At 39.1% G+C, this 121,896-nt stretch overlaps 2 protein-coding genes across 5 annotated transcripts; one reads left to right on the top strand and one right to left on the bottom strand.

Moving 5' to 3' along the window:
* Nucleotides 1-1,476: 1,476 nt before the first annotated feature.
* On the bottom strand, nucleotides 1,477-16,823 carry FANCB (FA complementation group B). Of its 3 annotated transcripts, none has more exons than XM_055701504.1 (9): nucleotides 16,706-16,823; nucleotides 14,855-15,899; nucleotides 13,744-13,896; nucleotides 13,141-13,233; nucleotides 8,658-8,786; nucleotides 7,627-7,793; nucleotides 5,119-5,573; nucleotides 4,036-4,273; nucleotides 1,636-2,128 (listed from the first exon to the last, which is right to left on the bottom strand). In XM_055701504.1, exons 2-9 carry the CDS (start codon nucleotides 15,788-15,790, stop codon nucleotides 1,708-1,710), a joined length of 2,592 nt encoding a protein of 863 aa, XP_055557479.1. In that variant the 5' UTR covers nucleotides 15,791-15,899; nucleotides 16,706-16,823; the 3' UTR covers nucleotides 1,636-1,707. The 3 variants fall into 3 exon arrangements, with proteins under 3 accessions (XP_055557480.1, XP_055557479.1, XP_055557481.1); XM_055701506.1 differs by having other exon boundaries at nucleotides 1,945-2,106; XM_055701505.1 differs by lacking the exon at nucleotides 13,141-13,233 and having other exon boundaries at nucleotides 1,477-2,128.
* Nucleotides 16,824-16,907: 84 nt separating this feature from the next.
* On the top strand, nucleotides 16,908-52,509 carry MOSPD2 (motile sperm domain containing 2). Of its 2 annotated transcripts, none has more exons than XM_055701507.1 (15): nucleotides 16,908-17,064; nucleotides 17,214-17,280; nucleotides 25,727-25,882; nucleotides 26,578-26,664; nucleotides 28,288-28,442; nucleotides 33,855-33,915; nucleotides 35,150-35,188; nucleotides 36,308-36,432; nucleotides 41,366-41,536; nucleotides 44,272-44,384; nucleotides 47,998-48,094; nucleotides 48,925-49,021; nucleotides 49,720-49,849; nucleotides 51,582-51,684; nucleotides 52,199-52,509. In XM_055701507.1, the coding sequence occupies exons 1-15, from the start codon at nucleotides 17,056-17,058 to the stop codon at nucleotides 52,343-52,345; spliced, it is 1,557 nt and encodes a 518-aa protein (XP_055557482.1). In that variant the 5' UTR covers nucleotides 16,908-17,055; the 3' UTR covers nucleotides 52,346-52,509. The 2 variants fall into 2 exon arrangements, with proteins under 2 accessions (XP_055557482.1, XP_055557483.1); XM_055701508.1 differs by lacking the exon at nucleotides 16,908-17,064 and adding an exon at nucleotides 17,437-17,549.
* Nucleotides 52,510-121,896: the final 69,387 nt, after the last annotated feature.

The raw sequence follows: 121,896 nt of genomic DNA, 5'->3' as shown, positions 1-121,896 counted from the left end.
ACCTTTGACCATGGGCTGAGCAGAACCGCAGCTTAACGAAGAAACGTTTGCATTTTTTTAAACAATTCTTTCTCATCCAGTAAATGCCGAGTTTCAAAAACCCGTGACAATTTCTTAAGGTATTCTTGACATCTTAATGCAAAATTTCCCTTCTATATAGCCAAAAAGGAGATAGTTAATACTTTGAGTATCTCAAAAGTGAGACTACATCACTAAACTGGGTTGAACTTACAAAGCAGTATTCTCTTATTTACTGTTCTCTAGCTAGTGCTTTGCATTTAGAAGTGCATTTGTTTACTCCTGTTGCCAATGTGAGAAGATGCCTCAGACTGAAAAAAACCACCACTCTAATGCTTCTAGAGGACATACATACAGAATTTGAACTTTCTGATGAAAAAAAAAAGGCACAGAATTATTCTGAAGTATCAGTGTTCCTTTGAGTCAACAATAAATACTCTCCGTTCCTCCTGTCAAACTTGTATTGTCAGAGTGCATGCTGCAGATGTTAACTATTAAAACTTTTTACAGGAAAACTGAAAAGCAACATTTTGACAGCTTTAGAAAAACGGTGACAAACACTAGGAATGGTTTGCTTACATAAAGCCGAGATAAAAGGAAGCAAATTATTGTGATTTGGGATTTTCTAAGCATTCTGCCCCTTATGAAACTGAAAAATGGTGGGGGAGAAATGACTGAAAAGTAACTACCACAGCAAGTACTATCTGCAAGATCATAGGCACGTCTCTTCCTGGATGCATAGTTCAAACCACAGAAGGCAGGAATAACAGGCAAAGAGTTGCCCATTATTTAAGATACTTAAGATAGGCCAAACCCACTGCGCATCTAGTATCAGCAGCCACTTAAGACTCAGGGAATGAGCAAACAATCTTCTGACACTGAAGCCAAGTTAATGTCCAAGGAAGGACAGGTTCCTCCAGGATTTACCAATGAGATCAGTCCTGCCACTAGATTCTGGGTGAGAATGGACCTCTCAGACCTAAAGATGTTTTACTAGAGTGAATCCTCATGAGTTCTTGAATTTTGTAAGAGGCCTGATCTGGTTCTCCATCTCCAATAAATGCTCCAAAATCTCTCAGATCTGAGGGTGGACTCTAGAAGACAGGGCTGTAAGGCACAATCAGTGTTTTCTTCCTCAAGTGGTATCATTAAAAGTAATTTAAAAGGCTTTAATATGTCACAAAGATAAGCTGCTGCCTCTTTGAATTTGTCAAAGCCCATACTCAAATTATGAATTAAAATTGGTTGCTTAACTTCGATCTTTCCTATAGCTGTCTTAAGATTTCTAAAAAAGCTTAAGTTCTACCTATATAAACAGTAATCTTTCAAGTTTAATACAACTATTTTAGACAGTACATGCTTGTTAATTTTTTTCTAATATAGTTCATTTGTAGTTCAATAATTATGATTTTGGAATAGGCCTGATTAGAAAATACCTTAAAAATAACATTTTTGAAATCTGTAACAAAATGACTCTGATAGCTTTAATATAAATTCTTGCCAAATCAGCTACAACTCATCAACCAAAATACCAGTATTTATCTGTAGAAATAACTGAGCTATAGAATAAATACATGGTCTACATTTCGGGGCAGAAAAAAGTAATATAAGTACCCATCAAAAAATAAATATTATTTAATAGTATGATTTTAATAAAATGTTATTCAACATAAATTTAGTGAAGAGTTTCTAGGACTTGCTCAGCCTCCACACAATCGTATCTGAACTGAGCTGAGCTTCTACTATTTTCAAAGCAACTTCCTGGTAAAGGGCACCATTCAATGTTTGATTCATACTTAGCACGCTCTCTTCCCGTTCATTCTGAAACTTCTTTCTGAACTGCTGAACTCCTTCCTCACTGTCCAGTAAAGAAGCCGCAGAAGCATCACTGATTTTCTTGCCAGGCTCAGTCCCCCATGTCAAATTGTTTTCCACTTTACTTTCTTTTGAGAAGAAAGAACTCCTTAAGGTGAGCATTTCTCTCTCCAAAGCCAGTGCTAACTGTTCAGTAAGTACGCTTTTGCTTCCAGATCTCAGGAGTTTTACATCACAGTTTGGTGGGAGAACTCTAGTCAGGCTATGAAGGCACTGGAACAAGACAGTCAGATTTCTGTAAAATAAGATTATCATTTTTGTTATCATTAAAGCTACCTTATATCTTCAAAATTCTATAGTGGAAAATAAAACAAAGCTACTTAAAATCAAACAGAGAAAAACTTATGCTGATTATGAAGTATTTAGTGTACTGTACATACAAGAGTAAGCAAGGGCTTTCTAATGGTGCGCACGCTAGCAACTCTATGTCAAAAGAATTGACACTAAGCAAATTTCAGCAACATAAATATTCTCTACTACAATATATGTTGATAATTAGGGTTACATATGCATCATTTGTTTCTTTAAGAAGCAATTAATTGTACATGAAGGCCACGTGCAGTAACACAAAGGAAATGTGTTGTCTGGTCTACATTTTGGGGCAGAAAAAAGTCACTTATATTCACGGATTGTTGCTATCAATAGGTATGTACAGCATGGCTATTAGGTGGCCCACAGTCTGTCCTTTTCAAGTGCAACTTTCTCTCTCCAGCAACCATTTAAAAATCAGACATTCAAAATTATTAAGAAACCAAGATAAAATAGTGCTGGTAATCATCAGAGAACCTACTCTCCTGGATACCAGTGTAGCATATGTGATGCAGTCCTCATTCTAAGAGGACTGTAGACTTTGTCCAAAGTCTTATATTCAGTGTTTTCCCAGATAAACTCCTCAGAAGATGTCTTTTGATGGCAAAGGAAAAGAAAATATCTAAAACCCCCACAAACCACCAAAACAAACAAAAAAACCCAACACCCCCCCACCCATGCATGTTTAAGTAGTTATTTTTCTCACACAGTTCAGAAAGGCATTTTTCCTTAAAGTAATCCTATTTCAATGTAGTTATCTTAATGTTCCACTACTTATAACAAATACGGTTTATTTTGGTTCTAAAAGGATGTGAAAAAGAATAGTCTGGAGCTCCCACCTATCACAGAAATATCCTAGCTGAATAAATGATTAATCCAAAAATGGAAAAAAAAGATCCAGAAAATATAATCATGGTTACACCATGAGCATGCAGCTCAGTAACTATTAACACAGAATTGGATCAAAAGGGAATAATATCAAGTAACCTAACTTTTCAAAAGGAACCAAAAGTCCTGAGGCTTAAAATATCACTGATTGATTTGTTAAACATTTCAGCCTTTCTTACACAAAAGAAGGAAATCAGCTCCTAATCTGAGTAAAATACTGAACTTCACTATAAATTCAAGACTCAAGAGATACAGCTTTTCTTTTTGTTTTAGCTTGAGCTCTTCAGGAGAGTCAACATTTGTCAATACTTCAAAAGTAACTTTATGTTGTGAGCCTTACCCAGCTAAATTGTAAATTATGGCAGTATTAACTTCTTTAGCCTAGTTTAGAAAATGTAGACATTCATCCAAGAATCTACACAAGAAAAGGAAATCATGGGGACTCTACTGATTATTTCCCTTTCAAAATCATGACAGATAGGAAATAAATATATCAGAAACATGTACAAAATTAGACTAAAATTATGCTGCAGTACCAAACTACAAAGTCACATAGCAACAAATGTAAATCTAGTGTAACTTGGGGTTTGCTGTTTTTTTGAGTTTTTTTGTTTTAACATCCCCGTAAGGAATTTTTTAAAAAAAATCAGCACATGCTGTAGATAAATTATATATAATACTAAGAACAGTGTAAGGAAAAAGAATATAAAATTATGATGCAGTGAAATGAGCAAAAGAAATAGTACCAAACAGATGCTAAAGGAGTCTTGGCTTGTATTTCTGTGTTCTAGCCTAGACAAAATTAAACAATGGCTATCATATCATCATATGGGAAGCCTATTGGTTATGATTTTGGCTGTTGTTTATAGTACCAGTAAGAATTAGTGTAAAGATAAAAAATTGGGTATGCAAGATGGATATACTCTACTCTTGGAGCAATTTTACCTGCAAAATAATGTTAGAACTCCTTCACATGGGTTTTTCAGGGTCCAGTTAAAAACTGTACCATACACATTTCCTGCTTTATGACAAAATATGTTGTCATGGCATTCCTTAAATGGTGTGCATTCCATTTCCCCGAGTAACCATGAATTTACTGGAGTCAATGTGCAATCAGAAGACACAATCTGAAAGGAGAACCTGACAGAGACTGCAAGAACAGCAAGTATATCTTCCATGGAACCTGCAAGAAAATACAGTAAAGATATTTGACCTAAATATTTTGACCATGTTGCAGGCATTATATCTGCTTAGATTTTTGATTCACACTGCCAGCTGTACATGAAGGGTTTGCACCTACATTCAGGTACACTTTGGGAATTTTCTTCTTACCTAAATTCTTACATGTACTTCTGTCAAGCAAAACAGCTAGCTGATGAACAGAGCCCCACCTATATAATCAAAGCTCTAAAGATAAATGACACCTTGCCAAAAGAATACTATTAATAGTCTCCTGTGATTGTAAGACGACATGTTGGCCTCAGCTAATGACACAGCATTAAAGGAAGAAAGAAAACATAATTAATCGGAAACGATCAAAAGGATATTTCACTACACGAGTGGAAGCCCAGCTCAAAATCAGTTCAATCAGGAGTATTAAAAGAAAGGAAAATAAAATTATCTTATTAGACATGTAGAATAGGAAAAGCGTCGATTTCTTTAGTATTATTTAAGAGGTAATATATAGATTTTTTTTTCTGACATAGTATTTAATCAACAGTATCTTATTTATAGACAAAACTCAGGCTTTAGCATTCTGTACTTGGACATCTTCAAAATTAACCTTTCTGGATGTACTTCGGCACCAACGCTAGCACAAAACCTTACAGCAACTCATTTAACATTTTTTCCATTTGAAAAATGTTCCATCCTGTTTTTCACCCAGCTTTTAACTCCCAACAGGTCTATGCAGTTTGTGTCCAAAGTGACAGATGTGAATACACCTTGAAAACCCACTTTGTCATCACCTAAAGCAAACAGAAGATTCAACCATATATTTATAAATCCAAATTCTAAAAAGCCATTTACCTGTACAGTAACTACTATCCCTGATCATCTTTACTGAATATTTTCCATTTGAAATATCTTCCAGGCTTAATAAAAATTTCCCACAGAGTACAGTAATCTTTTTGCTCTCCTGTAAACTATCATTTTGATGCTTTTGTTTCTTCGCATGTAGAAGAACTATGCAACATACATGATGAAATGCCAGCAATGGTGAAAGGCTGGTAACAGCAATAACTGTCTTTGCTCCATCAAGCTGAACCCTTGAACATCTCTTAGGAAACTCTTTTTTCAGATCATTCTTGTTATGCAAGTCCAATTTCATCTTTTTTGGAGGAGGTTCAATTTGACATGAGGCGATGGCCAACGCTGAGAAGGCTTTGTTCAGCTTAATGATTTTATTTCGACACTTGATAATCGGAGAAATTGAAGAGGAGTCTTGATCCATCACTAAAGATAGACTGACATCACTCAGTGACCTGCGAAAATCCATACAAGATGACTGCACTCCCAGTTTGTATTTTTCCTTCTGACAAATAATCAGAACTTTGCAGATACGTACAGACATTTAAGACTACCACAAAGTCCAACATCATTCCAGGTTAAGTCACAGACTGTGCAGAGTGTAACTCCTTCAAATGACTATTTCATCTAAGCTTAGCATGAAGATTTTGAAAATGTGGACTGAATTTTCTAAGAGCTTTTAGGAATTAGATACTTCATTTCAACTGAAAGAATTTGCATGTTTAATTCACCCTGAAAACGTTGAAATTCCATGCAGATACTCTATGACATTTATAATTTATTTTTAAAGACTTAACTTTCTTTTAATAAAGAATTACATAAAGTATCGATTCTGCCCTCTTTGAGGACTAAAAGCTCTTCTGATGTTCTATATTGTTATACAGATATTCAAAATTGAATGTAGAGAGTAAAATAAAGGGTTTAAATTACTATTACCTTAAAAACGCAGCAATTTCCTGAAATGTATGAAGTATTTTATTTATTCACCACAGGGTTCTTTCAGTGAAATCCTAATATTACCATTTCAGATCCTCTCTTAATATTTCATTCTGTGAATCAATTCACTCTCAAGATGTCACTGACATCTGAAAGTCTTATGAGCGTCTAATTTTCTTTACGGAGAAGTATCATCACATCATAAAGCAATCTAAAACATCACTGCAATTGTGCATTAGTAGGAAGCACAAAAGTAATAAAGATTTACAGTGTTGGGGGTGGAGAGAAAGCAAGTCCTATTCCCCGAAACCACAGGTGGTTGTATATAGAACTGAAGTGGAGCCCAGAAGACCTAGGTTCTGATGGTAGCCTGCCAGGTAACCTGTGACAAATGACTTCATCTTCACAGGTCTTTTCTCAGCTGTAAAAATTGGGGAGAGCAATATTGCTGCTGGTTTTTAAAGAATTATTCCAAATCTTCTGAGAATTTCTGAAGCTATACAGGAATGAAATATTACGTTTTCAAAAAAAAAAAAAGCCATCATCATCAAAGCTAAAAGAATAAACACGGGAAAGGCAAAAACAATCTCTTGCCTCAGTGGCTCTTAACAGAGGTTGTCATGAAGATCAGGTCAACTTTCTTGTAGAATTATAGCAATCTGGCAGTTGAGAAATAATACACACGCAGCTCCAGCAGAATGGCCAAAGGGTGTAAGAGGTCAGCTCCCTCATAACCACTTGAATGATTTTCAGTGACATCAGTAAGTCTTTAAGCTTACCCTAACAGTCTCGGCTATGCTGCTGGTGGGAATATAGATCAAAAGATAAGTTCTGACTCCACCAAACTATATTACACAACGCACATTGCAAATTTATGTTTCATGTAATTCTGTATTTTTAAACTGTGTTCCAAATTAGTTCCCTCCCTGTAAGGGGGAAGTGACACAAGTAGTGTTTACACCTAGAACTAAGCAATTAAAATGAACAGAATAAACAAATAATTTTAAAGATCATAAGAAGAATAAACAAATCCTTTTGAAAGTTTAAATATCGTATAGCCGATTGTTCCACATAAGTTACACTATACATAAACTTAGCAAATATTTTATTTGATTGGCTACTTGGCTGTAGCATAGTTAATTCAAAAGCTGTGTATTAAGTTCATCAGAGAACGTAAAATGTTTCCTTTTGTGCTTCTTGAAGCAAATCACTCTTTAGAAATGACAAGATGTTAACAGTATACTGATGTCAGCATAGCTATGTCAACACACACTACAAAGAGCCATAGTTTTGTCAAAGAAAACTGTTGTAAAAAGCCTCCAATAATGATGTGGTTACACTGACAACTGATTTTTGGCTATACAACATAGGGGTTTTGCACAGTGCTAGAGAGAGACAAGCAGCACCAACAACACAGGCAAAGACACAAACTTGAAACAATTCATATAGAGATGTTCAAAATGAGAATGTTCAAAGCTCAAAAATCCACTCTTGCTATTGCAGAGTTTAACTTGCAAATTCAGTTTCTATAAAACTATTCAATGAATTTATTAGATAAATTTATATACTTACAAGCAAAATGATTCAGTTAGCTTTACTCCAACTACCAAGCTGTCACCCACAACACGCTGCCACAATTTCTCTGTGAAGTGCTCTGGAACTCTAGACGCCAATGATGTCTCTTTATTAAGAGAATGAGGAGGATTTTCTACATCATCCCAGAGAGAGACAAGACCTTCCTTACAGAAAACGTTTTTTTAGATAAATTAAATGGAGATATTAGTTCTTTTTATACTACATTACTTCGTGTTTTACCACAAATGATTCCTGGAAGTGCTTTTAAGATACATCAAGTGAAATCTGTATTAACTAGTTTATTCTTTACAATAGATTCAAAAGATAGAATTGCATTTTCTTACACATGATATCATGAAAAGCACAACTCATTCTCTCTGTGTAAACATTATGTATAAATCTTGATCTGTCATACAATTTATTGTCCAAAGAAGATTTAAGATACTAGAATTTATTTTATATTACTGCATTAATTGCTCAAAATTTTGTTGTTTGAGCATGGCTGACTTGAAAGGTACCACAACGTTAACTAAGGAAGATCAATTCCATTTCAAGTAAATTAGGAGGCTTCTTTTGAGCAACATATTAACATAACATTTTCCCAACCTCCATCACCTTCTCAGCCCACAGTTCACTCTGCCTTCATTATATAATCCATTTTGCTGACACAGATCTGACAGCTCATTTTTCATAACATGCTGGATCACAGACAGATATTTCATATCTAGGCAACTGTGCCAATTAAGACTGTACACTCCCTCGACTGCCACTAACTCTTTGTTACAGGTTACTCCTCCATACGACTCAGTTGTCAGGAGGTATTCTGCAAATCAATTTCAAATAAAGACAATTAAATTTAATCTTATCTATATACACTGACAGGCTAAGCTAATGAACCAGACTTAAAAAGCAGGGTAATGAGTTTTGGCAATCCCTACTGGTGAAAGTAACAAGTGGCTGAATAAAGCACCCTCTACAAATTGCTTGGCAGAAGTCAGAAGTGATCTGTACTCTCTTCTGCAATTTACCTCTTTTGCAGTAGGTAGAATATGGTTTCTTTCCTCAACAAGATCTATTAATGCTCTACAAGATTCTAGAATAACTCTCCTTTTGAGTCCTAAATGTTGCTGTAGCTCTTGAATAGATGTGCAACCAGCCTGTAAAAGATAAAAATGATCATTAGACTCATGCATAGGTCTAGTGGAAATAAGAACTGATGTTGAGGCTGCCAAGATCTTTTCAGCTTTCCATTTTTATGCAAGTATCACACATCAAGAATCTGGTGTTCCTCAAGTAATGCTTCTAAAAAATGCTCATCAGGCTACTCTGCTGTCAAAACATGAATCTAAGAATCTTGGCCTCTCAATATTAAACCTAGAGTTTAACACAAACTTATAAGCTAAATTTTATCAAATTACGTTGATATTCAGGCCTTTCATTATTATTCCTGCTTCACTTTTCCATTGATAATCAGCTTTGTTTTCTTCTCCAGATTTATATTAATTATTGGTCAAGTAAACATATCGAAAAGCTGACTGTTTACTGTACATGCAGGCTATGTCTCAGTTGAAAAAAAAAAAAAAAAAGCAGCATGTCAGCACCAGCTTCTTAGATTTTAAGAAAGCTCCTCAAAATCTATTCCCTGGAAAGCAAGATCCTGAGAAGTTCAGTGCTGCCAAGGAGAGAACAAAACACACAATTGGAATGCAAAACCAAACATCACTCCTCCCTACCCCCAAAAAAACCAAATAAGGATCAATCATAACCAACTGACAAGCCTGAGTAAAAAGCACTTCATGGAAGCAAAGTGATGCCCTCTGCTCAAGCTGCAATGGAAAAAGACATTCAGAGCAAGTAGCACTTCATCATAAATTCTGTAAAGAATTTGTCACCTGTGAAACCATGCATCATAAGCACCAGATTCCAGACTTGAGTCATGAGAAGAAAAGGAAGAGCTAAGAACAAAGACAATTATACAATACCTTCCTAATCAAGGTCATCAGAATACCAAACCATTACTTACTCCCACTGGTGAGCAACTCCTGAATAAAAACTCAGAAACAGAAAGCAAATGGGGAAGCACAGACTGAAGAGCAATCAAAATGACCAGAGGTTCACCGACATATGGTTGCTGACCAATCTGACTTTTTCAAGCTCTTTTTCCTCATAAAAGAACACAAGAAAGAGACCTGAAATTCCCCACATGGCAAACCCAAGACTGTGTAGCACCCCTCATTAACTCTGGAACACCCAACACGCACATCCTTTCTGCCACATGCCAAATGTACTGTGTAACAAGCATCAGCAGAAGTCACAGTCCTTGCACTGTGAAACTAAAAATAAAACCAGCTCACCTTAAAATAGAAAATCAACAGAAAAACAAGGCAGTCAAGAGCTAAACACAATAGAGCTGTGAGCAAATCCTGCATGAACAGAACCAATGAAACACTGTCAAAAGCAGAGCAAATTAAGGCAGAGGCTTAGAAGTAAGTAAAACAGCCATACACTTTGACATACTGCAATTATAGTTGCAGTATTCATAAATAACTAAATATCCATACATACAGAGCTAAAACTACTGAGCCAAGAACTGTGGCATTTTTACAAAGGAAAGAAAATGGAAAAGAAGATTCACAATTGATAAGCCTGAAAAATATTGGGAAAAGCAAAGGTAAAATGGGAAAAGTAGACAAGGAAACCAGAGGGAACCATAATTCAGAGATCTATAGGCTGAAGCTGCTTATATGGTAAATAATTGGTTCTGTGTTTTTCAAGTGACTAAAATCCCTTACCAAAAAAATCAAAAAGAAAATGGGCCCATCCACAGCAACGGATGGAAAAAGAAATACTTTAAACTTACACTAAAAATATTAGTAAAAATCAGATGTACAGAACATTTTTTAAATAACTTCCTATGCACCACCAAATCAGCATTATCAGAATAAGAACAATAAAATTAGACAATGCAGCAATTCAATAAATCAGCACTAAGGATTAAAATATACCTGTCCCAAAACAGGCAAACCAAATCAAAAGACATAAGTTAATCGTAGGTAAAAGAATAAAGAATTTGCCATTATAGTCCTTAGAAAACGGTTACATACTTGGGGGGGGGGGGGGGGCAGGGGGGCAAGAAAGGCCAGTAGACATAAAAACACACTTCTGACTCATGGTATTTCTGCCAAACCAACCAACTAGAACCTTGAGAAATCCTGAAACCTCAGCTGTTGTAATATAACTGCAGTACTCTGCCAAAGAAAGTTTTTTTCAGAAGATACTAAAATGAGTGTTAAAGAAAAACTTCAGAGAAGAAAAGACTGTATACAAGATAAACATAGAACAGTTAAAAAATGCACACTGATACATTTTTCAATCTCACCACAGCAAAATGCAACTTATGTGTATTACTGTGTATAATTTAAATGCAACCTACTTATATGTAGTTATTATATACACCATTCAGTCCTGCTGAAGTTCTCGCATGGCCAGAAAACAGCTTTGCAGCTGTGAAATAAGGGGTAAGCAACAGAGTATGAAGAGGGGCTGCATCTGCTATTTCATTTTGCCCTAAAAGACAAGATTCCATAGACGCTGTCAAAATATGATTTGATTGCAAGTTTCTAAAAGACCTGAATTTTGATGATAAATATCAAGAGGCACCACTTCAAGACTAAATAACCTTTGAAAATCCCCAAGCTATGCAGGATTCATGCATTATTACATCAAAACAATATTCCTTGAAATTCAAAATGACAAAACCCAGCAAGAGCACTTCACTTTTCAGGGACACATACAGAACAAGGGTGACTTCAATAAGGAAGCAACAATAAGGTTAAAAAGAAATATCTGCACCTACTTCCAAATTCATCAGCATGATGATTTCAGATTTACAGCATTAAAACATAGGAAGATTTTCAACTTGCTTACAATGTTTGTGCTAGAATGTGGCTTTCAAAATTAGAGATCAAAAAGATCTATAAATAAATAAACAAATAAACAAACAGATTCACAGAGCTGTACAGCTGAAAGCCCATTGGTGTATTAAAAGAACAGGGTCACAGAACAGTTACATGGAACACCTAGCCATCAATGGCAGGGTAGGCAATCTTCATTACACCAGCGGCAGGAGTAACAAATGAGAGATTGAAACTAATTTCTGTTTTGTAGAGGAGGAAATTAACGAGTATGAAAAGAACGCAGCAGCAAACAAATCCATTTTAAAATATATGGCTACCCCAAAGAATCCAGAAACGGGAAAAAAATGCATTTGGAAGGAAGCTTGAACTTCTGCATGTAAAAGCGAGTGAGGCCTCTAATGTGCAAACTGAAGAACTGTAAAAAATGCAGGGTTGGAATTAACCTCAAAAGGTCCTCAAAACCAATCCAGCTTCTACTTTCTTGTGCCCTCCAGGAAGGAAAAAAAAACCCTACTGTTCAGTGTTCTCTGAAAAACAGTTTTTATCTTCTGAAGGTACATAATATCCCTTTAGACACCTTTTATAATTAGAACTAGAAAAATCTTTTTCAGTCTTTTCCTAATGGGTCATAGTTCTCCTTTTCCTCTAGTACTAAACTTTTGCCAGTTAATTTGCTTTATTTTTTAAGGCTAGAAATAAAACTGCCACGATATCCTACTTAAGCTTTCACTAATTCTCCAATGATGGAAATAATTACCTCCTGTCTCATACTTAAAGAACTCTTAGCAAACTAACAATAGCCTTACATCATCGCCTCAGGTTGGTATTTATGCTTTCTGTAATTATTTTTTTTTTTTACTCTTTTGTCAATTATTACTTATTTGGTGTAGGCCAATGCACAATATCACAAGAGAACATCTTGAAGAGTATTCTGGGTGTTTACTAAACAGAATGAAAGGTAGAAAAGCAGTAATATATTCCCATTGATTACTTGGACTTTGGCAAGTTCCCCCCCGCTTGTTTTATAAATGATGCTAATTAAAAGAAGGATACATTTTAGCTTTACCTACTGTACTTTGCAAAATTATGCTTATAAAGCTGCCAGTATTAGGAGGAAAAGCATCAGCAGGTGGTAAATAACCATAGTCACTAATTTGGGCAAAAGTAAAAGCCAACTTGCTTAAAGGCCATGAACAAAGAAACAGACCGTAACACTCTTTATTTGCTGGATTAACTGACACTCATTGGCACCCACTGGGAACCTGACACTACGCTACCTCCAAGTGTGTAATGTGGAACAAGAGTAGTAAACATTTTAATTTTATTAAACTAGTATTTAAACATCTACAAGTAAAATGACTGCTATGAAACTTTTTTAGAATAGCTTCAACATTATCTCAAAATTTTAATTAACATTAAACTGGACCCTTCCAATTACCCAAATGCATTTGTAACAACTGAAAGAACACAAACTACCACTAATTGAAGAACAGATACTTAATGTTGTTAACACTGAACTACTTCTCTAATAAAAACAGTATCATAAACCTCACCCTTTAGATAATGTAACGATACAGAACTACCAAGTACAAACCTGTAATCTTGTTTCAAGGGCTCGGACAGTAAGCAAACCATTTTCTTGCAATCCTTCTGCAGTAGGCACATCACGTTTATAATTAATACCTCTCTAAAAAAACCAAAACAACCCCCTGAATTAGTTGAAAAGCTGAAAGTAAGGTACAGGCTATTACACAGCATTATAAAAATCTGGGGAAAAATACAGAAAACAAGCAGAATAACAGTGAGCATTTTAAAAGAAAAATCTTAACTTCTGAAAGCAGTTAAGAGTTTGATACTGCATAATGGAAAGACCCAATTATGAGAAGATAATTAACAAGCACTATGGCCTTCAGAGCATTTGACCAAAAGTTAAGCATTGTGGCAAACCTGTTACATATGTGAAGCACTTTCATCTGCCTTGGCTTAATTTTCCAAAAGAACACTGACGTTATCAAGGAAGTAGAATAATGTCTTCAGATAACTTATGATTACAGAGGGGAATATTGTGTTCAAACTTCAGGGTACTTCACAGCACACATCCAGTTTCACTTTGCACCAATACTTTAATGAGTTGTTAAGGTTTTCTTATTTTAGTAAGCATAGACTGAGTAACTGAGAAAAGGCAAGCTGAACTTACTGCATAGTTGACGTCTCCAAGATCCGTTATTTTGAATGTACTTAAGGGGTCTGCATTGGACTCATCCTCAAAAAGCAGTAACAGTTGCTCACTTCCAGAGCCAATAAAATCATCCACCAGAACAGATTTCACTTTTTGCCATTTGGAGGCCACCTACAGTAGAAAAGGTTTTAAGTAATTGAATAAATCTTGTATTTAAGATTTTTTTTTGTGTGAAGCTTGCTTTTTGAAAAAAGGTAGCCTATGAAAGTGTATGGAATACAGTATTTTAAGAAGTTTCAGGCTCTCACTCTTACGCCATCATTTAGAGCTTATATAACTCTGGGAAAAATTAGCTATTTCTTTTTAAAGATCACTTTGCAGAATACAGACTACAGAGAAGATGCAAGTTTTCAGTGTATTCAAACAGCTGAATGCTGTAACATGTATGTAGAACCAGTAACACCTGCAAATCACTTAAAGACATTATACCTCTGACATTCAGAAATACCTTTGTTGCAGTGCACACTTAAATATATTTGAGAGGTAAAGACAAATTTGTACAGTAACATTGCTGACCAAAAAGGACAAACTTTCATTTCCTGACTTACGTAAATCTTCTTGACAAAGTATTACAAAACGCTAGGAGTTAACTTTGTCTCTCCTGACTTTAGGAAACAGAAGCAAGACCTCTTCTTGTCATTTTCATGAAACAATGCTTTTTGTTAGCAGGAAGTGAGACTCAAAGGCTTTTAAATTCCAACGGGAAGTTTATGCTTTGCAATGATACCTGTTTATTTTCACTTTAACACAAGGCACACTCATAACTACTTTACAACTTCAGCTTCTCATACTATGGAACTTTTCAATTAGCAACAGAAAATTTGGCTCAGATTTATAAAATATAATGTAGGATTGAATAGAATCCAGGATTTATTTTCAGAGACATAAGCAAGCAATGAAAGCAAAACAACCTTATACTTTAGACACGTTATTTTAACAAAAGTAATATAACAACAAAAAAAACTTAGAAATTAAACTTGTAGATTTTCAGTTGCAGAAACTTCTATTAAGACAATATATACAAAAAATAGATGCAGCAGTAAAAGTGAGCTGTTTAAGCCATAAATACCTGTAAGCTGTCTCTCCTCTGTACAACACAGATATCTCCAGAGGCAAAAGACACAATTAATAGCAAATCATTGCTATTGGTTACCGCTGGTTTTACTGAACATGGTTTCTCATAAGGAAGCTCACAAACACCTTTAGGGAGACCATCTTGGAACCAAATAAGCTGATTCTTTTGGGTTATGGCGACAAGTGATATTTGGAGCCGTTTTTTCAGTATCTTATTCTTGCAGACATACACAGAAGATACCACTCTGCTGTAAGCATGAGGCATAAAGCATGTGCCAGTTAGCATTTTTTGTGTTTCAATTGCATATCCAAAGAACTCACTACCCCAGATGGCTCTGTCTGAAGTGGAAAACTCATCCTCATCTTCATTTTCTGGCAGGCAAGCAGTTCTTATCCCTAAGATAACAGTGCCTTCATCCTCAATTTCACCTGTCCACACAACAGAAGAAAGCTGAATGGGAGCACTTAGAACCGTGCAGGTGTTGGAAGAGATGTAGAACAGCTTGTTGGCATGCCTCCACAAGACTGAAGGGCCAGTAAAGAACCTGATGTCTTCTTTCAGCTCATAATCCAATTTAAAATGAAAAGACTGTTCAAATTGATTTGAGTTGTGAAGCAACAATAGAAGGTATTTGACAGCATTGTTCCGTTTTTTCTTTTTCACCAAAACGCAGGGAAGGATAATCCCTGTTCTGGAATCCATTACGCAGCTAGAACAAACTATTTCAATTTTTAAGTGACTGGCACGCATGCTGAACGCTCCAGAAGACTTCTCAACAAACAGCTTAGTGTCTCTGTTGAATGCCATTCTTCTGACACATAAGTTCATTGTTTCATCAGCTGTTTCTTCCACATGTCTTGTTTTTGACAGCTGAAATATGAGGACTTCGCCATTGTAGGACAAGAATTGTTCTTGCTCACTTAGAAGCATCTTTATTTATCTTTTTATATATATATCGTTTACAAGAAAACCATATGTATCTCCATTTTTGTCAGGATTATTTCTTTGCAGAAATTTAACCTATCTGGATGTCTTCCATCTACAATAGTGAATAATAATAAAAAAAAGTTATTTTGGGACTAGCTGAACCGATCCTTAAGAATAAGAAAAAGTACATTGCAAAGTAATGACACAGACTAATTTGTAACTGCAAGGTCAGTATATGCTTTAATCTCACATTAAAATCCAGTTAAGCAGTGTTGTACTGAGATGTACTTAACAGAAACATTTCAGAAATGTATTCTAGCACTTCTTTACCAAAGCATGAATTTGCTGCCCATCAACAGCTACGTGACATAATATACATTGAAAGAAACCAAACCAAACAAGTGCGGTTTGTGTGACTGGAGTTGTCAGCTCCACAAACATACAGAGCAGACTGGAAAGCAATGGTGCTTTGAATTCTCGAATTTAAAACCCTTCACTCAGGTGTATATTAGTAATAACTAATTCTTGGTTAGAATTGTAAAGTCTCTTAAGGTGAAAGTTCTCTGAAGAAAAGTCCAGTCGTCTTACTGCTCCCTCAAGTAGGCTCGCTCGCTCCCTCCCTCAGACAAGACCCCAGGGATCCAGAGCGAACCACAGCCGCCGCCCCAAGTTTCACTCAGCTTTCGGGGCACGAAGCGAGGCCCCTCGCCCGGCCCTGGCAGCCGCGGCCGGGCCTCACCGCCCACCTTCCCCGCGCCGAGCGGCTCCCACCGCAGCGGCGGCCCAAGGCCCAGCTCCAGCCCCTGAAAGCCGCTGACAGTCGTTAACCCCCTCCCCGCCAATGGGCCACGCCAGCCCACAGAGAACGCCAGCCCAGGGAGGCGCTGCACCAACAGCTCCACACCGGCGAGGCCTTACCGAGCTCCCACGGCCGCCCTGTGCCCGCGCCCGCTTCAAGTCAGGCGGGAGGAAGCGCGCAGAGCGCGCGCCCGCTCCGAAACTCCCGCCACAGAGAGTATGATGGGAGAGGAGGCGGGGGAGGGGGGGGGGGAGACGCGGGGGCGGGGCCAGGGGCTCAGCAGCGCGCGAGAGGCTTCCGGGTGCCCGCCGGCACCGGCCCCTCCGCTCGCGCCGCGGGGGAGGCGGGCCGCCGGCAAGCCCCGCCCCCGCCGGGGTCACGCGACGCCTCCATCCCCATTTCCGTCTGCCCCTCGCGCTCGCGGGCCCCGCCGTCGCCGCGCGGCCGGTGCGGGCGGCCTCGCTGGACCATGGCTGAGGTAAGCCCCTGCGCGCCTGCCCTCCTCACGGCTGCCAGCCCCAGGCGGGGCGGCGGCCGGGCCCGCTGCACAGGTGAGGGGCCGGAGCTCTCCTGGGCTCCGGCCTCTCCCTTCCTTGCACTTCCCTCGCGGTTTTTGTGTCCCCTCAGCAGCGACAAGACAAGGCCGCGCTGATAAGCGAGACTCGGCGGCGGTTCGAGGCGGAGCACCTGCCAGGTGAGCGCCTCGGTGGCGGAGCGGGGGGCGGGTGGGGAGCGGTGTGCCCCGCTCTGTGGCTGTGGGCTCTGGGGCTTGCCCGGTGTCGCTTTTCCTCTGTGGGCTTCCAGTGTCCTCGCTTTCTCAGGTGAGCGGGTGTTTCTGTCTTTTCTTCAGGTGGCCGAAGCTGTCGGGTGGGGATGATGCCCGGAGGAGGAGGTTTTCTGTGGTGGCTCTGGATGCTCTTTGCTGGGTGGCGGTCTCGGGCAGCAGGACGTGTTGGGGCAAAGGTCTGGGTCCTTTTGACTCCCAGCGACTTTGGCTGGCGGCGGTGCGGGGTCTGGGGCACCGCTGTGCTTGATGCGTTTCGGACATAGACTGTGGTGGGGGGATGGAGAGAATTCTGACCTCGACCAGTTTGTCAAGGAAAGAGTTGTTTTTCGAGAGTAACTTGCGCTTCAAATTCGTGCTGGCCTTAATTAAAATCATGCAGCATGTCCAACTCGATTCTGAAGTGTAGATGCTTTTAAACTTGTAAATGAAGGCCAGGAAGTGCTGGGGATGCCGGGGGGGATAGGAGTACCAGGGTAAGCCTCGAGGGGTTTCCTTTCATTTCAAGGTTGATTTGCATTGCTTATGATAGAAGAATATATAGTAGTAGAGTATGCGAACAACTGCAGTAAGCAGTATGTTTTATTATGACTGTCTAAAGACTTTGTGTTAAAAACATTCTTCTAAACAATTTTTAATGCAAATATAGTAGGGGCCCAATAGTTTAGGACTTGCGTCTGTCATCTTTAATATAAGCCTCAATCTTGTAAACACATGCCTTGCTTTGATATTCCTGATCAGAATTATTGAGGTTACCTAGTTACTGCGTTTATGTAAGGGTTGCATGCTTCTTATGACTTATTTGTGATTGGATATAGCACTTTTGTTGCAAACTTCAAGGATCTTGAGGGTGGTATGACTTCGTTTTATATAGTTGGTCTGCTAACTTTCATAAAGGAAACTGCTTTGGCTGTGGTTAAAGATGACCTGCATTTATGGCAAGATGACAAAATAATTAGAATAGTGTCTTGAAGAGAAAGCTTACTTTAATATTTGATATTTCTCTATGAATAAAGATCTGTCTTTGGCAGTCTTAAAGCTTAGGCTCTGGAGAGTGGAGGGTCAGCTTAAATTATAAATAATTTTTGTTGTTATGCTTTCAGTTTCAGTTAATGTGTATACTTTCCAATAATAAGTGATTCATCGTGCTTTGTATTTTATATACCAGAGTCACTCTCATAAAAAATGGCTTTGGAAAGCCTAGAACTTTTGGGACAGTTGCTGTCAACAGGGAGTACTACCTTTTCAATTGAACTATCCCTTACAGACTTGGAATTCCCCAAGTTTCTCTAGTTGTAATGAAGCCTCTGTTGGGCAGGTCCTTACAGCCATTAAAATAATTGAATACTGTTGCAAGATAAGCTGTAATCCTATTTGCAGTATTTTGAACACATTTTTTCGGTCTTTTTTTGGGTTGTGGTTTATGGCTCTTAGCCCTCTAAAGAAAATAGGATTAGGATTTTTGTTGAGTTTACATACTTAAATTCCTCCCTCAAATTTCAGAATGTCACAAGCAAATTAATGTTGTCAAACCCACTTCAACTGTGAAAAACACATAGTTTTATTGTGGTCCTTCAGCCTTTACTGCATGTGTTCTAAAATGTCGTTTTCTGTGTTTCCTCTTAATTGGAAAGAGGTGTGGAGGTGCATGTCTGCAGACACCCCCAAACATAAAACTTTGTAAAGGTACAAATGATTGTTTCATATCCAGAGATTTAGTCTGCTTTCAAAACTTAAGGGCACTGTCAAGGCACACAGAGAAATTGATACTGTGAAAGTTCAGTGTGGTCATAAAATTGTGGGCCTCTACAGGATGAACTTAATTCTATTTACAGGTGAGCTGCAAGTGCTAAAAAATGAATAAAATTTTCAGGCACTTTTGTTTCTGACAGGTGCAGCTGTCACTTTTTTTATCTGTGTTTCAAGGTAGGATGGGAGGAGTTTTGTTCAGCAATTGAAAGCACTGGAAAGTCTGGGGTTTTTTGAATTATACAGTTTCATTTACGTGCTTCAGTCAAGGAATTGTTTTTATAGTCGGATACAGTTTGGAAAATAGTGTCAGGGAACCTTACTGGCTGATTTCCCCATAGTTTGTGTGAGAATTTTCTGGCTGAAATTGTTCAGCGAATATAGCCATTGAGTGGTTCTGGAGGCAAAGCTTGGCCACTGTGAGATCTTATCTGCAAAGTAGTGTTTAATGTTAACTGAGACCTTGTGGTAGTGTTTTCAGTTAATTTTATAGCTGTATTTGAAAGATAACCTCTATTCTTGTGAGGAATATTTATCCCTAATAATTAAAACCCTTGCATTTATAAGGCATATTTCCAATACTGAAAAGTTCCTGTTGGCCCAATAGACTAGCAGATGCTGTCTGATGTGGTAGGCAGAGAGCAATTTATCTTTGCAGTTTTGGGGCCTAATTTCTGTTTTGTCTGTTTGGATTCTTTGTGAGAGCTGGTGATGTAAATGATTTGGGTGGTGACGGGAACAATGAAAACAAAAGATTATTTTCTAGTACTGACTGGTACTAACAATGTTTTCTAGCAAACAGTGGTTTTTTTCTTCAGTGCATTTTCATTCCCTAGAGCATTTCTAAAATTAGCTTTTTTTCCCTGGGCTGCTATTTCCATTTTAATGTTACAATGGAAATTATAAATAATCAAATCTTCGTATGTTTTCCTGTTCTACAAGTCTCTTTTCCACACGTCCTTTTGCATATTTACCATTTCTTATTGCCTGCATTTCCTGGCCCTCCCCATTTGCACCCTCTTCATTTCTTCTTTATGCAAAGCTTTATTTTCAGAAAAAAGATTTTGCAAGAGAGGTTTCCCACTCCAACTAAAGGAAATAAATTTCATCATGACTTTCTTTTAGCCAGTAGCAAAACTTTTTGTTAATTATGTTGGCCAGTTGCAAATAAAATTTTAGGCATGGGGCAGTCGCAAAAAAATAGTGATATAACTACTGTGCAAAACTCAAGGTAATGTTTTGAATTCCTCTTTGTGTCAGTTTGTGCTCTGAAAAATTGACTTCTGCTGATTCTTGGCTTTCTTGCTGAGAAGTGCTGGAAGGATAGGATAAAAACATACTTTTATAGGAAGCTATGTGATATTAATGCTCAAGCTTTCTATTGAAAGTAGTCTTTATTGTCAATGAGTATTCAGTTTTGCTAAAGGTTTAAATGTATCATGTATTATGGAGGCAGATAATTTTGTTTACTGCTGCTTGAATTTGTTACAATAACTCCTTATTGGGTGGAAACAGTTCTGGTTTTGTCCTCATTGTATGACTACTGACCTTCTTAAATTGTTTTCAGTCTTGCTGATTTCCTCATCTACCAATTGAAGGCACATACCCGAATGGTTATAGTACTTAGCTTAACATGTTAGGCATCAGCAGGTCAGAGGAATAATTATGACTATTTCAGACCTGAGACTTCTTGGCTGAAATAGCTTAAGGCAATATGTGTAATGGAACAATTGACATACTTTGCAGAGTTGTGTGGTTTTGGTTGTTTGGTTTTTTGGCACAATGAAGTGGTGTTTTGGTTTTTTCTTCTATTCAAAGGTACTTAGTTATCCCTACTTAGCTTTATGTATGACTTGTTCTGTAACATTTGTTCTCTACGTAAGAGTTCTTCCTGAAGGCAGAAGTCATTCCTACAGGTTATGAATTTGGAACCTGTCTGGATTCATTTAGTGTGAGACTTAACTGTGCAGCCTCTTTTTCAGTCCTGTAGTGTGTCTTCTATATTCTTGTTTAATATTCTCAAACTTCTATTTTTTTTCCTAAAGCATGAATGCCAGAAGAAAACACAGCAGTGCAGCGTTGGTCTCCTGGTAATGTAGACAGCACTGAAGAAAAAAGAGTTGAGAAGGATTATGTAAAAATTTTGTGCATCAAAGAATTTAATGAATTCTTCCAGTGAAAGTGTTGCAGTGAAATTTGTGTTCATTTAGTTTTGCATGATTCTGAAGTTCTTTCCAGACCTGTTGTCTTGTGTTATGCAGGCCCCTTTATGTTGGAAGATGGTAATTAAGTCACAGGGTTTCACTGTAAGTTTCTCAGCTTAAAGATGGCAACTATTAAAAAGCCAGAATGTGGTCATAGAAAGAACAAAACTCCTCACTTGTGCAAGAGAAGAGGAAGGCGAGTAATAGGAAGAAGCTGCTGTTCAAACAGAACTCTTTCTCTTTTCCCTTGACCTTAAATGCTCAGTGAGGAAATGAATGTAACTAGCTATTTTCAAAATAAGGTTGAATAAAATTATGAACTTTGAAGGTTTCAGAGTTCTCTGAGACTGGTCAGTCTTCTTGCTCACTCAGATTTTCCTGAAGAGCTTTTAGCTGAGGGAATGAAGAGAGCTAATTTTGGTCTCTTTTCCTTGCTGTTGTCACTGTTACTCCCTCATACATAACTTAGAATTTGGTTTTAATGCTCTGGTAAATAGCAGATTTGCTAAGCAGATGATGCTTTCTTTCACTCTTCTGGATCTGAGTCTTTCTTTGTTTCTGTGCAGTTTACCAGTGTAACAGAAAAGTCTTGCAGCATTCCAGTTTTGCCTCTTCCCCTATTCTGGGATAGTAAGGTTTGGATCTCTGGCTGAGGGAGGAACTAGGTTTCCCAGCTTCTGTACAGTTGCCCTAATCATGAAAGGTTTCATGAAGGTCTGGCATTGCTGTTAAATATGTGGCTTTCACTAGCTCTTTCTGAACAGAAGTAGCTGTGAATGCTGTTCCTTGTGTTTCTTTTGGGGCAAGTGGGGCATATTGCAAATATGTTATGAAATGTTGTTTGTTACGGACTTAGAGATGTCCATCTTCCTGAGTAGAGTGTGACTAAACTTAACTGTCTCAGCATCTTAGTGGCAGTTCTGTAGGTGTGAAGAAACAGGCACTTAATTTTCTAGCAAGAAAAGCATCAGTATATGTTTACAGGTATATTAAGTGGTCAGGCTGGAGATTGCCTGAGGTAAGATACTTCAGTTTATGGTGTCCCCTGGATTTCCATCTGGATGCCCCACAACTTCTGTTACCTTTTTAGCCTCTTAATTGTTGTGTAGGATGTGTTTGAATGTGTTGAGAACCCCAGATGTCTATTTTCTTTCATTTAATTCTGTTTTAACTCCAGAAATTTCTAACAATCTAGTAACTGCAGTCAAGTGTTCCAAAAGTGATTTATAATTAGAAACATTGGGATCACTTCACAGCATAGTTTGGAAACAAGTTTCCAGATGTCTGTAAGAGTTACTGGAAATGCTCAGATTTGAAGAGGAATTCCTCCTCTGAACGGACATATTTTCAATTACTGGATTATTGGAAGGACTAGTAATTTCATATCTGCTTTTTAAATGTGTGAGATAAACCATCTTTCTTTTGAGTTCACAATCCCATTCTAAATTTTACTTATTCTGCAGCAAGAATTGGATAAATCAGACAAGGTTAATACAGTTATCAGTACTTCTGTTGTTCTGTCAGTCTTGTTATGCTTACCTAATTGAAATGCCAGCATCCTGCAAGTGCCTGCAGAGGTAGAATTTTACTAGTTGTTTTTGATTTAGTGTGTTGTAGTATGTATGTAGATTCAGATGACATGTGTCAGCTTGTTGAAAATTCGGTTGCTGAAGAGGAAAAATATTTTAATTTTTTCAACTGTTCCTATTGCTGAATCCAGCTTGTTTAACATTGCTGTTAAAAGATTGGGCAAAATGTTTTATCCATTAATCTTTCACTTCCATTTTCTTAAAATAATAATTAAGTTAGATAATATTAAAAATACATACATTTAAGTTCAGAGTTCTGGAAAATTTTAGTGGCCCAGAAACGTGTTCTGGGGCATGTTCCACTTAATATGTGAATGTTTTTGAATTACTGTTTGATACAAGGTGCACTATTCTGTCATTCTGACAGTTCTGCTCTCAAATAGTTATTGAGAGCAAAGAGCCTCAGAAAGTGGTGTGAAATGTTATCCTCTTAGTTTTTACCTGGTGGTGTGTGGTTTTTATCTTTAATTACACAGTACCAAAATCCCTTATACGAATAGGATATATATGGGAGCGATCTCAGAAATTTCTTGGCTGGTTGATTAACTGCAGTTACTCTTAGCTGGAAGCTAGTGCATGTTACAGATTATTAAACCAAGTTGAAGTAAAGTTGCTCAGGCACTGGAGGTGTCTAATACTCATGCTAAAGTAGATCTTTGCTCTGGTAAAGCCCTAGTTTGCAGTAGCTATGTGTAGTTATATATGGCTTGGATAGCCAGTATACAACATTGAATAATCCATAGCATAGAACAGCTAGTATCAGATGGCGAAAAGCAGCCAGTGCTTGTCATGCTTCAGCTGACTGTGGATGTGCCAGCTTAGTTACTGTATGTGACGGTATCTCTGAAGGGGATTTGTGTTGGAATGCACCTTACATGAAGAAAGACTGTGGAATCGTTCTACACTTTTCAGTTTTCAAAACTTGACTGAAAAAGATACTTGATGACCTGTTTGAACTTGGAAGTTAGTGTTGTTGTGAGCAGGAATTAGGACTGAGAAATCCTCTTCAATGTCAATTTTTTTATAATTCTACCTTAAAATTAGGTAGTTAACATTTTTCAGGTAAAACTGTCCAAATTGTAAATAATTTGTGGAATAAACACATTTCAAATGAGTGATTGAGACTTTAATACTCAAAGTCTTTGCCAGATATACCCAGAGCCACAGAGAAGTTAAACAGCATTTCAGTCTTGCGCCAAGAGTTCACTTTACTGGGCTTAGAATACATAGAGAATGAGCTGTCTGGTACAAGTATGGAAATGATAAGGAAAGGAGCTGAGAGCGTGAGTTTTTAGTGGATTGGAGGCTTTGGGGCAGAGAGGAGCAAGAGGGGACTAAGATTTAGGTAAGTGGGATTTGACTGTAGGCTTGACTAAGAAACAAGGTAAGGAAGTGGGATGGGATCAAGGGAAGGAGAAATTAGAAACCTAATGAAGAAGGAACTGAGTGGATAATGTATGTGAGTAGCTGGATGTGAAGAGATGCATTGGGGGAGTCCAACTATAAGAGCTCTTAGTGGGTACGTACATTTAAAATAGATATCTTTCTTAGTTATATTGACTAATTTGTGACAGGAAGGAGTATAAATTGAATGACAAGTAAAATGGGTCATATCTGCATGTAGGCCAGCAAAACTAAAAATATTAGCAGAATTGAATGATGTCTTAACATCTTTCTCAGAGTTAAGATGCCTGAAATACACATCCCTAAAACATCCTTTCACAGTTCTTAATACTATGATGGCGCTGAAAGTAGTTATTGAGTTTATTGCAGCTGGCAGAGGAATAGGCTTTCCAGTATGTGAAAATTAGCATCTATTTTATTAACAACCAGTCTTAACTTTTTTCATGCTAATCACAAATTTAAGTGGATATTTTAAGAGCTTATTTTTTTTGTAGTAGTTAGCAAAGAGATCTGTATCAGTGTGTTCAGAAGCATGTTTCTGTTGTGGGCTGTTGCTTGATTTACATTTCGATTATGCAGATCTTTCAGACAAAGAGGAGTGGTGATCTAAAAAGTGAGCCTTTGTTTAAGCATATCTACAATAAAAGTAGGTTCCCTTAGGCATTTGTATTTTACAAACTTTCCTGTTTAAGAAACAATATATTAAAGAAAAAAAAAAAGGCAGCAACTCCAGTTTCATCTGAAGTACTTCCTAAAGCATGTTAACCTCTTAGCCTCTTGCTAACCTGACAGAAGAAGAGTTTGAGCCCTGGTGTTTTGTACAGCTCTGGAGTTCAGTACAGAACTGAACTGTTCAGTAAAGGAACTACTTATAAAGTGTAGAGTGTGCAATCGTTTCAAAGAAAACAGTTTTGTTTAAGGCAGTGATGTATACTATGTGGTCAAACCCAGAAATTATAACATCTGTTGTCTGACACTTCATGGTTGGATATACTGATGCCTGTAAGTTTGAGAGCTCAAGCCTTGAACTAGTGATGCTTAATACATATATCTATCAGTACACAGATTCTTAGGCTATATACTAATTTGTTAATTATAGAAACCTGTTTTTAGAAGTTTTAGAAAAATTACACTGCCCTACACACACCTTTTTGTTTTCTCTTGTTTTTTTCTGAGGAAGAATCACGGAAAAGATTACTCTCACTGGAAAAATATTGTAGTGTTCCTAAATATCATCACAATGGATACCTGGTTTTAACCAATTTCTTGTGCTATGCTTTATCTCCTGAAGTTTGAGACTGCAAAAGAAATCCTTTGTATCTAGTAGATGCTTATATTGAAACTTTACAAATCTTTTTCATGTTTTCGTAGAAAATGCTATATTCTTACAATAATTAATTTATTTGCTAGATAAATCGGATAAATATGATTCTAGAGATGTGGACAGACTTCAGCAAGATGACAAATGGGTTGAAAACTATCTGATTTGGCGTCATGATGTTGTGGATGACACGTTAAAGATGATTGATGAAAGCTTTCAGTGGAGGAAAGAATACAGAGTTAATGGTAAGCTGTATTATCTAATGATTTTGATGGTGTGTTGGTTTCCTATTGAACTACAACTGACTTCTATATGTAGTTTCATTAAGCACCTTTTAAAGGTTTTGTAAATACCAGGGGTCACTGAGCAAGTTATATTCTTCTCAGTTAAAAAAAATAAAATTAGAACTACTGCTTTTTATGTTGGCTAGTACTGTGTCACAGTCTTGTTGTGGTTGCATTGTCTATTGAAAGGTTTTTTAAGAGGATGGGAGCTATCTGTTCTTTAGTCTTCATGCATTTGCTAGAATGGAGTCCTTAAAAAAAAAAAAAACACAAACAAAAAAACAAACAAACAAAAAAACAAAACAACAAAAACAAACCACACACACAAAAAAAACCACAACCAAACCAAAAAAAGCACCAAGAACCAGAGCTCTTGTTATTCATAGTAGCACTGGTCTGACAGGCTAGATAAAATAGTATTTTTTTAAAATTTATTTCTTCCTAAATAGATCCTACTCTGCAGCATGAGAGGAAGAAGATGGTGAAGATTTTAAATGGGGTCAATATTTACTTTAGTTTAGTAAAGGCCTTGGAAAGTGGCTTATAAAGATGTTTTTGTATTTTCTTGCTAGACTTTGCATTTTTAGTGACTTCTGTTAAGTTACGATGTGATTATTAATATGATTACTGAAATAATCTTTCATTTGGCTTTGCAGACTTGACAGAATCTGTCCTTCCAAAATGGTTATTTGAAAATGGTTCTCTCTTTCTGCATGGATATGATAAAGAGGGCTATAAATTATGTAAGTTACACAAATATAATATTTTCAGTCACTGATAATTTTTGTTTCCAGCATTTTAACATCTGTTTTAAAAAACCAAATGTTTTAAAAATAGAAGTAGGTACATATTGACAACTGTTTTTACTAAAAATAAGTTGGTAACTTAGTGTCTCTTTGGATCACAGAAGTGGAATGGGGAAACTTTATCAGCAGTTATCAAAAATCATAAGCCTTTATCCTATTTATAATGCAGTCTTTAACTTTCCTGTCGAAGTGCATTGTTTCTATATCTGCCGTGGTGAGTATATGACTAGTATAAATATTCATTATTACAGTGCATTGTCATTGCTTTTCTGTCAGCCCACTTTCTTGCACACGTGCAGTGGTCCACAGGAGGTCTGCAATGGTTTTCTTGTTTGTTAGTTTCATTTTTTTCTGTTGTCATTGGAACGATCAGTAACAACTTGGACAGCTGAGAACTGTTGGAGAATGAACTCTCAATCTCAAGTTGGTGTTGTTAACTTCTAGTAATTAAAGAATAAGATTTATAGGGAAACAGTAAATATTACCTGAAATACTCCAGAGGATTTTTTAATAGTGTATAATGTTCAGTATTGTTATCTATAGATGAATCTATTGTAACATTTCACAGATATACTTTAATTAAAATTTAAATTCAGTGAGGCAAGACAGGCTTTTTAAACAGATCGCTCATGAGGTTTTCCAAGCATTGATCTTGAAAAAAACCCAAAAAATTAAATCTGAAATTCTGGTTTTCTTTGGCTTACAAGGGCTAGTTTGTAAATGCCAGAAATACACTAATAATCCAATCTGTTACATAAATGACTGTTTTAAACACCAATGTACTAGTTGTTGTTTTTTAAAAAAATCACGATCAGAAAAAATACAGCTTTTATTCTATGGCTATATTTTGTCTTACTGCCCTTTGTCATTGTAAGATATCAGTGCTGTATGAAAAATCCCTACTTTGTAATGCTTCATAATTTTCTTTTAGCCGCCAAGGCAACTATTCAAGGATAAGTGGTAGTGATACCTTTTTATAGCATTAAGAAAGCTAAGCATGATTATACTAAGTGGCTCAGTTTAGTGAGACTGAACGAAGGGGAGAAAAGTATAAAAAACATTAATTTCTTGCATTGGTGCTTGGACAGAAAATTATGCAATTTTTTCATGACATGAATGTGTAAGTTGAGTAAATAATGATTTCTGATTTTTTTTGTCACTGAAACATAACTAATGTCTCTCTTTTTCCATACCTGAAATATTTCTTCTGTGAATGTTAATTGGGTCAGGCTGTCTAACTTGGTATGCAAATTCAGATTGTAGTTAAGAGTTTCTGGTTAGTTGGAGCTTGAGAAACATGCTTCTTGGGCCACATGCTTAGTTCTCATTCTGTTCTGTAAAATAAACATTTTAAAGTATAAAAAGGTGAGAAAGGAATGGAGTGGTGGTAGAAGGGTATGCAATGGCTATTCTGGCTGTGCATTGGCCACAAAATTGGTAGAAATGTGAATATACTCCGAAGTGTTAATAAACTTCAGTGCATCCTGTATAGTTACTTGCATAATATTTTCTGTTAATTTGGATCTGTTTCAATTTTTTTCTTTCTTTTCTTCTCACAAGTTTGGTTCAAAGTGAAACATCATACAAGAGATCCTAAACAGCAGCTAGAGAAAAAGAAACTGGTAGCTTTTTGGTTAGAACATTATGCCAAGAGAGATCATGGAAAGCCCTTAACAGTGGTATTTGACATGGCTGAAACTGGAATCAGTCACATAGTAAGTACTTCTATGGTGTGTTTGATTGCTTTCTGAATTACTTAACTGATGTCCCCAGAAAAAGGGGAGTCCTTGTGCAGTCCTTGATACCTAAATAACTTAATTGCTGACGTTGGCAATATGTAGGGCTTTCCTCCTGTGAACATGAGCAGTTTCCAGAGTCTTTTATTACATATTAAACTGTCTTGTGCAGCACACTGAAAACTTGCTTTTAGTTTGATGATGGAGCCCATGTGACTATATATAGTAGTCGCTCACCAGCTTGGTTTATAAGTTGTCATGGATGACAGTAATAAAACTTAGTTTTGAACCACCCAAAAAGGCTGAGCCATCTTTTATTATGAGTACAAATGCTGCAAGTTCTTAAACAGCTCCATTTTCATTGTCATCTTTTTTTGGAGAATCAGTCAGTCAAGAGTGTAAAGGATGGAAACATGGAGTAATGGTGAAGCATTAAAACACTTTAGATGTAGTGACTGAGATCTTTGAGAATGGTGATCTGTTCTGACAAGATAGCATCTTCAGCTGACAATTCTGATCCTGCCTATCCATCCTCCATGCTATGTATGCTGTCCCTGTATATTTAAATTGGGTTCATTTAAGTCCTTGCATGCAGCTCTCTCCACCCATTGAATTTTGTTGTGAAGAGAAATAAGCTGGATGCAAAAGAGCAGTTCATCAAGTAGGCATTGCTTTCAGTATTAGTCTTAACCAAATACAGCCCAAGTCTGTTTTTTTACTAACAAAACATGTTATTACAATGATGAGACTAGTATGGTGAAGAAATCTGTATGCTTGTTCTGTACAGGTACATAAAAAGTGAGGGTTCCTGGATTTGAACAGGTGTGGTAGACGTCTGAATTGTTGGCCTGTCTGTCAGACTCGGGTTTATACTTCTTCAAGAATATCTTCACCACTTTTTTCAGTTCCTTGTCCAGCCTGTCAGCTTTACTGAAGACTGCTTCCTCCAAGCTTGACCTTAAGTAAATGAGAGATTCCAACTTTTCACTCAGAAGAGGAGACATTTCTCTTAACAAAAGTTTTTATATGGTTCTAGATGCATTCTAGACAAAATGAAGGAGGAGCGGTGTAGCATAGTCACTGCTGCAAGTGATGGTTATTCAAACTGTTGTAGTTGTTGTAGAAAATTGTAATGATTTTAAGAACAGGATTTCACCTTTACCTTGGACAAAGTTGTAGAGCTGAACTAAATCATTAAAGAAGCCAAGAGGAATTATACTAGTTTTGAAAACTATTCCGGATAACTATTTCCCACTTTTACAATAATCCACAAAATTCAACTTTTCATCAATTTTAACATTTCAGAATTAAGTATTTTAAATGTCATGTTCTAGGTATTTGGAAATAAGTATTAAAATAAATGAATTCAATACCTATTAGTCATATGTTGAGTCAGTAGTCTACTTTGGGTATTACTTATGGATTTACCTTAGTTATGCATAGAATTGGGTAATTCCCTGCCTGAAATAAACTTCAGAGAATATTTAAGTTTAGATGGTCATTGGAACTTAACAAATTGTGCATGTTACATGAAACTTAAATGTATTTAAGAACTGTTCCTGAATTGGTCGTTTTAACTGTTCCTAAGTCCTGTACCTGTATGGAAAAGTGGAAGACTTAAAGAAGGTGTGTATTTGTGGGGTTTTGGATTTTCGAAAGCTTAATTTATTGTCTCTTTGTCTATAATATTTCATAAACTGATCCTGAAAATATTGCTGTGAGATATTAGTTTCCCCCAAACTCCTCCTCATGGAATGTTCTTACTTTAGAATACTGGTAGTTGAATATCTTTTCATTTTTCCCTAAAGCTTTCACAAGGCATGAAAGTATGTTTTTACATGACCACTGGAATTTCATAGTGTTTGAAGACACTCCCTGTTTACTTTGGCTTCAATGATTGTTGCACAGTATCTGAATGTGTTGTAACTTGGCATCCATACGCCTGCGCTTTGAAGGATGCTAAATTTTACTAAGTTTGTAGTGTAGTGACATCAACACTGTAGCATGTGGAGTGGGGTTTCCTCTAGTCTGCCTGAGCTAGAGATTCAGCTCAATATGGTGTTTTTCCATTGTGATACAGAAATGCTCTTATCTATTTCAGGAGACAAAGTATTGCCTTAGAACACATTCCTTGTGAACAGGTTTTCTGATGAGATTGATTTCAACCTACAAAACACAGCAACAAATAAATTTCATTCACTTGTTTAAGCATTTATTTTGGTAAGCTTGAGATACGGCTCTCTTGCTGATGTCCATTGGTATTTATGTCATGTGTCAGCACTTCTGTGAGGACCAAAATGACAGACTGCTTCTTGTGAAGTTGTACATTGCAGTTGAAGACTGAATTGTCAGCTGTGTGCTGTGGGTTTTCTTTTTCAGTTTTTTCACTTCCCTTGCTTTGAGATGAAATTTTTGATCCCAGTATTCTCAACACTAATTAGTACAGTGGTTACATGCTGTCATCTGGACTTCTTGTATATTTTTCTAGAATTTTTTTAATACACATTTTGCTGCTTAAGTTGTTCCTTAGTTGGGTTCAGGTATGTGTTATTAAAATCTCCTGGTTCAAAAGCTGCTCTTGTTATAGAGCAGAAGTCCTGGTTAATATCTGAATCAATAGATTTACTTAGAACTAAGTGCACTGGGTACAATCTTTGTTTTATGTTGTCATCTTTACAGTGAGTCAGTTACATTCATCAGATCTTGGGGGGGTGGTTGTTATCCATTTTAGGTGTGAGTGGGCATCAGCTTGTGTACAGCTTTATGTACAGTTGCTGTTAATACAGTCTGAATGATAGACTACTACTACCAGTAGAACTTGGTCAGGTTAATGGCATAGAATGAAGCTGCAGCTTAGCTATTGGTTGAGGTCCTTTTCAGAAATTTGGAAATGAAAATGTGTTTTTTAAATTTACATAGAGTTAAGAGTTGAATGTGTGCTATAGCATCTCTTTCTTTAGATCTGCATTTCTACCTGTTAGTATGCTTATAAGAAAAGCATAAATGCATATACATAGCTTACTACAGGCATCTTTAAGATTTGTTTTGTAGAAGCTTGTTTAGATGAGTAGAGCAATATCACCTGCATTTTTTGCTGGTCCTCAACCTAGACAACCTAAAATCAGGATTATTTTTTTTTTAAGAGGTGGGGGAAGGTGGCACTTGAATAATTTTAGTATAATAGGTGAAAATCTACAGTGTCATTCTCTTCAGCTGAGTTCAAAAAAGTAAATTTTTAGCACCCACTTTCAGGAGGCAAAACCTAAGCAGTTTTAGATTGTCAGATGGAGATCTTGCCTATCATATATTTATAGATTTAATCTAACTAAAAATCTCATAGATTGTCCATTGGTTTAAAAACCCCAAACCTTATTTCTAAGAAGAATTTCAATATTCTATAGCAAATGCCATGCTGTCCTGTAATTGTTACAGGAATGGCTAAAACTTGTCTTGTTCTTTTGTTGTTGTTGCTATGGCAGGAATGCATTTAAATGTAAGGGGGGGGGAAAAGCTTTTTTTAACCTTTGCTAGGCAAGGTGCTTAATGTTGCATTAGGACCTTGCAGCTTTGAAGTACAGGGCCACAGGCTTTTGAGAAGATACTTTGACGGATAAATATGGTGTAATTCAGTTCTGCAAGGCAGAATTTCTTCTTGCCTGTGCCTTGAGAGCTGTCTATCAGTACTCCTAAAGATAATACTGGACCCATGGTTTTATATAACAAGATTAAAGGATTGTAATTTCCTTGAAGTGAAAAAGTAACTTGATTTGGGTTTTATGGAGCATATCCTGAAGCAACTTCTTTCCAGTGTCTTTGTGTCTCTGGGAGTCTCAATCTCAGTGAGTGCTGTCTGTAAGTGACACATTGTACAGCCTTGCTAGTACATTTAGCACAGAGCAGGATTTTTTAATAGCTGGCTGTAGCAATGTAGAGTAATTGATAAAATTCACCCTAAAAGAACTTGGATTTCAGGGTTCTTTTCCAGAGCACGCTTCACTTGTTTGTTCTGTTGCTATAGACATCTACTATGTCAGTTTTTATCGCTGGTATGCAGCCAGGTAATTATGATGGCTCATGCCTTGTTGCACCAGTTCAGGTAACTAGAATAGATGTGGTTATTGAACGGTCTGCTGAAATTTGTACTTCCAATTCCAGACTTTCATTACAAAAAAAATGGATCTGTCTTCCGATATCTGATAGTGCTGCTTTTGGATAGGCAGTGGAATAAAGAGCAGCATCCTTGTTAATGCAGAGGAAATTCCAGTCATTGCTTGGAAATCTGTCACTGTTTATGCTATTAAATGAAAGATACTGCATCCTGGTACAAACAACAGCCAGCTGAGATAAATGTTTCTGTTAAGGCTACCTTCTGCCTCTAAAGATACCAAGCTTTCAGTTAGTTTCTAGTTACCAAAGCTACTAATAAAGCTTTCAAGTTGTGGGTAATCCTTTTATATGGGGTGTGTGTTTTTTTTCTTTCTGTCAACAAATGTTGTAATAGCATGTTTACATTACTGCAGAAGCCTGTTCCCCATAACATTTTTACTGTTACGACAGGCTTTAGGTCCTCCATCAGCAATATGTTTTGTACCATTTCTGAAAGTAGTAGTGGTCGCTCCTGTTAGGAGTGGAGAAGGTATGAGTACTTGTGGCAGGCTTCCCACCTAACCAAAGTACTTAACTATAATAATTCTTACTTTATTATCTATACCAGTTTTATAAAGTGCCTTTTTTGCCCTTTACTGTGTAGTCAGTTCTATTATACCTGGATTTTGCAATGAAGACTTGGCTGTATTTCTGTGGGACTGCTCAGTGGATGGAAGCACCTTGAAAATGGGTGGTATACAAAAGCAGCTCTTTTGTGGGCAGAGGCAGCACTCCATTTCTCTGCATACTGCAAACTAGTACTAAACCCAAAAATTCTCTGGAAAGGAAAATTACTATTCTCTGGAAGATCCTGAGACAGTGGTATATTGAATAATATTCCAGACAAATTATTGAAGGGAAATTTCAATATGTTTATTGCTTTCCCCTGTAAGGCTTTAAGATAATCTATCAAGCTTCTGTAGTACTAAAGATTTTTTCCTCCATCTTTCCTGTATAGCTTAAATCCTGTTTATATTCTGCAGTAGTTTAGATACTGAAATTATTGCGCTGATAATGGGTTTATTGACTTATTTCTTGAATCATAAAGCTAAATTTGACCATAGTCCTGCAGCAATTTAATGAAGTGAAAAGCATTGCATTGAGTTTGGATGATGTTTATAGTATGTATAAAATGTGAACAGAGATGATTACAATATGAGTATCTTGTGTTACTCAATAGCTTAACTAAGCTTGTATTTTTAATGCTTTGACTTGTATTACATTCGCTCTGTGCTTTTATTTTAGGACTTGGATTTTGTTCGGTTTATTGTCAACTGTTTCACAGATTATTACCCAAACTTCCTCAGTAAGTATTGTGTGTTAAATCTTAAACTCTGTAGGCTTGTGTAATAAGAGCATTTCATAATATTACAGATGGTTGGGGAGACTTGAGTTTCTTTGCATGTGCTTAATGAGATAACGACATGGCACACAAATGTTACAGATTCAGAATATTTTTGTGCTCACAAACAAGCACAAATTCATATTTTAAATAAACTTTACATTCATCAAATACCAACTGGCTTTTCATGTAATAGTAATTTAAGGCATGTTTTTACAGATTAAAAATTTATACAGGCATCTAGTAGAACTGAATTGGCCTTTGTTTTTTTCCTTTGCTTCTTGTTGTTTGGGTAGAAACTTTTCAGACTTGTATGACAGTTTGTATCCTTTAGGAGTCTTCAGGGGACAAAGAATAAATGGCCATAGAAAATTTTAGGGAGCAGTGGTTTACTCTGAACAAGAATAAGGCATGTTTGTGTGCACACTTGGAAAAACCTGCGTTCTTGCCTGCTAGTATTTTTTTGTGGGTAGGCAAACACCAAATAGTTTTTGCTAGCTTATCTTACATGCACTATACATTTTAGATGAAAAAGTATCTGAATCCTGAAATTCTGTACAGCGACTGCTTAAACTCTGATCAGCAAGCTGAAATTCAATATTCAAAGTTCAAAATTTTGATCAAATATCAAACTTAGTCAAGTGCAACATCATGGTTTTGGGTTTTTAACATTGAAGAGAAGAACTTTGGGGCTCTTCTGAGTCAAAGTACTAACTTTTCAGACTTTGCTAAAAAAAAAGAAAGCTTAAAAAATGTGGATTTACAAAGACTCTTGCTGTTTGTTTCTTTGGGAAGAAGAGGTGCTGAATATACCTGTTAAACCTTCTTTTCCATTCAGTAGTTGCTTTTCTAGGTCAGGTTGAGATCTTGCCTTTCTCTGCCTTACTTGGGGATATTTCTTTCTAGTAACAGTATGTCAGAATAGTATCCCAGAGAAGTGTGTATATATATAAGTATGTAACTTAGCTGTTTTCTTGGAAAACAGTTAATAAAATTCTAATGCTATTATATAGTCATATAAATAAGTTTGTACATGTTAAAACCAATTATACAAAATTGCTTCTACAGGAATGTAAGCATGGAAGTTTGTAAAAATGACTTCACTTTTTACATGACTGTTATTGCTGTGTTTCCTCTTAAACAGAGGAATACGTAAAACACTTGGCATTTGTATTTTCTTTTCTTTTTGTCTTTTCAGCAAAGATAGTGATCTTTGAAATGCCATGGATAATGAATGGTGAGTTGTTTGGTTTTGTGGTGGTGTGTTTTTTGGTGTTTTTTTTTTTCTTTTTGATCATGATAACCTTTTAAAACTAGTAGCATAAATAGGAAGCATTTTTCTGTTCTGTGTAGATACAGCTGAATGGTGGAATTCGTTAAACATGCATCTTTAAATGTGTCAGTTTGTAGTTTGCATACTTTTTGTTCTTCCTTCTAGCACTGTATTTTAATCATGCTTTAAACATACATATCCCGTTATCTTTAAAGCTTAGGAGACCTTGATAAATAGACTAGTCTTTGAATGTTACCAACTGTAATCCTTTCAAAGCTGGATCTGTTCATGATTTAGGAATATTTTCATCAACAAATGATGGGCACGTAATCGGCCAAAAATAGGACTACAGAACTCGATCGATGCCTGACGCTGATATAGTTACATATGTTTTGATGTGTGTACTTCAATAATTTCTAACTATATGTACAAGATTAACATGTTGTTCATGCATTTTTACTATATGAATACATATTTTTATGTTGGCTTACGTTTTTCTGTATATTGATGTTTTACCATTACTGAAATAACTATGGTGTTTGAAAGTACTCTGTAGGTCTGAATAAGTGGCCTTTAAAGGAGGAAAACACTTTGACTAGGAAGAGTATATACATAACTTTCCCAATCTCCCTCATTCAGATTTGGAAACACAATTGGTTTTTACCCCCTCAAATGTGTTCTGGACTGAATTCCAAGACGGCGAATTTGTCACTTATTAAACCAAAGATACTCTTTCCATGACAGTCTCTGGTCTGTCTGTATTCGTCTGTAGAAAACTACATGTCTATAAATTTTCTCTGTAATTAATATTGTTTCCCTTGAGCTGTTTATTTCCATTGTAACAGAAACTTGCAGAACAGGTGCTGTCATATCTTATGGGACATAGCTCACTTGTGTACCTGTAGACCTTACAGAACACTGCAAAAAAAACCCCAACCAAACCCAAAAAAACCCAAACAACCAACAAAACCCAAACAAAAAACCAACCAACAAAACCCAAACAAAAAACCAACCAACAAAACCCAAACAAAAAACCAACCAACAAATCCTTCCTGACACTTACGTATACCTTTTGTTTTAAAGCTGCTTTTAAAATTGTGAAGGGTTGGCTTGGCCCAGATGCAATAAGCATGTTAAAGTTCACCAACAAGAATGATGTACAAGAATATATCAGTGGAGAGTATCTACCACCTCACATGGGTGGAACTGTAAGTATATTAACATGTCATGGTCCTTTTGCGATAGAGACACACCTATGTATTACATGTGTGGGGTTGAGGGTTGGCACTTTGTGGATGTGGAACTTCTTGAAATTTTTCTGCCAATAATAATCTATAAATCACATTAATATAAACCAGGTTAATGAGAATTTGATATCTGGCAGTCTTTAAGTACAGAAATATTTTTTTTCTGAATCATGCATCCACTTTCAGGTCATTGGGAGTCATACTTTTTTCGATTTTTTTTTTTTATAAAAAAGTCTATTTTAAGGGTCATTCTTCCTTCTACTGTTTTTTTTTCCCTCCCACCTGATGAATTGAACATTGTGCTGGTGTATGAAACAAGTTCTGTGAACAGAAAATAAGTTTCATGGCCCTCTGAGAGTTTTCATCCTGTTCCAAAGCTATGATTCAGTAAAGACAATCATATTGCAGTTATTTTTCCTTTGTCTCTAGGGTTGCATTTTTAGACATGACTGTAGCAGATTTCTTTTCATGGTATATTAGAGCTCCAAAGAATATGCTACAACCAGTATCACTTTAACAATATCTGGATACTATTCTAGTGCAACCTAGATAGCAAAGCAGCACAAGCATCTTGTATCACAGTTTTCACTTTTCACAAACCTAGTAAATTTGTTTGCATAATCCTTATAATAGAATTTGTAGAAAGAGGCTGTTTTCCCTTTAAAATTTTTGCAGGCAATTTATGGTAGCGTAATAATCTAGAGGAGTTATCCCTCCCCGCAAGTGCTTTTGGAGTTCTGACAGTAACAATATGGAGAAAAGAAAGACTCTGCTTTGGCAATTTTTAGGAAAGGGTATGTTCCTTTATATATAAACTCAAGCTAGAGTTTTGGTAGCCAGAACATATGAAACTTGTTTGGGGAACATAAAACCCAACATAACTGAAGTCTTTTATTTGACTGAAAATATCTGCCTTTAAAAAGTGCTTTTGCATGAGACTCTTGAAGAGAGATCCTTTTTCTGCATGGAGGATTGCTTCCCAAACTCCCCAGTCTCATAAGAATTTTCTCGTGATAAAGAAAGCTGAAATTGTTGAACCTTGGTAGTGGGCATTGAGGGAAGGGCTGATGTCTGAGGTGGCTTTGCTAAGAATTTGAAAGGGGTATAGCAGTGGTTCTGGGCCTAGCTCCCGTGGTGGTGTCCTATTGCTGCCATAGAGGGGAGACTTCTTTTCCTCCTTCTTAGAGCTGAGTATCTCCTGTCTGCTTTTTAGACCATCTTACCTGATAGCTAATCATGTCTTTTAAAGAAAGAGCTTGCAGCTTTGCTAAATACCCTCCTGAAATGCCTGGTTAGCACAGAATCTGAAGTTATCCTTTGTCCTGCCGTGGTCGTGAAAGGTCTTGTTGCCATTTAGTGATTGTTGACAAAGCTGGCTCCATGTTACCTATCTTCTGAGAGCTTTAACAAGTTCCAGAATCATAGAGGCAGCTTTTCCCAACCATTTGTCTGTGGTAGTAAGTTGCAGTGACAGAAGTAAATTAGTGGAATAGGAGTAAACTTGTTTGACAAGGACTCCAAGGGTTTTGACAGCTTTAGAAAAAGAGCTCTTTCTTTGCATATTAAAAGCCCTGTATTTTGAGGCAGCAGATGTTTTGTTTAACTGAGTCTGTTTGTTGTTTAGCCACTTGATGAGTGTTTTGAACTTTTAACCTCGGAAGTGTCATGTGGAAGCATTGTTCACAAGTACTCAGGCTCCAAAATCATGTTTAAGATCTTCCTTCCAAAGATTTCTTCAGTGCATACAGTAAAGCTAGATTCTGTATCTCTTTGACAGCAAGTAGTTTTTCAGTTACCAGATGACAGGCAGCTTACAGACCTTTTCTCAGAATTCAGCTTCTCCTGATGTGGATATCCTTGGCTCCTCTTGAGGCAACTGGATGGAGTACATTCACCAGTATTAGTGTTGTCAGGCCTGCTTTTTTTAGGGCAGTATCAGACTTCATTTCCTCCCTTTTCCACCCAAATGTTTGGGTTGCATTTGGGGTTTTTTGCCTCTTTCCAATTCTTTGTTGTCTTTGATTTCCACATATTTAGGAACAGATCATCATATTTGCAACTAGCATAATGCAGGTGAAAACACAGCGCATCTGTGTGTCCTTTGTAGTCAACGCAGTAGCCATAAGTAGACTCTGATCCTCTTTATGATGTCCCCTACTAGGGTCTGTGTTGGAAGAGCCAGGTCTTGCCAGATGTAAACAACTAGTGGAGCAGGTAATTTGGTTAGTTACTTTGGGGAGATACAGGGAGTATTAAATACAGTGGAATCTAGGTATCCAAGAAAAATGTTAAAGACTAGTTTTGGAATAAATAAAAATAATTTTGGAAATAGAATTAATAATGAACTTGGAGTCGGTGATTACTTTGCTTAATTAAGGGAACTGTTCTGTGTCTCCGTCAGAAGCCTTCAAGCTTCGGTATCTCAGTCAAGTTATCTTTAAGTCTGTTGGTTTTGCTCAGGGTCACTTAAAGGATGAATCTGAGACTTTCTGTAGCTTGAAAATCTTGCAAACAACTGTCAGCCAGCTAAGAAAGGAGGAAATTGCTTGATTATAGACAACTAGTGGACAAGGCATCTCCAGAGTATCAAAAGCTTTAAAACTAATTACAGAAAACAAACTTGCATTTTGCAGGACTTCGGAATATAAAGTCCTCATCAGTGTCTGTTGGCACTGACTGTTACCATACTGCTAATCAAGAGGGGCAGCACACCACAGAATCATAGAAGTGTTTAGGTTGGAAAAGACCTTTAAGACTGAGTCTAGCTGTTAACCTAGCACTGCAATGTCCAGCACTAAGCCAGTGTCCCTAAGTGCCACATCTACACATCTTTACATGTACCTGGCTTTGAGTTGTTCTTGTCCACAGTGTACAGAGGCCACTTTCTTTATAGCAGGTTTGTCTTGGAGAATCTGTCAGAATTTCCCAAAACAGATCGAGGAGCAAGCTAATAGGCAGTCTGGGAAATTTGGGGTTAGGTGCTCAAAAGCCACTTGCTAATTGTTTTCATTTAGTAATGAATGTATACGAAGTCCATGATTTCCTGGATTTACAGTCGGTTGTATCCCATGTTCTTGCACTTCTAGCTGTAGCTGTCTGTGGTGGAACAGTCCAGTTCTTAAGGCATACATGTTTCTGACTGGTCAGGGAGATTCATTGCCTCTTTAGTAATATTTTGTGCAAGACTGGTGTACATACAGTGTACATGTTGATCAAGACCTGTACACACAATAGGGTTTTGGTTTGTGTGTTTGCCCAGTTTTTGTCATAGATGGATTTAACAAGATGTCTTGACATCTGCTATAAAAGAAAGCCATTAGTTTATAGAATTGGATGTATTAGGCATAGAATAAATCTGTCTCATTTACCTGTCTGAGGCTTTCACCCTGCTAGTAGATAAACCCATGTCACTGAAACTTACGAACTGTGATTGGGAAGTGTGGGACTTTTAGTTGTCCAGTGATGAGGTTATGTTCAGCTGCTGAAGCTCTCTAGCATCATGGATTCATGTGGCCAAGTGAAATGTGCAGCCAAATTAACATCTCAATTGAGGTCACTATTTTTGTATGCTGGAAGGGAGTGAAAAGGCTTTTTATCAGTTTGGGTGAGGGTAACCTGGCTATTTCTGCCTTATATTTGCAAATGCAGAATGTCGGTATTCTGCAAGCCTACTGTAATGTCTCTAATAAGTCTGAAGTCTTTTCTTCTAATAGTGGATTAGTCTGTTACTGATACCTAAAGCTTGTTCTTTATGGCCTTAATAGGATATTGCTTGAGGCAGTGGATACCTGCTTATTGACCTAAAGGTCTGTGGTTTGCTTCAGACTGAAGAATAGGAGAGGTTTAGGCCTTGATTATAGATCATCAGAAAGTATGCTGTTTAGTTTTGGAGGTTCTTTGAATGGCCCTGTCTAAGGTTTTTCTTTTTTGTAACATCATATTCTTGTTTCAAGAAAACATACTTACGGAGAACTCGCTTGAAATACCTTTTCTTTTTTTTTAAACTCCCTGCTGATAGTATAGTTTGGGAACTGTGGGCATGGCTCAAGTCTGCCTCACAGGAGTCAAAGCTACATTATTTTCCTCCACTGAAAAATCTGACAGACTAATTCAGTTTACTTGGGGTTTGAAAATGCAGTAGGAACAGAGATGCTTGTTTAAACATAATTTCTAACATAAGATGTAATAAAACTATTTTGAGAACATTAAGATAATTTCTAGTTAGCAAAAACTTTTTTAGTGGTCTTCCAATAGAAAAGATATTCTTACTGCAGAAGCTTTGAGAACTTAAATACGTTGCTTCTACATTACTTGAGTATCTTAAATACGGTCTTTAAATTGATACGGCATTCCAAAGACAGAGGTCTGACTTGCAGGATATGTTAAAGGTTCGCACACTAGGTTAAACTTGAGGGATTGTCTGGGGTTGTTTGGTGGTTTGGGGTTCTGCTTTTTTTTTTTTTTCTTTTTAAATTGTGACTATTATGAAACTAAAATACAAAGAACAACTGAAGTTCTTCATCACTTTTGGAACAGTCTATAAAATAGCTGTCACAGGTTTTAAACCTAGAACTAAGAACAAAACTTCATCATTAAGACTCTGAATGCTGATCCTAGATAAACCAAATTCTGCACTTCTGCTGTGACTATAAATACCAATAGTAGTTACAATTTAGTGACTTCATGAGGTGGCTATGTATTTGTCTACTAATGATGATAAAATAAAAACTACTAGTAGTGTCAGCTTTTCTGCACAGGGTTCCGACTAGATAAATGAATTCTACAAGTCATGTGAAACAAATTAATTTATAGTATTTCCATTACATAAAATATACTGGAGAAGGTGCTTCTCATCCTCCTAAATAACTGGTCCTTCAAAAATCTTATGTTTTAGGATTCCTTCAAGTACAGTTATCCTCCATTGGTTGATGATGACTTTCAAACTCCTTTATGTGAAAATGGGCCCATTACTAGTGAAGATGAGCATGAAAGTAAAGAAGAGATAGATGCGGACACCAAGGAAACTGGGGAACTGAATGAAGCACAAAACCTTAATCAGAAAAAGGTATCTAACTCTGAAGGCTGAGGCAAGACTAGTTAAATAGTGATAAAGTGGGAAAGGAAGAACATAATTTTTGTTTCTTGTCTGGCTTTTACTTTGATTTTTTTTTTTTACATATTTTTCTGCCCTCCAGTTTGACAAAAGAACTCGGAAAAACTGAAAATTATACTTGTGATTTCAATCTTGGTTCTTGGTCTGTTGAGGACAGTTTCATGCTTCTGAACAAGTAAAATGTGTACTAAGTATTTAGTGTATCTCTGGAATATGGTGAATTATACAGTAAATCTTAAGGTTTCTGTGTTTTGTTTTCAAAGGTTATGTCTTTCTAGTTGGTTTATTTTTAATGTTGGGATATCTAGTGGAGTACACTTTAAAATAGATCTATTTCTCAGATGCTTAAGGCAGTATGTACATGAGAAAATACTAAAAGTTAAATATTTATACTTGATGTTAATTTGTTTTCTTAAATCATTGATAAAATCTCAACATAGTTCTCACTTAGGGATATAATTTCTCCAGAGCCTAATCCATCAATTCTGTTTTACAATATAATCTTCCTGCAGTGGAGTTTATCCAGAAATACAAAGGCATTGTTTTACACAAGTCTGTGTGAAGTGATATTTGGGAACATGCAATGATAGTTGGTGGGGATATCGCTCTTGAAAATAGTAGTAAAAATATGAAATCCACGATTTCAGTGCCATAATTAATTTTGGAATATGTATTGTGAAACTTCTGTTCGGTGGAGTAGAATATTTTAATATTACACTTCCAGTTTCATTTACTGTTTTAAGTCAGAATAATTTGAAACACACAGCTCGCTAGTCCAGCTGTTCTTGGCTGTCTAATCGAAAAAAGATAATTTCACTGACCTTAAGGTCGAAAGGAAGCAATACATAACCATAGCGACTTCCTGACTGTTTGACCCTAGCTTGTTTTGGTTGTAGCACGTCTGCCAAGTTCTGATTCTCACATGGAAATGTGGAGAACTCCTGTTCAGTTTGTGAATTGGCTTTGGTGGTAAATAGCCTCAGTTTGTTTTTAGTTTGCTTGGCTGACTTAAGCTTTCTACTTAAGTTGTGTGGCTTGGGTGTTTTTGTTTTTGTTTTTTTTTCTTAAATCTTAATGATTTGGTTTATGGTATTTTCTCTTTAGTGTAATCAAGCTGCTACTCAGTCTTTTCAATGAACCAAGATGGACATTATGTTCATCATGTATCCATTAATCTTGAGGCATGTTTAAGGCCTTGCTTTTAATGTACTCTTAAAACTTCAGACTATATGTCATTGTTGGTACTGTTTTTCTGTAAAAAGTAATTATTTTACTTTCTTCTTTTGTTCACATTAGTACTTCGTATTTTTCCCACAGCAAGTACACCATGGTTTGCCACTTCAATGTTATGTTCTTTTCCAAAATGTGTTTTTCAGAAGTATTCCCTTATTGTCACAGAATTGTTGGTGTTTCTTATTTTAAGTAAATTTTACTTGACTGTATCTAAACATAAATTTTCAAATATTTTTTTTATAAGACCAGCTTCAAAACTAATAGATTTCAAGTGATCTGTGAGATATAGTTACTTACTGCACTACCAGTCTTTATATGCAGACTCTTATCATCACTAAGAATTAAGCTGATTTATTTTATATATATATATGCCTCCTCTTATCCCATAGAAGGGCCTGTCTCTTTGCAGAGTAGAGAGCGCCATGGGTTATAGATTTTGTTAGTAAGTGCCTGTCCTGTAGATGCCTCCACCTTTAATGTGTGCTATAGTAATATCTTCTCTGGTAATTTTAATTAGTTTTATGTAGAATAAAGCCCAGCAGATCACTAGTGCAGTGTATTTACACACTAATCTTTTACTATAACTGTAATTATAAAAAAAAGAAATTGCTGTGTGGTTTCTTTTATAAAACCTATTTTCCATAAAATCTTGTATTCCTTTCGTTGCCATACTTTAAATTTACATAAACTGAGTTCTCTTCATGTTTTATCTCTGTATTTTAAGTGGAATAAAACCAAGGCTAAGCATACTGTTCAGGTAGTTGATCCTGAGTCATGTTACTGATTCAGTCTTCTGTATTCCCACCACCCTGTTAGACACTTAATTCCAGATTTCTTTCATTATTTTTATTAACATGTCCAGGCCTGCTGACATCTGTTTTCTTAATGTAATAGAGGAAAACCCTCAACCTCAGATACCTGCAGTTTTGGATGCACAAATTCAATCAGCACTATTTCGTTTATGTTCTCCAGTACTTCAGAGTTCCATCTAAAAGCAGTGAAGATGTTCAGCAACTCTGCAGTACAATAAAGCGTGGAATTACTGTGATTTTGTTCAGTGTTGCACTGATTGTGTCAGGGTGTCTGTTTTAATTAAAAGTTTTGCAGTGGAAGAATAACACCAGTGCTTTATAATGTTCAAGTATTTGAAGTACTATACCTTAACATGTCTGAAGGTTTCAAAAATAACCAGCTTGGGCACTAGGAAAATAAATGGGGAAAAAATGAAAGCAAAAGTTTTGTTTCATGCTTGTTTAATAAATTATCTAACTTCTATAACAGATCATTTTATTCAGTGGACTTAAAGCAGCTTCAGGGAATAAATACTTACTAAGCTTAGTCTGTAATATAACTTGTTAAAATAAGTCTCCTCATTCTTTGAAGTACCTGCATGATTCTGTAACATGTGTAACCCAGGTTTCTAGTTAATCATTATAACTATCATTTTTACTCAGATGAATTCTATAGAACAAATTTCCAAATCAGAGGAAACTGACAAAACAGAGATCAAACCAAAAAATGCAAAGAAAGCATTAACTACTTTTAAAGGACCTTTATTACATATCAGGTAATAATAATCTTTAATTATTTTTACAATGTGACTTGAACACTTGAGTACTCAACTAGTTGGTTTCCAAAATAAACTATTTTTTTCTATCGGAGGAAAATCAGAGACTATTAGAGGAAAACAAGTTATAATCCTTTTAAGAATTATTTTTACAATGCTCAAATACTTTTTCCGGTTTTAGTGAATCTTGGCATGTTTTTGTACAGATTAGTATGCTTTTTGTGCTGATTAGTATGTGTACATTTCCTAATTTCATTTATTTTGAGAAACTCAGTTATTTGATTTAGTTAAACCTGTGCTTATCTGTAATGAGAGCAGTGGTTTGACGCTGATTGCATTGGCTTAACCATGTGTTTACTAAGATAGCTTTCACTGCTAAATCTTGCTTAAATTCTTTTAACTTTATATGGTGTAAGTGTCTACAGTAGTAGTTTGCACCAATTAAATTTAATAGGTCCAACTTACTTTGTGTGGCAAGTGCTCTGTATAAATTGCATATCTTTTCAGAAGATTCTTGTTATCCAGGATGCTTGCATCTTGCAGTTAACCTGCTTTTTATCATTAAACTAGGAAAAAAATAATAATCTGTTGGCTGATACCACTCTTTCCTCTCACTGCCTTTGAGGTCAAGATGGTTGTTTAGAAATTGATTTAGATGTTAACTTCTATTTTCACTTCCAGTTTGCTATTAGATGAATGAAGAAAATATCTAATATATAGGTAATTCCTTAGCTAATTTTGTAAGTGCTGTACTGAATTAGTTTTGGAATGAATTTGAATAATGACATGCTCATTAGTATAAAAATACTTTGTATGTGTCAAACTTTCCTGGCTTTGAATTGAAAATTATCTTTATAGTCTTTTGTGCTAAAACCTCCTCTGTATATACTTAGTTTCTTGTATGGCAGGACAAAGGCATAGACAGCAGACTTGTGATTTTTTGTTTTTAAAGAATGTTTAAAATTTTCTGTCCCTATGACAAAAGCAGCTGTGTTCTTCCATCCACTTAAGAGAACCACCTCCTCCCCTCGCCCCCCCCCCCCAAAAGAAAGCCAAAAAACCCAACAATGAATGACAGAAACCCCAAACCAATAAAAAAAAAACAACCCACCCCAACCCCCCAACAAACTATCTTTTTTTTCTCTTAAATATTTCAAGTTCTTCCATTGGAACAGAAGTGTTGGACTTCATGTAAATTGCATGAAAGAGGAAACTCAGAGGTGCTAATGCTTGTGGTCTTGCTGTCATGGAAAATAAAATACTGGTATCTCCATTGTCCTTGCTGTTTGTTTCTTTGTTTTTAAGTAAACTCTTGAGAGTATGCACAGTTGTTGCTCTTCAGTACTCTAGCTTCTACAGAGTTGGAACCAATTTTTATTTCCTTGCAGCCTTTTTGGGAGGCTGAATTGGAATTTATTGAACTGAGAATATATAGTGCCATTTATAACTAGTTACAGACACTTACTTATCTCAGACTTCACGCTCTGCCAATGTAATTAGCTTCTCTCCTTGCTGATACCAGCATTGCCCTGTGCAGGCAGCAGCCTGGAGCCTGGCCAGGAAGCTGAGGCACAGCAGCTCTGGGACCATGAAATCTCCTTTCTGTGTCTCTAACTGCTGCTGCAGAAGGCTTGATGAGGACTCCTTAGAACCTCATGCAGGGACATTCCTTACCTATCATCACTCCTTGGTACTTGTTGACTTTGGTGTATGACCAAAGCTGGCTACTTGTGCTCTTGTTTCATCTATTTGTAGTCATACTCACTAGTTGTCTGTCTTGTTCAGACGACTATTGTATTCACGTTGGATACCTTACTATGAAAGATGGGTCATTATTGACTTTACTCCTCAATGAGCAGTTTACTTGCACTGTCTGGTGGAAGACTAGCTCATGTAGTGTATTCTGAGACAATTTCTAGTACGAGCCGAAATGGTTACCCCACACATCAAAGTAGTGTTGAGTTACCCCCACATACAAGAAAGTAGTGTTTCTGTAAAAACTAAAAAGCTTGGGTGTTCATGTAAAATAAGACATCCCCACTCCAAACAACTATGCACCACTCAAGCTGATTGATTTCACAGATAACAGGCATATAGCTATGGCCCTGCAAGACCACTTCCCCCTTTCTCTCCCCTCCCCCCCGCTTTTTTTTTTTTATTTTTTGGTCAGTAGCCACAGTTGGTGGTAGAACAAGAAAGATCAGGCTCTGGCAGAAGGTTCCTTTCTGTGAGCTCTTTTTGTGGCTTGTTCTGATGCTAGTTACTGCTTGTCTGTCTCATTTATGGTTCATCTTGTAATTGCTGTAACACAGCTGCAGTATACAGTCTTAAGATAACGAAAATACTTTGTAGCTACAGTCCTTCCTTTCCCTACTGTTGTTGGTTACTTAAGTCGAGAAATTGGGAATGAAAAAAAAAAACTGAGAAGAGGAGGTTACACTTACCCTATTAAACTGTTTTAAACCCGTCAGTTTCTTGCTTTCTGCCTCACTCAGCACACTTCCTTTTTCTCCACTGAAAAGAAATAAATTTTTGCATGTGGACTGTCTAATGCATTGTAAAACATAAGCACACACTCGGTCACTGTTGTACTTAGCTTCTGGCATTGATGTTCAGGCTTTCCTGAGAGCACCAGGGATTTTTCTTCTCAGCTAATACACTGGTTTGTTTTAAGTAAGAGAAGAAAGAATTGGTGCTGTAAAAGGAGGTCTTTTGAGGAGGTCAAACAAACATGAAATTGGCATTTTTAAAAAGGGGAGAAAGGAGGAAAAGGTAACACATTTTTTTGAAAAAGGCTTTCTTTCAAAAGAATATGCAGTTCTGTAATGCTGCATAGTATGGCAGTTCTTTGCATACTCCTAATGGGATATATTGAAAGAAAGACATTTTTCACTTTTTACTTTTGTTTCATCTCAACTTGTATACAAGCATGCTCTACTTCTTGCCTAGAAGTGTTCATTTGATTGCTTATTCCAAAATGAGTTGTGTTTTTTGTTATGGTTTACAAGATTTCATGCATGACTCTCCTAATTGCACAAGGATATTAAAAACAAGCAATAGCTATTTACACATGTCACCATAAATATGTGAAGACTGACTCATAACCCCAAGTGAATTTAGCTGTAGCGGTTGAAATGATCGCCACTTGCAGATATCTGCCTGCTCCTCTTACGTGTGCCCTATAACCATTACAAGGTTAGATAGCTGGAAGTTATTGTCTGACACTTTATACTCTTTAGTGTTAGCATAAATTAAAATTAACACTGCTTCCCTTTAACGTACTGCTCCAAGATGTAGCGGCTGAAATGACTGTATATATCTGTTGGCTACTCCTGCTTTGCCAGATGGTCATGCTCTTCCAGATGGAAGAAGTCAAGGGCAGTGATCAGCTGAGGCAGCTAGGTCTGCTTGTGGTCATGAGTCAACCCTGAGCTTCACTACAAAATTTCTGCATTTTGTTTTCACATATTTTTCTGATGAAAAACTGTTTATAGTGACTGTAGCTGCAGGGTTGAAAGTATTTTATTTTCCTGTAGGTATGGTCAGGGTTTTTTTCTGCAATATGTTGTAAAGATAATTTGAAGAAACTAATTCTTCTTAAATTCCTTATTAGCCCAGCAGAAGAGCTGTATTTTGGATCCAAAGAAACCGGAGAGAAAAAATGTTTGATAGTTCTCACAAATGTCACTAAAAATATAGTGGCTTTTAAGGTAAGTATTTTATGTGTGGCCTTGTTTATTAAATGTGTAACTTGTTTTTGATAGGGAGGAAGAATACTATTATAATACTGTAAACCCACTTTTCAGTCTAAAGTTTTTATTCTGTTGTGTTTTTTGAATAAGTTCAAAGAAGTCTTCTGGCTGAATTTATGCCTATTATGTACCACCCAAAGGGGATAATCAATAACACAAATCTTTGGAGCATTTACTGAAAAAGAGATATGGTCATGGTTAGTTCTTTAGTTAAGAATCTAATGCTTCCCAAGAAAGAAAGGCTTCAGTGTTAAAAAGTCATCTTTTTAGAATTTTTCTCCTTTTTAAATGTTTGCTAGGAACAAGTGAGTAGTGCTCCAAAATGACACAGTTCTAGCTGCAAATGTCAGCATCAAAGGAATGAATGCATCTGCGTTTGCTTCAGAAATACTGAGCTGACTGGCATCTTGATTTGGTTTTCCACCACATCTCTTCTGCTCTCTGCACACAGAAATAACAAGTTTCCGTACTTTCATTTTCCATATTCCATACTAAAAATTTTAGCATACAGTCCACTTGATGTTCTTGTCTCTTCCTAAATAAGTACATAAGAGAGAAAACCAGGATATGATAGAATTAGAAAGGATAGAAACGGTGAGAGGAAAAAGTGAAATGCTAGTGTTTGATTATTCCTACAAAATGAAGTATTTTAAAGAAGTTTTGTATTACCATGTCTTAATATTTAAACTTTTGGAGATTTTAATTATTACAGAGCAAAGGAGGTTCTGAAACAAGCATAGCTGGTGCATGCATTTACTATATGCTTGCTTGGTATTTCTTGTTTATAGGTAAGAACAACTGCTCCTGAGAAATACAGAGTTAAACCCAGTAACAGCAGCTGTGAACCTGGCACATCACTGGATATAATAGTTTCTCTTCATGGTGGTAAGCAAAGTCTTAACAACAGAATTTGTAAGAAGTTGGACAAGTTTTATTAACAGGCTGATGTTCGAGATACTAACCTTTGTATGTGCTTGCTGGGGTGTAAGAGTGACTGACACCCATGTCTACTTGATTGTTGTATGAGAATGTTACTATTTGTAATAAATCATAGATGTCAGACAGCATTTGAGTAGCTGCCCATACTGATTTACTACTTCACTTAGGCATAAGCAGCTGTTGTCTTCAGCCTGTTCTGTTTCTTGTCTTAAAATATTAAAGAAAAAAAAAAAGTTGCAGTGGCAGCTGTCTGATTTGCGCTCTTACAGTAGGAGTTTGTGTGTGGTAAATCACATTCCTAAATCGTTGCAAGGATAGGTGAATTTGCTGGAGAATGCATTCTTTACAGAATTCTGGGTTATCCTTGAATTGTTCAGATGAAACTAGTTAAAGTTAAAATGTTTAACTGTTAAAATGTTTAATTGTTAAAATGAAACTGTAGAATTTTGGGAAAACTGTAATTAAAGTTACTGAGCTTAAGAGAATGATTTCATTGTTTTTATTTCTAGTAAGTCAGTGTCTGATGTCCTGCAATAAACAAGCTCTCGTTTTAAAACATTTCTGTTCAAAAATGCTTCCATATGCTTTGTAGTATTGTCTTTTTATGTAAGCACACTTTTGGTTTTTTGTTTCCTTGAGGGCAGGTTTTGCAGCTTCTCTGCAAGATCGTTTCCTTATAATGGCAGCAGAAATGGACTTGTCTTCTGGAGCAGGTGTACCAGAACTTACTCAGTTTTGGAAAGAAGTCCCTAGGACCAAAGTGATGGAACATAGGTGAGCATATGGTTTTCTTTGACAGCGGGGGTTTCTAGCCATTACCATTTAGCTGATTTATAGCACTTGCATATCATAATCAGTGAAGGATTCTCCAAACCCAGTTGTGTGCTTACTGACTGAAGTATCTTGCTGAGGCTTCTGCTGTTTTAACTGGTTAAAGGTGTTTTCAATGCATAAAATGTCATGGTATTCTGTACGTGATCATTTTATTGTTGTTGTTGTTGTTCTTGTGCTAATGAAGAGTTAAGTTGAAAAAAATATGAATGGATGTGACAATACATGTGGGCTGTGGATTTTTTTTTTTTTTTAAATAAGAATGCACCACTTGAGTTTTCTAGAAAGAATCAAGCAAGGAAATAAGACACGTCAAATGCAAAACTTTTCTAGACAATATAAAAAATTATTCCCTTTCTGCTAAGGAAGATCATAATTTTGTAGAAAACTTCTGTAAAACCTGTGACGTGCTCATATGTGTGTTTTCCATATTTAATCATGGAAATGTATCAGGAGGAAAATAAGTTTTTCCATACACTCTTTTAAATGTACCTGTTACTCCTCTCTTCCATCCATTCACATCTAGCTGTATCGCTGTACATTTCTAGGAGAAGTTCACTGTAGTTCTCTTCCATCTAGAAGTCTTGAGGCCATGGTATTGAGATGCTCTTTCACCTTTAAAAAAAAATAATTTGGCTGTATTTTTACTTTAGGTTCTTCCTGGGGTTTTGGCTTGTGTTTTTCTTTAACATGGAAAAAGTATTTTTGAGACTTGATGCCTAGGTCTTGCTTTAATGCTTTGAATGCTTACCCCTTACCTCCCTATTAAAAAACAATCTCCATCATGTGAGTGAGCTTAAGCTTCCTCGCACAAATATTGCAATTTTTATTTTAGACAAACCCTGAAACAGTAAGAAGACCTTATTACATTAAATTTATTACCTGCAAAGTGTGCCATGTATGTACATTACTGATGAATAAAAACCTGACCTTTATTTTTTATATACCTATATATTAAAAGTAGTGCAGAATATAATTATTCTTTTTAATATTATATGTGCAAGTACTTCATCTGATGAGTCTACTTAGATTTTATTGCATGTATTTATCCTTTTTTTTGTGTTGTCTTGCCAGAGAAGTTTTAGCATTTCTCTTTCCTTAAAACAGAAAAATGCCGCAGTCTCAATTTTAACAGTTTTTTTAGCAAATAAGTTCATTCCCACACTAATGGACTTGTGTGTTATCAGAGGAGCCTATGCTGTATTTTATAAATTCCATGGGATTCCACTACCTTCAGTTGTGACTTGAAATTCTGTTCCTGCATTTTCATCTGTGGAAGACATGGACTCTATGAAAAATGTTGTTGCTAAAGTTTAAAATGGGAAGAAAACCTTTAGATTTTGTTTGCTGTTCAATAAATTGCTGCACCTCTGGTAGTAAGTGTTTGAATAATCCAGTGCATCCTGTGCTGTGAATTTAAAATGGTGAAGGTTTATTTTAACTGAGCATGCAGATAATTTTGATCTTGCTTTCTATATCAAAAGCTGTCAAAGCGTAATTGGTAGACTGAGGAAGCCTTTTCAGACTATCATTGCAATAGCCATTTAGAAAATTAATCAACCAGAACAGATGATAAAGCACATATAATAACTGTTAGGTGGACTGATTACTACTAATTATACAATGTGACATTAAATTTATGATTTTTGGTGTGTATTTTTTCCCCTTTTCACAGGCTCAGGTGTCATGTTGTAGAAAGTAGTAAGCCTTCTTCTCTGACATTGAAAGAAAACGCATTTAATATTCCAGCAAAAACCAATGAAGATTTACATATACAGGTAATAGTGTATTTCTTTATGCTGAATATTGAACAAAATTGTGAAATATGATAGACATAAATCAAGTCTATACTAAACCTCTTTGGTACTTCATAAATTATACTATTTGAAAAGCTCAGCAATTCAAAATGACTACATCAGTGGTAGCGATTTAATCGTTTTGTTGAATGGTAATGTTTTAATAAAAAAACTACTTCCAATGCAGTTTGCTCGTTCTTCTTGTGTATATTACCTATCTGAGGTATCAGTGAACCTCAGCGGTATCTTTTGCTTCCTAGTGTAAAGATGTCACCTGCTTGATACAGGCAATAGAAGCTATCCATAACTTAAAATTTTAAGCTCCTTTAGTGGAACAGATTCCTAAAGTATTTCGTGGGAAAAAAAAAGGAGAAGTGGGTTTTTTTTAGTTTTTCTTTCTTTTTTCCTGTGCTTATAGTTATTGGCTAAATAGCTCTAAATTTACAAGTATTCATATGCAGTAATTCTAATTTAATGAAACTATTTCTGTTTTTAGCTAACTCGTTTACTACAAATTAATAAAAGACTTCAAGAGCAGATTGATCGCTGCCTCTGGTTCCAGCAGTTGACAGTTGTTTTATCATTACTATCAGTTACCGTTTTTGCCTTCTGCTTCTACCTGACATGTATCCAGAGAAGCTAAAAAGAGTTGCTGTTCACTGGATGTGCTGCCGATCATGGTTGGTTGGAATGGAAGAGATTGCAGTGCTGCGCTCGGATTCTGAAACTGCCAAAATGTTGTTTGTGATCCCTCAACAATGAATGATGATATAATTTGCTGAAAAAAAAAAAAAAAAAAAGAAGAAATTTATGACCAGCAAAGGAAATTACTGAAAGTTGACACTTAAAACAGTTCATGAAGATGATGTTAGAGCTAGGGCCTATTTTTACTGTACAACTCAATAAATAATACTGAACTGGAAGAAGGGAACCACATACAACATAATTTAAAACTGTTTAGTTGGTTTCTTTTCCTCTGTTCAGCTGCTTTACAGTATTTCATTTCTTTTCAGCATATTCATTCTTACATTCTGAATTTACTCTCATAAAAGGTGCAAGCAGTCAACTTAATGTATTCTAAAAGTTATCCTGTTCATTCAAGAAAATGTACAGAAATTACACAGTACAGGCAGATTTTTTTACATAATCTCTGTACATGCACGTATAAAGGAAGATACTGCCTGTTAGTAATTATTTTGGTAATTCAGGCTCATTGCTTTCATTGGTTAAATTCCTTATTTTCATGCTTTTTCTGAATGCAAAGTTATTGTACGTATTTCCTACTAATTAAGATGCTAATGCTTGTTTGATTCCAAAAATACTGGATGAGACGCTAATCTTTTCATGTTTGGGTTTTTTTTTTCCCCCTGAAAGCAACTCTTAGTCAATTGTGGCAGTAGTGTAAGAGTTGAACATTTGATGACCTATTATTGGTTCATGAAAAGGCTAATAAATAGTCAGTGAGATGTGCAATATATTTAAATTACAGCTGAATTTATGAAAATTTATGAAAAAAACAAGTCAAGTCAGGAAGATTAAATATTGTTGAAGGCAACATAAAAGTGTTATATCTCCCATTTGTCAAAAATTGTTGTGGAAATGGTGTATGAAGCTAGTGAGCTAACGAGGATTCTTTGTACTCATTGCTGTAAATATGTATATTAAAATGATAAACACTTAAAAGGAGACTGATGATATCTTTCATACATTTAAAATTTTCATTCAACAAGGTGTAAAAAATTAAAATAATTTATTTACTAGAATTAATTTTTGCTACAAATTGGCTTTGTAACAGATCATTTAGTTTTGTCTGCTGACTTCAGTATATGAAAAGAGATTATTGAGGAAAAATAAAGGTCATAAACTGCTTCTGTCTTTTTGCTTACAGTATCTCTCCAGTGTGTTGCAGATGTAGTATCATTTCTAGGAAACAGAAAAGGGCAGTTTTAAAAAATGCATTAATAAGCAGATTAACTAATAAAGCAGCACTACAATTACTAAAAAAATTACCATGTAAAAGGCAAGTCTACAGAACTGTTTGGTGCAGTCGTCTGTCCTTTCTTAATTTATACAATGTTTTACCACATCTACATTTTCTTGATTTTTCACTAAACTAATTTCTGTTCAGTTTGCTTTTCAGTATTTTGTTTTCTTAATTTGTTAATTAAGAAATACCAAGTTTTATTAATGAGAACTTACATTGTTCACGGCTTACTATGAAGCTGTTATTTGCGTTATTTTCATGCGCTTGCAACTCAGATGCTTTGCTTCCAACAAAATGGGTTGTTGTTTTACTGGGAAAGGTAACGAAGTAATTTGTAACTTTAACATAATATTAACCATGCTTTTAAAATGCCAATTGTTTAATTTGAGTGGATTGAATAGCACTTTACTGTAAAATTGCAAAAAATATATTCTTAGAGTATTTGCCAATATGAATATTTTAATGTTTTGGTGCTTTCATATGTTTTCAGTATTTTATTACTATGTTGGTATTTTCTTTGTATGATGAATCAGATGAACATCTTTTCTATTTTAATATGTTTTAGAAAAATACAGTAACAAAATAAATATGAGGAAATATGTAGTCTTGAATGTTTAATTTTTTAAAAATTGCTGCATCTCCTGAGGTTTTGGTTTTCCTGCAGATACTTATTATGAAGGAGGGGTAAATATAGTAATGACCCATAGTCTGTTGTATAATAGAAGTTGTGGTGTTACTTGTCAGACAAATGTTAAATAGAAGATTGTGAATTCTTAGACAGAGTGCCTAACATAGCACATGATACTGGCATGTAAACGCTACCGTATCAGGAATAATACAAATCCACACAATGCAAGTATATGTATATGTAAAACTAAGTATTATTTACACATCATTAAATGTCACAGAGTAAATGGAAAAAAAAATATATATATAAGAAAAAAAAAAGAATGGCAAAGTAACAGTATTTTTTTCTTAAATAGAAATTGATGGTAGTCTGCTTTGTGTTTTTCTTCTGTGAGAGCTTCATTGTTCCTGTCACCACAAAACATAATGGTGATCCATCAATATTTTCCCTGTTTTCAGTAATTTCAGCTTCTGTTTGCCAACCTTTGGAAACATAGGTTTCAGCCAGTCCATTTTGGAAGGTTTTGTGTCTAACACACACTGAAGTTACAGAGTACACAGCCATAATGTAGTTCGATATGATACCCAAAATTGAGATAATAGACAAAAGATTGTTCTCAAATATTTTATTTTTATTTTTTCACAGTACATGAAAACTGTTTGTAAAGCTGGGGAAATTTAGAACTTAGTTCACAAAATGGGATTTGATTACATGAACTATTGAGACAAGATTTGATTTTCCTTTCTGTCATTGTAGATTAGCAGTTAATCTTAGCATTTACAGACAATTAAGAGACAGCAATGTCTGGTAATCCTAAAAATTAAGTAATTGGTGCTCCAAAGGAGCAGATACTCTTTTCCTAGCAAGCAATTTTTATGCCCTATTTTTAGGTTCAGTTTTTTTACTTTATTAAATAAAAATTAGTTTTAAAACTTCATAGTGTTTTGTTTATCATCTCTACCTGGGGGATAGCTCTGAACTATAGGAACAGGTGGTGTCACAGTGACACCATTCACAGTGGCACTGTTGTTCATCCTGAAATTATTTACAGTGGTTTAATGTTACAGTGTACTTGGATGCTTGAAGAGAAATCAAGTCTGGTTTGCAAAGGAAATATATTTTTTGAACAGTGAAAGCAGGATTTTTTGCATAAGGGCATAGCTATATTGAAGTTTATTAATTAGATGCAAAAAGTAAGTATCTTAAGGAAGAAAACACATTGGAGTAGGCTAATTTTGGGGGGAAATCTTGATTATAATATTTTAATGTATGAAACAATTCTCTCCCTTCTTCAGAAAAATAGGCACTTCCAGACGAGTGTAATGTATTTTAGACATCTATAAAAAAGAAAAGAGGGAGAGGCAGCAGGGCCAGGAATAGGTTTTCTTGATTGCCTTTCTATTCCATCTGTGATTCCCTACCTTAGCCAATTTGTCTCTAATATCTGCGTTCATGTTCTCTCAAACATTTGTCCCTGCTTCCAGATGTTATTTTGTGTGGGTTTTGTTGACTGTATGGGGCTTGTAGAGAGGACTGCACTGTCTTGAGGATCCTTGTACTTTCTGTGTAGTTGGACTGGCAGTGTAAGGGTATGAATGCTGTTCACAGAGGACGGTTTGTTTAGTTCTTTCTTTTTCTATGGCTTTATTGTGAAAGCGGACGTTTGGTCAGAATAATAGAACAAATCGAAAATTGACCAAACAACACTGTTCTGCAAAACACATCACAGGTGGCTGTAAGAATTCACTGGTTTAGATCTTGTAGTAGTTCTGTGGGTTGTTGTGTCCGAGACATGAAGATACCTGCGTTTACAGTATATGTATCAGTTTAGGAAGAGCAGATCAGTTCTCATTAGTCAGGAGCATGTGGAGTGCTCTTTCCTGAGGTTAAAGATGACATCTTAAGTCAGTGTCTGAAGTGCCTGGCTTGTTCCCTGTTCCCTGGAAGATGGCTCACTAAGGAATCACTGAGTCAGTATTATGGAGATTGCTACATTTCCATTATTTATGTGTTAAGACAGTTAAGTGAGAATACTTCAAATTAACAGTGGTTTTCAGTGTGCCTGTTTCTTGGGCGTACTTCAGCATCAGCAGCTTTTGGCTGTTTCCCGCAACTGGTGAGGAACGTAACCTCCTGTTTTTCGGTTTTCTCAGTTGTTTCAGTCCCATTTTTCAGTTTGAGCATCACTATTCTTGCTGTTGCTGCTTTTATAGTGAACGCTTACAGTAGTACACTTAGACACAACTTGAAAAATAAAGTGCAGAAAACCCACTTCTCCAGAAACGTGGCAGAGGTGAGAGGTTTTCCTCTTTGCAGAGGAGATGAGTGAAGTTCCACGTGCCAGTCTTGGCTGAGACTGATACAGGTACTTTTGTAATAGATCTGTGCAATTACTACTTCGCAGCTTCTGAGCCAGAAGTACTGAGATGCACAAGTTGCATGAGCAAACAGTAAGCAGCTTGCCAGATTTCTACCAGTAGGCGTCTTGGCTCCTGGTTTGCTTTACTCACGAAACGGGTCCGTCAGCCTACCTATTTAGCATGCTCTAAGTCACTTCTGTTTTCCTAAACACTGAAAGAAGCACTGGGCTAACAGCTGAAGAGTGTTCAATTACTGCTGTATGACTGTGGCTAATAGCACGCACTGGTTTTTTAAATTGCACTAGGCAATTCATTCTGACATATTGCTGAAGTCAATAATGAAGTCCAAACACAAAGCCCTTTGGGGAAAGAAAAAATACTACTGATCAGTTGCCAGTGATTGTAGTCTTCACCATAGTCCAAAGTATAGCAGTAGCCCACCCAAAGGACTTCTGCATTCTTCCTTACACCAGTTCAGGGTCTCTAGATCTGTTAGTAATACTTCCTCTGTTCTATTTTATTTACTTAATACCAGTTGTGCTATATTAGCACTGTATTGGCATTGGTTGAAATGTCAGAAAGCCTGAATATGAAAAAAATATCTGTAATTTCTGTTTATCTTTCATTTTCTTTCGTCAGCAGTAGAATGTATTCGTTATTTTGCCGTCACTTGGCAGTTTTTCACAAAATATTTTTGGAGGTCTTGCTTCCTGTTAAAAATATCTTGTTAGAAGGATGGTAAATTATGTGTTTCGTTCATCTTGATTAGCCCATGAGATATGCCAACACTTGATGGGGATTCAACTGGCAAGCAGCAGTGATTTCCTTGAAAGTATTCCAGGAATTTTGTTTTCATTTTTCAAAAACATCTGTGCCTCCTTTTTCTTTAGTCTTGATCAAACCTTACCTTGCTCCTGAAATAAATACATCTAAGCAAACTTACTTGACTGAGGTGGAAAAGACTTGGGCTATTGGAACTTAACAGAAGGAACAGGTACTTTCTGTTACAGACAGATTACATCTACTTGTGTTATTCCAGCACATGCATGTATACTGTGAAGTAGCCACACAACAAACTGGCATTGCTGCTTGATGAGAAAGTGATAACGATTCACCTCAGGTATCAGTTTTATCCAGAAAGTGAGGATGGTGAGGTGGAGCAATGCTAACGTAATGATGTGCTCTTCCCACAGGAGCCTATCTACGTGGTCTCTCTAGATGAGTGTTTCCCTAATTTGGGGTCCAGGAGAGGGAACAAAAGCAGTCTTGATAGGTTTTGGTTCAGATCCATTTGGTTTCATTAGATTTGCAAAGAAATGCTTTGGACACAAGAAGTCAAATCTAAGTCTTCAGTATCGGTACCACCATGACCACGGCCCCATTTTGTGTTTATGATGAAATCTGAATTAAGATATCCTTTGGGTAACGATGTTGTAGTCTTACTAAGTCTGTCTGGTGTTTAATTATTCAAAATTACAACTTTCTTGTATTTCCTCAGCTCTGTATCTGTAAAATCATTGCCAGTTTCATTTTTGACAACTTGGAGCTATAACTGAACACCTGTTCTTCAAGCCCCAGGGAAAATGTCAGAAATGAGGAACACCGTTTAAATATAGATTACAACAGTAGTGTGAAAAAGAAGCATAAACAGTATTTGTTAAGCTTTTATATTCTAGAATGCTGCAATTGATAAATTGCTGAAAGGAAAAGCAAATCAGGGCAAACACCACGCATGCTTCATTAATCTGGTACAACTAATGCAGATTGATGCTTAACATACTAGCATCTGAATTACTATAATCCCCACGCCCTGAAGTGCATTTTCCTGTACATAAGTAGCATTTACCATATTTTCCTTTTGCTTATAGCTTTCAGAACTTAAAACTTGCACCTGAACTTGATGATTCACAAAGAGATTTTGTAGTGTTTTCTAAAGGAAGGTAGCATTTTCCTGGAGTTCACAGTTCAGTGGGCTCTGTTCTGCAAAGGGAATGTATAAACACGGCTACTGAGTCCAGTCTGGGATTAGGTGGGAAACCTCAGAAAAGCAATGCTCATTCATGCTAGTCTGCTGCAAATTTTAAATACAATCCTGAACAAATACGTGTTGATGTACGTGTATTGCTGTTCTAGCAGACATTGTGATTGATGTGATGCTTCTTCCTACCCCTCACACTGGATGTGTGTTGGAGTTTGGAGCCCTTTATTTCCAGCCCATACTGAAAGTACATTCCAATATTCCTATGCTAGTTGTCTCATGCTGGTATATGGATGGGGAATATGGGGAACCGGTACAGCCACTCTGTTCTGATCTGTTTACTCCAGCAAGTTCCCAAATTGAGGAGGCATGGCAAAAGCATCAGAGGAAGAGTATCTAATTATTTTCACTACTTTGGGCAGGTGCATCCACTGGAAACCTTGAGAAGTATTACATGCGAAATAAAATGGGAGGTAGCCAAGGCGGGAGCTGTATCTTGGTTTCATCTGCTCTAAGCTGCACATTGCAAAAACAAGCTAGAAACAGATTTTGTGCTCTGTCCATTTTCAATGAGATTTAGCTTCCATTAACCATTTCGCCTTGGAAATGCATCTGAAGTTCCTTAGTCACACAGATGCTGTGTCATAGCAGCCTGGCCCAATGGATGGCAAAGCTTGTAGATATTGAACATTAAAAGACAGGAATATGCCTCCTTTTTAAAATTCTCCCTGGAATTATTTACTGTAATTGAAAATACAGTGTTGTTTTTGTTAATCCCTGGAAAACTCAAGGATGTGTGGAAAAGCCACCCCGTGTTTGTAGGAGGTTTACAGACAAGAATCATAAAATCATACCATATGGGTCCCTTATGGAAGGGAGCCATAAGGGTCACCGAGTCCAACTCCCTGTTCCTTACAGCACTACCTAAAACTACAGCATATGACTAAGAGCGTTGTCCAGACACTCCTTGAGCTCTGATGTGCTTGGTGCCATGACCACTTCCCTGGGGGAGCTTGTTCCAGTGATTGAAATGAACTCACTCATTCTGTAATGTCTCTTCAGCTTTGTCCTTGTTTCTCGTAGTATCCTTGTAGTATTCAAGCATTTCACTGTCTTTTCATATATTTATCATAATGGAAGTCCTGTAAACCAGGTTGGTCCTATTGCCATTAAAAACAGGGAAAAGTAAGTCCAAAATGATCACATTTGCCACTCTAGCTATCATGACTGTGATGTGTTTAAAACCAAAAGAAACTAAGTTACATGAAATGATGTGTCAAAATACTTTGCCAGCTTTTGGACCAGGCAGATTTACTTATTTTAATCTATGCATGGATCAAAATAGAGCTGTGACAAATTGGTAGAGAAGATAGCTTTCCTTTTTGTGACAAAAGAAGAAAATTTGTAGCTCAGAAGTAGTTTCTCTCCTTGAACGTCATTTGGGATGAGTTGGAAAAGATAACAAGAGCCAGTGCTGTGCAACATGTGATGTGATGTCTTCTCATGTGCTTCTGCATTCTACCAAAGTGAGCTACTGTTGCACAGAGCTGAGAAACTGCAGTATGTGGCATGACAGGGACTGCGTTTCAGGTGATATGTTGCAGTGTTTGACTTTTTTTCTACAAATGAGAGCAAAAGCTTTCAATGATCATTTCTCACAGTGCTGAACCAAGGATATTTGCTGTATCTGTGGCTCAGATGACGAGAGCAGTGGGAAGTTACATACAATTAGAAAACACTTTAATGTTTTGTGGCGTTCTACTTACACTTTAAAGAACTATTAGTTACTTTGCAGTTTGATTGTAATGTAACACATGCTAAAATTTTTGTTTGTGTCATATAGTATTTCCAACGTATTTTAAGAAACAGAATTCAGATCTTCAGGAACACTGCAAAAGGTTACATTTTACATCAAATTTACAAAGGAATGTTAATGACAGATAAGGTTTTCAAAGCAAATACATAATTCTTCTAACACTCCTATATGAATGCTGTAGAGGGCTAATAAAATGAGTTAATTAAGGCATTAGGATTTTTAGAACTCTTACAAATTAGAGAGGGATTTTAGGATGTTGATACACTTATTACCAACTCTGCTGCAAGAATGCCCCTTCCAGCGTCTAATTTGAACAAGTAGGCTGAAAAAAAGCCAGTAGGAAGGATTAACACAGATAAAGCAGCAACTCTAGCTTTAAGGGCCCTATGGGAGGCAAAATCCTTGGGAACCCATAAGCTCTTCTCTAAAATGAGGACAAGGGAGATAATTTTTTTCAAGGTCTGATGCTGTTGTTTTTAACTGGACTGCATAAATACAGCACGATTTATGTCACCTGCACATGCCCTCATTGCTTTGACATAGCAGTGTGCTAGCGGCTCTGACAGCGTGCAAAGGTTCTTGCCTCACAGCTCATACTACTGGGGAAGGGAGGACCTTGCAACATCTAATTTCTGGGCTTTATATGATACACTTTATCAGTAGAAATGTGGAATTAGAAACCCATGTAATCAAAACTCTTCCGAGCAATCTGGAGCAAAGAAAGACAGCAGCGAGTCAGCTGGGAGTAAGAACAAGAGGATTTTTTTCACTCCCATTTGGGCATGATCATCCCCACTTTATTTCCATCTTGTTTCCAAATCTTAACATTCAGGTCATACCCAATTGTATACTGACCCATCAGCACAGGAAAAACATGCAAGATTTGTAGCAGGACTGTCTTGTTAGCAGTATAACGTGCAATCTTCTAGTTTGTCAGCAAACCTGGGCTTTTCAAAAAAAAAAACATCTGGCTGAAGTAAAGCCTTGTAGTTTGGCTGTTGCTAGTGGATCATGTACCATTCCTCAGCAAATCCATTCTCAGTCCTCAGCTCCCTTTCACTCTAGGAAATACTGCAGATTGACACCATTTTGAATTTTGCAAGCAAGACTGAGAATATCAGGCCAAATGGTCTTATATGTGCTGGTGTCTCAATATTCCCAGCTTCATCTCTGCTGTTTGAATGGTGACCAGGTTTCCCTTCCACACATGATGATACCCAGTGCATCTGAACTTGCAAAGAATAAAGGAAAAATATAATAAAGAATAAAGGAAATCTTTCCATTAGATTAGATGCTATCTGTTGGCTGAAACCCCCATGGCTAGGTTAGAGTCTACTCAACCAGAAGGAAAATAATTTCTGAAGTTTCTTTTTGAAGTGTTCCCATCACTGAAATTCAGGGAGCTGTATATCTGCTTACCAAACCGTCTGTTTCCTTGGTAGAATTTTCTAGATCTGAGTCATGCTTAAGCAAAACAGAACTGCAATCTTTTGCTAATGAAGCATTCTTGTCTTTTGCGTTAGGTTACTGCTCATGAATCATCAGGAATGAGAGAGGTACACAGATAAGCCTCTGAAGACAATAAAATGCTAACTCAATTTGTAATACCAGACTCTTTAGGATAGGTGTTTGAAATATGCCTGCAGTGCATCCTCCTTCCTGAGGACAGACTGTCGGTAGGTATCGGAATGAAAGTTTCCCTCCTTGCCTTGCTCAGCTCGCTGTGGAAAGGTGCAGGAGCAGGATGCTGGGTCACTCCGATCTGAATACCTTGGCTGTGGCAGTACTCAAGTTCTTTCTTCTATAAGGAAGCACTGATAGTAAGTGAAATTATGCAGTTATCTCAAATCTCAAATGAAACATGATTCCATTTCCTATTTGTTATCGCTTCCCGCAGCACAGCAGCCATTCAGGATGCTGGCAATTGTATGTTCTTTGATGGCTTTCTTGCAAGTCTTCCAACCTCATCCGCTCTAATCAGTGCTTTGTTTTTTGTTGCTACAGTTAGTTCTAAGCTTGAGGTAGTGGCTGCTTCACCTGCATGCACTGTTTTTCCTAGACCAGAACAATGAGACAGATGATACCCAGGCACGCACAAAACCAAACTGAACAAACCTGGGTGTTTTTCAGGCTGCTACCAAAGGCAGTATGGCAGCATAGGAAACCTTTTCTCCAATCCAATTTTGTGTTGGATAGCTGTGTTTTGTATAATTATTGTAAGTCCATCAGTCCTGCTTCTAATTGTACAAGCATTGCTCCAACTGACTGTTGCTCTTGTGTGTGTGTGGCCTGGGACTAAACTGTAAAATGTAAATATAAACTGTGACATAAAAAAAAAAAAAAAGTTTCTCATAGTAACAATGACTCATGAACATGTGCCAAGCCAAAAAATTATTCCTTCTCCTAATAAAAAAAATAATAATAAAAATATTCAAGCAGATGTCTTCCAGACCTTGGGAGAAAAGGAGACTGAAAATGCATTCAGATCAGCTTTGTCTGAAGTTTGCAGTCCATAGCCAACATGGAGTTACAAATTCCTTGTTTTCAAAGAGTTTAAAACCAACCAGCTTTCATCATAGCCTTGAAGAGGACAGTCTGCTCAGCCCTCAGAGAGCCCAAGCCACTCTCTTGCATGGCCCATGGAGCAATGACCATTGGATCCAACAACTCCCTGAACACCTAATTGAAGGAACAGATGGAAGTTTTTGTGACAGATTATAATCTTGGCTTCACTGGCTTATTTTGAGCATGTTTGGTAAAATTTGTTTGTTTTTTTTTTTTTTTAAAAAAAAGTGTAGCCAAGAGGTGGAGTAGCCTGCTGGTGCTGGTTTACTTGACTGCTGTTCACTGGGGCAGGTAGCAGCCTCCAGAGAGATGGTGCCACTCTTGAGAGTAGCAGTGTGTGTGCCATGGGGGTCTTCTGGGCTGCAAAAGGGGACAGGCATGAAGGAAGAGAAGCAGGACCTAGAGAGTGGAGACTCCTGAAGAGAGGAATGAAACAACACAGCTGGTGGACAGGAAGGAGCCTTTCCTTTGTTTGATGGTATGCAAAGAAAACCATGACAAAAGCTGCTCCAGTGAGAGACAGACTGGAAGAAAGGACCCGCTCAGAGAAGGGAGTCATTGATGAAGCTTTTTTCCCCATATGTCTCACCTAAAACCTCTTTCTCTTCTGTTTATGTTATAATGAACCGAGACTGAAAATGCTGAAAACTATACTTGGTATAGTGACCATATGGAGAAGACATACATAGATTACTGTCAAAGCTCTAGGTGATTTGGTAGTCGGTCATGACATGCAAGATGAGTTAAGCTCAGTGCAAGAAAGACTCCTACTTTCCTTTGAGACTACAGCTATTTTTCCAATTACTGTTTCCCCTGCCTGTGTGAAATTTCCATTTGAAAGATGCCCGTTAGAAGATGGCCTTATGAAGGACCGTTCACAGGGAGCATGCACCACATGTTTGATAGCCTTTTGCAGGAATGAGGCAGAGCACTCCAAACATGCACAAGTGGAGCACAGGAGTGACAGATGCCTTCTTATTTTTGCTGTATGCAAGCATAAAGTAACTTTGCTGTCCTACTGGAGAAAGTGAAATACCATCCAGGAAGAGCAGCCACAAAAAAGATATGGAAATTGCTTTGGTAGCCAAACTGAAAATTGCTTTGAACCTTGCTGCGAAAATATTGTCTTGACTAGCAAAGTCACTTGTAAGTCATCTCTATGTAAGAATGGGTGGATGTACATGTGCATGCCCTTCCAGGTAAATTTGGCAGTTCTCAGAGCACAGTATGTGCTAGGGGTTCTCACCATGTTCATAAATGCCAGCATCCTTCTTGCCAGCCAGTCTGGGCCAGCGGGTAGGACACCTGGCTAATGTTGCTCTGAAAACACAGTCTGGCTTAACCAGAGGGGTAGCTGCTTTCGTGTTTTCTCCCAAAGAAATTTCAGTCTGGAAGTGCAATGATGCTTCAAATACAGCTCTGTCATGGCAGAAAACCTGACCCTCATACATTCATAACACTGGGCAGTTTTTAGGCTGAATAGTGAATTGATCCTCAAGAGAAGTAAAAGGAGAAGTAAGGAATACTTAGTGATCAAATTGCCAGTTTTGTCAATATTTCCCTGACATCAGCAGAGACCGACTAGATACAAAATATGTTTGTAGAGGACTACAATTTTAGTTGCAGTGTATCAGCTAAGGAAAAATAAGTCATACACAAACTGAAGTACTGCAAATTGGATTGATGCAGGAGCCTTCTACCTATCTTAGCTAAAAACAAAATAGTTGTAACTAGTAGTAACTGCCACAGTTGGTTGTGCCTATAGTGATGCTATTCATGTCCAGCTATTGATATGAATGAGAGTTTTCAATTTTTAAATAAATGAAAATAAAGTACAAAAAAGCCTCACTTGTTGAAAAGACATATATGACTGAAACTGATGCTTTTCTTAAGTAAAGAACTTGGTACTGAAAAGTAATCTCATCCATCTTCTTTGAACTGTTGACCAAAACTATAAGCAAATCATATTTCAAGTTTTTTATTCTATAATAAAATATCAGATTAAATATTTTTAGTTAAAATTTGTTGAGCATAATTTCCAAATGTGTGTATTTCTCCTCCAGGAAACACAGAGAGTTCTGCAACATGAAAATGAGTTGCTAACTCTCTATCTAGTGATGTGCCACTTTGGGATAGGGATCTGTATCTTCTTTGAGGCTAGGGATATATTACGTTGTTACTTACAATAGGTTTTCCTTCCAGACCGTATCTGAAATCTCAAAGCATACTCTGCTGGAACCTGTTGGAGAAACTGATAGACAATTCCCAATATAGTTTGCTGCATAGTCCTGGAGGATAATGGAGTCAAAACATTCCTGAGTTAGAGAAAAAAATGGATTGGTATAAGTCAGCATGTTGCCAGGATTTCGACCTGAAAGGCCCTGGGTAAAGGTGCTACTCCAGGAGTAAAGGTGCTACTCCAGGAGTTTTGGAGGGGTGGAAAACAATTTTAGGTTATTGAATGTAAAGGACTTAAACTGTCTAGCAGCTGAAACAAAACTAATAAGCACCTCTGTTACATGGCTCTCAGTCAAGGCATGGCTGGTGATGCTGAAGCCAAGGGCCAGCACACAATCTGAGGGCTGCCGAGGGGAACAGCGGTGAATGGCACCAGGGCGTCTTTGCTGGCCACATCTGTAACTCGGGAGGCAGAAGGCAGTGTGGAACAAGGAGCTCAGCAGAAACCAGGCAGGGGTCTGCCTGCAATCTTTTTTCCAATAGCTCTGTGTCAGACTTATGTAAATTGTACTGTAATTGCTAGTTATGATAATCTTCAAACACTGAGGGTGGTCAAACGTATCAGCTTGAAAATACAAGGCTGATGTGACAAGGAAGTGATTTACCTGCCTTGGTAAGCTGGTGCCTGTTGAAAGGAGGGAGCAGTTCCAGGCCATTAAGTTGCACCTAACATTGCTGCTGTAGTGAAAAGCAGCAGTTTCCCTAAATCCATGCTGAAATGAATCTGAACTGTCCTATCAGATCTGCTTTGCAACCTGATTGTGTACGAAAAGGAAACATCCAAAATGCTTAAAGTCTTAATCAATAAAACACAAATGACAGGATAGAGCTCTACTGATATCGTATCTAGAAACATATGTAAATATTGCATATAATAGTCATTTTGCTATCACAAAAGAGACAATATCTTTGCAGGTCATGAATTGTTCAAGCTGTGAAGTAGAACCTCCAAGTTATAGTGCTCCTCAGCTCCCCTTCCCACAAGCCTGGTAAATGTCTGGACTACACTTGCACGTACACTAGTAATATAATGGTGTTGAGTGGTCTGTCAGCACAGATCAGAGACTTCTTGGCTATGGATAAGCACTATTCATAATTTATAACAGTTGTGATGCTACTGAGTGCAGACTTGCTTATTCTTCAGTGTGAGACTGAAACTTCTGGCATAGTGGAAGAACTGTTGGGTTTCCCATTGCTCAGTGCTCTGACTGTGGGCTCTGACATGGTTGAAGAATGGAGGAAATCCCTCAAAGGCATGACAGCCAGTAATATTATTTCAGTTGATTGATCTAAATTAGGCAGATGGGATTTGCACAGATGGGATATCTAGTGTCATTGGCAAAAATGACTCAGTTGCTTTACTGGAAATGTTTTAAACCCCAAACTGAGAAGTACTCTTGCAATATCCACCAGGAGACTCTTTGTGCCAAGCAAGTGAGTTTCACGGCTGTTTTAAACACTGCTCTCTGCTGTATCAACAAAGTCTGTGTGAAGGCATTTCATTTCAGAGAGAACTGTAAAAATGACAAGCTGGGGAAGAGCTTGGGAAGTGCTCCTTTTGCAAGTCCTTGTTGACTGTCAAAGATAAAAGCCCTCAGAAAGTCTAGAAACTACGAACACCAGTGCTAACGTTTCTGATGGAGAGTGAGCACACTGAAGGCTGCAAGCTGCTTGAAGATGAAGAGTGGTTAATCAAGCTGGCTTTGCTCCCAGATATTGGTTTTTTCCTTTGTGAGCTCATTATAAGTCTCCAGGGGAAAGATTGCCTTTTGCCAGTCTGCATAAGGTATTTTCTTCTCTCATGAAAAACATGTAGACCTCCACATAGCAATATAAACCACTTTCTTTTTTTTCCAACAGGTAATGACAGGAGGCATAAACTGTAGGAAATTAAACTCCTTCTCTGCAGTTCATGTAGATCCAAGCCTGAGGACTCTGAGGCAGAAAAAAGCAGTTTCTGTTCACTGCCTCAGATGCAGATGCTGACAAACACATGGCACAGGTGTGACGGGACTACCCGTCTGATCCAGTGTGACCATCCCTGACAGCTTGGGTTACAACAGCAGAAAAGAATATGTGCCGATTTTACCGCATGGAAAGCTGGCCCACCAGTAAAGGCACTGGTCTTTGCTCTGTGGAGACCAGATTAAAGTCCATGCTCTGCTCCAGAGGACCTGCAGTTCCCCTAGCCTTTCTGTGCATCTGCTTGGAGGGGACTCGTGATTCCCTATTGCAGGAGCTGGGGAGATCAGTACCTAAGGACTGGGCCACTCGTGGTCTGTGGTAAAGGGCTTACACATACCTCTGGGGATGCTGAGGCACAGAAATCTGGCTGTAAATAAGCAAGAAAGAATAAATGCCCTACATGGAGGCTCACATGGGCAGAACATGGACCCTGCTGGTCCTCGTGCTGTGGGGACATGCAGGACATGTGTCCCAGGTGGCAGGAGGGCAGCTGTCCCCTCTGTCCGCCCTGGAATGGCAGTGCAGGAAATGCAGGGGCAATGGAGATCCCCTTCCCTCCTAATGCCGTGTGTGGTGAAACAGCTTTTTTCCTAGTGCCACGGAGTTTGCTCCAAAGAAAGTATCTTCTTGGTGATTTTGTGCTATTTCAGCTTCTTGGAACACAAAATGCCTGTACCCATAGGTTCCTTTTTTCTTCCTGAGAGATTTTTAGGATTTCTAAAGCAACTGCTCAACTTAACTTCTTGGCTCCTCTTTTCATGGTGTACACATTTGCATAGTTTTTATACCTGACCTAAAAATCCATAAAAACAAACCCTTGCAAGCAATGCAGTTGATATCTGTAGGTATCTATCTCCTCTTAGGGTAAGTTTAGAACCAGGTACCATTTGCCTATGTAAGTGAAGTATTTAGGACTATTAATCAACCTTTTTTAGGAGGTGCTAGAAAGTACAGACCTTTAAGATTCAGAGAGGAGAAGGTGAGAGTAAAATGTAGCCTGTGCAAGATAGCTCTGCACAGTCAGTTAATTTCCATGTTTTAATAGTAGAAATAGCATGATTTTTTTCTTTACCATATTTAATTGTACTACTCTTGGCCATAAAGTTGTGTCTCTGCACACTGTGACAAGGCCTGTGATGGTATTACCCAGTTCTACTGCTGGAGAATTTGGGTTTACTCAAGTGAACGAAGTTGTGTATCGTCAATAAGCATCAGTTGATTAAAAAAATAATAATAACTTGCTGAAGATGATTAGAAACTAAAATTGGATTGCCGTGAAAAAGCACCTGCTTTCCACCATCGTGGAAATTTTTTGGTAAACAAACACGAGCAGAATTTATGCAAAGATCTTGGAGCTGCAGTTTTAGCCTCTTTTCCCTAGGCAATGGGTACCTGTTGGGGCAGAGATGGTGGAAATGGTGGAATATTTGGGCAGTGATGGGTGCACCATGGGATGGACGCACCGGCTGTGGTATTAGACTGTTGCTGTGTTGTACCACCTGGTCTTCACACAAGCCCAAGGCCACGTACAGCTCATGGTGCCTTCGAGGGGCAGGAGCAGCCTTGATGTCTGCCAGCAGCTCTGGTGGGGGCCCGCTGGGGAAGGCAAGTGGCAGCAATGGAGGGATGCAGCTTTCAGCTGAGGCTGCCCGATCCAGTGACTGACACTGACAGGCAGCATTGTTCCCATCCATCATGCCTGGATGTGCTGTTGGAGGAGTCCCTGCTCCAACCTCACAAGAGGTCACCTCACCTCTTCCCATTTCAGAAGTCCCCTGTGCTCCTGGTGGGGACAGAAGACAAGAGGGACCTCCCAGTTCTCCTGCAAACAGCATCACCTGCCAGCAAGACCACTGGTGCCTGTGCCAAGATGGATCAGCACATGAAGGTCTTCAGGTCCAGGATAGAGGCTGATATATCTCAGCATGCTTTGTCACCACTGGTGCTGGGGGTGCTGAGCACATCCAAGTAATCCTGCTTACCCTGTCTTGCATTTGGCATCTAAGGAGTCTCCTCTCACTGTGACCCCAACCCCCCCCCCCCCCTTCTGTTCTCATGTCAACTCAATTTTCCAGAAATCAAGAGTAACATCTGGGCTGTTGCATGCACATATGCATACATCTGTCTATCTATCTGTTTACCTTTCTGCCTATCTCTCTATTTATGTATCCTCTTCTGTTTGCATAAGTACTTTATTTTTACTCATTTTATCACACTCTACAGCTTAAATGTCAGTGATTTCTGGCATTGTCTTTCAGCAGGGAAAAAAAGTTGGGAAATGTCAGTCTCTCTGCATATGCTTTTGCCATGACGCCACTCTTTATTTTTGCTGTTATTATATGAGAAAAACATTCAAATCCCTTTCAAGAGTTTCATAATTGAGACTGACGTTGGCTTGCTGCTGTCTAAGAGGTGAGAAACATACAAAGTGCACCAGACACAAAACATGACCTTTTCTCGCTTGTCAGATGTAAATCAGCCTCTCCCCAAGCAGCTGGAGAGCTTTGTAGACCAGCTCAGGAATATGTGTGTCACCAGCTTCAGCAGCTTTCTGCTGTGTCTGTGCTCAATGTTTCCCCTGGGAGCCCATGCCAAGGCTGGTGGGAATGGGTCCCTTTGGCGTTTTGACTGTAACAGGGTTGCAGTGATGCTGGGGGATCAAGCAATGCTGGAGCGTCTGGAAACAGTCATGATTCTCCACTCGTGACATGCTTGTGCCTGCAGTTGAAGCCCTATATTGCATGACCTGCTGTTTCAAGAGGCAGCAATGATTGACTGAGCACAAGGGAGAGAAGTACCATTAGCAGGACATCTTAGCAACGAGACAAGTTCAAAGGCATCGGGGGCGGGGGGGCACGGACGACAGGGGGTTAAGTGAAGGTGAAAATACTTTCTTGTCAAAAGATGAGGTGGTGGACAGGGTGGGGAGAGGGAATCATGGCAGGAGCAGTAGCCAAGGAGTCCAGCCCAGGGAGCAGTCGATGGTGAAGCTGTTTTGGACACAGGAATGCAGGCTGAGACTGGCAGCTCCTCAGCTGACAGGAGGATAAAAGATGTACCTGGAAAAAATTGGGAAGGGGGGTGTGGAGAAGAGGGGGAAATGACCAAGAAGAAAAATGACCCACGGAAATACCAGAGCAGGGCTGATGAAGGGTTGGATGCAATGACTCATCTTCTATTGAAATTCACATTTTCTACCAGTATTATTATGGGTGTTGCGGGGAAACCAGATGCCCATCTCTCTCATCCCCTTCCTCTCCTCTCTGTATATACACAGTAAAAATCAGTTTATTTCTTTGCATTGCTGCAGGCTTTGCTGCCTTGCCATAGAGAGCTTGCTGCCCAGTGCAAGGTCTGCTCCTGCCAGAGCTGGGTGGAGTTAAAGCCCTGCAGGGAAGGCAAGCAGCTTTGAGATAGGAACCTACAATCAGTGAGTAGTGGAACAGAGCCTGGTAAATTCTCATTCTGAATTAGAAAGCTAGTTTGGGTGAATAAATTGGTCTGGTACAGAGGAATAAGGTCAAGTGTGGGATTTTCTTTCCACACAAGGAACCAAAACCAGTTACATGGAACCCAAGGAAGGAGAATGCAGCAAGTTCAAGTACCATATGTAGAAAGACCTGAGCCACAGAGAGTCCTTTCACATTAGTATGTATTACAAGTACTACTGAACATCTCTCAATATTTTTGTCTCATTTCAGAGGGGTTTCAAATTCCCTTATTTCAATTCTTCAAGCATGGCACTTGCATGAGATGATTTCTTTCCAGCTGCATGAATTCATTTATAATTTAAGTTTTCATCAAATTGAAATATCATCCAAGTTCATATGAATTTAATAACACTGTGGAGGCAAAACAGAAATCAAAACATTGAGAAAGGGCAATATTACAGCTCTAGGGGTTATGATGTCTTCTCTGACAGCTTGACATCATTATTTACAAAGCCATGCACGACCAATATCTGAATGTATTCGATTTGGATGATATGGTTACCTGACAGTCCTAACCAGGCACAGGTGTTTCCAAGCAGTAACTGCAAACTTACATAAAAACAGCCAATGAAAGAAAACCAACCTGATTTTCCCATGTTCTATAGCTCAGGAGTAAGAAGACATACAGTAGATTATAAAAAAAAATAATTAAAAAATGCATTTATATCTTGCCTTCCTTATTCTATGTTGGCTTAGTATTTTCTTATTATGAGAGAGTCAAAATAAGAAGGCTAATTGGCTGGAAAGAAAGTAGTGCCCAGTGCTTACTGGAAAGACCACTGCTCTTTCCATACTTTGTTTTGCAGAATGTGGAAGACATAGGACAGACCACCAGCAACCCTTACACATAGGCTACAAAGCCAATTTCTGAAGGCAGTCACTCATTTTCTGTCCTCTGGAAGCCCTCAGATACACAGGTTAAGAAAGCATTTTCTAGTGTGTTCTCCCCACCCGAGGCTAAGGTTTTAGTGAGCTGAGCAATTCAGAGTGAAATAATAAATCTGAAAAACAAAGGCCAAGTCTGGACAAAGCTTAACACAACCAGTACTACCTGCCAATATGTACAACAGATTTTATTATTTTATTTTAGAGCCCGAACCTAAATACAGATGTAGAAACGCATTTAGAGTGTTAGTGATCATGGCCAACTATAGTGAAAAGCTGATGGGAGCTGAAGACATCTATGAAAGTTGCCAGAAGTCAGGCCAGGCACAGGTTTAGAGGACCCCTGGCCTATTGCAGAGGATCTCTGAGTTCTGAATTGCTTTTCCCAAGGCCCTGGTGCCAGATAGAGATTGGGTCAGCCTTCGTGAGTAAATCTGTGAACATCCCTTGGAAGGACCCTGAAGAGTTGGCTGTACGAGTTAGCAGCACCCAGCCATGGCACTGCACCTGCTCTACGGACTCAGAGCAGACAGAGCAGGGACTCCACACACATCACCGTCACCTGCCTCTGAGTGCAACATTCATGTGGCCTCCTGGCTTTTCCCTAGCACAGCTCCCAAGGTACCTACAGGCGTCCTTCCTGCCCTCTTCATGCCAAAGGGAATTACCTTCCCATGCATGCATTCATGCAGTATGGAAGAGGATGTCCCACACCCTTCCTTTCTCTTTCCTGTGCAGCATTGGTCATACTCAAAGGATTTCTTTGATGAAGCTTTTAATCCTGAGATTACATTATTCAGATTATATCTTTCATAACACATTTATTATCCCATGAGAATACTCTTGGCCAGTTTCTTAAAAATTCAGTATAGAATGTCTGAAAAGAATCAGCAGAGGAAATAGTAAAATTGTTGCTCAAGCTGGAGAGTTAAAGACTTTTTTGGCGGTTGCATGAAGTAGGTAAGAGTAAGTTTCTGGTGATATTAATGGTGCTAAAGCAATATGAAGGCTCTTTCACTAACATGACTTTAATAGTGCCTTTCCTATAGGCTTGAAGAACATTTTAATTTCAAAATCCCAGAAAGCTTGGGAGGTTTCAGGAAGGTGGCCTTCATATTACTGTTTGCGGTGACACAAGCAGCTTTCTAGTAAGAATTCAACTCACTCTCACCTTATGTCATTAACTCAAGTCAAGAGGCCTTCTCTGCACTGTTTGTAGCACTGAGACATACAGCCTTCAAAAGCCTTCAAAGATGAGCAGAGACAAAGCTGAGGAGAGCATGAAAAGCATTTTGCTTTCCTGCTCCAGCAGAGATGAGTGGTGAACTCAGGTTTCAAGATTTGTTTTCTGTCCTTCTTTCCCTCCCCATTGCCAGTGCAGGAGAAGATTTCATATGTTGGGGATGTAGTGGGGAGATGTGAGCACCCTCTTTGAAACCTCTCTGCAAGGATTTTAGTCTAGGATGCCAACATCAGATATAACTGGCCACTTTTACTGAGCAGCAATGCTTCACCCCTTACACCACTGCTCCCTCTTCCTAGATTAAATGCATAGAATTGTTTACGTTGGAAAAGACCTTTAAGACCATTGAGTCTGACTATTAGCCTAACACTGCCAAGTCCACCAAATCCTAGCACTTCCTCCAGCAGAAATTACTAGGGAATGTAACAAATTCATGCAGAAACAGATATGTAAGCTTTTTTCTGTTGCTTCAGGAATGCAAGAAAGCTCAAGACATCTTTGGGGAGGATTTCAAGTGCTGCTTCCCAGGCCCACAGCCATCAGAGCAGGATAGATGACATGTGTGATGTCTCCCTAGCAAAGGGATGACCTTCATTTGACAGGAGTCAGCAATGGTATCACAGCTGGAAAATCCAAATCTCATGAAAGTCTCTCTGGTATCAGTAGAAACTCAGAGAAAGTGCAATAGTAGTTCTTCCTTTTCAATAAAGCTGAAGTCATACCATATGTACCTTCTTATTTTCTTCCTGCCAGTTGAAGAGGACATGTTTTTTTCCTCTGTAATTCCATATGCTTTGGATATATATATATATGTCATGTATGCTGTGTTTTAACTGCATTATGCTGATGGGCTTTGCAATATAAAATCTATGGCTTTTCTCAGACTGGAACTTGATCAACCAGGTTGCTTTAGTCCCTAGAGAATAGTCTCATCAGGAGAGGTTGCCCAAACGTATCTTTCAACAGCAGGAAGTTGCATTTTGGCCAAACCTGATTTAGAAAGACATGACATGACGTAAACAGGCTCACAACTTTTCTTACTCTGATTGTCCTGCAATGTTTTTCTCTTGGTTGGCAAATATGATACTTTGAGAAAAGTGTACCCCAGCCAATACTGAAATGAGTATAACCTATGATTTCTTTTACCTCCTTGTGTATTTTTCCCTTAAAGATTGTGCTTTTAAGGCTGTTTCTTAAACAGGAGTGTTTATAACAGCATAATTATTCTGCCTAAGCCTGGAAAAGGATGGGAAAATTACAACACAGTCCTTTGCAGTGATATTTGGAAGTTATTTCACATTATAGTTCTAGTGGATTCTTCATCACTTGGAAGTACAGTCCTTGTCGGCTATTTGCTGCTAGCTGGTGATCTTTGATCTTTGCCAGCCAGACTTTTCAGCCAGCCTTCAGAAGATCTTGCTCCTACCAAGAGATATCCAGCTACTTAACAGTGTTCTAAAAATCTTTATGACTCTTCAATAAGTTTTTTTTTTACTCTTCCTTGCTGTAATTATAAAGGTTCTGAGTCATAGCACTTTTTGGTGAAATTAGTGACCACTCAATATAGTTTTTGCATTGCTTTTGTTTTCCATTTACAATCCCATTATTGTTCTCTGGATAAGGCAGCTGCAGGATTACCACTAGAGACATTAATTTCATCCCCTAAAGTGAGGATTTGCTGGGAAACACTGAGCATCAAATATTTGGACCAAACACAGAAAACTCGTCAATTGAAGAGATATTTTCCATATGGTGCCGGACCGCAGCAGTGTCTCCTCAGGTTTGACTCCAGCGTCAGTGATGTGCAGAGTCTGGCTGCTCAGAGGACATTTCACTGCACACAGAAGGACACTGTGGGAAGCAGTCTGAGGCAGGGAAGGAGTCACAAGCAATATGCTAGGCCACTTGGGATGAAACACATTTAATGGGAAAATATTTTTTACTGTTAATGTAGACAAAACACAGTAGAGCAGCTAGGGCAGTAGAAGCTGCCAGAAGGCAATGGATATGGTGAGAGCCACCTTCTGTATCCCCCAGGTGGGTCAGGAGGGAGATGAGACACTGAACTGACACTTTGCAATCATCAATAAAAATCAGTCCCCTGTGGGTCCTGGCGCTTCCCTGCATTTAACACTCAATTTTTTTATAGTGAAAATGAAATAAAGGGTGCTAAATGGCTCGCAATTTGGTTCCTATAATAGTGTCAGACTTCAAAGGAGCCATTAAAAGCACTGCTAAAAGCAGCTGCCAGGCTCAGAGTTGACAGGGAAAGAAGAAAGGAAAAGAAATATAAAAGGTTGAAGAGGTGGGAGGAAGCACCACAGAATGACAACTGTGTCAAATACAGTGAGGATGAGGACAAGGACAATCATTCCCTTGCAGATACTCATAATGTGGAAGAATTTGATGTTGATCAATAAAAGTGAAGTGTATTTAATTTTCTATTCAGAAATATTTGTCACTGACACAAGAATTAAATTAATAAGAAGACATGGAAAATTTCTATTGGGTAATAATTATATTGTAAACTTGAATTGTAGCATAAAGGTGCAATTGTGGTGCTTACTTGAGCTTGTTTGTAATGATACTTTTAATGACCATTTTAATGATCTTTCAGTATTTGTATTGGCTGGCTGACACCCTGGGACTTGTATTTGCACAACTAAGTCTGATAGTGTATTGCTTTTCCTCTGTGTCCACTCTTTGCTCAGGCAGAAATCACAGATAACAGGAACTATTAACAAGCTAGTTAGAGGTGAAAGGTGTTGATATTCTCCTAAAACAGGGCTTCAAAATAAGAAAAGTGATGTAAATCATGTAATACACTTATATTTTCTTAGTTTTTTTGATAAAATTGTGGAAAATTCCATATCCTGATGCATAGAACTCATACTTCAGACATCTCACAGCCTTTTAAAAGTACTGGTTTTGGCATAAGTTATCAGTAACAAATACAAAATCAGAGATGAGTATGATGAGGAAAAGGGATGCCAATAAGGGAAAGGGGGCTATAGAATAAACTTCTCTTTATCACATGGATGTGCATATAACCCCTCTGGTCATGAAAACTGCAGGGAAAAGAGCAATCCACATAATATATGTGTTGTATGTATGCAAATACAGAAAATGACAAAACATTTTATGCATGCATAATGATGTACAGAATTAGAAAAAGATTAGGAAAGAAATGGTTTACAAGGCTCTCATCTGTCACTGATACAAAGTCTGGACTGTCAGTAAAAATACGCAGTTGACATTACTCGCCCAGACAGCATTACAGGTTGGGGCAACACTACTCAGACAAATAGTTAGGATAGTTTTACACACCATGTTTATAAACAACAGGGGAAAACTGAGAACAAACCTCACTGGGCATGGGGTAACAGCGGTCTTACAAAAAAGAATAGACACTGGTTATCAGTAAGGCTTTGTCTTGTGTTCCTGTCTTAATTTGAATTGACTTGTGTAGGATATGATAGTTTTTAATTTTAGAAGAGAGGGAACACATAGAGCACTTTGAAAATGACATTGGGTCAAGAAAGATGAGGTCAATGTCATCGAGAGATCAGAGCAGAGGGCTGCACATCAGGAACCTCTGCATCTATTACCATGTCTCCTTGTGAGACCTCGATGAGGATTATTTCATCTCTGTGTTCCGGCTCCCACCTTTCCCGGATAACACATTTGTCACTAGACTTTTTTGAAATCTTTTGAAAAGTGCAAAACTTTAATTGATTGAAACTTGATAATAATCCCTGTCTTTTAGGAAACACATTTGTAGAAGACAGTGAAGTCAGGTGTTCCCACAAAGAGAAACTGTGAGCATTTAGTCTAGTCAGTCAATACGGTCAGAAGAAGGTTTACTTCAAGTTGTTGTGATCTACAAAGGAGGGCCCCCAAATTCATGGGGCACCAAAGAGAGTATGTTCCCTTGTCGTACCAAAAGAATCTATATCCAGCTCTGTGGTACAAAAACAGAGGAGGAACATTTCCAAAGTCTTTCCACCAGCTTGATGGTGAAAGCACTGTTGTAAGCCCTCACCCTGACTTCTCCAGGGAGAAGGACTGGGCTGTGGGCTCTGCTCTACGGACTGCTTAGGCATTTTACAGTCTTTGGTGATTTTTAGACTCAGAAGCTTAAAATACGAATGTAATTTAAAGTTGAACTCCATTTTCAATGCCTAAGTGGAGGTGAATCTCCCAAACTTTTCTGATGATGCCAGTCTTGTACACATGTGGTAGTTTAACTCCAGCCAGCAGCTAAGTACCACACACACACACACACTCTCCCTGACAACAGGACGGAGAATCAGAAAAAGGTAGAACTCATGGGCTGAGATAAGAAAAAAATAATAATTGCAATGAAATATAATATGATAATAATTATTATAATAAGAACAGTTGTAATGAAAAGAGAGAGAGGGAGAAAAGAATAAAACCCAAAAGGGAAAAAAAAAATCACGTGATGCACAATACAACTGCTCACCACCTGCTGACTGATGCCCGGCCAGTCCCCCAGCAGTGACCAGCAGGCCCGGGCCAGCTCCCCCCAGTAACAAGCATGACGTTCTGTGGTATGGAATATCCCTCTGCCTAGTTCAGGTCACCTGCCCTGGCTGTGTCCCCTCCCAGTTTCCCATGCCCCTCTGGCCTTCTCCCTGGCAGGGCCTGAGAAACTGGAGTCCTTGACTTAGTATAAACATTACCAAGCAATAATAAAACCAGCAGTGTGTTATTAGTATTATTCTGATACTAAATCCAAAACATAGCATTGTACCAGCTATTGACAAGAAAGTTAACTCTAGCCCAGCTGAAACCAGAACACCACTGTCCTGTTGCCATGAAAGATGTCTCTGGTGGGTGATAAAGTGGCACCAATTCTGTGTAACATTGAAATAAGTGAGGACAATAGTTGTGCCAAGTATTTTTATGTTATCCTAAAATCTTTAAAATGAAAATAGATTTTAAACTTCAAAATGTAAGTAATTTGAAAAATTATGTACTGTGGCAATAATGTAGTCTTCAAAGAGTACAAGATGGCAGGAAGTAAAATCTAGGCTTACTGATTTAATTGCACCACAGCAAAAAGCTTATTATGGAGAGCTAACGTCAACTCTGCTCTCCTTTATTAAGTATCTTTACAGATAACAGGAAAAATCTCGCTGTCTTTTGCCAATAGCTTGGTAAAAGACCCCATCACAGATAATTCAGCTATCAGAATAGTGTAGAATAGAGTAGAACAGAACAGAACAGAACAGAACAGAACAGAACAGAACAGAACAGAACAGAACAGAACAGAACAGAACAGAACTGAATAGAACGGAATGGAATGGAATGGAATGGAATGGAATGGAATGGAATGGAATGGAATAATAGAATAATTTCAGTTGGAAGGGACCTAGTCCAACTGTCTGACCAGGGTTGACCAAAAGTTAAAGCCTTTTGTTAAAGGCACCATCCAAATGCCTCTTAAACACTGATAGGCATGGGGCATCAACCACCTCTATAGGAAGCCTGTTCCAGGTTTTGACCACCCACTCAGTAAAGAAATGTTTCCTGATGTCCAGTCTAAACTCCCCTGGTGCAGCTTTGAACCATTCCCACATGTCCTATCACTGTATCCCAGGCAGAAGAGCTCAGCACCTCCTTCTGTGCTTCTCCTCCGCAGGAAGCTGTAGAGAGCAGTGAGGTCACCCCTCAGCCTCCTTTTCTCCAAACTAGACAAGCCCAAATTTCTTAACCACTCCTCATAGGGCACGCCTTCCAGCTCTTTCCACCAGGTTTGATACCCTGCTCTGGATGCATTCAAGGACCTTCACATCCTTCTTAAACGGTGGGGCCCAGAACTGCACACCACACTAAAGGTGAGCCTGCACCAACACTGAATAGAGTGGGATAAATCACCTGTTTTGACCAGTTGGTTATGCTGTGTTTGATGTACCCCAGTATGTGGTTTGACCTCTTGGCAATAAAGGAGAGAAGGACTGAAACAAGCCTAGAGATATGACATCCCTTGTCCCAGATCAAAGGAAGAGGTAGGAATAGTCTCTAGGAGATGAACACTTGCAGATTGTTGTAGCCAATGGAGCTGTAGTTAATTGCTTCATCTAACTACCTGCCCCACGGAACCCTGGGTCCTAGAGTCCTGTTCGCCACATCATTCTGAATACCAGGCAGCCATTGCCTGTCATGATTTACACAGGTAAGTAATTGGTTCTGTCTTCTACAATAACAGCCCAAAAGGCAGACACCTAATCCAAAAATACAGGCATATAAAAGGATCAGCCATTTGAGTATCAGATAATGGCATAAAAATGCAAGTTTCAAAGCTCAAACTTTTAGGCTGTTAGCTATTTTGTGAAAAATGACATAATTTCTTCTTTGTATTTTTTTACCCTTGGTGAAATATCCACTGTCTTATATCTGGATGGATCTCTGCTGAGATTCACAATAAATATTTGATGGTATTGTAAATTAAGGAACTGTATTTATTATTATTAAAGGATATTAATGTTTATACTATTGAGAGATGACAAAGGAGCAGGCTAGTATGTGCTGCTACAGAGTTAATCTAACTGACAAGCCATAAACAGCATCACAACTGGAAGCGAAAACCTTCTGGAGCAGAAACTGCACAATGTGCAGAACAAAGGTTGCAAACTGTGCTTGTTACAGCCACGCAATCTCTTTGGTAAAGAGAATGTATTTCTTAATGGAAATTGTTTCATAGTGGAATTTTTTACAGGGTGAGATTTTGTAATACAGGTGGTGAGGTGTTTTTGCACAAATCTTGAGCAAGGCAATTGGCTTTGTTAGTCACAAAGGCTGGGTAGTTTTGAGAGTATCATTCTTTCTCCTTGCCAACTAAACATAAATAAAGTGATATTACTTCATTACTTTATTATATAACTAGTAATAAGAGCACCAATTAACCCATAGTAATATAAACAAAAATTAGCTACTTCCCACATTTCAGCTGCCATGCAGTTTTAACTCTATTTTCCCTAAAGAAAAAGTAAGATTTTACACCAGCAATAAAAGCTGCATTTCCTAATATTTTCTACTTAAGATGCCTGACCTTAGACTTATCAATAACTGTCTTTAGGAACAGTATCAAGATTAGTTAAACTTTCCATCTCAACTTTTTTTTTTTTTTTCCTAAGAAGCCTTTTTTTCCCTTATAGGCTATGTCGTGGCTGACAGTCATCCTTGACATTGATTGTCAGGTTGATTTATACTAACAGGATCAGAGGGAGAGTTTTCCTAGGCAGTTCCCTGTGGGATATGTCACTGACTTTTGTAACAACAACTGCTATCATTTTTAGGAGCTGCTTTCACCAGGCCTACAGCAAAGATGGTAAATAACAATGACTGCACGCTGTAATGTCAGTGTTTCTTGACTGCAGGTCTTTGTCATCACAAAATTATGCCTTCAAAAAGCCTTAATGACTTCAGTGAAAGCACCTTCAAGTAACTTTGTCCGGTGTTGAGGATAAAGAAAAGAAGACAGAGAGAGAAAAGAACAGACTTTGTGAAACTTTGGGCTAGATTAACTAACTCATCAATGACTCACTCATATGTAATAACAAAGAGCTTAATTTAATTTCTAATGTCAGATATTGGAAATTGCATGCACTACTCATCACATCACTATGCATCTAAGTGCTAAGCATAATTAATTGTTTACATACTGATCTTAAAAAAAATCCAGACAGTCATTACATGAACTTAGTTTAAGAATGAAGAGACAAATATCTCACCCATTAATGACTCCTTAATATTCCTGAGAGGTAGATTTGTTGTTACACAAACTCAGAAAAGTGTTCTAAGTCCCTTGATCCTGAGGAATCAGACAGCCGTAGTCCATTGGTAGCAAGCAATGGTAGATATGTATTCCTTGTCTAGTAGAAATGATATGCAAAACTCGGTGCATGAAAATGTTGTCAGTGTTGGATATTGTCCTCAACAATGTGCAGGTGTGAAGCCATGATAAAGAAAATAGAAAATGCATATGAGAATGAACTACTGGACTTGTGAAAAATGACAGGAAACTTTTATAACAGGAAGTCACCTAACAGGAAAATCACAACCCATGTTAAAGGCGTATTTAAAAATTTGAAAAATAAACTCATAGGATATTTTTTTTAAATATCCATAAAACTGTATTGCCATTGCTTTTAAAAGAATTGATCTAGATTTACCTTTACCTTTAGACCATTACAGCTCTAGCCCCACTATCGCTAATTGGTTCTATTTATTTATTTATTTATTGAACACACATTTTAATGATGATGCCTTGGTTTTGATTGTGTTGTGAGGTGCAACACAGACATGTGCAGGAAACCAATATGAAGTACTTACTGGTGCACAGACAGCAAGAGGCACAGATGATGGGGCAGCATTGCAAGCCACCCTGTTCTGCCTGGCCCCTGGTCCCAGTGCCCTCGGTGGGGTAGCGCAGCTGATCTGGGGGAGCTGGGGCTCCAGCACTGCTGCCTGGCATGCAAGCAACATTTTGAAGGCAGTGTGAGGCAAGGCTGTTGAGCCAGCCAAGCATGGCCATCTAAAGAGGCTGGGTCTCAACTCCACGAGCGGCAGAGCAGCATGGCTGGGCTGTGATCCCAGCAGCATCTGCTGCTCATGGCCATAGTATCACCAGCCCAGGGATGCCAAACTGTTGGTGAGAGTCCATTGTCTCCACAGACATGACTGGTGCTCTTGGAGATGAGCCAAGGCATCCAGGATTTTGTGGCATGAAATGGGAAGACATGGTATAAGGTATGTGGGACACCCACGTCCTCATGGAGAAGGAGCTGTGGGCCAGGCAGGGACCCCTTGAGGCCTGTGTTTTGGCAATTAAGTTATGCCCTGTGTATCAGGATATAGATTTCAAGCACTACTAATCAGAGTAGTGGATTTGGACAAGTAGCTGAAAATATGCATGTGAAATTCTGTCCTGTAACAGGCCAGCTGACTCCCTGGGTGTCCATCTGCATAGGATTTTGTGAGGAGGGAGGAGGAGAAGCAGTCTTATAAAAATAAAAGAAAACACACACAATAAGGGTCTTTAAAAACTGTAATAACATGTTCATGCTTGCATAACTAGAAATCTCTGTGGGAGTCATCCACTAACACCCTGTAATAACTAGGTACAGTAAGATACTGTTGTGATTAAGTGGAAACATTAGGACTGAATCCCACTGCTCTTGTCTTCTAAGGCTTTGTTCATTTACAGGCTTCTGATTTCTCTAATATTTCCTATAACAGAAGATGCTGGAATATTGTTAGGCCCTTCAGTGAGAGAAGCAGCATAGCCAGAAGAGCAACAAATAAATGTCATTAACCAATGAAAGATTTTCCAGTAGCTGGAGCCAACCATGACGTCCCCAGAGGCATGCAGGAGGGAACACAGCAATGTGTTGGAGCTCTCACCTCCAGCTGTGCATAATGGCACACACTGGTCTCCTGGTTTTCCCCCCTCTCTTTTTTTTTTTTTTTTTTCTCAGCTGTTTCGTAAAGCTGGTGGCTTGACCTCACATTTACTCATCACTTACTACACAGATGTACCATTTCTCATCACTTACCACCATCTTTATCCATGCTATCATTAGTGCGCATACCAATAAACTTCATTTGAAGGTTGGCTAAAGTAATACATCTGAGTGAAAGGTTCTGGGGATGTGCTTAATTACCCATGTCTTCACCTAAGTATCCATGTAACAGTAAGCCCGGAAAAGCTGGGGTGTGGGTGACGCCTGCTCTGCACTGCAAATGTTCCCATTTCTGAATGTGTCCCTAATATAAAATGATTAATAACTGATCAGTTCTCCTAGTCATAGAAAATACCATTACATTAATTTATCATCTTGAGAGCACTATGTTGGACTGAGTCCTCAATGATAATGTCATCTGTGGAGTTTTGAAGAGTTTCATCTAAATAATTTCAAAACAGCATTTGGCATCTGCACAGTGAGATTGGTGCATTAAAGTGGAAAATGTCTAAAACAGACTGCAGACAGTTTGTGACTTGATGACTAAATGACAGTAGTTAGTATGATACTAAGCTGCCTTCTGGTAATTCTTTACAGTAAGTGGCAAAACATTCCTAATTTCTCCTCTGTGGTGTAACAGTTGCCTTAGTCACAATTAATTACACAGTTTCTCCCATAAGTGTCAGACTTACATTAATTGTATAATGATTTATTTGGCTTCCCACCATGTAGTAGCTGTGGTGGTGTGCAATAGTTTAAAAGTGCTGGTAGAAAAAGTCACTACGGTTTGTCTATCAAGTCCTTTTGTCTTAGGTAGCAGAGAGATGTCGGTGTGTGCAGGGTGTACAGCTTGTACCTCCCGGCTTCCCTGAGGAAGGCACACACTTCCATGAACCAGGGACACATGAACTGTGTGCATGTACAGTTCATCACTGAAACAACAGCCGGTACAGCAGCACCCTTTCTCATCCATGTGCATTAGCACACAGAGCCTGATACGGAAAGGACATACACCCTGCACCACAATGGGGGAGGAGGGTCCTCCTCTATGGAGGATCACATCCTCCAGAGAGATTTCCTCTGGCTCTTCATTTCACAAGCAATATCATCTCCCATTTTAGGTGTGCAGAACAAAATACAGCTTTTGTTTGAAAGTCATGAATTTAGCAAGGAAAGAGAAAATGTAAAGCATCTCTGGGGAAAGAAGATATTCACCTGGAACCCTTCTGCATATGAAATGGAGTGAGAAGCTGTATCTATCGTGTATTACATTTGTAGCATGCAGTGATAGTTTTAATTTTAAAGATACGGTACACAGAAAAGCAGCCCCTTTTGGTACCATACACTCCCAGTATACTAGGGATAGGTACCATGCACTGCAGCCAGTGCCATCCACCTGGTCTACAATCCACAAGGACTCCCTTGGGGCTTTTAAAAATTATATATCAGTTCAGAGTGAGAGTATTTAAGCAGCTTTTTCTTGAGGATTCTCCACATTAGCTATGCAGCAGTTATTTGTCCCCAAAATTAGGTAAGAAAGATGAAAAATGAAATTTTGTTTTACTAAACCATACACGCCCTAGGCCTGTTTCCCAGCTGTTGTTAAGCCATGTGGACAATGATTCAACTTCTTATCCACCTGGGAAACAAGCATCTAGGCTAGATAGTAGCAGCAGCACAAACCCACCATAACTTCATTTACATCCTTGAACTGGTTCCCCTTCAGTTGAATGTCAAAGAGCTTTCTTAGGTATTAACTAAAAGGATGCTTACAGAAGGATCCCCAAATCCATTCTTGATTTGGCCTTAAGGGATTGATCATAGATAAATCTTTACAGCATAAGTTATATGTAATACAAAGAAGCCAAAAGACCTTTGGTGGAGTTCCAGGCTCAGCTGTTACTGAAAGGGGATGACAGAAAGTTTTCGTGTATTCTCTATGGAAAGGCTGCTGGTTTAGGGAACTAACATAGGCTTTGCACCAACCCTCATTTAAAATCCTCTCATCTTTAACATGATTTGATGTCATTTTTTCTCTTTTCATCCTCTGCACTTCAACTTATGTACAGCAAGGACCATGCTGTCAATTGCAGCCATCTAACACCTGCTGGAATAATACATCTGAGAAAGATGTGCACAAAGGTTTAGGTAGCTTCTCTTTCAAAGCTTCTCTCCCCTTTCCATCACAGGAGAAAGAATAATGTTTCCAAAATAATGTGATCAGCCTTGTTCAAGCCATTGCACTGTGGAAATACCCACTGGATTCACCTCACATTTTTGGATTTAAGCACATCACAGAACTGAGCTTAAATATCCAAGTGTCAATGAACCAATGAGATTCAGAAGGCTTCTGCTTCCCCTCATCCTTCACGTTTCTTCTCCCCATCCTGACCTTCACTATATTACCTGGAGCTAATGTAGGATGCTGGGGTTTCTGCACTGTATGTCACACTGCATCCATGAGGCTACTGAGTTGTTCCTCACAGGCTGAACTGTGACTGCCCAACATCCAACCTTTTTTTATAGGGCAGCAAAAAAAAAATATTGTTTCCAAGAGAACTAGGCACTGAAAAATCACTGGAGCTTAAATGGGGGTCAGGACTTTTCCTGACTTCTAATTGATGAGAAAGGTAGAAGGCTTTCAGGCTACTTCTGAACTTTTTTTGTTACAAGTCTGGACATCCTGGGCCCTGTTCAGGGTTTGGCCTCAATACGTTTTTGACTGCCTATCCCACGTTACCACAGATAGGGAAGGAAAAAAAGGGAGAATAATGAATGCATGTCAAAATCTGGCACACGTGGATCTATTGTATATGTGAGAAGGGTTAGGTTTAAGTTTAGGGTTGGGCTTAGTATTGTTAACAACAATGCCATATGACTAATGGGTTCAGAAAATCCTGTAGAGCCAGAGTGAAGTCTGGTGCCAAAAGAGAAGAATGAATGGCTGATGAATGGCTCTGCAGCAGATAGGGATCTGTGGGGATCTTGTGACTGACTCATCTTTGGAATTAGGACTAAGTTTTGGACAATGAGGTATAAGCGCTAGCCTAATTTTTAGACTTTTCAAGAGGGGAGGGAACGAGCTATAAGGGCAAGAGAAATCTGAAGAGTAAATTGTATTGCTGTAACAGCCCAGGCCTGCAGTTCCACTGGACACTAGTTAACATTAGGGTTAGGGGTAGTGTTCAAGAACTTCTCCTTCAAAATCATCAGGACAGTATGTGACACGATGCCATCAAGGATTAGTAGCATATGTCAAATGAAGCTCTAAATTAAAACCTAACTACAAAACCACAGATTATATTCAATTCCAGGTTACCAAAACATTGCTCATCCTTGCCACCACTAGCCCTTCACCTTAGCCTAGGGGACTGGATAATGCCACAAAAAATATTGATGTACCTTGTTTAAACAAGCCTGATTATGAATCTGAATCCTTAACCACAGTCTTCAGTTATATACCCTAATCTGGTTAAGTCTCATGTTATTTAACCATGTTTCCCCTTTTTCTAATCTTGCAACATTACTCTTTGTTTTTACCTAGCAAACTCAAGCCCAACTCTATTCCATTTTTTATGTTGCCAGAATCTGAGGAGTCACCAAGGAAATTGTTCTTCAAGTCCTTTTATCCTGAATACCGACCTAAATCCCGCAAAAATCAAGACATATTTCCTTGTCTGGTAACAGCAGTACTAGTTTCAAATGATCTCATAAAAAAGCAGTGCTATAATCTCTGTGGGCTGAAATGGGAAGCATAGCCATAAATCATTGAAGGCTTCATGCCCAGTACCTTTGAAACACTATTGAAAAAAAAAAAAAAAAAAAAAGAAGCTGTCATAATAGTTCAATTACCCTTCCAGAATTCAGCCAAAAACCTCCACAAAAACCTCTCAGACTTGTTGGTCTAAGATCTTTTCAAAAGCCCCAACACTTTAAGGCTTACAATGAGTCTCTGAACACCCTAGGTAAAGATCTAATGAGTCTTTAGACTCCGGTCAGACTTAGGATAGGGGGTGGAAGGCATCAAGTAGGTTAGTTAACAAGGTCCCACAGTTAGACTTAGGGGAGGTGTTATTTGTGTAGTCTGAGGGACCCAGCATACACTAAACCTGCTTTTCAACCTCAGTTGTAATGAGCCCATTCCTAATCCCAACAAATGCTCTAGGCACCCCTACCACCAATAAAACTGAATCCTAACCTTTTTCCAAATATTAAAAATTTTAAACCATAGTCTAGTGATTCCAACAGCCACAAAAGTATTCCTGCACCAGTTGATCCTGCTGCAATTAGTCCTCATTTTATCCCAGCACCTTCATATGATGGACTATCATATGTGGCCTCTGTCGGACTCTGGATGTTTGTCTCACTGTCATCAACATTTAGCACCCAGCTTTGTCTCATGGTGTTTGCTGCATTGTTGATGGAAACCTAACTCTTTACCCCCTTTTTGTTAACTGTGAATCTAACTGTACTTCTGACTACTCCCTAGACCTAAGCTTGTCCATAATAGTAAAAAACAATTAAAAAGCCCCAAATAACCGTCAGTCTTTTTGTCCTGCAATGAACCTGCCTTTTCAGACAATTTGGTCCCAGAACTGAATCCTAGGTTAACATCATAAACACATAATCTTTAATAAACACAAAATTATTCATAAACCTTGATTTCTGAAAGACTTAGAATAGTTTGGGTTGGAAGTACCTTTAAAGTTCATCTATTCCAAACCCCTGTAATGAGCAGGGACATCTTCAACTAGATCAGCTTGCTCAGAGCCCCATCCAGCCTGACTTTGAATATTTCTGGGGATGGGGCATACACCAACTCTCTGTACAACCCGTTCCAGTGTTTCTGCCTCCTCATTGTAAAAAATTTCTTCCTTTTATCTAGTCTAAATCCTCACTTTTTAGTTTAAAACCATTACCCCTTGTCCTATTGCAACAAGCCCTGCTAAAAAGTTCGTCCCCACCTTTCTTATAAGCCCCCTTTAAGTATTGAAAGTCTGCAATAAGGTCTCCCTGGAGCCTTCTCTTCTCCAGGCTGAACAGCCCCAACTCCCTCAGCCTTTCCTCATAGTAGAGATGCTCCATCCCTCTGATCATTTTCGTGGCCTCTTCTGAACTACCCCAACAGGTCCATGTCTTTTGTGTGCTGAGGACTCCAGAGCTGGACACAGCACTCCAGGTGGAGTCTCACGAGAATGGAGTAGAGGGGCAGAATCACCGCCTCGATCTGCTGGCTATGTTTCTTTCCTGCAGCCTAGGACACAGTTGGTTTTCTGGGCTGCAAGCACACATTGCTGACTTATGTCCAGCTTTTCATCCACCAGTACCTCCAAATCCTTCTCCCCAGGGCTGCTCTCAGTCACTTCATCCCCCAGCCTGTATTGATACCCTGACCCAGGTGCAGGACCTTGTACTTGGCTTTGTTGAACATCATGAGGTTTGCATGGACTCACTTCTTGAGCTTGTCCAGGTCCCTCTGGATGGCATCCCGTCTCTCAGGCATGTCAACGGGACCACTCAGCTTGGTGTTTACTGCAAATTTGCTGAGGGTGCACTCGATCCCACTGTCTATATCGTTGATGAAGATATTAAACAGTATTGGGCCCAATATGGAGCCCTAAGGGACACCTAGCTATATTCTTTCTCCTTGCCATGTCATGTGTCAGATGCAATAAAACTCATCAAGAACGCATTTTCAGCTCTGATCATGATTAGCATAATACTCCTCTGACAGTGAAAATCAAAAACACATGCCATCCTCCCTTTTACCAGCACCTTTTACTAGGCCAGACAGCAATGCAGGATCTTTGCTTCCTGCTTTCTCATGCCCTAAGCCCTACTTTAACCCATGCCTTAGTACTGTAACACAGCATCTTTGGTCTGCCTGCCCTTTGCTCCTTGCTAACCCCGGCCCTCATTCTGGCCACTGTGATTGATTCACAATTCACACGATGACTGTGAGTGACTCACAACTGATAGCAACCTTTCTGCTGGCAAGTCTTCATCCTAAACTACACCTATCCTTAACACTCTGCTGACTATCACCAGTGCTAAGCTGATGCCATTTTTCCTTGCCAATGTCTGCCATGCCAGGAAACAAGAGCAAACCTTGCTCCTTGACCCCTGCTCTCCTAAAACGTAACAGCATCCTGCAATGACTTCCTATGAAGTCATTCACCCTGAATCTCACTCCACTCCACCACTTCTGAGAGCAAGCTAGGAACTGTATTCTTCAATTTCTGTTTTCCTAAACCTTTGCTTTTAAAGCTAAATGTAACCTTTCCTCTAACATCAGAGTCTAGAAATCCTTGCAAAAAATGAAAGTAACAGTGTATCATAGGATTTTATCACAACCAGACATTCTGATGGACAATGTAGAGTGCAGATAACCCTGCATCTTCTGTCTTTGCCATTAAAAATTCTCCCTCTACAAATTTAAAGGGAAAGATATGATCCTGACCTTTCTGTAACTAACCTTACAGAAACCTCTTTTCATCTGCCACTGGAAAATCCAGTGATGAATCTTTCTCTTCAGTCCTTTTATCTCTACATGTGCTCGTAAATGCATTCTCTGACCTTTTCTTTAAAACTTCAGTGACTCCTGTTAACCTCATTTCATTTACCCGCACCAAAACTCATTCTAGCTTTGCTAACCTTCCATTTCCCACACTAATCCAGCTGTAAAGCTAGCTTTTAAGCTTCTGTAGCCCAGAGCCTAATCTAGTCCTAAATTAAAATCTACCTTTAGTATTAGAGACCAGTGACACCCATCTCCAAAAACCTGTCATTCAATCACATTGGCACGACCTGTCAACAAGCCTCCTTCTTCAGTCTTTTACAGCTCAGAAGCTCAATGGTGATACTAATGAAGTCCCAGCTCCAGTCTTAGCCATAGTGTATTTTGGAATCAACAAAAAGTTGCTTATATTTGTCACTGCCTACCACCAACTTCAGTCTGCAGGTCTTGAAAAATCTATTAGAAAGTTTTTCTGCATCTGTCACCCCTAATGCTAAACTAGTCTAAGCTCTAATTCAAACACCATCTGACTCCAGCATTAGGTGTGACTTCTCCCCCAGATATCTAAACGTGAGTAATTTGTTGTTCCTGGAAATTATGCCTTGCAAACATAATAAGCTTTTGATGATTGGTCAACAAACTTTTGCGATTATTTCATGGTAGCTTAAACCCTATTTCTGACACCTGTCACTGCTTTAACTCCGACCCCTTCCTAAAGCTGAACACATCATTTACACTGCTGGCAGCAGCTCTTCTAGTGGGCCCGCAGGCCATGCAAAGTCCAGCACCAAGGTTACATTTTCACATTTTTCTGGCCATCATCCTCATCCTATTCCCAACCTTGACTTAGGGTGTAACAATGGTGCAGTGTCCCTGCACGGCTCTAGCCCTGGCCACAGGCCAGAAGCTATTCATCATTTCAGATGTTGTGTCTCTGAAGCTCTAACAATGACCTGAACTCCTACATCTGTGAGGCCCAAGCCCTAACTAATGCTAGTACTAATAGCATAGTACTTTTGCTTCTTACTGGTTCTGTAGGACTACAAAGAAAACATTGGCCCTTTTAATGAGATTTCAGGTCTCATTTGTTCCTGACTTGGTAGCAGCAGCAGGTAGTACAATGTATTTTTATTTATTACAATGTATTTATAAATAGAATTTAGGATTCAGCCTTATGTAGGTGATCCAGACACCTACCAGCTGTTGGGAGAACTGGTATCTCTCTAGTGGCATGGAAGCCTTTTATATCTATCTGCAAGTATGTATGTCCAGGTCACCATCTGTGACTCCAGGTCCTCGGGATCCAGAACAGGTGCAGGGGAATAACTTACTACCTAAGAGTAAATCTGTATTAGCAATGATCTCTTGCATAATACCCTAGTGACTGTAGGATTTCTCCAGGCATGTGCTAAAATGACCAACGCCATCCTTAACGAAAGCAGACTCAAATTTCACACCCAGATCACTCTACAGGCTTTGGATTGTTGGGACAGTGGACATCTTCACGTGAACTTGGGGCATCAGGCACCCAGGACTGCAAGGTGGATAGATGGATGACTCTGTGTGTGTGTGTGTACAGCCCTGATGCAAACACAGTGGTTAAAGGAGTGCATTCTGGGCCATTTGGAAAGCTGCCTGGGGCCCAGATACCCCAATTCTGTCTAAGTCTCACTGCAGGGGAAATTTTGTTAAACAAGATCTTACCCACTCTGCCTAAAGCTATGCCTCTCACACACGTTAGAAAACCAGGTTTATTTCCTTTTTGTCAGTGCTATAATGTCTTCTCCCAATAGTTTGGATTTACCTCCACCAAAGCTGACATATATGTTTTCACCTTTCCTTCCTTGGGACTGCAGAAGCTTTGTTGCCATATGCCAGGTGTCAATGTGCATCACCTCCGTCCTGAGGAGGATGTGTATTTGAACTGGCAGTGTAGAGAATTGACATCAGCCACAAGTTATCTATGTGTCATGACTTTGGCATGTCACCTGTCAGATGATGTTTCTTAATGAAGCCCATTCATTCTTGCTAGATGGGCCACTGATGCAGACATCAGCCTCTTCAGCAGATGTAGCTTGATGTTCCAGACCAGTGACCACCTGGGAGAAAGGGGATTTTTAATATCTGAGAATGAAGAAAACAGCTAAGCTCAGTTCTTGCTAAAGTCTGTGGCTGTCAACAGTGTCAGAACCTGGAGTCTGGACTGAAACCAGTGTTATTACCTTTTTTTAAAAAAAAAAAAAAAAATAATAAAATGTGTCATTCAATCCATTTTAGAAAACTGACACTCACAAAATCAAAATAGTGCTGTGGAAATAAGGGATTTTGGTCTTCACGACAGCAGGTAGCTTCTATTGAATGATGGAGATATTTGCCAGGGTGAAGGGGTTATTTTTGTCATAACTCTCTTTCCATTAGTACATTCCCTGCTGGCTTGGAGGATTATATCTATTTTGGCTTGGAGTATTATACCAATTTGTTTTGTTACAAAATCAATAAAAATAAAAGCTAAAATGACAATTAAATTCAAGAAAGCCCAGCTGGAAAGCATGCAAAATTCCTCTTTTCTAATTAAAGTCTGTACAAACCACAGCTTTACAGAGGCATTAGGGAGGGAGGGAATGAAAGGAGTGTGCTCCCACTAGCACATTTACTGTAGCTGCCTTTCAGGCCAAACAAATTACTGCAGAATGTTAACCTAGGACTTTAATAAGCAGCAAGACCTGTGGGGTCTCCCTCATTTTGGGAAAGGGAGGAGAAAAGTAAGGCTGAGTATGTGGGAGGCATATGTACACCACCTCTTGCTGTTGGGTAGGGAAACCTTGTCATGTGCCCTAAAAACCAGTGAAGTTAGCAGGAGCTGACTTCAATGGGTTTTGGATGATATCTATAATGTGATCAGGAAGGTGCAGCATATGCCAGTTAACATCTCCCTCTTTAGTCTGGGGAGAAGCAACTGGCTGCTAGAACTGCTGTGGAGCCAACATGCAAGAAACTGGATGTCTTGAATAGGAAAAAAAAACCAATGGCTTTTGGTGAGCACACCATAGCAGGCTGCTGTCTTCATCTTCTCACGTTGCTTCCCCTGCAGCCACAGAGGAAAGCCGCTAGAACTCTTAAAAAGCCAAACAAATAAAAAAACCTCTCCAACAACTGCAACAAAACCAAAGAAATCTCACATCATAAGAAAGAAAAATACAAATAGGCACAACTGTGAAACGAGAAGAGGAAAGAAAATGTGATGCATGGAAAAAGACTAATGAACTACATAGATGAAACTTTCTACTACTGCAAATTAAATGTGAAAGAAGAAAGACCAAAGGAGGATAGAGGACCTATATTCCTGTGGAACTTGTTGCAATACTGAATCCATGGACAAAAGCCACAGGCTTCCATATCCTGATCCGTATCATTAATACACAAGGAAGCAGTGCTGGATTGCTTTCCCTCACCTTAAACCCAACTTTACCTCTTATTTTGGCATCATAGCACAGTGTCTTGACAGTTGGCTGTCACCAGTCTTACACGGTAAGAAGACACCATTATTAATGGTAGGCACTATTGCTAAAACTACTGTTCACCTTTAGTGGACAGGCAGAATGAGATGCAGTTTCCATATGTCTAATGAATTTTGTATATGCTATCCAGTGCCAGACTGGAGCTACAAGTCATGAAATGATAGCAGAATGCCTGTCTGTGATGCTGCTGTCCTTTGAAGAGTCAACATTTTTGTCAGTGAAATGAATGGATCCATGTGAAAGTTAGCCCTACAAATTGTAAAAGTTTTTGCCTCAGTCAGAGAGGTATTTTGCACCAGTAATTTTACAGTAGAAATGTTCCAGCCTGAGTGCAAACAACACTTTCCCACTGGAAATGTTAGACCTTGATAGCCCCCAAACCCCAGGATTTAGGCCTTTAAAAGAAAGACTAAACACACTTGTTCATTCTGACATGAGCTATTAAACTGCATACACTCACACTGCGGTGCCTGACCACTCATGTCTGGCGACGAGGGAGCCAAAGCGAAGCCTGCTGCAGGACACAGCCATGGATGGCATGGGCTTGTCTCTCAGGCATGTCCTCACCACTGGACATGCAGCTCTGCTGGGTAATGCAACCTTGGCAGTCACAGGAGAAACACCCTGAACTGGTAGAGGTAAAGCATTCAGAACAAGGTTATTTAAGATGAGAGAAGTATTCCTCTGTCAGCATAATTAGATGTACTCTGGGGGTCTGGTGGCATGTCTGTCATGATGGGAAGAAGGAAGATTTTTTTCCCTGCTGTTTTCATTGATATTGAGCTGTTGGGAAATTTTACAGTAAAGACCACGTTTAGGATAGTGAGATTATGCTTTGCTTGAGAGAGTCTCAAAAAGGAATGCCTCAGGCATAATATTGGGATTGATGCTGATTAGCTAGACGAGACAAAAATTGTAATAAACCCTGTGAGCTCCAATACAGTGCATTTGCTGCTCATTCTTCTCTAATAGTGCTCTGGCACAAACCACCTCTCCCCAGTCCAATATGCTGGTCTATGCATAACTTCAGTAGTTCACCTTGACAGTCTGAGGAATATGGCTTTAAATTTGATATCGTGTTGATTTCTATCCTTTGCTGTCAAAAAATATTAAATCTTCCCTCAGCTACTTGCTTTGCATGGTGAAAGACAGATGGTTATGCTGGATCATTCCACAGCAGAACAGATGTTGTAATCGAGGACCCAAGAATTCTGCCAAATTAATTAGACTCTTCCACTGATCTGGATAAAAAGAACAGCACAACGGCATTTCAAAGGGGTCTTGGTTCTAATTTATACCTCCATGCCAGGTTATCTCCTACAAAATAGAAGTGTGATGGGGTGTTCTAGGGTATTGTATCAGATGACTTTGAAACAGGGTAGAAAGGGGGTAGGTAGAAAAAAAAACCTCTTTAGTACACCATCCTAATATATAAAAAAATAAACTACTAAGATAGAAAGACCTATGACATATATGCTCCCATATCAAAATGTTTTTGTATCTTGGGGACAAAATCTCCTTGTGTCTAGTATTTTCACTTAATTCTTTGTCAGCTAAACTTTCCACATGCAATTTCATGAAATAAAAATATATACATTTTTTGCAGCATTTCACAATCTTGTTCATAAGGCCTGTTAAGTAGTGCTCCGGGTTTGTATACCTTTTTTTGCCTTATCAGAGCACTGTTTCAGAACTCCTTGATTCTTGATATAGGAGGAACACATGCATGAGGATTATAGCATGTTTTTTAAAAGAAGGCCTTTAGATGCAGTCAGTAAGATATGGACAAGTATGGTATTGCTGAGCTACACACTATAAAATAGTGTTCCCCTTTGTGGACTATATTTCTCTTTAGGGCAATGCCAAAGCAAATCATCCCTGCATAGCATCAGTATTCTCAGAAAGGTACCAAAAGAGTTTGAAAAAAACATGGTTCTGAAATATAACTCTTCAATAAGAAACTCACTAAGAAAGAGTCCTTATGTTTTTTTTCTGAGTAGCTCCTTGCTAGAAAGGATCTCTGCACATAGATAAGTTAAAAAATGAATCTGTTATGGTAAATGGAGGGGTTTCATTGTGAATTTGCAGGTCTTTTTTAATGTATTTTTCTTCTTTAACACTTAGAAGCTTATTTTGATTACTATAGAAAAAAATTACATTGTCCGGTACTGTTGTAATGTTAAATGTTAGAGTACAGAAATAATGTTGGTTATTCTATAAAACACTTCTCCTTGCCATATTATTCTAAAATACTAGAAAGCAATAAGTAAAAAGCCCATGACAGGCGTTTTTTGTACCAGAGCTCTGATCTTTCTGTTTGGAAACTGAAACTAATGGGCTACATCTTCAACTGGTGCAAAGCTATGCAGCTCACTCAATTTTAATAGATCTCCATTTATACAAACGAAAATCTGACACCATGACTATCAAACTGTAAAACAATCTGTCTGTTATCATGGTAGTCAGTGCTTAGGTAGTTTCAGAAGCTGTGGCGTCAAAGGCATGTGTAGAAAACACAAAAGCTAGCACTGTAAGGGTTGCTAAAATGCACAGACTTTACTAAGTTTTATGATGTTGTACCATCATTATTATTATTATTATTATTTGTTTATTCAGTATGTATATCCCAGCTGAGTATCTCAGAAAGGTAACAGCAGTCAGGTATATCTTGAGAGGGTATATTATTTAGCAGAAAATATCCTTTCCCCTGAGTATGACAGAACTAAACAGGGCCAGTTTCCTTGCTCCTCAGGTCTGAGCCAACCTCTGTGGCCAATGCCTGGAAAAGCTCCATTGTGCTGTCCCCTTTGGGTCCTTTCCCACTGCTCTCTTGGTGACCCCTCTGCTTCCTTGCACATGGCTTCATCCGTGCATTTCCCAATCCCTGCCTTTGCGGTTGTTGCGTGAAGTTCCTGCCCTTCTCCCCCAGACACTGTGCTCAGACCTTTGTGCCTGCAGTACGGTTCTTCAGTTCAAACTCCATAAGGAAAATATACTCAATTTCTACTTGGTTCAGCCAGAAGGAAAGCTCCCGCTCTCATCAGCTTACATCCAATGCCTGTTGTATGCCCGGGATGAAGGCTAAAGCTTTCAGGATTACAGCACTGGTTTGAGTGACCGTGTTGTCCATGGTAGAGTCCATTTCTCTGCCCACACTTCAGCTGTCTGTATAGACGCACTGCTCCACATCTTTTGTCTAATAACAGAGAAGACCTCAGCTGGTTCCAGGTTTGGAATTTGCCTCCACCTGTAAGCACTGGTTAAACTGGGCTCTGAATCCACAGCTGCTTCATATTCTCCCAACATACTGGAGACCAGTTATGATTTGGTGCTAAACAGGGCTAGTGATGAAATTATTCTGCTCTTCTCCCTCAATAAAAAGGCCATGTGCCAGCCACTGGCTAGCTGCTGCTGCACATGCGTGCCTGGTTCTAGCATCTTCTTTTAGTTCTTCCTAACAAAAGACACTTGCCTTTTCCTCAGCCATGAGGAAGTTGTGCCTTCCAAATCACCTCCACAGCTTGAAAAGGACCAGACTTGAATCTTACAGAGATGTATTTTAATCCTTTTGTGCAAATAGGTCTGAGCCTAGTTCCTGTGCTGTTCCTCAGCTTCTTCCTCAGAAGCATGAGATTAGCATGTAGTCCAATATGGGTTATTTCAGGATGAAATAATTTCTCAGCTACTCATCATGTGTCTTAGCCATTAAAACAACCCTCTGGGCAGGTGATCAGTCTCCTTGATGTTTTTGCTGTGCTAACTTCTCAGGGTGAAGCCTCCTATGAAAAGTTATAGTTCAACGAAGGTAGTTGCACTGTCCCACTGATCTCTTTACTATATAACAGTTGGTGGATTTGAGCATTTAATGCAAATGAACCCAGCAGAAAACTTAGCTGCTCAAGCCTGCCTGGAGATGAAAGGCTCTGAAACTAAAAGTCTCCAGTAGAGCAAGCAGATAAGGGGTGGGGGGTGGGGGGTGGGGGCAAGGGGGAAGTGTTGAGGGTTGCTGGTGTAGACAAGAAGCCGTTGGCAGGATGAGGTGATGCTGCTGAAGCTGTCACATCCCAGCACTTCAGACAAGTAAAAGGCATCCAGCTCACCACTGAAAGGCAACCGTTCAGCATGGGCAACTACAAACCCTGTCACAGCAGTCATTTTGTTTCATTCCCCACTGTGTTTTCTGTTAAACACACAGTCTGGGTGTGCTGATCATATGTAAATCGGTGGATTTTTCTTGTATACAGGTATGCAATGATCCTTTATTTTAACTCCTTAGTTTACTGCAAAATACACAAACACTGCCAGCTATGAGAAACAACACATTTTCTTCCTTGAAGAAATGACTTGGCTCTGTTATATGATTATTATATCTTCAGGGAAACTGGCAGCTTTTGGAGGCTTGCTAAAAATAGGAACTTGCTTGAAACATATATCAGAAAATCTTAGCATGGTGCAAGGGGCTGCCTTCCTCCTATACTTTCAATTGTAACTAGCACATCCTTCCTGGTACCATATTTTGAAGCAATATATCACACCTTCATTTGCATAAAGGAAAATCTACACTTAAGCACCAGTGACTTACAGTACTAATTTATTATCAGAATGCCATGGAAATGTTAATGCCCTGGTTGTTGCAGCATAATTCATCTCTGGAGCTTGTGCACTGTCAGAGTGTTTCTACAAGGTCCCTTAATAAACAAAGAGGATTTCTGCCTTCCAAAATCAAACATATTTTACGTTTTTCAGGAAAACATGTTATTTTCCCTGAAATTATAAAAACTTTCAGGGAGATGCAGAATTTATATTACATGATTATTTATTTTATGAGGTAATTTCAGGCTCATTTGAAAATGAGCTGTTCTAAAATCCAGATCTGGTATTAAACATAAACATAAATATTTGAAAAACAGATAATTAAAAATGTAGTGGAAAATGTCAGAGCTTTGTACAGCAAAAGATATGAGAAGATGTGTACTCTCTCTACTTCTTTTACTTCATATATTGTTATCCTCATCTGAATGCCTGAGAACATGGATATTTTCAACCCAATGATGGTCTTGTGCAGTGGGGATTGTTAGCCTTGTTTTATTCTTTTTCACTTTCTAAGTCAGAATAAACTCTGGCAGATGTTTTAAAACAGATGCCCTACTCAAATGTGATTTGTCTTATCACTTATTCCAGATACATTTATAAAACTGGAAAAAATAGCCAAGTCCTGAACCCCAGCTTGGAGAGAAGCTCAATTCACTTTCCCTCACACTTTCCTGTTGTGACATATTCCTGGCAGTGGATTGTGCAGGGATTCCCCAACCTGATCCAAGCAAGGTCACCAAGTACCAGAAACAGCCCAGCTGGCATAGCACAGGGCTCCCTTCTGGCCAGTTTGTGCTGCTCCCGCCACTCAAACTGGTTTGGGTATCTCTGCCTTGTACTTCGTCCCTTACTAGTGTTTACACCTGGCACATTCGTCTGCTCCCTCAGCTAGTGAGACATGCTGATTTGCATTCTGTGCTTGGTTTTACTTATGCTGGCTTTACGCAGTGGCAATTCGATTGACTTCAGTGGCATTACTCCTGAGGCTAACGAGGGACAGAGATAAAAGGCAACTTCAAGATGAATGCAGATATGGATCCATAGCGTCCTAATGAGGCAGCTGTGGAAATGTCATAAATTAGGTTGACTTTTCTTAAAACATGTTTATCAAAAATGCTGAGGTATCCATAAACAAGGTTTCGTTCCTCGACTTCTTAAAGAGAAAGAGGCTGCTTCCCTGGGTCATTTCAATTAAACAGCATATCCATCAACTCTGAATTCCTACTCCTGGCAGGTGATTTTGATGACTGCTTAGCTGAGTTTAGTACTGAGCTCTTAGAATGCCTGTGATAAAGGATACCTTCCACTACAAAGGTTTCTGTCTGCACATGGGGTTTTCTGAAACAGTGAAGGCTGTCTGCATTTCTGCTGTGTCTGAATCAGAAAGCACTAAGCTGTGTGGGAACAGGAGCTTCTGAATCCTCCAGCACTAATGAGCAGATGCTAAAATGTGGTTTGATAATGGCTTACTGGTTCTTGTACAGAAGAAAAGGAAACAGATCTACCAGGCCAAGCTTGTGCCTGCCAGGGGGCTGCAGAAGGGTGCAATGAGCGAGGCATCCTTCTGCAGGGTCCTTGCCTTGAGGGCTATCAAGACAGGTGGCTGCAGACATGGACACGTGCCTCAGCATTGAGATGTAATGTTGTACTTTTGTAATATGACAAACAGCTCTGGGTTCCTGGAACTGAAAGGTGTATTTTGCTGAACACTGGCCTGACATGTTAGGATTGGTTCCTACCCAGAGGCAATTCCCACTGGAGGTGAAGAGAAGAGAGACTGTTGGAAGCAAAGGGCAAGACAAGGGTGCGGAGTGATCTGTGGCGCAGCCTGGGCTACAATTCAGGTAACATGAACTCCTGTCCCCATTCACTAGGGTAAAATACGTACTTTTCTTCATGTGTCTCTTCCAGACAGGGGAAGTTGCAGCACCAGATAGACACCAGTAGTTTACCTCTTCTTCCTCTAAAACACTGGATAGCTTTAGAGGTATTCTTTGCTTGCGCTGTAACAGGTAGCCCACTGCCAAAATAATTATCTGCTGATTTAAAAGCAAAAGAGACGCTTTATTATTCTGTTCTTGTGACAGTCAAGAGCTAGGAACTGATACATTACTTCTGCAAGAAGAACTGAGGAAATTAAGAGAATATTTGCAATATCAAAGAAAACTTTAAAAAACTTCTTGTTTCTTTTTTTTTTCCATAGGCCTAATAAGTGCTTGCAACAATCAAAAGTGCATTTTATCACTTGTGATATGTTCTTTCAAAAGAGGATAGAAACCATATATGCTCCTTGGCCACCTTTTTCTGACAATATTTACTATTTTATATGCATACATATGAGGATACAGAGACTGGCTGGTCTATTGGCAGTATAGGGGAAGACACATTTCATTGCTGAGTTCCCAGCAAGCTACTGGATGGCACTGGGAATTTCTTCCTTTGGATCCATCCATCTTGCACACTGCAGTACAGCACAGAGATAGCTAGACTAGTTTTGTGTCAGCTATGCCTAGTATAGCAGTTTAGCCACTGCAACAAACAATGCTGCACAAATTTACTCCACTGAAACACCATTGCACTAAAATTTATTTCAGACACACTTCCTCTTGTCATCTCTGTTTCCCAGTGCATTTTGGTTTGGTTTTGTCAGATCTCATTAGCTGTTATTACAGAAATCATGTTAATTTATACTGCAATTTAGATTCTTGTAGAGCCAGAACTTCTCAACACTAAGCATATAATACCACCAGCATTATTACAAAAATTGCTTGCAAGCATAACACCAAACAACAACGTTATTCTATTTGTAATATTAGATTCAGGTAGATCAGGTAGATAGATAGATTGGAAGCTTTTAGGAGCTTGTTAACACTAGGTGAATCCTCTTGTGTGGCGACACAGTACATAAACCAGTCAATTTCTTTTTGCTGGAAAGCTCTCCTGAACCTACATTACTTGACTTAGAGAGTGTTAGTAATGAATGTTCTTAATATGAAGTTGAAATACCTTTGATCATACAACAAAATGACACCCTTGAAGATGAAAGAGCTCTCTTCTGCTAGATAACTGACAGAGCCTGGGAAAATAATGATCACTTGCATTTAGCTACAAAAAAAGGGATTCCAAGATTGGAGCCAATTAATAATGATATTATCCATGAAGTTCACATTAATGCCTCTTAACGACCTCTGTGATTTCCCGCATGAAGTATCTTTTGAGAAGATGAAGACAGGTTGGCCAAAGGGTGGGTAGAAAGGACCACACCACAACTGTCCACTGTCTGACTTGGTGGATGCTTCAGAGCCAATGGGACACAGGTGAGGAAGGGAGCAGAGAACCAAGGTGGCTGCCCACAGGGAAATGAGGTCAATATGCCTACAGGTTTCACCTCCTCACTTGTTGTTAACCTGGAAATGTTTGCTTTGCAATAGTACTACTGCAGTTAGGCCTTCAACTTGCGGATCTGCTAGCAGCACAGCCATCTGGAAAATGTCTCCGCTGTTCTGCCTGGCAAGCCTTCCCTCCTGGCATGCAATCACTCTCTTTCCTGTTACTGCCCCTTGGTGAGGGGATCCTCTTAGTGAGGCAGGGATGTTGGCTAGGAAATGGGCTATTTGTTAGCTTAGACCTATCCAGTGGAGCTGCTCTATTCATGGGTTCCAGCTTATCCCAGCCACAGTCTGGGTTCACTCCACAGATGCCCCCACTGCTCCAGAAGAAGCAAAGCCACTCTGGTCCATCACAGCCAAGGGACCGTTTTCAACCTCATCTGCCTCTGGCGCAGCTCACCCTGCCCCTGCCATTGCCCCTGTGCCTGCTGTGCTCCCAGGGCAGTGCAGCCTGGCATGTGGACTCTCACATAGCTGCCCCTGCTGTTTGAAGCAGTGCTGTGAACTGGAAACTACTTAGAATGAAGACATCTTTCTGCTTTTAATGCAACAATCATCATTTTCCTCTCCTTTTCTGTTATTTGAGTGGAAAGTCTTGTGCAGACCTGGGAGAGCTAGGTGCCATGCAGGTGTTTGTGCCCACTGCAGGCTTCCATTGCACCCTGATTGGAAACATTTTGCTCAAGAATTCAATCCATTCCTCTTTATTCCTCCTCCATCATTACAATCCTCTATTTATGAAATTTTTATTTTCCTCTGAGATTAATACGGACAAAGAAAGAGTGCCACATTTGTGACCTACCCTTTGAGTACTAAAACCTTTCTTTTGATATGATTTTGGCAATTCCCAGGGTCCTGTGAGCTGTTGTATCTTTGCTCTAACATGCTCGACGCTCCAACCCCAACTTAAGGCAGGGTTTGCGAGGAGGCCCTGTGACAGCAGCTTTTGTATTTTCTGTACTGGAAGAGCGTCCCCTGGGATAAATCAAGGGATTTTACGATACTTTTACTGTCTCCAGCCCATCCACTGGCAAATGAATTGTAGTATGAACCTAATGCTAGCAATCCAGAAAAGTAACAGAAAAATGCAGAAGGTTTTTGAAGGAAAGGGCCTTTCTTGTCCTGAAAACACGTTTGTTGTTCTGTAACAAAGAAAAACAAACTGAAAGCTACAGAGGAACCAAAAGGATATATGGTTTCTGGTTTTCTATCAAACCTCCCAGTGTATCCCTGGAAAGACAAGAAGCACTGCCTCACCCTTTTCTGTCTGTCAAAGGGCATTGATTTCGAGTATTCCTCTTGCACTCCCTTCCGTGCCCTGTGTCTACCAGGGCAATATGTGCATCCACACTCACTGGCTGAATATGCCAGTGTATGCCAATACAGCCGGATTTAGTGTATGTATATATACATATGCCACATGATATACAACATGGTTACTCAGAATACCCAAAATCAGATATGCCTGGGGAGTGGCACAAGGGATTCCTTGCCTGGAGCTGGGCTCTGACACTGCTGAAGGCTTTGCCATCCCAGGAAGGCTCAGGATAGAGATTCTGCATGCAGGCTCGTATGTGCTGTAGGTTTAAAAGCCTAGTAGCAGTATTTCATGTGCTATCAATACAAGATGGTTTTGGCATTGTCTTCCCTATCACCCAACAACACTTCATTTATTAGTGGCAGCCCTCTTTTCACATTAATATAGGTGATCATAGCAAATCACTCATGAGCCTCTACATAAATAAATATCTATCCTTCCTGGTTTTGAATAGTCAAAAATAGATGGGCATCTTTTGTATTCCACAGGCATAAAGCAGGTAGATGATGACTGAATGCAGCTGGGAATTCATCTCACCTAGTTCAAGCAAGATGTATTATTCATGTGTAGTCAATGATAAGGATGAGTAGTCAAGCTTGAGAGTCCATTAAAAAAAAAACAAATGTAGATCTGTGCAAGCTAAATTGGTTGGAGCTACTTCATGGTTTTCCAGACTGTGGCTACAATGAGTGGCTCTGACTTTTTACTGAAGTCAAAACTCGCAATCCTTCTGAGGAGCCTTTGGGACTGAAGGGCTATTGACAGTGGGAGACAGAGTCCTTGCATGTAACAAAAACTGTAAAGAGAGTAAGGCATGACTGCCGATGGTTGCCTGAAGCCATTAAATTTAAATGAAGTGTAAATAAAGTTAAACCTAAAGGATTAAAGAAGGTCAAGAACTGTCAATTCAATATTGGCAACAGAGCAGATGTGTTCAGGCAGCGTCAGGTTTTGAAGCTATCTATGAGGATCAGGAGTCACAGAAAATCTGCACCAGTGGCAATGATAGTTTTTCTTCTCTCTGGTTTTCAACTGATATTTATTTTGCTCAAGTCTGAACTTTCCTGGCATCTCTGACGTCCACTGTCACAGAGACACAAACAGCAGCTTCTAGGTGACGTGCTCTTCCAGGACCTGGTGCAGGAGACAGTGGCTGCTTGCCTCCTGGCAGGGGCTGCAGGTGGTCTGTGAGGTGCTTGGTCATACGTGATGTCTCCCTGTAGTGGCCAGTGCTAACAGAGCATGAGGTTGCCCTTGCCTGCCTTCAGCCACCTGAACATAAGACACCCAGGGCTCAGTCTGAGCACACCTGAGTGGGCGTCAGATACCTTTCTGTACTGCTGTTGGTACCCGCTCACATGTGACACCTGTGTAAATGCTGTGCTCTGTGGGCTGTGTGCCACTCAGGGTGAGATTCAGTTGCACACACAAAGATGTCCAATGCCACCTGAGATCCTGTAGCATGTCTTGACTGGCCTCTGGCTGCTGCTCCAGCAGATCATGGGCACCCTGTAGGTCCTGTGCCATATCCACTGGCCTAGCAGAGATGTCTCAGATGCCCTAGAGTGCCTGAATTAGATGCCTAGATGTAGGTAGCTGATCCATTCCCCTCTACTGATGCTAGTTACCCTGGGATCCTTCTTGCTCTGCAGCTGCTTCCAGGACAGGCTTTATCTGATCCAAAGACAGGATGGGATGGGTGGCACCTGTAGAGGTGGGTGCCATGTACAGAGACTGGGCTGATTACCTCCAGCTGAACAGCAGTTATCACCCAGTCCTCTCTTGGAATACAGAAAGGGGGCACATTTGCCAGGAATTGCAGAGAAGTGAAGCAAACCTTGCAAACCAGCCAGAGATTACATGTCAGGAAATTTTTAAGCTTTTCTATGCCCATGATACACCAAACGTCAGAGCTGGATCTCACTGCAGGTTAATTCCTGTGTTAAATTTGCATGGAAGGAGTTTATTTTGAGAATAGGTCTGGCAGATGGATACATATTGTCATCAGTCTGCTTTAATGCTTAAATTCAGATTAAGAGAGGGAAAAAAAAAATCCCTCTCTAGTTTGTACAAAGACCTGAAATATGTTCATTATATTATGGCACTCTGTATGTTCTTCTATCAGCAGTTAATAGTTTACCCTCTCTTCCCCTCCTCAGAAAAGTACAAATCCTAAATAAATGCCTGGACCAAGAGTCACCCTGTGTCACAGCAGCTGGCCCATATAGAAAACATAATTGGATTCACTTTACACTCCCTTGAGGAGGTAAGAAATTCAGAATATAATTAAACTGAATTAATCTTTGGTATTAACAGCAGCAGATTTAGCTTTTGCTGAAACAGGATGTTATGTCTCATCAGATAGACTTTAGGCTGTCTCAAATCAGCCACCTGTTGTGCTGAGTAAATGATAGATTCTGTGAAATCCCCAGTAGGCTGGATGCTGTGCTTAGCATGCACTGTGATTAAGACACCTTCCAGGGACGAGTGACATGCTTTTCACAGGGGTCCTGTGATGCCTGTGGGGTGAACAGGAACACCATGGCTGCCACATGCCAGCTCATTGCCACAGACCTCTGACCATTCCAGCCACAAACCCAACAAAGCACTTCACCTGCCACCGTGTTCCCTTTATCCAGGGAGTCTGGCAAAGAAAAGGGTGTTAAAACAAACATACTGCTGGCCACAAGAAACATAGGGGGATTCATCCTGCAACACAGGAACTCGAGGTGCTCTCACCGCAGTGCCTTTCTGTGCAATATCTGTATATCGTCAAACTGGATGAAGTCCTGCAGCAGACTGGCTGGGAGCTGGAGCACATGATGTGTGTGAGAAGAGGCTGAGGGAAGTAGGTTTGTGTAGCCTGGAAAAGAGCAGGCTGAGTGGGAACTAGTTCTAGTCTTCTACCTCTGGAAAGGGAAGGATGGTTGTGCATGGTCAGGAGGTAACAGTCACAGGTTGCAGCAAGAGAAAACCCTGCTTGGGATAAGGAGAAAAACATTTACAAAGGCTTAGCACTGGAAGAGCTTTCACAGAGGAGTTGTGTCATCTCCATCCCTGAAGATTTTCATACCTCCCTTGAGCAAGGCCCTGAGCAGCCAGACATAACTTTGAAGTTGGCCCTGCTTTAAGCAGGTGGCTGGACTTGTTCACCTCAGAAGGTTTCTTCCAAAGTTAATCTTTCTGTGACTTTATGATTAATTTATGCACACCTACACATATACTCAATAAAACTGTTGCATATATTCTAAATAATTTCACTGAGTGCACAGTGATTTAATGCATAGTGATGTCTTAAATACTTACCTGTATAACCATCCTCATCACGTGTTTGCCATTCCCAGAGCTATATCAGTTTGCAAATGATCTCTGATCTTTCTGATAAGTTGCAAAAATATATATGGCCATCTGCAGAGCAGTCTTGATTCAGCTGAATGATAGGTTTCTTGTTTGTTTTAGCCTGTGGGCATCAGCACTATCCAGCACTGCTCCATAATAATCAGCCCAGTTGAGCAGTAGCAGCAGACAGCCTCCCTGTTACTTATCACATATTTACTTTGTGATCAGCATGCACAGACATGAAGCGTGAATATGCAGCTGAAATGGGCTCTACCAGCTGTTCTGTGGGTGAATGGATGGGAATGTGCATCATGAGACCTGGCACTCACTTTCAGCAATGACTTTTGGTGACCGCAATTCTGAAGTGGCGAAATACTTACAGAAGACTTACCCTTTGACCTTGCTTGTTAGTTGAGATGATAGATTTTGGCATCTCCCTGTCTGTGAATAGTTACTTGTAAACTATCTATTTACTTTGTGTTTTGGGAGGCAGAGCGAGCAGGTTGGGATGGCAATTTCACACATCCTTTTTTATGCTAATAATGAAATTTCAAGAAGATTGCCTGCTGACAGATACTAAAAATTCAAAATCTGGAGTAAGATACTATGAAGAAATATGAAAGAAATGTTCCAAGGAAAATGCCTGTGGCTACTTCTGAGGCAACTGCATGGATCCAGGTAAAACGGTTGCTCAATAAGAAAGATACACATCTCAAATGTCTATTCATCCACTTGAGAGTGTGAAGCAAAATACTCTCGAAAGTCATACAGTGATTTTCCAAAAGATTTTTTTTCTCAATAAATTTGTTAGGTTTAAAATGCCTATAAGTTTAAAATGCCTAGGTGGAACACACTAACATTCCTAAAAAAAAAAAAAAAAAAAAAAAAAAAGAGGAAAGTAGTAGCCACAGCTTGCTTCTTTGCAAAATGTATGAATATAAGAAGCAGAATTTTATTTCTTTCCTTTCCTATAAAGTATGGCTACAGTATTCCAGTACTTAAAGGTGGCTACAAAGAGGATAGAGGCTTTCTCTACACAGGAGCCACATGGAGAAGAAAAGAGGCAACAGGTACAAGTTGCCCAGGTGGAGGCTTCACCTTGATGTAAGAAAGAATTTTTTGCAGTGAGAACAGTCATAGACTGAAATAACCTTCCTAGGGACATGGTAGAGTCTCCATCACTGAGGGTTTTCAAGATGCGATTGGACAGGGCGATAGGTAATCTTATCTAGGCTTCCTTTCCCATGAAAGGTTGGATCAGGTGATTTTTCAAAGTCCCTTCCAGCCTGACCTATTCTATGAGTTTACAATCATACTAACTTAGAGGAAAGTAAGTCAGCAGCCGCGTGTACCTACTGAGGCTAAGGACACTAAAAAGCACTTCATTTGAAGCAAAGTCTAATAAAAACAAAGCATGATCTGACTTTCTTCTAGTAAGCAATATTTGATTGATCAAACACAAGATGTTTGATCCTATCTGCTCACTGAATTTAAGAAAATAAAAAGATGAGGATCAGATGAGCAGCTGGTGTGATGGAAATTGGTAACAGCAGGATACTTGAGTATAGAACCTCATTTTGATGTAGGTGAAGCATTTTCATTGGAATAAAACCTGCTTAAATACATGCATTTGTACTCTCAGAAAGAAAGAACAGTCAATACAGAAAATTAATTCCAGCAAGGTAATTTACTTCCAGAGAATAATGGGATTATTGAATTTCTTGTGAAAAGATATAATTAATTTTTCAAGAACTTTTCCTGGATATAAATCATGTTTTGTAGTTATTGGTAGTCTGATCACTAGCTCTCAACTTCAGATTCTCTTTCAGATGGCCCAGTAACATGTCCATTGTTTGTCTATCATTCTTTGGAATCTGATCCTTTCGTTCTTCTGATCCTTTGGAGGTTCAATCATTAGCTCTTGCTCAACATGGCTAAAACCAAGCTCTGTCCCATTCCTTCTAAATCCTCCTCCACATTTCCTTTTCTCAGTTATTATATGAACAGCAGATACTCCTGTTACCTGCTAAATTCACCAAGCCAAATCTCACCTGAGGCTTTCACTCCCAGCTCTATTTCAGCATCGTGGGCTCTTATTGCAGAACATATCTGAATCTGGCCACTGCTGCCCATCCATATGGCTAATGCTGCTCTTCTTTCTCAGCATCTACAGTACACTCCACTTGCTCTTGCATCCCAAGCCTTGCTCTGGCTGTATGCACACAGAAATGCTGTTGCAAAAATTATTTTACCCCATGTTTTGGTTTGTTGCCCAACCACTTGTATCTGACAGGGTTCAGAGGACTGAGGTGGGGCTGAGGCATTGGGCTGCAGGTTGGGAGCTGTGGTTAGGCATGAGGTCAGCTCTTCCAGGCTTAAGCAGGACCCAAGCAAGGGCTAGAACCAAATTGCAGCTCCTGCACAGGGGGCCATGCCCCAGTTCCTGCAGCTTTTTCTCAGACATAGAAAACAGATTTTTGTCCACAAGTTCAAAGTCCCTTCTGGCCTATCGCACTTCTATATCATCTCTCACTGAGAAATAAGAAGCTGATTTCCATGTCTGAACTAATTCAGTTATTATTATTACATTTTCAATCAATACTTTTTCCTTTTGACTACACAACTCTCTAGATGTGAGATGCTGCCTCTGTACAAAGACAGTCTGTTCCCCTAGAAATCCCTCCTTAATTCTCTGTTGTGTCCTGAACTATACCGAAATGCTTGATGGATTTTACGCTACCGGTGCGCTAACAACAGTCTGCTATGCTGACCGATATTGACTTATTTTATCTTAGTATTCTCCAGACTGTCTACATTTCTATATTATCACTTGTCCCATGTTACACAGTTCTTGGGCTAGATCTAAGCTCTTTCCTATCTTTGTTTGTATAACATTTATCACAGTAGAGTCCTCCTCCGTGATCAGTGTTCTTAAACACTTGGACTATATAAATAATGATGCTTCATTGCAAATGCTAGCAAAGCAGCTCTTTGAATGAAAGCCAGGCATGAAATACAGTCAAGCCATCCTCAGCGATCCATCTCTGACTGTCAGCTTTCTCATTTCAAACAGGTAATGCTCAGGTGTGGGTTTTATGCTTGTGATTCTTCAAAGCAACGCGACTGTGGAGATTTATACACCTCTTAGTCCTACTTCTCTTCCAATTTGATGATCATACAGCAGTAGCTGAAAACATTGATAGTACCTGGGAAGCCAAGCTGAGACTCGGTCAAATGTCAAATATGTACACTGACTGAAATCCCGATGTCTGCAAGTCAAAAAACTGTCTTTGAATACAGCAAAGCCAGTATTTCACATACAGACATTCAAGCTAGAAATGTCATTAAAAATTGCAGAAGAGAAGGCATGAACTAGCTAAAGGTGTGACTGAAAAGAGGATTACATCAGCTGCTCTCTCGGAACCTAATTATAAAAAACTAAATTTCCAAATACCTTGTGCCAAGGAGTGTCCAGGAGACATTTGAAGGCTAGAGATTGGAGCTGGGGTAATGGAGCAAAACATGTTTTAAAGAGTATGTTTTAAAGTATTTAAGCTGTTTAAAAGTTGGATGAAACCAAAGCCTTACTTTCCAAATGCTCAGGACCTTGGATGCCTAACTTGCATGGCCATCTTGGAGAGTCTGGAGCACAGGCACTTGGGTGCCTACTTAAAAACTTAGCCCTTTGCTAGACAGCATTCACTGAAAAGCACTACTACAGCACTTCGGAAAAGTTCTCCCTAAATTTCATTATAGCCTGAAAGAGGGAGAAAAAAACCATACAGAGGACAACTGCCAGGGTTATTTTGCCCAGTCTTTTGAAGCTTCACTGGTCACAAAAAGATGTATCGAAAACTTCCAAAGGCGAGTCCAGCACCTGCACTGACCAGGACTGTGTGCTGGTTTGACATGGAAGATTAGCCTGGAAAATAGATACTGGTGTTCCTGCACATAGATGGGACGCGGGTCCATTCCTGGCTGTGTTAACCCACTGTACTAATTTGATGATAATACACTCAATTCACTTAACCTTGTGGCATGAAATACAGATGCACGCTGCAGCGGAGAAATGCAGTAATGAGAGTTCTTTGCCATTAAAGGTAATTTCATACTCTCCCATGTAAGGAATTACTGTCTTGGGACTTTCTGTTCATTTTATACTCTTTAAATCTAGTATTTATTATAGTATCTAATTTAAAATAAGACAGTAAAAGGTTACATGTCTGATTAAAGAGGTGATGCAGATTTTAGGGAAAAATCAGATTTGAAGATCTGGAAGATGCACTAACATTTAAGGTCTTCATATAATCTGTTGCTATCTTCAAGACAAATCTTCAAGAGAAAACAACTGTTGAAACCCTTGCTAAAATCTAAAGTGGAAGTGGCCTGGCTGCCAGCCAGCTGGTCTCCTTGCTGGTGGTTGTGTGGGCCTCACGTGCCTGCCCAGCCCTGGGCGAGCAGCAGAGCCCACAGGCTCCTGGCCATGGGACAGAGGTGACCGGCACTGCTGGTGCTGAGAGGGACAGCCTGAGAGCAATGGGCTGCTGCCAGACGTGGACCATGGATGGGTATCCTGGAGGGTGAAGGATTTACATAATACTCCCTCTGGGCATCACTCGAGAGCTCTTAGAATTGAGTTAACTTGCTTGGTTGTTAGTATTAAAATGTTCTTATTGCTAACACTATTAAAATAGCTCTTCCTTGATACTGAGTGTCAAATATATGTTGCAGGCTCCTTCTTCCAGCCACATAAGGAGGCAAAGCCCTCCTTTGCCAGCTGTATAAACCCATGGAGAATGGTACCGATACCTTGACAGACATAGCTCTCTCTACATTACAGGCAGTAACAGTGATGCAAAAGAAAAGGGGCATGACTGCATTTTCCCTGCCTGGTCTTTCTGAGGTGAGCAAACGCTGGTTTAACTGACTGTTGTGGCAAACCCTCATTTTCCTTCTCCAGCAGCCTCAGACTCCAGGCAGAGCTGAGGCACAGAGCAGCCATCATCTGTATCGACAGGTACAAATAAAAATCCAGCCTGAGTACCAAGAAATTATTCCTGGATTTCTGACTGCCTCTACTCCTTGCCCTTGCTGTGCCTGGGGAAGAAAATAGGGCAGAAAATCTGACAAGCTTGTGTATGGGTTGGAACAGGAAAGCTAAAGGTATCCTTGTGCTTGCTGGTGCTCTAATTCATCACTTTTCCCCGTGCAGCAGCGGGAAAATTGATACATCATTCACAGCTAGGCTGTGGATGCACCTGGGATGGGAGGCTTCCTTGTACTCAGGAAAATTCCAGCTATGCTTTTATTCCACCCTCCTGCTTCACTACAAGACATATACATCTAAGCTGTAACCACTTGGGCAGACTTGGGCCTGAAGCATTGACCTGATAGAGACCCCTGCTAGGATTGGACTATGTCCAATGACAGCTGGGTATTTCTTTTTATTTATACCTGCTTTTTATCTTGTTTGTTGCTTGTTTTTTGCTTGGCTGAATTATTTCTACTTTCCATCCTCTGGAGAAACATCCATTGACTGTAGTGACATCTTGCTTAAAGGAAGGTGGTGCTGAGCAAAAATTACAGCTGCTGTGGGGAGCAGTGTGTTACTGTGCCCAGATGCTGATTGCCGCCAACAAGTTATTTCGGTGCAAGTTTCTGTCTTTAGGCCAGTGGGAATCTGGGATTATCAGAGAAGCTGACTTAATAAGAGGAGGAAGGCAGGAAGGTCTTATTGCCATCTTCAACCAATAACGAAGGTTATAGACAAGACTGAGTTAGACTCTGCTTGGAGGTGGGTGGTCATGGGATGAGGGGCATTAAGCACCAGTTGCAGCAAGGGAAATTCTGATTCAGTAGGAAGAAGCATTTTGCACTGCAAGGACTGCCAGACACTGGAACAGATTGCCCAGCTCGCTTGTGGGGTTCTCCACCCACAGAGACTGTCAAAACTTGACTGGACAAGCTTGTCACAGCACTCTCCAAACTATCAAGCTGCAACAAGGTCTTTTACCATTTCATACCAGCACACTCTTCATGCCAGTCCCTATACTGCCTTCTCCTCATCTCACCTCATCCAAGACATGTGTTTTCCCTCTGCCTCTCCCTCGGCTGCTCTCCCTTCATTGGCTCTCCACCACTGAACAGCACCAGCCACAGCTGCACCTTATCTACATCAGCCAACCCGCCGTCCCTGAAGCCAGCCCACAGTTGTATATTATCAGTGCTAATTAACACAGCTTCATTCCTCTACACAAGCTCTTCAACAACATGATCTAAGTTGGCCCATTATGAGCAGAGGGTTAGACTATACAGCCTTCAGAGTCCCTTCTAGCATGAATGATACTGTGAATTTCTCCTTACAATTTTCTGTGTGTTTATTCAAGCAGCGATGATTAGTCCTGCTTTTCAAGATATAAAAAAGAAGAAGGTAAGATCTCCTTCCAATAAAGGTGTACAGACACAGATACACCTTGGGTGAGTGTCCAAGGTAGCACCAAGGGAAGTTTTAAACAGGCAAATGCTTTTTGACATGACAGGTATAGTTTCTCAGGATGCCCTCTCAGTGACATATTTGTCACAATCACCTCTAACTTGCAAGAGCCTTTTGCAATCAGCTGCTGCTGGGAGCCGTGAGAGCTTCACCTGGGGACAGACCACTGCCAGGGAAACAGTCTATGTATTTTCCAGCTTTGAGGAAAAGAAGTTACTGCACATGTGTTGAACCATTGCATGTGTCCCTGTGCACAGCTCAGGGAAAATGTACAGTAATTGGAGGGTAAACCCTTCACTGAAGGCTAAAGTAGACCAGGTAACCAGGCATTGGCTTTGGGCATGGAAAGTCAACACGCGTTACTGTGGCTCAAAAGTGTGTGACAAGGAGGTGGTTTTGGAGTCTGAGGCCCATGCTCATATCACCTTACATCCTTCTGAGATGTTTGGTGTCTGTGGAAAGCTTATTTAAATTAAATTTCTTCTATATTTGATATTTTTATTTTATAACTTGGTAAGAATTTTAAACCCCAGAATTTTAAGGTAGATTTTTTAGGTGGTTTAATTATTTTAGATAGTTTCCATACCATTGTCATACTGCTAAAGATTAGGAGGTTGTAGACATGGCAAGTTAAGTTACTTGAAAAGTAATTTTTACTCTCGCAGAGTTGAGCGGTTGATTGTGGCCAGCCTATGCCATGTAGGATAACTGGTTTCATCCTGTTCTCTAAACCTGTTTTAAATCTTTTATTGGAAGGGTACTAAATAAAATGAAATAAAGCAGAGTACCGTACATTTTTATACTTAATTTTAATATTAATCTCAAAAATTTCCATTTATTTCTCTCCATTTGTATAGTTTTGTTTTTTTTTTTTTAAACAAAATATCCAAAGATCAAACTGTAGGTTCCTTGCTGTGATCTCACATCCCAAAGAAATCCCTAGTCAATCTAGTCAATTAACTTCTAGGACAACTTAACTAGAAATTATAATTTTTAATCTCTTCAGGCTAAGGGTAAAAACAAACTGACCTTTTGAGAAATTTATTTAATAATTTCTCTGGGAGGACAGGGAAGCTTAGCGGGGCTTCCCCACAGGAAAAGGATGCAAAGTTAAAGAAGCAATATGGGGTGGGGATCCCAGAAAACAGCACATAGAGGGAGCACATCTGAAATAGGGGAGCTGAGAGGGGGAGTGTAGCGTCTGCCATGGGGTGCCAAATGTTCCACTACAGCTCCATTTGTGTATGGTGGACATTGTTAAACCTGTACATCTAGGTTGGATTTACCCAGTTCTACACCTGAGAAAAGTACAAAGGATGTTTCCAGTGGCACATGATGCTCAACATCTAAATATGTGCATGTAGTAACGTGGAATTTCATGGGAACAGAATTGTCTCATGACCAAACATGAGCTAACATCATACTATGGAGTGCCAGTGTGAATTGTATAGCACATTCTGGAATCAAAACCTTGTACAAATAGGATCACTATTAACACAAAATCAGGTTTGTATTTTTTTTTATTATCGTATATTTTGTTCAAACAGTGGAAAAAAAATATCAGATGAGGTGACAGCATCCACTAGATTGTGACTAGGTTGTCTCCCCTCTTCTCTCTCCAAGTCTTGGGAAAAACAAAACAGAAAATTCAGGCAACAGGGCTTTTTCATCAACCAAACTCCTGTCTATGATATGCTTTCCATGTTACAGATTTTATTTTCCTCTGTCATCTTTGAAACAGTAGGAAAACAGGTGAATGCTATAATAAGCCTTAGGAACTTGGCAAGTTAATGAATTCAGAAAACTTCATGATTTTATGTGTTTGAATGCTTTTAAGTCAAATGCTGCTAGGAAACTTTAGCTTCAGGATTTTGCATTTTACTATGAAAAGACCATGAAAAGTAATCTCGAGACAGCACAGTAACCTTGCATTGTCATAATGGGCTTTAGGTGAGGCTGAGCAAGAAGATGGAAGATGTATATAACATAAGCTGCACAGCACATATGGTCTAAGCCTCTAAAGGTTTATCAGTGGCAGAAATAACTATAACCCAGGAGGGGTGTCTGCAAATGAATACGCCAATACTGCCTACCAGATAGTGCACTGGGTAGTTTGAAAGTCACAACTGCTTTCTGAAATTCTGTGCATTCACAAGCTACGCCTCATTAATATTTATGTTGGAGTCTGATAAGACCTGCAAATATTTAGGGTTTAATTAGGAAATATTTTAATTAAGGAAATGTGTTTTTAAGTGCTATTTTGAGTTCACCTGGCATAGAGTGGACAAAGGTTGATGTTTCTAATTATGCAGGCTGAATAAGCACACTGATTCACAGAGAATTTCAGGAGAAGAGTTCTGTATAAACCTAACTGATTGCTCATGTATACCTTAGTAGATGAGTCACTCAAAAATGACATCTGAAATATTTTCCAAGCTTAGATTTTGCATTTAATCGTTGTATCAATGCCCCAGTATCAACTGTGCCTGAGGAACAGGTATCTGAATTTGTCTTTTGCATGACATCAGCTAATCAAGAAAGGTCGATAACATGGCTTTGCAAAATAAAGTCTACCCAAAGTGCTGTTTCTAAGAACAGCCTTAAATCCTGTTAAGAACGACAGGTCACTGACAGCCCTGACTGTCACAGCTATCAAGGCAGGGAGCATGAACAATGTTTCCTGTGTGTGGCAGTCCCCATAATGCCTAAATTACCAGCACTGCCATTTCTGTGGTAACAAATAAGGGCACCTGTAGGAAATGGGCTTTTGGAATGTGACTGTGAACAGGAACAGCTTTAGCCTTTGATGTCAGAGAAATCTGAAAGGAAGAAAGCCCATGTGAATGGGTTCTTATGTGTCTAATTCTCCCCCATAGGACATGGACTTTCCCTTCGGCTCTACACACTTCTCTCAGAATACCTAGCTCTATAAGTCAGATCCATAAATATACAAAAGTAGTGGATTCCTAAGTAATCAGGAATAGGAACATTACATAGGAATCCACTACTTTTGTATATTTATGGATCTGACTTATATGTAATGGAGTAATGTAGTAATGGAGATTAGGGCATAGATATGTTCTGTGGATCTTGTCTGGATCTTCTCAGATGTATTGAACATGTTAGAAAGCACATTAGAAAAGAAGAAAGTACTTATTCCTTCTAGTTAATTCTCTTGGTAAGGACATACCCAAATTTACATTTACTGAGTTCCATTAGAAAAATTATCATATCCTTTTTCTTCATTTTTGTCACAACAGAAAGCCCATAATGAATGGTAATATCTGCAATCTTCCAAAGAGGATAAACCAGAAGAAATTAGAGACCTTGTAAGATGCCTACTGACTGCAAACCATCATATTATTATCGCATTATATCCTACAGCTCCTATTCAAAATGTGCTAGAACATCCACTCAGATGAATAAATTGGACATCAGAATATAAATCTCACAGATCTCTGTGTAGTATGAACTTTCTCGTCAAGAAATGAAGGTTAGATGCATGAAATACAGCACTTCCACAAGTAGGAGTAGCTCTTTCAATGAAGTCCACATAACGATGTAGGAATTGGTGATGATTGCTATTTTTTAAGGTAAAGGCATCATAAGAGAGCATTTAAATTGTCACTAAGGAATAAACAATTGTGGTTTAATAATAATATAATTTAACAGAAATGAACATGTGCCTAAAATGGTGAGTGAAATGACAAACGTTTGCTTGGAGGACTTCCCAAGCACTTTGTTTATCAGTCAAATGAAACAGAGTAGTATCCCAAATTGTAGTTAGAATAAGCATACAAGAACATGCCAGTGTTAGGGGTCATTGTGTTGTTAACATGAGGATAACTCCAATTAACATTATCAGCAAGACAATGTCCATCACAGAGAATGCATGGCAGGAATGGAAATACATGTGGTGGGAAACACCGTGTGCTGTCTGTGATGCTGCTGTCATTTATATTCTTGCAATGAGGTACTCCTTTAATAATTGGAGTCCTTAATCTGTGTGTAAAGATAAGGAAAGGAAGCTTCCAACAAAGCAGTTATTGAACACTCATAGGTTCAGCAATTTTAGCTGAACGTTTGCTGAGAAATGCTGCCTGCAACACAAGAGCAGAAAGCTTGTGAATTATTGCTCAAAAGTATTCAAGGCTCACAGATACACAGGATTGAGAGGTACAAATTTCCTTGTTTTCCATAAGGTTATGATCATCCCCTCAATCTCCAGTACCCCAAACTGTGAAGGGAGTGAACAGCCACAGACAGGAGTCTAAAACCAGTCCTGTCAAGAAGGCTCGTCCTGTTCAGTACCCTGGAAGAGCAGATTTTGCAATTTTTTTCCATTACCGGCTCTTGAAACATGGTTTCAGGGAGGTATGGAAACCCAAGCAGAAGGTGTGAGCACATTACCTGACCAGTTTTTCTTAGGAAACCCAGAGCACAGCAAGATACATGAGGACAAAGAAATTATCATCAGCCTGCTCCACATCCCAGCCCAGGCACCACAGCCTGACCTCCCTGTTACAGAGGTAAGTAGAGAGGATGCCCACTCTTTCTCCAGAAAAGCATGGGCCAAGATGCATTCTCCCTTTCAAAAAAATGAAGCAGTGGCTCTCCTTCCCACTGAAGAGTGAGGTGGCAGGTTTTATTTGGAAATCCTTTCTCAGCTGTGCAGCAAGTCACCCACAGCCCTGTGACTTGCTTGTGCTGCAGCTGAGGTGTTACTGCTCACCAGTGAGGCATTACCTTACAAATCAAATCCCACTGTAAGCTGTGACACCATATTGCATATGTAGTAAGAATCAGAGTCATAAATGATTATCCAAGCTCTGTACATCCCACTGCCAAGCTACCTTTGGGAAGATGGGGAACTATAAAGAAGATATACAGTTACTTCTTGTTCTGTAAATCACTGCAATAAAATTTAGAGGCTGGCAAATGTGCCATATGTGTGTGTGCTAAGAAATATTTAGTTTTCTGTGTTCTGCACCTTTATATTTTCTGAGTCTGAAACCATTTGAGATAGCCTTTACTTCACCATTTGGCTGGACTAAATCATTAGCATGTAGAGAAAAAAAACCAGTGCTTTCTCTTGGAGATTTGACTTTTGCCTTTGATGTTTTGTTGCTTTTTCTTCACCCAGAAGAAGTTATTTGGGCATAGATGAGTGCTTTTTTTGAGCATTATCTTGGTAAGAATGAACATTCTTACCGGAGAGGGTATTTTGCTTACATGTTGGCAATGATAAGCCTGTGAAAGGAACATGTGACAGAGAGAATGAACGCATAAACAGTATACATTAATCTCTCGAAATGCTGAGACTGTTTTAGAGGTCATGCCAATATATTCACCTTCACTGTGGCACAAGACTGTTCATTAAATATGCTGTTTCATGAACTGCAGTAGCAGTAAATTCTATTAATGCCCACTCTTATTTATGTGACTTAAGCTTTCATCCCTTCACCTGAGATTCATAGGTGCCTCAAAATTACTCTGTATCTATTCAGCAGCCCTATTTAGAGCTTGCATGGATTTGCCCATATCCTGTCTTTTCTGTTTTATTAACAAGACATAAAACGAGAGTAGTCAGAGTGCCCACCTGCATTAGTTCTGGCTGAGATGGAGTTAATTTTCTCCATAGCAGCCCTCATAGTGCTGTGGTTTGTATTGGTAGCTATAAGGGTGCTGATAGCACCAATGTTTTGGCTGCTGCTGAGCAGTGCTCACACAGCACCAGGGCTGTCTCTCCAGCTTTCTCCACCTCACCACTGGGCTGGGGGTGGGCAAGATCTTTGCAGGGGACACAACCAGGACAGCTGACCCAAACTGACCAAAGAGCTATTCCATACCATATGACATCTGGTCAGAAACAAAGCTAAGATAAGGGAGGAGGAAAGAGAGCATTCATTATTTACGACATTTTTCTTCCAGAGCCACCACCATGCATACTGAAGCCCTGCTTCCCAAGACGTGGCCAGACATTGCCTGCTGATGGGATGTAGAGAATAGCATCTTTTGTTTCCCTTTGCTTCCACATGCAGCCTTTGCTTCTGTTTTATTAAACAGCCTTTGTCTTGACCCATGAGTTTTTTACTTTTCTCCTGCCCTGTTCTGCTGAGGAGAATGATACAGCAGGTTGGCGTGCACCTGGCCCAAGGTCAAACCAGCCAAAGTCAAACCACCACACCACCTAGGAAAGTGAGATCTGGGTCCAGCCCTGGACAAGATAAATATTTTGTATGCAATAGTTACATTTAATATTAATGTCTTAATAATTTAATCTTTAAAGGAGAGAGGGACTGTAAACCAGGTCTCCCATGTCAGTCTTCTAGTAGCCAGGCTTCAGGATCTGCACGTTCCTTCTCTCTGACCCCATACAACAGCTAACCATTTCCACAGCAGCGAATTAGCATTTGCAGGGTCATCCCAAATGCCTGGCCACATGGATTAGAGCTATACTGACAAATTAACCAGGGTGAGAGAGTCAGTCTTCCAAGGACCTCTTCCATGGGCAGTTCAGATGTAGCACCCCTGTCTTTTGAAAGGCTGGGGAGTCTAGCTGTGACCTCAGGAGCTGTGCTATGCCAGGTTTGTGGCAATTTTATTCATTAGTAAAGTCACAGCCATGGCACCCTGTGCTCACTTATGGATGACAGTGAGGTTCTGATGCTGCTTGTTATCTTCTAGACATCCTGCTGCATCCCTCACATCTTGGGTTAATGCTGTGACATCTTCTCTTTCAGCTGTGTTTTTTTGAACAGGGGCTGCATAATGTGCAGATTCCTGTTAGATTACAAAGTCATAAGTAAGTAATTAATAAGTAATGTAAGTAGTTGGGCTCTAAGCCCTGGGGACCCACATCCCTCCCTTCAACTTTTCTTGTTTCAGCTAGTTTTCTCATTTATTCCATTAGCTGCTAGCTAAGACAAATCCTACTTGTAGGGCTTTAAGCAAGTCCTTGCTCCTGTCAGGGGGATTGGAACTAGATGATCTTTAAGATCTCTTCCAACCCAAACTGTTTTATGATTCTATGATTCCATGGTACCAGATATACCTGTGGTTTGGCTGTGAAATCTGGACAGCCCGTGCAGGTCTGTGGGCTCCCTGAGGTACTGAAATAGGTAGTGCCAAGCACTGCAGTGCTGAGCACTGCTGTGTGCAAGTGTTCCGGTAGACCAAGTGTAAGGGATCACTGTGAACACACTGTATCAACATAAAAAAGTATGAAATATGTGTAGCTATGATGGAGCTGCTTCTTGGTTTTCTTACTAAAAACCATACAAAAAGAGTCCAGTCTGCACTTGGGGTGTGATACTAGCATTCAATTTCTTTCTGCTTCACCTTTTATGGCATTATCTGCTGTATATAATTTTTCATGATGTCATGATAATGCAAGACTTTCTCATTCTGGTGGTTGCAAGGAGCAACTCTCTAGACTTTAAACAGAGCAGTTTTGGCCTCAGCTAGGCAGGTAACAAAAGACACCCTATGGGTAGAATTAAAAACCCTTATCTTATTTAAAACTGAGCCGAAGAAATAGTCTTACAGATGCACACTGAAAGCTTGACTGGTGCTTAAAGCTCTGAGTTCACTGGAAAATGCTAAGGTGGCTGGGTGGTCTCAGACACACAATCTTAACACAGTTGTTGCTATACTCCAGTGAACAATATGTTGCTAAAATTACTCTTCATGATGTGAGATGCTGCTTTTTTTTTTTTTTCTAATAATGCCACAGTTGCAGCTGCTACTGGTACATTAAAACACCACAGGGTCAGAAAACCCACTCATATAAACAAACATAATCTAAACATATCAAGCACTCAAAATTGATATGAAATGATCTGATGGTAGCTGGTGTCATTACATTTGCACTCTTTTGGACAACTAACCAGGTAATGCTATAGAACAGGCTGACTGTGCATATCATCAAGAGGAAAAGTTGACTGACTCCCATTAGCACTGCAGGAGAAAAACAGAAAGCAGAATCAGAAGCAGCATTTTTAAAGGAAACTGACAGTATTCTGGTGTACACTCAACACTGTGCAAACTGTGTCTTAAAAATCTTGTTATACAAGTTTCCTATTTATAGTGGGAAATTAGGATTTATAGTTTATTTATAATTATGATTTATGCTTCATAATGTCAACTATTAAAGAAATAAGAGTGTTTCTGAACTCTTAATCTTTTTAGCTGTTAGATCAGGAAGTTTTTCTAATACATAGTATTGACCTATATTGTTTGTCTATTTGACGATTAACTCCTGAAATCAATTTGGAGCTCACTTACTGCAAATTGGTTTTGAAAGTAGATCAGAGAAAGATTTCAGAATTACTTTCTTCTATTTTTTGTCATGCTTGTCCAGTAATCTTAATAAAGAAGACTTCAGAAGATGAGGGTGATTTAAAGTGGATCATTAGTAAGATAGTACACAACGTTCACATCTAATAGATAGAAATAATTTGATTCTGTATCTCAGTTGAACTCTGAGGAAAAGACCCATTTTCGTCATAGATTCTACAGGTAACAACAGGATAGAAACCACATTTCACAGTAAGAAAGTGTGATGCATTTAATTTGTGGGATTTTTTTTCTGCTTCTGAAGAGTGGGAGCAAAAAAAAGTAGTGATAATTGCAATTAAAGATGCAGTAGGTGCTACTAATGACATTACACAGTCTGAGAAGACTAGGGGTTTTCCAGACAAGAGTGTATTTAGAATAATGCACTGGCTGTAATTATACAGATCCTTTTCCTAATGCAGTGCTCTTGCTGACACTGTAACTTCATTATGCACTGACAGACTTAATGAATTGTACCTATTGCACACAGAAACCATTACTTTGATGCTGAGCCCTATGGAATTAGTTTCAAAACCTACCTCTGAGTGGTTTGAATAATCTTAAAAGAAAGTGGGGGTTCACACCCTGGTGTGCTTATAAGGAGGCCAGCTGTCAATCTAAACTTTGAGACATGGGCTGTTACAAGCCAGGAGTGCAGTAGAGGGTGATAAACCTGTGTTTGCATTTCAGATGACACCTTTACATAAACAGAACACCTATAAATAGTTTATGGAGAGTTAATTAATGTTATCAGCATGTTACAGGCATAAATAGATAGATACATGCACCCCAACAGAAGGCAGTAGGTGGGGATGAGCTACTGTTTCAGACAGCCTATTCACCTCATGGACTTCAGCTGGCTACAGCAATTTATTAAAATGTCTATTAATAATGTAGATAGATGTAAGCTAAATTTGTATACTCCAAGTGAGTACAGCATTCCCTACAGAGATTTGTACATCTGGGGTACATTTGGGTACATGTTTGGATCGCCTCAGCATGAGTTGGGAGTGAAAGTCAGGTCACCTGGCAGGAGTGCCAGGGATGGTGCTGTAAAAGCAGAAAGCAAGTGCAGGTGTCTTGCTGTAAGAGCCCAGCTGCATGAGTGCCTTTTTCTGCCGTGAAGCTGTGGAGGAGCACTGGCTTCTGGTGTCTGGACTGGTGCAGTGTTTTAGCTAATAAAAATTCATGGGCAGTTCATGGAGCTATGACTGGAGGGACTTCAGTTAGTCCCAACACCACTATACTACAGACATGTTCTTTGTCCCTCTGACTGACCCAGGTGATATGCAGGGTGGCACAACAGGAGAGAGGGAGTATGCACTCACCCCAGAGTAGTCTCTGGCTTCCTCCTCCCTTACAGATAAGAGACATGGATGTGAACTGCCCAAGGGTGAGGAGGAAACTGAATCCAGCTTTTCTGTGGTATGTAAGGACACCTTACCTCACAGACCATTTGTAAAAGGCAAGCAGTGCTCTTTCCAAAAAGCAGAGAAAAATCTTGCTCAGTTTTTATTTGCTTTGGGAGACCTTTCAAGTCAGGACTTACTGTCTTCATCTCTGTACCTCCCCACTAGAGAAGACTGGTGTTTCAAAGTATTTTCAGCCACATCTTAAAGATGAGCAACGTACAGCCCTCCTTGCCCACTGGGCTGCTCTAGATCTCCATCCTGCGGTGCCCACAACATCAGGGCAGCAGTAACGCTACGTGATGAGAAATCACCTCTCTAGGTTGAGTCCAGTTCCTCTGCTCTCAAGGTGTACTGATTTTGTAAGTGTTACAGTGTAGGCCTGCTAGCTGCAGGGGAAGTGGAGATGGGACGTATGTGCGTGTATGGGGTAGAGAGGCAAGGGGGATTTGGACAGAGGCTGTGCTAGCCCAGATCACCATTACTCTTTCAGAACACAGCAGCTCCTGGTTTTCTGGCTTTTCAGCAAGGCTGGGCTGAACATGTTCAGAAACCTTTTTTTCTAATTGAACAAAGAGTAAGAGGAAAAGTATACTTTTAAATGAATAAGACAATTCTATTCTTTCACAGCACTTCT

The sequence above is a fragment of the Falco cherrug genome, chromosome 2, assembly GCF_023634085.1.
Source record: "Falco cherrug isolate bFalChe1 chromosome 2, bFalChe1.pri, whole genome shotgun sequence".
In the NCBI taxonomy this organism is placed as follows: Eukaryota; Metazoa; Chordata; class Aves; order Falconiformes; family Falconidae; genus Falco; species Falco cherrug.
Note: the sequence above shows the minus strand (reverse complement) of the source record. Positions and strands in the feature narration are given on the sequence as shown.

Coding starts and splice junctions, on each gene's coding strand:
- FANCB (XM_055701504.1), bottom strand. CDS start 15,790: ATGCTTCTAAGTGAGCAAGAACAATTCTTGTCCTACAATGGCGAAGTC. Junction 7,794..8,657: donor TTCTACCTACTGCAAAAGAG/GTAAATTGCAGA, acceptor GTTTTCTGTAAG/GAAGGTCTTGTCTCTCTCTG. Junction 5,574..7,626: donor CTAACTGAATCATTTTGCTT/GTAAGTATATAA, acceptor GGATTTTCGCAG/GTCACTGAGTGATGTCAGTC.
- MOSPD2 (XM_055701507.1), top strand. Junction 49,022..49,719: donor AATAGTTTCTCTTCATGGTG/GTAAGCAAAGTC, acceptor CCTTGAGGGCAG/GTTTTGCAGCTTCTCTGCAA. Junction 49,850..51,581: donor ACCAAAGTGATGGAACATAG/GTGAGCATATGG, acceptor CCCTTTTCACAG/GCTCAGGTGTCATGTTGTAG.